The sequence below is a fragment of the Vanessa tameamea genome, chromosome 24 (genome assembly GCF_037043105.1).
Source record: "Vanessa tameamea isolate UH-Manoa-2023 chromosome 24, ilVanTame1 primary haplotype, whole genome shotgun sequence".
Taxonomy (NCBI): domain Eukaryota; kingdom Metazoa; phylum Arthropoda; class Insecta; order Lepidoptera; family Nymphalidae; genus Vanessa; species Vanessa tameamea.
The window spans coordinates 6745435-6878521 of record NC_087332.1 but is presented as its reverse complement, the minus strand read 5'-3'; the positions used below and the strand labels follow the sequence as shown (position 1 = coordinate 6878521).

The window sequence follows — 133087 nt, the reverse complement described above, 5'->3', positions numbered from 1 at the left end:
TCTTCTTCTTTACGTAGTCGCTTTGGATTTGATCTCATATACTAAATTATCTCATATTATTTTAAACTGTCAATTTTTTTTTCAAACGTTCTACGTTGGTTACAAAAGAAAAGTTAGTTATAGATCTTTTAAAGTCAAACTGAATTCGTATGGACAATTTTTAAATTTAGAATGTTTGACAGGTTTAATTATGTTACAGCAACTAGACCGATGAGTTGTTATTTTGATTTAAAATAAATATTATAGAAACGCGTTAATGTGTTGTTACTCTTAAAAGGTAGTATGTAATATTTACGAGTAAGATGACTCCGTCAAATATTGTCTATCTTTTACTTAAGCAATCATTGCAGGAGTTTGAAAGTGACAAATAACTTTTTATTTCAGTATAAAGTAACATTAATGACAATGATATTCATACATGTAATTAAAACGTGTTCCATTATTTTTTTTTATTTTGAATTGTTAAGTCATCATTAGTAATATTATCATTAAAACTTATTCTAAAAAATAATATCTGTATATATGAGTTTTGGAGTCGAAATCGTAAAAAACGGAGACGAATTTATATTTCATTCGTGAAGGAATGTCTTATTGTCTTTCGATATGAATAGAAACATGAATTTGATACGTCAATTTGGTACTGTGTTTTAAATTAATTTGACATCATCGAGGTTACGAATTCTATTCAAAATATTGTTGGATTTTATTCAAAATATGAAAAAAGGTACATATATAGAAATTCTCACTAAGTATACCAGGGTTATGGTTGAAAATTTGATAAGCATAAATATGTATCATATCTTGGGCTGATGCGATCAAAAATGAAATCTGACACTAGTAACCTTTTTAACACCATAGCTATATGAAAGTGAAAGATTATAAATATGTAATATATTTTATTTTAACAATTTAATTTACATTCTGATTATGTAGGAAATTAAAACACTTCTTACACTGACAACGCGCTAAGATGTTGTAAGAAGTCCATAGAGCCCGTAATTACGCTTACCCTTCAAACTAAAACACTGTACAAAGTATTAATGCTTAGCGATCAAATAAATCGTGAGTAAGTGCTGAGTGGATACTCAGACGACAATGCAAATCCCCACCACCTATAGAACCGCAAAACTTAAGTATCAAAGTCAGTCATTTTACAATTGGTCAAATGTTAATTTTAATAATAGACATGATATGTCAGTGTAAGAAGTGTTTTAATTTCCTACAGAATCAGAATGTAAATTACATTGCTAAAATAAAATATATTATATCTTTATAATATTTGACTTTCATATAACTATGGTATTAACAAGGTTACTAGTGTCAGATTTCATTTTTGATCGCGTCAGCCCAAGATATGATACATATTTATGCTTATCAAATTTTCAACCATAACCCTGGTATACTTAGTGAGAATTTCTATATATGTACCTTTTTTAATTTTATTTGTCATATTATAGCCCAAGCGTTATGGTTATAAAAAATTTGTCATTTCTATCAGTTCATAATGCATGTCTAGGTCGCGGATGACGTCACTCCGAATATGCCTTTCTTTTCTGTTATGATATCCGAGTGGACTGATTACCTTATTAACGGAACGCGCTTATTTTACTCTTTAATATGACTACATTATATTTGTAACGTAAAAAAATATGTTTCCGAATTATACAGGTACCGATGACAAAAAAGGAAAGAAAAATAAATATTTGTTGATTTTTATGCAGTCTGTACATTTTGTGTTAACAATGAATTAATTTATTACAAACAGTATTATAAAGTAACTACTGAGTACCTTCGGTTCTTCTCGATTAGCTCAATCTGATGTATGCATTACTTTAAATGAATCTCGTCTAATAAATACTCAACCATGTATGGAATATCCTAGTTTCCTTTAATAGAGTTTATTTAAATTCGACTTTTTCGTATTTATTACAAGACTGTCCAGAAGAGGAATGTAATATTTTCATGGTTCATGTATTTATATATTTCTCTTGGTGCTAGGATTTTGTGCGAAGGTACCACCCACTCATCGTATATTCTACCGCCAAGCGGAAATATATAGTACTGTTGTGTATCGGTTCGAACAGTGAGTGAGCCAGTTGACTACAAGCTCGACATAACGTCTTAGCTCCCATCTTTGGTGGCGCATTCACGATGGTTATATGGTTCGAATTACTTACCTCGGTATACAGATAACCTATAAAAATTATGTAGGTTTTTTATTTAATAGATAGGCCGGCCGGCGAATGAAAAACCTAATGTTAAGTCACTCCCGCCCATAGACATTGGCGCCACCAACCTTGGGAACTAAGATGTTATGTCCCTTGCGCGTTTAGTTACACTCGCTCACTCAACCTTCAAACCGGAACACAACAATACCAAGTATTGCTGCTTGGCGGCAGAATATCTGATGAGTTGGTGGTACTTACCCAGACGGGTTTGCACAAAGCCCTACCACCAAGTAAAATATTACATTATAACATCTAAATGCTTGAATATAATTGGATATCATTGGAATATTTACATCATCCCAAGTGACACCAGCCTTACATTAGTAAATTCATTCACTTAGGGTAACCATGGTTTTTTAATTTTGAAGGTACACATTTGTTTTTTTATTTAATATGATTCTTAATCATAAGCTATTCTGTAGCTGACTTAAATATGGCGGCTATGCGTGATAAATATGTGTGTGTCATTAATGACAAATTCCAATTATATTACAGAACAGTTAGGAAGAGATGGCCCAGTGGTTAGAACGTATGCATCTTAACCGATGATTTCGGGTTCAAACCCAGGCAGGCACCACTGAATTTTCATGTGCTTAATTTGTGTTTATAATTCATCTCTTGCTCGGCGGTGAAGGAAAACATCGTGAGGAAACCTGCATGTGTCTAATTTCAACGAAATTCTGCCATATGTGTATTCCACCAACCCGCATTGGAGCAGCGTGGTGGAATATGCTCCATACCTTCTCCTCAAAGGGAGAGGAGGCCTTAGCCCAGCAGTGGGAAATTTACAGGCTGTTTATGTATGTTATGTAGGAAGAGATAATATATACTATATATTACTTTAAGATTGGAATTGCGATTCAACGAGGAAACGCTGTTAGAATTATTTTCTTGATTGTCAAAATTCATGTATTAAACAGTATCTATTTTTAATCCTTATTCATTTATATTTAAAGCCTTTACGTTAATAATTATTATTTAAATACAATATAAATACATGTACGTTTCGCTACTAACTATTTTATTAGAGAAAATGAACAGTGGATTTTTCACCTTACTTACCTCGCCCGTGTGAATGTACCGAAATGGCCACGCAACCTATTACGACTAATGCGTAAAGTGATGTCTCGTCTTGGCAAAATTGTACATGAAAATGTTGTTGGTGTTATATGTAATATCTGAGGATATCTGTTGATGAATAGTTTGTATTGAATTAATTAATTATTTATTGGATACTAGAGATATCGGTGCATATTGGAACATTTAATTTTAATTCTCTTGCTACTTGTTTTAAATAATTTAAATGCTTTTATGATACTATATATAAAATAATATAAAAAAATAAACATAATCAGCCTGTAAATTTCCCACTGCTGGGCTAAGGCCTCCTCTCCCGTTGAGGAGAAGGTATGGAGCATATTCCACCACGCTGCTCCAATGCGGGTTGGTGGAATACACATGTGGCAGAATTTCGTTGAAATTAGACACATGCAGGTTTCCTCACGATGTTTTCCTTCACCGCCGAGCACGAGATGAATTATAAACAAATTAAGCACATGTAAATTCAGTGGTGCCTGCCTGGGTTTGAACCCGAAATCATCGGTTAAGATGCACGCGTTCTAACCACTGGGCCATCTCGGCTCATATAAAGTAATAATTAACTAAAATTCCTGAGGTTTTAATAAACGTTAATACACGATATATAAAACTATACTATACGATACAAAAATAAAGCAAACTTTTATAAAAATTGTCGGATTTTCACACTTCGACTAGTTCAAGAATAATTCATTGAAATATATCATAGTGCTTAATATATATTAAACTAAGTGTTTTAGAAATCAGTTTTACTTTCATAAATAACAAAAATAAATACTTATAATATGCGCTCATATTGAGCTATTTCAGAGGTTCGATATGCCGGTCTGTCCGCAATGAGGGTATCAATGCACGGTGTATGGTGCATTATAAATAAACAAAATTTTTAACAAAAAAAAACCGACTTCAAATAAAACTCATTTCACAACAAATTAATATGCACTAAAAAGTAAAAAAAAAATATTGCGTATTCTTCTACAACTTGATAATCAAATTACTTTTACTTCTCATAAATATGTTGGTACGATCTATGAGTTTACCACGAGAGAAGATAGATAGGTACCTACCAACTTTAAATCTAACCCAACAAATACCTACGAATAACAAACAATGATCAAAATATTAGAATACCTAAAAGTCGTTTTACGATAAAATATAGTTACATTTATTGTTAGTTTTGGAGTCCTCGTTTTGGACTAGTTTCATTGAACACATAACAATAGAGCAGTGCTTGCCCAGGTTTTAAATTACTATCTTCAATCAAAATTATCGTTTATTTATCTTAAATATAAATAGCTGAGTACTAAACAGCAACTAGAGTGTATGGGTATTACAAATTCAAACACAGACAAAAAAACCGTAAGTCTGGATAAATATTTGTGAGGAGCGGACATTGAACCCGTTACCGTTAACTCGTGATCCACCTACAGTAATATTGTCGGGTCTTACTATTTTAATGTAAAGATTATAATTTTACTAATATTTTCAATGAAAAACTTTGGATGGATGAATGATTGTAAATCGATCACATCAGAACGACTGAACGGATCTGAATGAAATTTAGCATAGACATAGATTATAGTTTGGAATAGCACAAAGGTACATTTCATCTCCCACCCTGCAGTCCCCTTCCCCACTCTAAGACGGGGCACGCGGAAACTAGTTAAAATTAAACGAAAACCACGTGATATTACAGTGTTACAGATAATACAGTAAATTGTAAATAAAAATTAACTAAAAGTTAACTGAAATATTCCAATAGTTAGAACATGTGAATCTTAACCGATGGTTGTGGGTTCAATCACAGATTATCTATTGAATTCTCATGTTATGTTTTTATAATTATATTATTTCTGTGTTCAAAAACGAGCTGTTCGAACTATTTGTAACTTCAGAATTGAAGACAACATTTTTGGTAAAATAATAATACATACATTAGCGTCAAAATATATTTACAACCACATCAAGTATATTATATAACAAAATCTTATAAAAAAGTTTTTATAGAAACTGTGACAAAAATATTAAACACGAAATTTATTGATAAACTTGTACCTACTTCCTTCCTTGTTCTTGTTCTAGCTAGAATAAAATGTTACGCGTTTTTCCCACATGGAGTGGAGGGGGGGGGGGGGTTTCGCTAGTGAGCAGCGCCTAGTGCTCCCTAGTACACCGGAATACCCACTTAAAAAATCAGCGATACCCTCTCCGGCTCTGCGGGGACGTCACGAGGTCGTTTTCGATACTATGACTAATACATACTAACTAGATAAGTTACTAAGTTACTTACCTGTTGAATCTTCTTTCTGAACCGGTAATAGCTGTATATTAAAATTTAACTTCTATAATAACGATTAAGGAGTTCTTATAAGAGATATGAGTAATGTATAATTTAATTTTCATCTCGAGCTTGGCGTCAAATTCGGAGCATCGTGGTGGAAAATGCTCTTAACCCTCTTCTTTAAAGAATAAGAAGCTTTAGCCCACCAGTAAGTTATTCACAGGATGTTACTAAATAATAATATACAGTTTCATTTAAATAAATTCTTATGATTTCCAAGTGACTTATGAATAGATAGGCTTCGTTTATAAAGGTTTACATCTGCAATTTGATGCACAGGCACGGTCTGTTTTATTGTCTGTATAAACTCGTGTAACATAAGCACATAGATAAATATATTGATAATAAATATGATGTGGTTGAACAATCTCTAACTGTGCCGTCATCTTGGTTCCTAAATAATTAATAATATGTATCCGTTTAAGTGTTATTGCCGGTTTCTCTTTAGAATTTACATTCTAAGCTGATCTACATCTTACTTACTTAGGTGGTACTTTACGATTTCTGCCAGTTTATTTTACAATAATACCACGTAAAAGGACTTTTAGGAAAAATCTAAATTGAATGTGAAAATAACTTCCAGTTATAGTAAATTACTGGGTGATTACATTTTATAGATTAGTAAACTGTGCATGAGATTAAGGGCAATGTGCGCAATATCACACACACTATTCTTCCTCATAATTTTATGGCGTTGTAATCCGATATACAGTAGAGTTCAGACGCAGGACCAACGGCTTTAAGTGCTTTACGATGTACGAAAGCGCAACTGAGTGTTTTCCAACAGTTATTTAGAATTTATTGAAAAACCCAATTATTTCTAATTAGCCCACATCCGGGGTCTCGAAGTCCATTTATAATCCAGGCATTGCACAGACGTTTGTTGCTTGCGTACACATTTATACATGGTGCCCAGCGAGGCCAGATTTAGATATTTTCAGGCCCTGGAGCAATGAAGGACTGGTTTTAATTATTTTCCAAAATGTTTGAACGTCTTATTTCAGTCGGATTTTTCAATAATTTGTTCGTAAACAAAAATTAAATCCCGTAATTAATCATAATTATGCAGATATGGTAATACATAAACACTTGTATTTTAATATATAATATGATAAAACATGATATATAACACATGATATAATATATTAAAAATATTTCTTTAATTTAGAAATCTAAATTGTGCTTCCCTCTCGTGGAAGCCCCGGGACCACAGCTCCGGCACAGCATCCGACCTTAGTGTTATGTATATATGTATAACCCGCGCAGATGACAAGTCTAACTTGCGAATAGAAAGCTTTTTAAGACTTCCTTAAGTAAATTAAACTTCAATGACTTATTAATTCCGGTGGAACCAGCGATGTGGATTTAGCTCTAAATCTCCTCCTAATAGAGAAAGGAGGTTTTAGTCCAGCCTTGGCAAATTTGCAGGCTGTTGCTTTACTTCAATACTTTTTCGTGTGTGCATAAGAGAGTTTGGAGGCTTTACTAAGTATGTTTGTACGCACCAAACACCTAATTAGTCGTAGAAGTCTTTAGTTTAGAAACAGTATAAACAAAACCGTAATCTATTGCAGAACATTGTTACAATTGAATTATATTGAAGCTTATTTTTATTCGCATTTAAAAAAGGATGTAAAAATTTTTATAACTTAATTACTTATATCCTTTTGTTTCTGTGTGGCTAATTTATAATTACAATGAATTACTTAAATTGACACTGAGACAACTGTATGATGCACAGGGCTTGCACAAAGCCGTTTGAGTTTTTTTTTTTATGATATCGGTAGGCGGACGAGCATATGGGCCACCTGATGGTAAGTGGGCACCACCGCCCATAGACAATGGCGTTGTAAGAAATATTAACCATTCCTTACATCACCAATGCGCCACCGACCTTGGGAACTAAGATGTTACGTCCATTGTTCCTGTAGTTACACTGGCTCACTCACCCTTCAAACCGGAACACAACAATACTGAGTACTGCTGTTTGCAGGAGAACATCTGATGAGTGGGCGGTACCTACCCAGACCTGCTTGTACAAAGCCCTACCACCAAGTAAGCTATTTAAACACTAAAGGTCTTATGACTAGTTATTTTCAAAACAATAATAACAGGAACCGGTAAGATGTAAACATTATTGAAAGTATTTTATCCTTCAAATAAATGAAAACCATTTAAAGCTTGCTATTTCCTAGATATATAAAATTTTTTTTTTTCATAAAACCTTTTAAGCTTGTTATAATTGTACTCCATTATAATTTTTTTATCTGTAATCTTATAGCGTAAGCTGATTTTTGTCCCAGTAATTATGGACGATTGCTCCACATAAAATATCACTTATGGTCTTATTTTAAAGAGCCTTAGACGTGCAGAAAATTAAAGAGGATTCTTGATTGCAATTAATCTAAATAGTTACGATCTAACAAAGAATTATTTTAGAGAGCGGAAGAAAGTTACTGACCGGCTAGAGAGGGACGCTATGGCTATATGAAAAAAACAACAAATATAAAACGTGCGAACAGACGTCAGTTTACAATTAAATGAAATCAAAACAAAACCTGTCATAGTTTTCGAAATTTGTCATAATCTGTTGAATAAACGCGAAGTTTCGCGTGCGACCCATTCATTATTAAACAACACAAATTTTAGAAACATTTAAGATTAATAGAAATAAATAGGTACGACTAAACAAAGTAAAGCTGATTTTACGTTATTAGGTAACAAATTCGTTAAGTCTAAATGTAATGGAATTTTCTAGACAAGGAATTATCAGTATTCATATTCTTAGTATTCATAAAATCAGTTGCAAGTTTAGCTCAAAACAAGCCTACTCACAGGGGACTAATTCAGTAATTCTACTAATATAATTGAATTAAATGATCGAACTTTGACTTCCTCACAAAAATCATCGACCTCCGTGGTCGAGTAGTGTGTACACCGGTTTTCATGAGTACGCCACTCCGAGGTCCCGGGTTCGATTCTCGGCCGAGTCGATGTAGAAAAATATCATTAGTTTTCTGTGTTGTCTTGGGTATAGGTGTATGTGGTACCGTCGTTACTTCTGATTTTCCATAACACAAGTGCTTTAGCTACTTACATTGGGATCAGAGTAATGTATGTGATGTTGTCCAATATTTATTTATTTAAAATAAACCTCAGCTTGGGGTCAATTCTAATTAATACCGGTTACAATACTTTTCATAAATCGCAGTGTTAGTAGAATACGAAAAGGGTTAAATGGCCACGATGACGTTTGGCGATTGGCGATAAAGTGACAATTTGTTAGCAGAATGGCCCCTGGTAGTGTTAATGCTCAATTTGTCAAAAAATTCTGACATTTAACCATATCTACTGATATTTATTCTTCAGATTAAGTGTTAGTATTTCTTAATAAAGTCATAGATCGTAATGTTATTTAGAAGACACGCATTAATATAGAGGTGGCGTCATTTTGTCACAAAAATAATTATTACAATTATCGCTGTAAAATTGGACATTATCATTCACAGTATTTCTTATACCACTGTTGGATATAGGGCTCTTTCTCTACAAGCAAATTGCCTAGATGCTTTTTTTTTTTTTATCGCCCGAAAGACGCGTTACCCCCTTCCGTCTTTCGGCGGGCGCCACGGGATCTCTTACTCATGCTACCGTGACCCCCTGACGGTCGGTCCGCCTATGCGGGCCTCCAACACCTAGAGGGGGTTCTCGGGGTACTGAGATCCCCCTTAGTCCCTACGATGCCTATTGAGGCGGGGGGAGTGGGTGCCCGTAGTGCTTCTTCCTCCTCCCCGGTCGTCTTCGGCGGAGCGGGTCTGCAGCGGCTCTTCCCGCTCCCGCTCCGCGGCTTCCTTCTGCGACATCACGTTTTCGCAGAAAGAGCGCATCTCCGACCAGCAAGTCTCGCTACCGAGCATTTCGTTGACGAGGCTCGGCAGCGAGAGGTCTCCGCCCATAGTCGCCGTCAGGGTGTGCCTCTGGGGCCTCCACGCGGCACACTCACTCAGGGTGTGGTACGCCGTATCGAATGGCGCACCACACTCGTAGCAGAAGGGTGACACCAGCCAGTCGAAACCGACGTTCCACAGAATTGGGCCGAGAACCGACCCCTGTGGAACGCCGCAGCCTACCCGACGCCGGACCAACCTCCCATCGACCCTCGCCCAGAGGACCTCCCTGTCCTGGAGGTACGCCTCCAGCAGCCTCCTGAGATAGGTCGGCACCCCGTGGTATCGGAGTGCCTCCGGTATCGTGTCGAAAGGGAGAATGTTGAAGGCGTTCGCCACGTCGAGCGACACCGCCAGGACGACTTGCCCTCGGGCCACCGCTTCCGTCGTCCGAGTCTTCAGGGCGTCGAGGACGTCGATCGTCGACCGGCCCGTCCTGAACCCGTACTGAGCCTCTGAGAGACCCGGACCGACCTCCTCGAGGAGCTGAATGAGACCGGCTGCAAGGACCTTCTCGAAGAGTTTGTCCGTCTCATTCAGCAGCACTATTGGCCTGTATGCCGAAGAAGAATCCAACGGCCGACCTTCCTTCGGCAACAGGACCAATTTCCCTTCTTTCTAAGGCTTCGGAAACTGCCCGCTGCACAGACATTCGTCGAACAGCTCCCGAAGCCTTGCACCCAGGAATTCCAGGGCGTCGCACAGAACACGCCTTAGAACCCTGTCCGGACCCGGTGCCGTGTTCTTGGCCCTCAAGCGGCCGAGGGCCATCTCCATCTCCCGCTCCGTGATCAGTGGTAGAGCCACTGCGTCTTCAATCACGGAGCGGAGGGCCATCTGTGGAGGGACACGCTCGCCTGGATGGGAGAAGAGTTCCCCGACCAGGCGTAGGAGGAGATCCAGCGGCAGCGTCTCGGTGACTGGGGCGCCTTGGGTACGGAACTTCCCGCGCACACCGCGGTACGGGGGCCCCCATGGTACTCGATTGAGACCCGCTAGAAGCTCCTCCCTGGCCATCTCCTTGGCCTTGCTTATCGCCAGCTGCAGATCTTTTTTCAGCTGGCGATAAGCGTCCAGCATATGTCCCTCCAGATCCGTGTCGAGACCGTTGTGCCTTTGACAACGGATGTAGACCCTCCGCGCCCGGCAGCACGTCGCCCGAAGGTCGCCTAGAACCAGTATCGGTTTCGGCGACTCTCTGGCCACCGCAGCTCTGACTAAGCCGAGATAGATCTCGATCTCGGCCAGGCTGCGGTTAGGGGAGCATTATGCATAGCGGAGATACCAGATCGCGGATTAAACACGTCACCGTCGTCACTGCAGGTCCAGGGCTCGGCTGTCTGTCTCGACGGCACTTCGGGGACTGGGCCGTTCTGTGCGCCGCTATTTTTTGCTGCAATCGCTCAGATCCGCTTAATTGGGACTCGATGGTGGCTGGCTTACTCAATATTGTTGTGTTCCGGTTTGAAGGGTGAGCCTGTAACTACAGGCACAAGGGACATAACATCTTAGTTCCCAAGTTTGGTGGCGCATAGGCGATATAAGGAATGGTTAATATTTATTACATTACCATGTGTAGTGGTGACCACTTACCATCAGGTGGCCCATTTGTCCGTCTGCCTACCTATATCATAAAAAACCCACGTCTTATATTAGTAGTATGTACGTCAAAATTTCTAGAAAAATCCTTTAACCTCAACACGCCTTGAATGGACAATAAGTCTATACTATTTCTATATATCACCTTGTTCTTAGGTATACTTAGTATTAACATAATGTGTTAAAAGTCAATATTTGTAAAGGTTTTAACGTGTTTCCTCTATACACTCGTAACCGGTGCGTTAACCTTGTGTGGTCAGATAATTTTTAGTACCTACAAATTAAAATTTAAACCATTATCATTTAATAGCCGTATATTTTTTACAATATAGGGAAATACACACTTGTCACGTCATAGTTTAAATAATATATATACTTATATAATATATTAGGTACTAGTTGAACCTGCGGCTTTACCCGCGCGAAATTTATAATTTCTACCTACAGCACACAAATCATCCCCCAATTTTATCCACTCGACTCAAACTATCTCTATACCAAAGTTCATCGAAATCGATTCAGCGTTTTAAGCGTTAAGAGGTAACAGACAATTATTTTCGCATTTATAAAATTTAGTATCGATATATAACAATTGCTCGTTCTGCTTAAAATCAATAATGTACAATTATTGATTATGAAACATGCGGACCTTGGCGAATGTAATATCTAATTATTAAATATTTAAGCTAAGTCTATTCTCACGTAAGACATTCTTTGTCTTTGTGAGAGAAAAAAATGTTTTTGGGCCGTAAACCGTTAAAAATGCTGACCTGACATAAATATACAGGATACTATGTCAAACCTTTTTAGGCCGGCAACGCACCTGCAAACCCCCTGGTGTTGCAGATGTCCTTGGGCGGTGGTAATCACTTCCTATCAGGTGAGCCTCCTGCTCGTTTGCCCCCTATAATATAAAAAAAAACCTACCATTAACCTTTATTAGAACAAGGAATTCATAGTAAATACACAAAAAAGAGGTCCTTCTTATATTGTTAATATGTTTTATTCTCCTTTTAAATGTGAGAGACGTTTTTGGGTTACATATGTAACAATATATACCTAGTGGTACAGTCATCAATTTAATGTCGAAATTTCATTATTGTTATGTACTTAAAATGATTTCATATAATATGGTTTTTTAATATAATTATTTTATTGGTATTTTTTTTATTATGTAACTGTGTGTGTTACTTTTTTAATATGTTCTTTCCTAATACAAAATCCGTTATTATTATTATATGTATGACATGCCTTGCGTATTTATTTTGTCTCAAAGGAGATATAAATCAAAAACTAAATCAATCTAATACTTAAATCGGACGTTACTTCATATATAATAAAGTGTTCTAGTCTGCAATGCAATAAATCAACAATGATTCACAAGTAGGCTCTTACTGACGCATATAATCATTTTACAAATGCTGATTACGTAAATACATATCAGCGGTTCGAAGTGTCTATCTGTATACCAATGATTAATAATGCAAGTTGCAAGTACCAGCAAAACATCACGAACAACAATACTTCGTATTGTGTTCCGGTTTGAATGCTCAGTTCGCCAGCGCAACTACAGTTACAAGAGACAGAACATTTCAGTTCCCAAGGTTAGTTGCACATTGAAGAAATAAGGGATGGTAAATTTTTTACATACATATTATCAATAAAAAAAATTAAATTATTAACTCACTATAACAATAGACATAAATCCGTTTTTCACAGATTTAATATTGTGTATCTAAGATTGATAATTATTATTACAAGTCCTTTTTATTCAATTCAATTCTATTTTCAAAATATTTTAAACCTACAATACGCATCAATAAGATACTCAATATCAACGGACAACATTTCGTGTTATGTAATAATACTTTTCGCAATCAGATACCGGCTGTTGGTTGTTGGCTCAGCGGTAATAAGTGGATCTACTACTTCCGTAGCCAAATTCTTTTTGGTTTGAACACTTGGTTTTAACATATTAATCGATTATATACATTTCACTATTACGTACACATTTTAAATATATGTTTTTATATAGATTTCATTTGTGTATGCTGAGTTCGCGACCTTTAATGTGTCTACGAGGCCGTTCTGTGTTCAAACCCTGAAAAATTGCCAGTAATAGCCTGGTGTTTGAATACTGTCAACATTTAAACCTCCCGTGATTCGGAAAGCACGTAACTCCGTTGATCCAGTACCAACTCTTTCGAGTTGTGTCAGCGATGCGTAATGCGAGGGGGAATAGAATTTGCACCTGTGCTTGGGCACATACTTGTGCAATATAAAATGTCCTGCGGTAACCGAAATAGATCAGGACTACTACTTCGTACCTAATTATAAACATAAAATATATATATTGACTAACTAAAATTTGTATACATGAAAAATATATTACATACATACTTACATTAACAGCCTGTAAATTTCCCACTGCTGGGCCTCCTCTCCGTTTGAGGAGAAGGTTTTTACGACGCTTAGCTAGGTGCCATGAACATAGTAACATCTCGTTTTATTGTCTCCACAGGTGGCTTAACAGGTGATGGCAGGTGAAGAGGGAAATGCTGTTATCATTCTACCCACCCGACTGGAATAGCCGGTCCTTGTATACGTAACTACTTTTTTTTCATACCTGTTATTTAATGTACTTATGTAATTTATATTTTTATGATTATTTATTTATTTATATTTTGAGACACCAACCAAAATAAAAAGTTAGATTTATCGATAATTACAAATGTTACCCAATTTGTATTAAAGTTAATAATTAATCGATTTTACCGAAGTAAATATTAAAACGAATGTGTATATTAGTGCCATCTATTTATTATAATGGAGTTTAGGATGTCGGGATTAATGTAGTTTTCACAGATTCTAATAGATGGCGTTAGTCGGTACAAAATTTGTTCTGCGTAATAAGTGACATTAAGCTTTACAAGTAAACCGCTAGATGGCAGCATATATAAATGTTAGTAAAATTTTTTGGATGATGAATCATATGCTTATTTATATTTCCCTATTACGAGTAGTTAAATAATTATAATGAGTATTAAAATTGTCTATCGAATAATTTAGGGAGCGACACAATGAAAATTACAAATAACTTAACCAAAGGACCGGATTTTAGGGCTTGGTAGCTCTACGACAAAAATGTGGAGGCCCGGAACACATTGAGAATTATGGAAAACAAAATGGTTATCGGAATTTTTAATTATTAGATAAATATAACAAGCAATTGCTTTTTGCTAGTGCTTATCTATAAAAATATTTCATATTTTGAAGGCACCTTTCTCGTTTCCATTGGATTAGAATCCCTGTTACCGTCCACTAAATTCGGCTCTGCCTCATCAAATTATTAGTTACTTACTTATGTATTCCAAGATCTTAAAGAACTTTTAAGTTTAAAGTGTGTATGCATGTTAACAATTACCTCCTAAATGTTTTTAAACAACTTAACGTAGTTTACCGTAGTTTAGTAACAAGGTTATATTGAGATTTGTATGAATACATTTATTTAAGGCGAATATCATTGTCTTCAAAATTATATAATACTATTACATGTATCTTCTTAATATTTAAGATATGATAAGATATATTAAAGAGTACGTAGGTATTCGTAGGTAATATATAATAATATATCCAATCATCTTCGCTTCCGGGGACGTACTCAGAACAGTAGTAAGATGTTTGTCACAACTTTTATCTTCGAACACATAAACAAATTTTCTTTAATCATATCTTCAACAATCTCGCTCAAGACAATTTGAAAACAAAAAAAAGAGAAGTCTCGTGGAACATCTGATTGGAACGAAGTTACATACATAATCAGCCTGTAAATTTCCCACTGCTGGGCTAAGGCCTCCTCTCCCGTTGAGGAGAAGGTATGGAGCATATTCCACCACGCTGCTCCAATGCGGGTTGGTGGAATACACATGTGGCAGAATTTCGTTGAAATTAGACACATGCAGGTTTCCTCACGATGTTTTCCTTCACCGCCGAGCACGAGATGAATTATAAACAAATTAAGCACATGTAAATTCAGTGGTGCCTGCCTGGGTTTGAACCCGAAATCATCGGTTAAGATGCACGCGTTCTAACCACTGGGCCATCTCGGCTAAACGAAGTTGCTATTGCTATATATTATGTATTAAATGACATAATAGAATAAATTAACAACAGTTCAAATTAATAAAAGACAATGACAAAATTATTATTAAAATTCCCGAGTTAGTAAAAAAAATAACAAAAAAAAAAATTAGTTTTAATATCGTTACATAATATAAAACAAAGTCGCTTACCGCTGTCTGTCCCTTTGTATGCTTAGATCTTTAAAATTACACTGCGGATTTTGATGCGGTTGTTTTTAATAGATTGATTGTTTCAAGAAGAAGGTTTATATGTATAATACATGCACAATATACTAGAGAAACGCTCTTAATTTTAGAGTTTTCTGAAGTGATGTCGTAAATAAACACATTTTTTGCGCTTACATTGCCAACTCTGGCTGAACCCTACGTGATAGATCAAAATAATGTACTACAGTATCGTACACCTTAAAAGGATCTTCAAAAAAGTCCTTGATGGTGTATGTCTATCTCTTGTACATGTACTACTTGACCTCAGTTTTAATTGATCGACCCCATAATTCAGTTAACTTTTTAATAGTACTTTCTGCCGAGGTACTGGCCACTTGGAAAACCTCCATCCATTTTGACATGGAATCGATCGCAACTAAATACGTCTTTCCAAAAATTGGCCCCATAAAATCTAAGTGGACTCGAGTCCAGGGTTTCGTAGCATATGGCCACGGCTGAGGAGCCTGCTTTAGAGGAGCATCCGCGTTGGCAGCGCACACCGCACACGCGCGACACACGCGCTCCACCGCCTCCTCCGCCCGGCCACCATACATAGCTTCTAGCGATAGCTTTGGACTTAACGATACCCATGTGAGGTTCATGTATTATATTTAAAACCTTATCCTGACAAGCCGCGGGTATTACAACCCTATGTCCCCACATAATACAACCCATTTTTTCATATAATTCCCCCTTTCTATTAAAATATGGTCTTATTGTACTTACCTCGCAATCACTGGGCCACGAGTCTCGAATATAGCTTAAAATTCTACCTAAAATCGGATCTTTTTTTGTTTCCCGATTTATATCGTGGTAATTAAGCAGTAATGCCTCTTGCGCAATATGAAAAAAAGTTTGTTCTTTTTACCGGCAAACGAGACAACCCATCGGCATTATTTTGGTCGGTTCTTATATTCGATGTTGTAAGTGTAAGCAGATAATATAACCACCCATCCTTGCATACGACTCGCTGCCATGGTAGGTATACCTGCATAAGGCCCGAAGATGGATACGAGGGGCTTGTGATCAGTACGTAACGTAAAATGACGACCATATTAGCATTGATGAATTTTTTTTAAACAAAAAATAATAGCAAGTGCCTCGCGATGTGTTTGCGAATAATTTTTTTTCTGCCTCGTTCAGCGTACGCGAAACATATGCAACCGGCCGCTCGACGGGGGGCCCTGGCTGAGTCAGGACGCCGCCAACGAAGCGCGCGCTCGCGTCGCCACGTGACTATTAATGGCTTGTTAGGATTATAATGACTAAGAACTTCGGTACTGGTCAATAGTTCCTTTACTTTAGTAAAAGTCTTTTCGCATTCCTCAGACCAATTCCATACAAAAAAGGAAAAAAATTTTCACTACCTGCGACGTGACGTACGTATCTCTTATATTTAAATAAACCACGATGAGTGTTAATAACCGTATAAATATTTGAATTGTCGAGAACTATTTGAATATATGCTTGGGAAAGATCTATTTTACTAAAAAAATGTGATCCATTTAGGCCTACGAGTACGTATTCTATTCTAGGTAAAGGATATCGATCGACCAATAAAACGGGGTTCAATGTAGATTTGTAATCAGCACAAATCCTAAGCGAACCATCGGACTTATTAACAGGTACTAACGGCGAGGCCCATTCGGAACAGTCCACCGGCTCGATGACGCCGGCACTGAGCATCGCGTCGAGCTCGGCGTCCACGCGCTCGCGCAGCGCATACGGCAAAGGTCGCGCTCGGTGGAACACGGGCACCGCGCCGTCTCTCACTCGCAATGTCGCCTCGCCGCCGGTGTACGACCCAGCCCGCCACTAAATAGCTCCTTATACCTATCGAGCAAGCTTACAATATTTTGTTCATTTGCAATATTACAATCTGCACGTTTTCTTATATAATTACAAGCGAGTGTCGGTATCCATATTTTTAACTCAGTTAACCATTGTCTACCTAATAATGAAGTAGTTCCTTTTTTAATTATAAATAACTCTGGAAACTTTTCACTGCTTCCATACTGTATTTTTGGTTTAATAAAACCCATAGGCTTAATGACAGTTCCATCATAAAATTTTAAATTCGTGCTACATTTTTCTATAGGTCTATGTGACAGATATTTATCATATGTATTTTTACTAATACACGAAATAGCCGTACCCGTATCTATTTCCATCTTCAAAGTACGGCCGTCAATATTAATCATTAAACTTACAGCCTTATAACTACCCAAGTTTAAATGATGAACGTCTTCCTCGCCCTCGGAATTCTCTGAATTATCACAATTCTCACCGTAGTGAACTTGGGCGTTACGGTGCTCCCGTAGCCGTGCCCCCTTTGACACCTGGCGTACGCATACCCGACGAAGGTGCCCCGTTTGATTACAAGCGCTGCACACAAAGTTCCGATAACGACACTTACTATATTCGTGATTTCGCGCACCACAACCTTTACAGTTCAAATAATTATTAACTTCCCCGGTCGCTATCGCCGAGCTTGCTCCCCCGACTCGGCGTCCGCTCACCCGGCCGCAAGCACCGCTCTAGCCGCCGCTTCTCCGCTCGCTTCTTCCGCCGCACCCGGTTCCACCGCAGCCGCATCTCTCTCCGCCGCCTCTAATGCGATCGCCATCTTCACCGCAGTATGAAATGGGAGATCATCCGCCTCGGCGAATAAACTTTGCTTGATTATATCGCTTTTTAACCCACAAACAAACTGATCCCGCAGGTTATCATTTAGGTTATCTCCAAATTTGCAGTTTCGAGACATTTTTTTTAGTTCTGCCACGTGAATCGCAATGCTTTCCGCCATGTTTTGTCTTCTTTGTCTAAAACGATACCTTTCCGCTAGCACAGAGGGCGCCGGTTGCAAATGTTGACGCATTACTCCACCGCTTCTTTAAAACTTATATCTGCTGGATTTTTCGGACTCGCGAGATTAACTAGCAATTCGTATGCCTGGTCCCCCACAGACGCAATTAATATAGGTAATTTCATTTCGTTATCCATCTTGTTAACCTTGAAGTACATTTCCAGTCTATCTACATACGAAGACCACGCATCGGTATTCATATCGAACTCATTTAATTTTCCGATCGACATTTTATTTTTATTCGGTTTAAACACGCACTTAAATTAAGTTTATCGCTCGTCGCCACTATTGCGTATCGCTAATTTCGAGGTGAAGAGTGAAACACAGCGTCTCGTGAAAACATTTAATCAAAACTCACGGTTCATTGACATCTGTCATAAAATAAACATATCCTACAGAGATGATTGGAAATTATTGTAAAATATATTCGTTGGAGAATTGTTATAAAACGTGATTTTATTTTGTCATCTTAAACTACTGAAATTACATAGGTTTTATGTGAATTATATGAAAAGTATCAATGATTGAAGATGTTGGAATAAATTACGTCGACTTATTTTACTTGCATGCGCCGCGTAAACCAAATGGTATTAATTATATTAGTTACGACACAGTGCGAAGCACGGACGTGTAACTAGTATATATATAAAGATAAATATAAATTCACGAAAAAATGAAATGACATTTATACACGAAAAATGACGCCTACGTATTTTATTTTATAATTCATCATTTCCATTATTTTACGTGACTCTTCAGAAATACGTGATTACCTAGTATGTGTCTACGTATTATACGAGTTGTATTGTCATTGAGATGATCAAGCATATTTAACAATATAATGCAAGAAAATTTAACAATCTCACAACAAACTTTAATTTTAAAGTTAAACTTTATTGTGTGATAAGAGGATAATATCGAAGTCATATTTTAGGGACAGTTTTATATGTGACGTTTTAATACGAAACGTAATCAAAGCAAAGAACTTCTACTTCTGCCACGTAGCTGTCTTGCACCTGTCATCCTTTTTTTAAATCTATATTATATTCCAAGTACCATCCAATATTAAGTTTTACCAATATCGAAGTGGTTAAAAGCATATAATTCATGTAAGGTATGAAAATCTAGCAAGTTACTTTCTGAGGGTTTTCAGATCGCTTAGAAAGTCGAGTATATACGAGTATATGTACTAACATCTGCACACATTCGAAAATTCCCTCATGTTGCTCTATGCATATATGAGTGACCACATAATATGTACCAACGTTTGCTTGATCGGTTTATATTATACTAGCAGTTACCCACCGGTTTCAATGGGCATTAAATAAAAAGGGCAAGGATCCACGGAATTTTAAGGAAAGGCTGTCGCGTTGGTCTAATGGGGACAGATCCCGAGGTTCTGGGTTCAAACAAGCAAGTTATATAACTTACTGGGTTCAGTAATGTGGAGGCGTGTACACTCCCGTGCCTCTGAAAGCAAGTAAAGCTGTTGGTCCAGCGCCTGAACTCCTTCCAGTTGTCTCGGATTTGAAATCCACTTGGATAGAAGAGAGGGAAGGAATAGAGAGTGCACCTGTGTGTTTGCAGTCACGGTTAACGGGTAAAACCTTGCAGAGTTCCTAGTAATACATCAAATGCAATGTTGGTAGTAGGGCTTTGTATATTGGTGACAGGTCTATGTTACTTGGTACTTGTAACGTTTGATTTTATTAAACAAGGAATTTGAACGCGGAATATATATTGATGAACTAAATTGAAATAAAATGAAATTATACTTTATTCAACTAGGTTTCTACGAGCACTTTTTTTGTTTGTGAAACTACCACCGGTTCAGAATAACGTAGATTCTTCCGAGAAGTACTGACAGTAGTTACTCTTTTCCAATATTCGAAATACAAAATTATGTCAATTAAATTTATATAATATATTCTGAAAGTCAACAAGTAGTTCAAAGCTTTTTTATCATATATGTAACCTTATGTTGAATGATAAACCTTATTTATTAAAATTTTTTTAAGCAACGGTATAAATTTATAAATCGGCAAAGTTAAAAATATCTGCGTATCAGTGCTATAAAAAAGATTTTGCCCCAAGAAGGATTTATTGGCATGAAACTTGGCGTTATAAGCTTATACTTTCTTCTATAAATATTATTTTATATAATATTTTGTTTTATGATTTCACAAAAACATATTATAACACATCAAGCTACGAATCAACTTAGTTTCTACATACTTATATATATACAACATAAATGCTTTAAACGTACGTCGACTTTGGCATCCTTCCAATGTTGCATCATTACGTGCAAAATTATAGTTGTCAAGTCTTTTATTTATCAAATAAAAACCCAAGAGCTACAGTAATGAAGACATTCATCCAAGTTTTAAAACTTTAATATTATAATATAACATTGTGATTCAAAAGTGAGTCTTGAAAATAAATATTTCGATTTTGAATATCAATTATAATTAAAAAAAAAAACCAGCATTGTTATTTCGTAGGAACAGACTTTGTATCACTTTTGTGAAATGTTGAGAACAATCGGTGATACGCTAATTAAAATATCGACTGTCGCTTCTCAATACAAACTTGATAAAATTAAACACTTGGGTGGAAATTGTGACTCACACTATTTGTTCTAGGAATAAGCTTAAGCGAGTTACTAATGTTAAGTTACAATACACGGGGTTAACAATTATGTTGGGCAATGTATACGCAATGTATACGCTTTACAATAGGGTTCCAGAAAATGTCGATTTTTTTTATTGTTTATTTAAATAGGTAGGCGGAAATTGACCACCTGGCTCTGACCATTGGGACTGTAGGAAATAATAACCATTCGCTACCAACCTTAGGAGCTAAATGTTATGTCCCTTGTGCCTGTAGTTACACTGGCTCACCCTTCAAACCGGATCACAGCAATACTAAGTATTGTTAATTGGCGGTAGAATATCTGATGAGTGGGTGGTACTTACTCAGACGGGCTTGCGCAAAGCCCTATTCCCAAAATAACTAACTTTGGTGTGTTAAAAATATTATAAAACTAATGAATTGAGCCGAGATGGCCCAGTGGTTAGAACGCGTGCATCTTAACCGATGATTTCGGGTTCAAGCCCAGGCAGACACCACTGAATTTTCATGTGCTCAATTTGTGTTTATAATTCATCTCGTGCTCGGCGGTGAAGGAAAACATCGTGAGGAAACCTGCATGTGTCTAAATTCAACGAAATTCTGCCACATGTGTATTCCGCCAACCCGCATTGCAGCAGCGTGGTGGAATATGCTCCAAACCTTCTCCTCAAAGGGAGAGGAGGCCTTTAGCCCAGCAGTGGGAAATTTATAGGCTGCTAATGCTAAAAAAAAATGAATTCCTATAAGCATTTGAAACGGGATATTTACCATGTTTTTTATTTTTATTTGGTGGAGCTCGATATTTCGACATTATCTATGAATGTCTTGTTCACGAGAATACCGTTTCAAATACTTATAGTATTAAAAATAAACATGTTAATTTAAAATCTTATAACGAATTCCTAGTTGATAACACACCTTGGAAGCGTTTAAAATAGAAATATAACTAATTACATTGTAAATACAATCGGAGAATACAAAAATATTAAAAATAAATTCGGCTGAGTTTCGTGAGATCTTCTCAGATCTGAATTTTTTGGACAATCAATATGTATGTAAGATACAAAAATTCTCAGCATTTTATGGATTCACCGTGCGGCTGTCGGGTCCATCGTGTGGTACAGAGGGAAACTCCGAGCAGTTGCCGAGACTTGGGAACTGTGTGTAGATCTAAGGGGGTTCCTTTCGCAATGCGCATAAACGCTCACCTTCACCGCTCGTTTTGCTCTCCTTGCTTAGCCAAAATTATAATTGTTTTATAGAAACCTGTTACAGCTTAAATATTCATTGAAACCTAAAATTTCTCTAGATAACGACAAGCCAAGGTATTTTAGGAGAGCCAAGGTCTTTTAGAAGGTTATAGATATATACTAATAAACTACATAGGTATAAATTAACCACATACCTATTTTTGGTTAGCTAATTTGATAGTTTATATTAGTAATTCATTTTTATTGTGTCGCCATTCCTTCGTTGTGTTCGTTGCGCTCATGTTCGTTTCCCGCGTTTGTCTAGAGAAATATAAAATGTCCGGTCTGGATGACAAAATCTTCATGCCCTCTGGGATTTGATAGTGCGTTACATATCCGTGGATATGCTAAGCAATGGGTGCTTAGTTTTGTTGTTTTCCGGTTTGAAGGATGTGTAACCCAGTGTACACGACAAGCACAAAAGACATAACATCTTAGATGCCAAGGTTGGCGGCGTATTGGCGATGTAGGGCATAGTTAATCATTCTTACAGAGCTAATGTCTAGGGGTGGTGGTGATCACTTATGTCATGTCCTACATATTTTATATATAAAAAATTAAACGCGTTCCGCAGCTTGAAAACGTAAGTATGTATATATTTTTAATATAATGAAATGTCTTTGTCATAAAATTGGCACGACTTTTTGTGGTTTCGATTGTTATTTTTATTTATTAGAAAGAGTATTTTGGCACAAAGATTTTATTGTCTCATTTACAACTATCTATAGAAATGTTTGAATCGAATGATTAATATGTCATTTAAATACGGCCTTCATGAGCGAGCCTCATGGGTTTTGAAACTTAGAAAGTGATGGTTATTGGAAGAAATTAAAAGTAAAGAAAACCAAGCAATCAAACAACCAAACAACCAACCATGCATATGGTATGAAATAAATAAATCAGAGAGTTTTGTAGGTTAGTCGTTCGCAAAATATACCTAACTACTTTGGTAGTTTTACTATTGATGAACAAGTCACACTAAATTTTATGTTATCAATTTAGTAATTTAACTCCTAAAACCCGGTAGAATTATTTTTTTCAAATGTACCGAACATATTGTAAAAGACCGTCAATTTCGAATTCGACCGAAAAGAATCGGCAAGAAACTCAGTAGTTACTCTTTTTCAACATCTAAAAATACAGTCATGTTAGTTAAATACAATTATGTATATATATCCTTAAGTTAACAAGCATTAACTCCACGCCTTTTTAATCTTTATAATCTTGTATCGAATAATACGCCTTCTTTACCAATGTATTTTTTACTAATGATTTGAATTTACGAAACGGCAGTTAAGCCAGTCAGTCTCAGCCGTATAATATATAAGAATGCTACACAGCAGGAAGAACGAACAGTAAAAGTGTAGCCGTAGTTTGATATATGTATGTATGACATTTAACACAAGCAGTTTTGTCAACGATAATTTGTTTACATTACCGGTCGGAACGACGCATTCTTATCCCTTGGATGATAATGGCTCTTTATATTCCTAAATGATAAAGGAAGCCCTTTTAATTAAAGGACTATTATTATGTATACATCTGTGTATGACAAGCCAATTAATAAACTGACAATCATAATCAACTAAGTCGGAATTGTGTAGGTTTTGAAACAAAAGGTTTTTTTCACGATTGGTTTTGTTATTGGTAAGTACAGGTGTTTCCTTCATAAATAATATTATTGGGATTGTTCGAAGGTTAAGTATAATACAGAGAAACTACTCGTGAAAAATTAACTATAAATATGTATGTAAAGGTTTCATAAAGGCTAGAAGATATGTTGTCCTTCGGACTGGTCTTCCGTGGTGACGTGGATCGATAAGGAAATGATTATTTTTTTATAAGTCGAGAGAAGGCAAATGTACAAAATATTGTTGTTGGCAAAACAGTTATTACGTAAACATAAACATAACATAATCAGCCTGTAAATTTCCCACTGCTGGGCTAAGGCCTCCTCTCTCGTTGAGGAGAAGGTATGGAGCATATTCCACCACGCTGCTCCAATGCGGGTTGGTGGAACAGTTATTGGCACTATGAAATATAAGTTTATTTTTCCTAGAGCAACTATGATCTTATTAGGTATACTGCCAAACAGCATTACTTGAATAGTTGTGTTTCCAAGGTTGATGCGTTGATTATGTGTAGTCTATGGGCAGTGGTGATGACATATTCGTACCATCAGGTGACCTACTAGAATGTCTGTCTAATTCTAATTTAATTTAAAAAGAAAACTTAACACTAAGTAAGTTCAATTTTAATGATTTGTTAACTGAAATTTAATCTTGGAGTTATAATTATATAATAAATCGTTTAATTAAAAAAACTTACCTAAAAATTATTTTATAGAAGTAGTTGTCGCCCGCGGCTTCGTTTGACATTTATAGTTTGGTCGGTAGATGCTAAGTATAAAAAGAGCCGTGAAAGAGTAACAGACAGACATTAACAATCTACTCTTTTTACTGCTTTTTTGAATTTCTGGTAAATCACTCAAAAAAACTTGAAGCGTAGCGATTTAAAAAAAATATGCTCGATGCTCGATTCGATCGTACATAAATATACTTTACATATTACAAAATATAATCGTATTCAGCTCTAAATTTAATTCAACAGTATAACATGACGATTCAAAAGTGCTACTTGAATAAAGAATATATTGATTTTGATCACTTACTGATATTTCATATTAGAGTTATAATTTCGAGTTACGAATTAGTTCCTCCACATCCCTACTTAATCTGGTTTAGCTCGTTTTTTTTTTGTACGCTAAGATAGCTAGCCCATATTGGCGGGGATTCGAATACATTAATTCCTGTTTACGGTGGAACAAGAAGGAGCCCATAGCGCGAGCCATTGGAGGCACTTTTCTCAGGCCCCCGGTCCGTAACCTCCTGCATACATGTAATCTGACACAGGTTATAGGTTTAGTTCTGCCTAGTACAAAATAATTAGTTTAAAGCTTAGATAGGGAAGTAAATAAGGCCGTATGTATAATAACCTTTTTTTGCACGTTTCCGTGCTGTCAAATTAGCATCGAAACAGAACCTTGGATTTAATCTTTGACATACACTGACATTCATTTGAACGTTACAAAAACAAGTTAATTATTAGTAAAGATTTTTGTTGAATATAATAAATATAATGTCATGGGTTTTTCAAAGCATTATACAATTTGATTCATATAAAACAGAGTTTAATTTTGTTAATAACAAATAAGTTTTACAATACAATACAATACAATACAAACACCTTACAATACAAACCTAACACAGAAAATCGACAATTGCAATGTTTACGCTTTATTTCCTTATTTTAAAGATAACTGGAATTGTCCTTTCCACTCTAAATGAACACTAATTAATAAAAAAAATGCGTTTATAACTGAGTCTTAAAAAAATATTTAAATTACAATTTAAACAAAATGACACTTCTTGTGTCATTAAAAAATATGATACGTTTTTTACTGAGACTCAACTCAACTGCCAACACTCGAATGTCAACACAAAGTTTACATATATAATAAGGTTTTATATGTGTCTTAAATACTAACATTTAATAGGCTAGCGTACATTCCACAAATAAAAATATTTTTGGTTAGTTTATATTTCAAACGGACGGAAAAGTCTCATCAAAAGTAGAAAATGTTAAGCTTAACAGTCGAGCCATAATAGTAAAATATAAAGAGTTTGCCTTTAAGACGCTCTTTAGCTTATCCCTCACAAAAAAACAAAAATATTAACAAACAAAATGTAGTTTCAGTTTAAATCTCATACCAGAGAAGACGTAAAAATTAATTGTTTAGTTCGATTCTCTATTTTATGTATTTAATAAGATTTTATCTTTAATTATTTTTGTCTATATAGACTGTCAATGCTGAGAACGCGACAAAAAGTAGTGAGCAACATTTCTCCACTACAACACTAGTAAAACAGTACGATGTTTAGCAAATGTCAAGCACAGCCGTCACGCAAACAAGATAATAAAGCTGTCTCGGTTGTTTAAGTTATTTTAAAGTGCGACAATCTATCTGAATATTATAATCTAAGGTTTTTGTTTCGTTCATATTATTTCAATCTTTACTGATTACTGGTTGTTAGTCTTTTTATGTTAAACAAATATGTGGTTTTTTTATGACTAGTTTCATTTATGTACCTAAAGTTAGTTATAAAGGTTTAATATAATATCGTTTCCCTTGAATACATCCAGACAGAAGAAAGGAATCCAAATTTACATGAACTCTATTCCAATCATAGGAGGAGAAAAGCCAAATAAACAACTCTTGACAGTAAATTGACGTCATATCATTGGTCGAGAGGTTGATTAATCTATGATATTCACTATGGATTGGCGAAAAAATGGCGCTTTGAATGTCGGAGAAACTGTTATCGGAATTTTGAAAGTAAAATTAAAATGGATACAGGTTTTTAAGTGTAATAGTATTGTATTATAAATAAAAATAAATTATTCATAAACTCTTAGCAGTGCACGATATAGGTGAGTTTTAGCAAATCTCATGAAATACGTAATTCTAGGTTTGTTTATCTTTATTCCTACTTCGTTTGGAATAGGCTATAGTGTGTTTTTTAGTCTATATAGCAATATGATCTTGACGAGGTGTCATTGTGTGCGTTGACTTGCCATTAAATGAAAAAAAAAAATACGGGGAAAACAAATTATATTTAATGGACTTACAGATAATGTTTACTAGATGTTGATGTTATGAATGAAATAAAATAAACTCTGCATATTTAAACACTTAATTTAAGATAACTAAATTCAAAATTTTCTTAATTAGTATTTAATTTTAATACTTAGAATCAAATTTATTCTGTGTAATTTTTTAGTAATACTGTGGTTTTGCCTCTGCGGTCCGAATTGTGGATTTTAATTTCAAAATGAGAAATTATCCACAAGTACTTTCCTAATTTTAAGATTGGAATATTGCGATAATAAGCTAAGATGGCCTAGCAGTCAGAACATCTGAATCTTAACTGAAAATTCTGGATTCTAATCAAGGCAAACATCACTGAATTTTTATGAGCTATATCGTGTTTATCATCAATAATTATTTCGGGCTCGGAGGTTGAGCAGCGTGGTAAAATAAGCTCAATACCTTTTCTTGCAAGGAGAGGGAAGCTAAGTCCAGGAGGATTCTTTGGCAGCAGTTTTCAGTCGGAGATATATGCTGAGGTGGGGCAAGATTGACTCTCCTTTTCCAATCAATTGAAACAGTTTTATTAGCTAGACAACAAAATCAATATAAAGTTGGTCGAATCAGTCGTAAATTCGATCGGCACGATCTTAGTATATTGCGGATCTTACCCGAACGCAATATACAGGCCCTAATTAATTTTATTGCCCCCTGGACACCGACCGTGCATGTGTACATTAGACATCTAGTTACGCATGTATCCGAGAGGGTAATATTGTATTCGAAATCTTCCACATTGGTCTTTGGTATATTTTGCGATATTTGCTCGAGTTTGGTTGTTCGAGGTGTCTATGTTATTATGTCCGAGCGGCATCACAATTAAAATTTAAGGATTACAATTTGATTTGTATGATTTTTTATATTTGCCTTCCTTGTTCTTGACACACACATCCACATGGACACAATGAAAACAATAAACCGTAATTTTAGATGACCTGACTGGATGATGTTGAACAGACTATGAGATACTTCATTATGTTAAAATCCATCCGGTCCCAATTATTAAGGCTAGCCAATACCGATTTTGGATTTCTTATGTTTACTTGATTATGAAATAGGTGGCAACGGGCGGGGTTCCTGATAGAAAGGAACTGCCACCGCCCATGGGCATCTACAACACCAGGAAACTTTAGGTGTAGGCTCGTCTTAAAGGTTCACAAGACATAACGGAAAAACAACGGACGAAAGATGGTTCCACTGTGTTCTGCGACGTAGAAAATGTATATAATATATTCGTTATATTACGCATCCTTACATAAATAAACAGATAGAAAAAAAACTTCAAAAGTTCATACGTGTGTGGGTAATTTGTTTTTGCCTGCTAAGGTTATTCTTTGTATTGTAATTAACACGAACATGTAATCAATAGAGATGCATGCTGTTGATAAACTGAGAATTCAATTGTTTATTTAAATGTCGAGTAATAATTTTATATTATTTTTGTACACGTTGTTAACATTTAATATGTTAATAATACATATAATGTCTTTGTTATACCATATATGGTCAAATGGGCCGCTTGATGGTAAGTGGTAACCAACGCTTATAGATATTGACTCTGCAAGACATATTAGAATCTGGCATAGTTTAAAGGTAAACTCTATCGAGTTTCATCTGAATGTTGATATTAGAGCCGAGATGGCCCAGTGGTTAGAACGCGTGCATCTTAACCGATGATTTCGGGTTCAAACCCAGGCAGGCACCACTGATTTTTCATGTGCTTAATTTGGTTTTATAATTCATCTCGTGCTCGGCGGTGAAGGAAAACCATCGTGAGAAAACCTGCATGTGTCTAATTTCAACGAAATTCTGCCACATGTGTATTCCACCAATCCGCATTGGAGCAGCGTGGTGGAATATGCTCCATACCTTCTCCTCAAAAAGGGAGAGGAGGAGTTAGCCCAGCAGTGGAAAATTTACAGGCTGTTTATGTATGTATGTAAAACATATTAACCTTCGTTAGACCAGTGGTGTGATGTAACGAAGGTTAAGGTTATTTCTGACAGCGCTAATGTCATTTAATCAGGCATTTATCATCAGGCGGTCCATTTGCTCGTCCACCCAACTATTATATAAAAAAAAAGCATTGCCAATATACCACCAATTTTGGGAGCCAAAATGATGTGTCTTTTCTTCCTGTAGGTTTACTCACCCATCAAACCGGAACACATTAATACTTAGTTTTGCTGTTCGGCGAAATATCTGGTAACTCTGCTCGTTTTTCTAATCAAATTGATGAAGCCTTGTTAACGCGAGTCTATAAACTGGAAATAGAGTAAGTCTTGTATTTATTGGTATGTGATCTCTTAACAAAAAAAGTAATTTGTGATTGAATCTCGTGAAGAAATGTATATATTTATATACAAAAGCCGCGGCTTCACCCGCTTGGTAATCTATTTGACAAAAATGCTTCAAGAACTTTTTAACAACCCAAATCCTAATATGTATTTGGATTTTTACTCAATAAAACTAAAACTGTGAATGTATATGGAGGCGGGAGCGGAGATACGATATGGCAAAGTAAATATTCACATGGATACATTGAAATCAATAATATCGTCGTTTTTCTAAACGTCCGGAAAATCATGTAAAATTACCCAATAACCGGACAATTAGCCTTTTATTATTTCGTTTACCTGATATCCGTGGGAGGATAGAACAATTCACAGAAATCTTTATTAAATATAGCTAGTTCATATGTTAAATACACCCAACAAAACACTTAGAGGTCAAAAACTACAGACAAACAAATCATGAATGCGACGTTAATTCTGAGTATCTTTACAAAAGTTATCATAAAAAAGATGCATATATTTATTTTAATATATTTTTGTAAGAATTAAAAAGGTTATGAACAATTAATTACTCATTTCAGTCGTAGTTTGAAAGCATTGTGACGACTACCGCATTTATAATCTGTATAATATATCATATACTGAATTATGCTAGCAGCATACAAAAAAAAAATAATAAAAAAACATAAAAATACTTATGTAATAAATTATTACATCACACAATCTCGATATCTGGCAATTCATAACGTTGCGATTTTGAAGCAATTTTTGGCTGAAAATGGTTTTAAAATCCCAATTCTACTTGGTTGTGTGAACCTATTAAAAGAACTGCAACCCTCTATTTTTGCAGATATTCTTGGGCCGTGGTATTCACTTTCCATCAGTAGAGTTTCCTGTCAGTTTGCCAAAATTTCAATATATCTAAACTTTTCATGTGAAGTGAGTACTGAGCATACGAGCAAGCCACTTTGAGCACCAAAGTCATCAAGATCACTGGACCGTACTGACTAGTAACAGTAGCATCGTTAATCGAAAACGTGTTCAAAATAAAATGACTAATGTCATATGTCAACGTAAATTAATTCAAATGGAAAATATTTTATTATCAATCGATATTTTATGAAAATGATGATAAAATTTTTAAAGACAAAGTTTAAACTTTGTTGTACATTACGTTTCGTTTCGTCAAAATGGTCAGAGTCGCCATGCTTATTAATAATTACAGAAATAATACTCTTACTGATTTTTAACACCGCAGATACCGGTGAACCAGAGAACAGGAAAACCAATGGGGACCCGGATTCACGTATCTCTTAAAGATTTCCCTTGCATCAGAATAAGGTTGATAAAGGGCCAATGGTCTTTGATTGACTAACATGGTATTGTTTTATAAAAAAAATAACAACAACAACGGTAGGACTTTGTAAGCCGTCACTGATTACATCCGTTCCTCAGAATGCAGGTAATATCTTTGGGTCCTGCGCTTAATTTCTGTTTCCAGTTAGTTAATCTTGAGCAATCACACAGCCAGATAACCATATTTTGACTATATAATTATCTTTTTCACTACGTAGTGGTAGGGATGTACAACACCGTTGGGTTAGGTACACCCATTAATCACACCCCCTAAAAGTAACACTTATTGATGTGTTCCGGTGTAGAGGATGAGTAATTACATGCACAAATGACATTATATCTTAGGTTCCAAAAAACCGAAAGGTTAAACAGAAACCATAAATAATCTATATCTTAATTGTTGATCTCTCACATTAACATTAAAAGAAATATTTACATCGCTTAATCTTTAAATAGTACCTTAAAAGTGAATTGTGTGTGTGTGGCTTTATCCATGAATTGTTCAATTATCATACCCAACTATGGAATTTCAATGAACTTTAATTTTGGTCATAATTATAAGTAATTTTAATATCATACTTAATTAACAATTTAAAATAATAGATGTAACGCATTCAATGAAAAATAAAAACTAAATTAAATAAAATGATTGAATAGCTTTAGTCTACCACTGATAAAAAAAAAAAGATATAGGTATCTTACGCAACATTATATATTTGGTTAAATACGTTTTTACGTGTGGAATAAACCGTCAACTACTTATGATGAAATTGTGATAGTAAGAATATACATTAGGAATAAGACCTCGAATTGTTGGAAAATCCGTAAAATGAAGCAAATTCAGCGGCTGCTTATTAGTGATTGATCAATTATAAAAATTACAATGTAAAACCACATCTACTGTTATGGTTTCAAGGTTTATTTTGCCGCATAAGGCATGAAGGCAACCATGTTTAACCGCAAGACGCTGCGCAAGCGGCAAGACTCAAGTTCAGTGTTAATCGAACGTGCATCGTGCGCGCGCCAGTCAGCCATTTTTTTAAGAAATTCGCGCGTTTTGTGATTGTGCCATTTTGTTTAATAAAAAATTGTTTATGGAATTCTAGTGGATTGTGTGAAAATAATAAAACGGTAAGATATTTTTTGATTTATTTTCAAAACAGTGTGTGTATTATCTTTGTGGTTTTGGTGTAGTTTTTCAAAGATTTAACTTCTAGAATGTTCAAGGTGATTACCATAACTTTTGAGAAGTGAATTAATATAATTACTTATAAAATTAGCATTGAGAAATGTAACTGTGCTGAGGTCGAATAGACCTTCATCAGTACTCATCACAGTTCCTTGTAAGCAAAGATATAAAAATAAAACAATTGTTAAATATTATTCTAATACAAAATTAACCATTAATTAATGATTGTTTTAAAGATAAAATGAGTTTAAAAACAAAGTCCGATCACTCAGTTATTTCATTTAAATTAATATAATACTTTCTTAAAGTTTAAAAAATTAAATTAAATTCTACGTTAATAATTGGTGATAGACGTGAATATAGTCACAATGCAATATAAATATTTTAAATAATATAATTAAATAAATAAAAACTCATATCCGTGTTAAAAAATATTATAAGATATTTATGAGTTCGTAGATTAGTCAAGTACATAAGGGACTAATAGTATTTTTAATTTACTACAAAGTAATTAAATAATCATTACATTAATGGCCTAATAGCATCATTTGTTTGGATCGAAAATTTGTGCAACGACATGAAAATTTCCTGTCATCGTCGGACGACTCATTGTGTCGAGTACGATATAAACAACAACACTTACTTTTAGTAATTAGGATAAAACTATGAATAGATATTGGTTGTTTCGCATGACATATGCCTTTTTGCGTATTTAATTTTTTTAATAATTTGGCAAAGGACCAAATATCTTCCACCTTTTATTAAAAAAAATATTCTTTGAAACTTTTAGCACGTAAACGGAGAATTATACTATATTGATAAATATAACCTATATCGTAAAGAGAAAGATAAAATTATGAGTTTGGTAGTAATCTTTGAGACGACGTAATCATCCGTTTTCAAAAATGATCTCACTAATATTTGGAATGAAGGTTCAGGGTTGTCATGGCTTATTAATATCCCGTTAAAGTAAAAATGGTTTTCGCGGTGACCAATTCTGCAACAAAACCCGACGAAAAAACGATCGAGCGAATGTGTTCCTTGCGAACGCTGCCTTAACGTTAACACGAGTGCTATCTGTAGAATAAAAAACTTTAAAAGACCCGTATGAAAATCCGCAACGACATTATCTATATGTTACGGTCAATTATTATAAATTTTTGATTATGTATATATGTATGTATGACTTATAATATAAATAATTGTTATAACAATTTACTAACTTGATTTCAATTCACTTGTGTACAATTTATTTAACAATGTTTATGTAAAATCGTTATTGATCACTTTAATTGCTATGTATGTATATATATATATATATATATATTTATTTATTTATTTATGTTACATTTTAAAAAATATGACTTACGAGTTAATAGTATATTTGCAATAAATGTCACACAGGACTATATCAGACGAGGAATTTAATACGTGATATTGGATGTATGCATACATCCAATATCACTATATATTATAGACAGTAAGCCTCGCCGCGTCTGTTTGTCTGTACGCAATAAACTCGAGAACTACTGAGCAAATTTTCAAACATTATTCACGAATGCACGAAGTGATTCACGAGGGGGATTTAGCTGTATTGACATTAGGGTTTTGTGTACTCGTATATGAGGTGTGACGATGATTATTGAAGATGCCGGAAAGTCATTCCGAGTGGGAATTACTGGCGTGCGCATAATACTTTTATTTTGTATTACGATACGATACCCGGGCGAAGCCGGTATATCCGGCCGTTGGTATTTTATCTAGTGCTTTTTTTTTGCTTTAAGAGCTTGATCTTGTATATCATTAAATATAAGATTAATTATAAGAAACTAAATAATTTGCAATTCGTGTTATTTATTTCCTTATATTTAAAAATAAATAATAAAGTTGAATTTTAATAAGTTCGATACCTTAATTTTTTATTTAGAACCGCTTTATTCTCACGAATACATTTTAATTAAACATAACATTTGTAACCATTACAATAACCTTGCAAAAAATGCTTGTAATATAACAAATATACATAAGTAATGGATGTAACTTTTATTATTATTACGTCCATCAAATCAGGCCATAATTACTATAAAAAAATCGTATCTGTTGAACAGTTAAAATGTTTCATTGTAATTTATTACTCAGACTTATCAGATAGTGTTTCTACAGGTACAAGGGACACTAACCTAAGGGAGTAAGTACCCTTGGATAGTGTCAAAACGACAATGTTAGGAATGATTAATGTTTCCTACGGTCCCAATGTCTTAAAGCAGTACTTACCAACAGGTGATTCAATTGTTAGTACGCCAACCAATTACAAATTTAATAGTAAATTAAATGGATTTTATCATTAGAACAGATAGACAAAGTTTGTAACATAGATCTATTCAATGGAATAAAGTGCAAAGTCGAGGGTTGCTAGAAAAATATTTACATAACACTAATGCTTATTTACCTTAGCAAGGTACGGCAGTGCGAAGGCCAAGTTCTCGTAACATGGTCGCACGCATACATATATGTTATAAACTACATAATGGTAACTAATATGAGATGGAAGGTTGTGTCTCGGTGCAACCCATTGGTCCTTGGAAGAAAAATATTTATCGTGTCTACTTTTTACCACGTGGTCCATACAGTTCTATCTTAAAGAAAGGACCAGTTTAGCTTTCACATAGTAGACCTGTCTACGATATGAATTTGAGACGCTACCATTGACTTGCTACTACCGGATCTGTGGTCTACGAATAATGGTTTTTTTATGGTATAGTTTGGCGGACGAGCATATGGGCTCCTAATGGTAAGTGGTCACCACCGCCCATAAACAATGTGCTGTAAGAAATATTTACCATTCCTTATATCTATTATCTCTAGGAACTAAGATGTTGTGTCCCTTGTGCCTGTAGTTACACAGTTCACTCAACCTTCAAATCGGAGCACTGTTGTTTGGCGGTAGAATATCTGATGAGTGGGTGGTACCTACCCAAACGGGCGTGCACAAAGTCCTACCAACAAGTAAAATATAAGATAAACGTATAAATATAATAGATACAAGTTTTACGATAGAAAAAAGTACGCATACATAAGTAAGCGCGTTGAAATATTTTTTTTGTAGTACGAGTTGACTATAATGTACATAACTTACTATCCGTATTATTCAATACATATAATTCTTTGACGAGTGAACTTACGTAACAGTAAATATTAACTTTTCGTTCACAAGTAACTTCAAATTGTAATTTTTTTAAATCAATTTGATTCCACGTTTAAATTGTATTGTCAATGCGCCTTAATAACTTTAAAATTGATGCCCTTAGTGTCTGAAGTTACACTGGTTCACTCACCCATTAAATCGAAACACCATAATATGAGTATTGTTGTTTGGCGGTAGAATATCGAAGGAGTGGGTGGTACTTACCCAGATTGGTTTGTGCAAAACCCTAACAGGTTATTTAAATTTGGTGTACGATTTATTTTTATCAATATCATGAAACATTTTCAAACTAGTCGCTATAAAAAAACTTGTCTCTACAAATCTATCAAATTAACTTAGTACATATTTTTATATATTATAAATTTATCTGAATGCAATCTTAAATTTAAAATAAACACACAATCACACATAGCTTTGAATAATATAACTGTAGTTCTTCGAATAAACGATTTTGATTACGGATTTTAATTGGTGATCTTGGAGTTAAGATCCCCATCTTCTATTCACTGATCCGTCTCGTCATTAACACGATTCTGTATTCACCTTTGTCCGTAGTAATAACATGCAATTGATAATATCATCGAGTGATAAAATTTATACTAACTCGCCATAACTTAGATGACCTTACGATTATTTCCTACTATTCAAAGTTGAATATAAAAATTACTTAGTATTTTTTTAAACGTGTTATGTTTTTGTTTGTTTTCAAACGCTATAAATGAACCAAAGCTTGATTAGTGTTAATATATTCAATGCATAAAATAAATTGAACATTACATTAAAATTGTTTTGATTATGTTATAAATAACGCATAATTTTAAAACAGCGATTGACTTGCCACTGTATTCTAAAGTTATTGTCTGTTCCAACAAGAAGACAGTAGCCAAAAAAACAACATTTGACATCAAATTGACGCAATATCATTGATCGAGAACTTGAATGATCTGTGATATTCATATGCGTTTTGAATTTCGACGAAACTATTATCGTAAATTTGGAAGTAAAATTAAAGTGGATATAAGTACTTAAGTGTTATAGTGTTGTGTTATAAATAATGATACATTAATCAAGATCCTACCTGTACCCATATAGCTGAACTATTAGCAAATCACATGGAATACGTAAAAATAGGTTTGTTTATCTTCATTACTTCTACGATTGGAGTAAATTATACACGCAAACCGAACATTATATTCAATTTAATTTTATTTTGTTATTAAACTCAGCGAGTAATGTAATTTGCGTTATAAATATACTTTTTGATCTGATTCCGTTAAAAACAAACATATGGAACTAAAAAAATCTGTCTTTGCCGTCGCTTGCATTTTATTTCACAATAATAAAAAATGTATGTAAGGCCAGTATACTTACAAAAGTATTTAAACAGTTTCATTTTACCTGCCAATTCAAGGTAAACCAAAAATTCAAACCGGATAAAACCGGTTACAGCAAGAAGTGCGGGATCTGTTATTTAATCCTTAGTCTACCCTCACGAGTGGAATATTTTCTTCGATTTAAAATGTATTTCTACCAAAATTAATAAAGTTATAAAATGTGATTATATCAAAAGGCGATCTGTTTGATATCTTCGCCATGCATATTCAAAACCAAGATAAAATCAAATTAAAGTCTCGATTCGGTAAATATGTACATTAACTTCGTGCATGACATACAAATGTTCTAAATTTAAAACGATTACTTATTTATAATATTTTAATACTAAATCAACTCCGAAACTCGCGGCATTTTCCTATATAAGTTCTATGCATATTGGTTTAGTAGCATTTTCAGTTGGCACTTAAACCAAACGTTTTTTTTTTTTTATATATACATTAATATTTCTTCCCATAATTTATTATTTGAACGTTTTATCAATACTTGTTTGTTACGTTAGCTCTGAGTCAACAACATTTTCGCTCGGTCGGTTCCCTTTTGATTTTTTTTCGAAGCTGAAATCAGAAGGTTGGTAACATTGCAAAACGAACCGGTCTATATATTGTATAACGCACCGTACCGCAAGCGCTCAAACTAAACTTAGTGTTCGTTTAAAAACCATTTTTCTTAATTTTAAAGTTAGATCTACAGAAAAACTAAAATATTTATGAATAGTATAATTATTGAATAAATATTCTTAATTCTTTAAGACTCATAAAAGCACTTTTGTATCGTCAAAAATCAAAATCAAAATTTACTTTATTCAAGTAGGCTTTTACAAGCACTTTTGAATCGTCATTTAACAAACTATTTAAAGTAAAGCTACCACCGGTTCGGAATGTAGATTCTACCAAGATGAACCGGCAAGAAACTCAGTAGTTACTCTTTTTCAACGTCTAAAAATACAGTGATGTTAGCCGAGATGGCCCAGTGGTTAGAACGCGTGCATCTTAACCGATGATTTCGGGTTCAAACCCAGGCAGGCACCACTGAATTTTCATGTGCTTAATTTGTGTTTATAATTCATCTCGTGCTCGGCGGTGAAGGAAAACATCGTGAGGAAACCTGCATGTGTCTAATTTCAACGAAATTCTGCCACATGTGTATTCCACCAACCCGCATTGGAGCAGCGTGGTGGAATATGCTCCATACCTTCTCCTCAACGGGAGAGGAGGCCTTAGCCCAGTGGGAAATTTACAGGCTGATTATTATTATTTATTTAGTTAAATACAACTATATATGTATGTTATGTCTCCTGCCTGGAAGTCAACAAGCATTAAGTCCACGCTTTTTTATCATCAATATAATCTTGTATCGAATAATATTCTCTAATAATATCCTCTTTACCAATGTATTTTTTACAATTGACTTGAATCTATGAGACGTCAAAGTTAAAAATGTCATATTACAGTGTTGAATTAATGTAAATTTGCCACCGTTTCGGAAAGTAGATTCAACCGAGGAGAACCGGCATGAAACTCAATAGTTACTCATTTCCACCAATTTAATTATATAATATGTCAGTAAAGTACAGTTATTATTTTATATATCTTGCCTAGAAATCAACAAATACTAAGCCTGCGTTTATTTTATCTTTAATGTAATGTTGTATTGAGTAATATGCCTTATTTGTTTGATATGAGCTTTAATTTAAAAGGAGAAGGAGAAGTTTCGGCGACCTCCGTGGTCGAGTAGTGTGTACACCGGTTTTCATGGGTACGCCACTCCGAGGTCTCGGGTTCGATTCCCGGCCGAGTCGATGTAGAAAAAGTTCATTAGTTTTCTATGTTGTCTTGGGTCTGGGTGTTTGTGGTACCGTCGTTACTTCTGATTTTCCATAACAAAATTGCTTTAGCTACTTACAGTGGGGTCAGAGTAATGTATGTGATGTTGTCCAATATTTAATATTTGTTTATTATAAGTTAATCTTAACTGTTTCGTCAGAATTTTATTATTGAAATACATACACCGCATACCGAGCCCCAGCAAGGCATGTGTTTACTTTGCAAAATCGGAATCTAATTGTCATTAGTTTAACTTTCCTCTTCGTATTTATATAATTATTTTCACCGTTTCTTTCAAAGAGTAGAGTAACAATGTATAAACAATTTATTAATTTATAAAACTAAACTTATTGATTCCGTGATGTTGCTAATAGATACGATCATTCTCTCTGTCAAAAATCTTTTTAAAAAAATGGCAGCCATTCTATTTATTTATTTCACATGAGGATTTACAGATTGACTTAAACCAATATAACTAATGCAATAGTTTAAGTTAACAAATACAATTCAGAGGACAGATAACGGATAACTCATCGTTTATGACCGTTCATTGCGTTTTGTTTTTAACAATAAACTTACTAAATCAAATTGAAAATAAAAATCAAGATTCAATCGTAATGTCTCAATTCACAAATATGATTATAAAAAGCAAATTGGCAAAAAAAGATTAATTGATCGTAGTCAAGTTAACATCGTTAAACAGGGTAAAAATTAGTAGTACTCATACAACACAGTAGTTCCTGAGATAAGCACCTCCCTACAACCAGAGAGCCTGTCCCTTTATATATAGAATATATAAAACTCATTAACACTGTAGCTTATGTCAGACCTATTTATAAAATGGCTTTATTTTGTTGTCCTTGGAATAGGTTCCTAAAAAGTATTAACAGTGATGACCAGCAAAGTAAGATACTACATTTTTTCTGTTATGTGTTAATTCAAAATTAGTTAAGTGGCTATTTAGATGAGTGATCTATACGTAAGTAGTCTTGTTATTAAAATCCTGCAAAAACACGACTATTTATGACGGCCATAAAATTACCGTCACCGGTCATTATAAAATAGTTCTTAATGTGATTGTAATAAAGTATATTATTAAATAAAAAGCATAATAAAAAGGGGAATTCCATAATAAGGCTTTCGTTGTTTTATTCTGCTACGTCAAATGACGCTGTATTTCAACGTCATTTGTATTTTTTTTTTAATAGATAGTGGAGGCATCGTTTTCGTCCGGAATTATTTATTTTAATTTTCTATATTGATTATTTATGGGCCGTGGTGACCACTTATAGGTGGCCCATTTACCAGTTTGTATACATATATTATTGGAAGGATGATTTTATTTTAATTTGATTCTCACAACAAGGTATTTTATTGGAATTATATTATTTCTTACAATAGTGTTAAAAGAGTTGTCTTTTTAATTTTAATCGCACTCGTAAAAATCCTTTGACGTAAAGATTAGCAATTTAATTTTATTTATATGGCAACAAAAATATTCAAATATAAAAAACAAATCACTGTATGCATTTTATGTCCAATCTGCGATTTATTCAAATGCGAGTTAATTCCTACAGTTATTAAATTGATAGATTTAAATATTATTCAAAACAAGAACAGTAATAAATTTAAAAGTTTTTTTAAAGTTAATTCAAATGAGTTTATATTTTTTTTGTCGAACCTTTAAGAATTCACAATCATAATTGGTAGTAGCTTCACGTAGAACTGTCAAGATCTGTAAAGAAAGTGTTTGGGAAGTGTTTGTAAAAGCCTACGTAAATTACATATTTTATTAATTTAAATATAAATGGGAAACAGGCTCCTTAGTCTGAACCAGAGCCTGCTACGAATAAAATTGGATATAAATCATATAGTACGGGTAGCATTGCATTTCCAATTGTGACAAGCCGCTCATGATATACAAGTAAACCAAAGTATATCAGACTATTAGGTATTTTTTTCGTTAACCTGAAAACATGCTGTTAGGCGTATGATTAGCGACTCCACGTGAAGGGGAGATGTGTGTATGTGGAACTCACCGGTGCTGATTGCACTGGAATACCCACTGTAAAACAAGTATCCACTTCGTCTCTCCAGGGCACATCACAGGATCGCTTCCGCGTGCTACCGTGAGATTATTAAAAAACACCCCAATTACAGCCTTACTTATTAACGTTGTTTAGCGGTGAGTAATAAACATCGATTTATCTCTTTCAGTCATCGATAAATTGACATTCGAAAGAGAAAGACAATGTTTAAATATCACCCCCTAAACAATTGACACAAATATGTTAAAATGCATGTATTCGTATTCACAAAACAATAAATATACGTTACAACAGTATAGATCTATTCGCACACATAATATTTTTTTATCAAAGTGAGCCCCTCCATAATATGTTTTTATGAACGTCCGTAAGTGACGTTCGTGCTTTTTCTGGTAACTCAGAGTGAGTGACAGAGATGACTAATGGATGAATTACATTACATAACATTAACAGCCTGTAAATTTGCCACTGCTGGGCTTAAGGCCTTCTCTCCCTTTGAGAAGAAGGTTTGGAGCATATTCCACCACGCTGTTCCAATGCGGGTTGGTGTATACATGTGACAGAATTTTGTTGAAATTATACACATGCAGGTTTCCTCACGATATTTTCCTTCACCGCCGAGCACGAGATGAATTATAAACACAAATTAAGCACATGAAAATTCAGTGGTGCTTGCCTGGGTTTGAACCCGCAATCATCGGTTAAGATGCACGCGTTCTAACCACTGGCCCATCTCGGCTCTCTAATGGAAGAATAAAGACAGCAAAAAAAATAAACAAATTACATTATATTTGTTCATGCACATGGATAATTTGCCATGGAGGCGAGCGCCTTCGTGAGTAAACAGATCTGTACAATACAATTGAGCGAACTGTGTAAATGGATAATGCAAATTTTTGCCGTATTGGACTCTTAAGTAAATCCACAACAGCGTCATTTTTAAGGCAATTATTGTCTCGCAAGTCGCACAACCACTCCGTGGAATCTGCTTTCGACAGCGGTTTTTCCGAACCAAATTTCTTAAAGGCTCGCGTCGTACCTTCAAGCCCCACGGTGTTGCAGTTAGGCGATGGTAGTCGCTATCTCTCACATGAGGCCCCAGTTCGTTTTTCATTTATAGCATAAAAAAACCTTTATAAACGTATTTCCTATAGGTGTGAATCATAAAAATAAAGCAAAATATATATGTTACTGTACTAGCTGTTGGTCCCGGCTTCGTGCAGGTTTGTCAGGAATTCAGTTACATACACACATAAAGAAGATATTTATATATAAATAATATATAGGCAGTAGTATTTGAACTATTGGCGGAAACACGCGAACATTACTACGCCACGTGCCGCTGTGTTTCTTTATTATTCAAATAACACAAAAGCTACCGTATCAACATACGTACATGTATAATTATATATGTGCACAAAACCGGTTTTGAATTTATTTTCGGTTCGCAAGAATAATGAGATTGTTGTAATGATTATGAATGACTTTGCATTCGTTATGTAATACCGCAAACGTGAATCTCGTTCGTATGATATCTTATATATTTGGCACAAGTATTTGCCTGTGTCTTGGACTATGTTGACTTTCAGTCATGATATATTTTAAATAATTGTATTTAATTGGTATATCTTTGAGTTTTCACGGTTCGAAAAGAGTAACTAATGAGTATTTATTTATTTAAAAGGTACATCAACATCACACATATTCAGCACTTATAAATAACAGATAAAACAAGAGAAAAAAATTAGGACCTGATATGAGTGACAATTACAGATGTACACAACATTCACACAAAGAAAAAAAAAAAAAAAAGAGTATTTAACGCTTGAGCAATAATTATAAATGAAATATGATGTTAATATTTCAAAAGATTGTTTAACATTTTGTCACCGGTTATTGCGAACGTAACCCCAGGAAACACGTCAGATTTTGACTCCAATAGGTTGTAAGCGTTTCGTAATGACCCACTGAGTAGTTGATTTTAAGTACCCGATAAACGAAAAAATATTACAAATTTTCGACGTAAAATTTTATATGTTATTAGTAGGCGGGGGAATAAATGGGTCGCCTGATCGTAAGTAGTCACCACTGCCCATAGAAATTTAAATATATTTCTAACGTAACCAATTTCAACCTTGAGAATACATACGTAGATGTTATATTTTTGCTACTGACTATCTGACCTGGGTTCACCCGCGTTACGTACTCTGCAATGTAGGCCGTAGCATTAAATAGCTTAACCGTTCTGAAATATTGGTCTGGTTTTTTTTTTTAATCCTACGACTAGTTCCAGACGTAAAGTACTGAGCCAAATTTGATGAAATTTGGTACCAAGCAAGCTAAGCCGCGGATGACATATGTATTTATATATTTTTATAGTATTTGTATATATATAGTATTTATATATTTTTTATGTTAGTAAGAGTAAAAATTTTTAATAAAATCATTTATTTCCGTTCTTTCCTACATTTTCTAAGACTGCTTAGTTGAGAAAGCTTTTAGCATTAAGCCTGCCTTTTATACAGAGTTGTACAATTTTGTATTGTGCGATGAATATTAGATAAATAAAATGTTATATAAATTAATGTTAGTTTTTAATATTAATAATGCGGTGAATGCAAATAGCACAGTTTGTTGTAGAATTAACAGCCTGTAAATGTTCCAAATCTGGGCCTCCTCTCCTTATCCAGGAGAAAGGTAGCTTATTTTTTATTACGCTTGTTCCAATGCGTGTTGGTGTCCCGTGGCAGAATTTCATCCGTCACAAGTAGGTTTCCTCAATGTTTTCGCCGAGTACAAAATGAATTATTAATCACAAATTGAGCACATAAAAATTCACTGGTGCTTGTCCGGGTTTGGACTCAGAATAATCGGTTAAGACATCTTCTACCTCGTGAAATCAAGGTTCACAACAATTTGTATGAAAAATTTTAATTCAAAATCAATATTAAAAAAATCCAAACATACTTACGTGACGTTCTTTTTCTTAGTAGCCATTTACTAGGCTGCCAAAAAAGAACGTCATTGACAAACAGGTTTTCTCCTCGTCCGTTACTGATCTGTTTTGCTTAGCATAATTGCATTTTAAATTTCAATATCAATATCTTGAGAAAGTGATTATCAAAATCAACCTTAAACTGTAATAAGTAGAGACGTATCATTTGGAGAACTTCAATTCGTATTGTAGAGACGAACTCTAATATTCACCTAATGCTTAAAAATCTCATCTTTGTATCCATCAAACCGTATTAGAGCACCGGAACAAGCCTCAAACCCCCTCAAGTGGGGGAAAAGGCCTAACATTTGCAGACTTTCCTTATAATTCGTTATAATTCTACGTTTAAATTACTTTAGAGAATCTTATTTAAAATATGTCCCGAAAATATTATTAATTATTTTATAAAGTCTGATGTAAAGGCTAGTTGTGAATGTATACTATAACGACGTGTTAGTTTCTCAACGTTTCTCAACCACACAGGAAAATAAATTGGCACAGTAACGAAATTACAAACATGTAATTCATTACATCATGTAACTACACATTACTAGATCATCGTAAGGTCCGTTTGTTTATAGTTTAGTCAGATAATATCTGTAGTAGATAATATCTGTAAGTATATTATACTAGTTTAGAAAGATTGTAAACTGTCGAACATTGACGTATGACGTATATTGTATTTAATAAAACAATCCTATTTGAAGTAAATTAAAAACATATTTTTTTCTCATATAATCATCAGCCCGGTGAGGCGAAATAGGTTATATTGAACTCCAACAGACTAAAACTCCCAAGTTGTCCCTAAAACCCCCACTTATCCCCCTCGGTGGTATACGGCGCAGCCACAGCCACGAGGACGCTATCACACATCTGCGACTAATTCTAACACTCTATTATGACAAAGTAAGCCTTCTATGGTAGGTACTTCCCTTGCAGTTAGGTAAGGGTGTTATGAAATATTTCCGGAACTTAGTCGTAGTAGGAGCAAACTCGAAACTCACCGTGGAACATGTTCGTGAAATTTATGAAATTGTATGTCATCGTTACAAACGCGTGTCACCTTAAGTTCACAATTCACGAATGAGATTCGAAGTGTTTACAAAATAGAACAACAGCTCTATTAATAAATTTATAAATATGTTATTAAGGTATGTACATTTACGGTCTTTATGTTGACTGTCAGAGAATTTTCTACAGTGTGGTAATAAATTGAACATATAATTCTGTACTTATAACATATTATGTTAATTAGAGGAAAAGAGTAACTGCTGAGTTTCCGACGGTTTATATTTAATGAAATACCTTAACCTGACGATTCAAAAATGTTTTTGTTTGGCCACACGATTAAAGAATACTAGGGGGTCGCCAAACGATTTGCCAAAAGATTTTGTAGGTACAGATTTTGTTTTCATTTAATTGTAAACTGATGAAACCTTTTTTAATAATATATTTAATTTCAAATACATTAGTACCCTGTAACTGGCCAGTAACTTTTCTCCGCACTCTAAATTTTTTTAGTTCAATCGTAACAACTTGTAAAATTGCAATCAAGAATCCTCTTTATTTTTCTGCACATCTAATCTTGGAGCTGGACCTCTTTAAAATGTAGTGCATATATCGTCTCATAATCACTTGGACAAAAATCGCCTTACACTATTCATATTTAAAGAATATTTTGATTTGATTATTGGATTTTAATCAAATAAAATCATAAAATAAAAATAAAAAACGGTGATATAAAAGTTTAAAAAGAACATGCATGTGTGTGTTAGCGTTTCAATTCAAATCATATAATTGTGATCGAAATCGTATGTGCCCGCTATTACGCTATTAATCAGAGTGCAACAGAAATTTATTATATAACGAAATTAAGATGTAAGATAAAATGCGTGCTCTCGAGTAGATATACCATCCATGTACTAATTATAATGTTGTCTATTGTATTCCGAGCCGAGATGGCCCAGTGGTTAGAACGCGTGCATCTTAACCGATGATTTCGGGTTAAAACCCAGGTAGGCACTGAATTTTCATGTGCTTTATTTTTTTGTTTATATTTCATCTCGTGCTCGGCGGTCAAGGAAAACATCGTGAGGAAACCTGCAAGTGTCTAATTTCAACGAAATTCTGCCACATGTGTATTCCACCAACCGGCATTGGAGCAGCGTGGTGAAATATGTTCCAAACCTTCTCTTCAAAAGGAGAGGAGGCCTTAGCCCAGCAGTGGGAAATTTACAGGCTGCTAATGTAATTTAAAATTGTATTCCGGTACGAAGCATGTGTTTATATTAATATCAATAATAATCGTTTTAAGTAATAGTCATTAGATAACTTCCTAACGGTGTTCAAAAATGTAAGAAAATGTTTTTTATGTCAAAGAAGGAGGTTCTCAATTCGGTTGTATTTTCTTAATTTTTGTTAGCTCAGAACTTTTTTTTTCGTTTGTCTGGGCATTAACAGTCAGTACTACTATAATTATACGTCGTAGTAAATTATTTAAACATACCGACGTATCCGTTACGTACAACATTAACTTAAATACAATTAATAATATTTAATCCTCAATTTACTCTCATCCGATGTGTTGTTCCGCGCTGACTTATATTTATTAGTATTGCATTTATCCCTCTTTCCTTATTAGTGTCAACATTACAAGATAATAAAATAAAATAAGTCGTAGTTAATAAATAACATAGTGAGCCTGTGTTATTTATTTCATGACGAAATATAGCAACATAATATTTGGTATGGCTTTGTGCAAGATCGACTAAGTACTACACAATATTTTATACTACCGCAAAAAAGGAATACTTAGTATTATTGTGTTCCGATTTGAAGTGTGAGTGAGCCAGTGTAACTACAAGCTCAACGGACATTAAATCTTAGTTCACAAGGTTGGTGGCGTATTGGTTATATGATGAATGATTGTTATTTCGTACAGTACCAACGTCTATGGGCAGTGGTGATCGCCTACCTTCGGATGGTCCATTTGCCAGTTTTATATTTATTTGCTAATTACGCTTTATTTTTTATTAGTAACATAAATTATCCTTAATATTTAAATAATATATTAGTTTAACATAAACACAGGAAGTTTTCTCTAGAAACTAGATAGCGGATAACTAATGGAAAATTAAAATAACTAAGCAATGTTTCAACTTCCGGCATAACCTTGCGCAAGCCTTGCGCATTCTTAATGTGTGTGTATATATATTAAAACGATAAAGGTTAATATGTTGGTAAGTTGAAAAAAAAAACAAATTAGAGATCGCTTTGTAATTGTTATTTGTAAATAAATAAATATGATGAATTGTTTGAAAAACTATACTAAAGTTGTAGTGATTCTTAAGCCAGAAGTATGCTGTTCGTTGTTTTCGTTTTGCAAGCTCACATAGTAATATTTCATTATTGTAGTAATTTGGAAGAGCTATGTTTTTTTATCATATTGGCTGGCAGACAAATGGTCTGCCTGATGGTAAGTAGCACCGCCCATACAAATTGTTGCCGTTGGAAATATTAACCATACCTTGTACCGCCATTGCGCCACCAACCTTGAGAACTAAGATGTTATGTCCCTTCTGCCTGTAATCTGGCTTATCGGACGCAACAATTATTAAGTATTGCTGTTCTATTTGGTGGTAGAATGTCTATGCAATTCCTACCACCAAGCAAACTGAAGATTAAAGAAAGATTAAGGGTTAGAACTCGGCTAAGTGATACTAAATTTTCAACTGTTCAAATGAAATTGATTTCTGCAATGAAGGAACGTGAGGATATAGCGTGATGGATTTAGCTCCAAACATTATCTTAAAAGACCTTCACCAAGTAAGTTGGACATGTATGGGCTGTTAATGTTATTTTCAAAAACATTAGGTCAGCCATCTTTGTTTCGTGGTATAATGTGATACGCTAACACAGATGTGAAAATGTTTTCTCTTTTATAATATATATTTCTTCGATGAAGTTAGACCATATTGTTTGCCAAGATAAAGATTTGTGAATTGGGCTTTACAAACAAACATAGTATGTGTACAATGCTTAAACGTGTATATAGTAAAAGGGCACATAGCTTCCAAAACATTGTTTATTTATATGGTCGTTGCCTTATCTCATTAACTCATTGTTTTAATTTTTCAATGTCTTTTCTTTGAAATTTTCAAACTCTGATAGTGACTGAATGATTAATTGATATTAATCAAAGAAAAATATTTTCTAAGAAACTGGTAGGTACACACTTCTTGTGATCAAAGAGCTGGCGTAGGTCAAAGACAAAGCCGTTCAGATAGGTCAGCGTTCTGGGTTTAATGCCACAAGAAAATCTTTTAGACGGTGTGTTTTTATAATTTGTATATCACCTCCGTTCAGATTTATTAAAAGCTTTTATTTAACTTGCAATGTATGTATATATGTATGTGCGGGTGGAATCTTGCTATTCAATTTTGAAGCAGATATCTTTAACCGATTTGGCTGAAATTTTGTATACACGTTAAGTTTGGATGACAATACACGATAAGCCGCTTGACGTCATTGTTAGTCCAATATGGTGGAACATTCGAGATGGCAGAATAGTTATTTTTTATACACTTCTACAATATAGGTATCAAATGATAGAGCTTGTTGAGAGTAAATCGAAAAATCGTAAAAACCTCTGTGTACATATAAACAAAATGCAATCTTAGAAGCAACATACCTAAACTTTGAACTCATCAAGGTTAAACGAAGATGTTATTTTAAGGTAAATACGAGGCGTATCTCTCGTATAGGTAAAGTAAAGATTTTTACTCTGACTTTGCTTATGGGGTAGGCCATATAATAGCCAAAGTTAAAGTCAAGATTTTTATATATATTAATATTATAAATGCGAAAGTAACTCTGTCTGATAAGCTAAAAGCGCTGAACTGATTTAGATGAGAACTGGTATGGAGCTAGTATGATTTTCAGAGAAGGACAAAGCAAATAATTCACCCTTTGAGGGTGTCAAACGGGGTGACGGTTTATGTATACATGTAAACTTATTAATGTCGCGCGGGTAAAGCTGCAAGTTCAGCTAATTCTTTCTAGTAACCTACTATATTATACGTAATGGTACAGTTTTGTGCAGCGCGCCTGGGTAGGTACCATTCACTGATCAGATATTCTACCGGCAAAAAGCAGTACTCAGTATTGTTTGTATTGTGAATGAGCCAGTGTGAACTACAGGAAAATTACATCTTAGTTCCCAAGGACAGTGGTGCATTAGCGATCTAAGTAATGGTTGATATTTCTAACATTGCTATTGTCTTTGGGCGGTGGTGACAACATACCATCTGGTGGCCCATTTGTTCGTCATCCTACCTATATAATATAAAAAAGTAACACTATAAATCCCAACGAAACCCAGGACTGGGCAAAGTTGACTCCTCAGAACACCAAAATACTTTTGAGCCCATATTATCGCGCTGTTCGAGGTGTGCTTCTGTTAATGATTTGAGAGCATTCAATCGGCTCGATGGCAAAGATTAGTTTAATAAATTCAAGGTTAATATTAGTTGTGTATTTGTTTCATTGGTATTTTTTTTTTGAAAAACTACTTTGAAAAACACGTTCAAAACCTTTGATCCTTAGCGTCGTCACGATGTTATAATAACATTACGGTTCGATATATTAAATGGTTATTTTCAATATTTCAATTCAAATCCGGGTTCGATGGCCTTGAAGAATTTTGAAGATCAACATTGTTTGCATGTAACTTTATGCTTCGTGATATAATACATCAACAAATATCTAAAGCGGTTGAATTTACAATGGAACTGCGAGTTGCTTGCCGATTCTTCTGGATCAGCAGTGCGATTCTGTAAGAACAGATTGAATTTAGGCACAGGCACTCGACGTTTTCCTTCACCGCTGAGTACGAGATGAATTCATAAATTAAGCACATGATAATTCAGTTGTGCTTGTCTAGGTTTGAAACCAAAACCATACATTTTTGATGCACGTTTTCTAACCACTGGATCATCATCCTATAAGACCAAACTGGATTATTTTTTGTATGAACGAAGATCTTGTCTAGATGTACGTTATTAACAAACTATTTTGGCTTCATTCCAATTTAGTGCTTTCGAGATATGTAATTACGGTCAAGTTTGCGTGAAACAAAAAAGCAGCCACTTTTATTCGCCTCTGTGGTTGACTGGTCACGCCTTACCTTTTCAAATATCGACTTTTGACCGTCATTATTCTATTCACCTTTACTGATTTTGTTGTGTAACGCCAACCTTTTTATATATCAATATCTTAAAAATATATAAGCACCGTGATGGCTTAGTGTTTAGAATGAGTTCATCCTAACCGATGATTGCGGGTTCAAACCCAAGCACACGGTGCATACGCAATAATCACATGTTCTACAAAACAGTTCACTCACACGTTCTACAATACTTAGTATTTTTATGTTCCGTTAAGAAGGGTGAGTGTGACAAGCATAAGGAACATAACACGTTGGTCCCAAGGTTGGTGGCGCATTGGCGATATAAGGAATGGTCAATATTTCAAACGGTGCCACTTTCTGTAGGCCGTGAAGACTTTACCATAATCAGTCCACCTTTAAATATTATAAAAAAGTGCAGAAAAGTACGTTTATACTTATGATAAAATAAAATATAATTTATTTTATTTCAACAGAAAAATAACTTTTACACACATATATATATTCGTTTCTATATATTTATTATTATGTAATGTGAATATATCTAAATACTTGTTTATATATAATTACATTATCAAAACATAATATACGAATTACTTACAAATATGTGCTGTATATAAAATCAACGATCACGTATACGACGCCTTTATCATCTTAATCTTGTTTAGAATAAAATGTCATATTCATAGTTTTTGTCATGCTCTACATACGTATATGAATGAACGCTTACGAAATAAATATTGTAGGGCTTTATGCAATAAAATTGTTATATATATGTGAATAATTATATAGATCTATACATTTATTATATAATAAAATATATTGTTTGCTCTTGCTGTGACCCATGTGATGGCTCAGTGGGTAAAACGCGCTCATGATAGATGATTGCGGTTTCACGCATGCACGACGTGTTCATACATGTGTGTATTTTCAATGAAATTCTGCCTCATGTATATCCAGCCGTCTGCATTGGATGCATCTGGTGAAATTAACTCCAAACCTTATCCTCAAAAGGAGAGGCTTCAGCCAAGCATTGGGATGGTACTTTACACCTCACTCTTATTGAATTTGATGTAATCTATATTCTCTTCTCTCTGGGATAGATTTTTGTACATAGCTTTGCAATTATGTTTTTGTTAAAATGAATTAATTTATGTTATAATGTTTGTTGTTACATTATCAGTAGTAATTTTGAACTTAAATTTTTGCTAATAATTGTCATACTTTTTCGTACTTAGAACAGTTTCGTGTTGGTTCTCACATTACTAACAAAATACTAAAGTAATTATAAACATTATTCCGTTTTTCCGTCTTAGTTATATTCAAACGACATAATGATTAGAGCCGTTGACTCATATCTAGTTTTTGACGGGCCATTAAAATATCAAGTTTTGTAATACAGAAAAGCGCATTGCTTAAAAACTTGGAAATCCCAGTCAATTACTTTAGTTACTTAACACAACCTATTATTTATACATATTTATTTAAATTTTACTTAGTCTTTACTTGAACATTTTTTTAGGTAATTTATTTGGAAACTGGCTGGCAATTGCGCCAATTTCACCATCTCTTATTATACAACTAATATTTGTAATGTTCCTTGTGCCTATAGTAACACTGGTTCGCTTACGTTTCAAACCGGAACACATTTTCGAAATATTTTTAACAACGAAATAAACATATATATATATATTTCATAAATATGAATTACATTTTAAATAGAAACATGGGTCTTAAACTTTTATTCATTACTAGTTGTCGCCCGCGGCTTTGCTCGCGTTTTAGTGGTTGGTTGTCATGTGTAATTAAAAAAAAGTTGCCTATGTCCTTCTTTGGAGTTCAAGTTTGCTTCATACCAAATTTCATCAAATTAGGTTCAGTGGTTTGGCAGTGAAAGAGCGACAGACTGACGGAGTTACATTCATATTTATAATATTAGTATATAATATCTATACTCCATAGATTTATGTTACTAATTAAAAAAACTCATGTTTAAATAACCTTCACAAAATTCGTTACGTAAAAGAATGTTGAAATCTAATCTAAATAAGAATATGTAACAGAAGCACACGATTTGACCTTGAACGGATACAAAAAAGGCTTAAGCACCATTACGACTATATTATATCATAAAAAAAAAATGATAGAAATTAAAATCTCAGTGGTAATCCGTAGTTTGAGACAGCACAAAAACACACTACGTCATCGTGTAAATCTACGAAGTGAATATAAAAAAAAAGAGTCGACGTTGCATCGTGGTACGATTTTATTGATATGGTAAATTTAACAAATTTAATTATTGGTAATGACTGGTTTAACCATTGATAAATTCTAAGTAGCACCCCGATGTTTAGAAGACAGCAGTTACTCCCATTCGAACAAAAAAAATTCGAGCAAAAAAAAAAAGGACTTTTGATCCATTTCTTTGATCCATCGCTGGATCTCTTTCCAGTCCTATCGGATTTTTCGTCCGATTTTATAATGAGAGTGGAAGGAATAGAAATGCATAGTTGTTTTCACGTGAACTTAACGTAACTTAAAAGAAAATGATTAATTATGTCAATGACAATGAACTTTATTGATTTATGACAATGAAGTATAGTAAATAAACAACGTTATAATTATTACATTAATTTTAAGTGAGAAAGTTTAAGGTGAAATTAAAAGGTGTTAATTAAATATATATGTATAGTAGACTGACAATTGTCAGTGAGACAGTGTTATTAAATAAGAGACGAAATATCTTATTTCTCACGGTGCGTGTTTAGTTTAAATTAAAAGAGCAAGGTATTTATTTTTTTATTTGTATAAGAAGGTGTCATTGAGTTAAATTATATTTTAGTTTTAATTTCTTTTTAAATTTTTCTTCTTGTCACATCAAATTTTTTTTGTCGTTTATTACACAATTCTTTCTCACTAAATTAATTCCACTAAACTCTTTAATTCCACCATTCCATCTGCCAGAATATTCGTAAACGGTGCGCGATGCATTATCGATGTCGACAATCGCTATTAATATTATAATTGCGAATGTAACTCTGTTACCTCTTCACGGATAGTTTTATAGTTTTATTGGTGGTAGGGCTTTGTACAAGCCCGTCTGGGTAGGTACCACCTACTCAACATTCTACCGCCAAGCAGTACTCAGTATTGTTGTGTTCCGGTTTGAAGGGTGAGTGAGTTGGTGGCGCATTGGTGATGTAAGGAATGGTTAATATTTCTTAAAGCGCCATTGTCTATGGGCGGTGGTGACCACTTACCATCAGGTGGCTCATTTGCTCGTCTGCTTACCGATATCATAAAAAAAAAGTTTGAGTCCCCTGGAAGGACATAGACGGACATAGAAGGACCTTCATTCAACCTTCGAAGGGGTTAAAATTGGAGGTGAAGTTTTATGTACTTTAAAGTTTTATAAATTTCGCACCACTTACTACTTGCTAATTTGTCCGTCGTGTTAATAATAATAAATCTGTATTCTAAAATTGAACCTGGTAGTGGTTCACATTATGACGTCCATGACAATCAAACTTGCCTTCAACGCTGATGAAGGCTAACTTGATTCCTTTAGCACAAATATTTGTTTTGACTACAGATATTTGGTTCGCCTCGTTAGCCTTCCGTGTTTTCGAGAGCATGGTAAGCTGTCTGTTATTATAACAAACATTTGAATGAATAGTCTATCTATCTATATATCTATCTATGCAAAAATTCCAAAGAGACTGAAAATTTAAACCAACGTTATTGATAAAACATCATAACAAAGCTATGTACAAAAATCGATCTTTCCCAGAGATAAGAAAATATAGATGACATCAAATTAAATAAGAGTGAGGTGTAGAGTAACAGCCTGTAAATATGCCACTGCTGGGCTAAAGTTCTCCCTTTGAGGATAAGGCTTGGAGTTAATTCCACCACGCTAATCCAATGCAGAAAAGTACCCATCGATCCTATGTATGATTGTCATGCAAATATTATTACATTAAAAAATTTGGTATCCAAAAAAGTTGACGGTTGGCAAACTATCATTGAATAAATTTGGAATTGGAAGTCGGTTCCGACAGTTTAATTCTCTTAATGGAATTAGGTAAATAATTAATGATAATTAATTCTTTTCTTAATGTACATAAATAAATACTACTTCTTATTTTAATTTATTTGGTGGCATGTGCATGTCCATCTATGCAAGTACTTCCTACTCATCATATTTTCTTTCGTCAAACATACATGAGTGGAGAGTGAGCCAGCGTACTACAGGCACAACATCTTAGTTCTCATGGATTGTCTATACACGATTTCTCACGTCACCAATGTCTATGGGCGGTGGTACCATCAGGTGGCATACTTAATTTTAGAATTTTAGAAACCACTTCAACTAATTGCGGTATTATTTTGTATAATCCTTTGATTGTCTTTTTAATATAAACTTTAATTTTAAATTTTGTTCGTATTTCGTACAATGATCAGAAATACCTTTAAAAATCCAAAATTTTCATTCTTATTTATTGAGACAAGAGTATTTAAGTGCTTGGATTTAAAGTTGCTGTTAAAAAACCTTAAGTTTTATTTTCTGACTCATCTTCGTAATTAATTAATTTTATGTAATAATTTTAACATTGAACAAATTAATCATCAACTTGCATAACATTTTTTAATTCATTCGAATGATTTATTGGTCATAAAGTCCTACAAAAAGAGAATATGAATTAATGGCCACCTCAATGAACATATCCGGTATTTAATAAACACACGTAATATATTTAAATTCGTTACGATATATGAAATGGTTACGGACGAATAACCTCACTTTTTAATTAATAATTATTTTATTAAAAAATAAACCTTGAAAATATCTCGTTTTTAGGACAGTGGGCCGAACCTGCCGTATTAAGAAACAAGAAAAAAAAACAACCTTTATCTTCTTATAGTTATCGATCAGATCACAATTACGAAACGAAAATTATGTATAATTGTATAACTTGCAGAAATAATTAAAGACCAACTGTTCAAGCATCGTCTAGCTCAGAGGATATTATACAGATTTTGAGTTTTTAGGCAATGCAATACAGGTGCACTCTCTGTTCTGTCAAATTCCTTCGTCTATCTGATACGATTTTAGACAGATCAGGTTCAAAACCTGAGTGTGACCTTCGACTAAGCTTAGTATTTTAAACTTGGAATCTGCAATCGTAAAAGCTAGAAACTAGACCAATAAAGTAAGAGCCTGAAGATATCCCACTGCTGGGATAAAGCCTTTACTTTAAATAGTTTGTTAAATGATTCAAAAGTGCTTGTAAAAGCCTACTTGAATAATATATATTGATTTTTATATATTATATATTTTGATTTTTTTTTCAAGCTTGGGTATGTAGTATGTACCACCCATTCAATAGATTCTACCACCAAACAGCAGTACAAAATATTGTTGTGTTTCGGTTTGAGGGTGAGTGAGCTAGTGTAACTGCAAGCACTAGGCACATAACATCTAAATTCTGAAGGTTGGTGGCGGATTGACGATGTAAGGAATGCTTAATATGTATTACAGCGCTTTTGAATATGAGTGGTGGTGATCGTTTACCATCAGGTAGCCCGTTTGCTCAACCGTCTACATATATCGTAATTTTTTTTTTATAAATATTATATGAGCTTCAAATCAAGACAATTGACATGACTAGACTTTTTCTCATATTATGTCAAGGTAGGTAGTGCGTAATTTATCGTAGAGACGTCATAATGCTAATGACTGTAAATTATTTTGTAACGCTTAACATAAATGACGATAATCCCTGGAAAGATGTCGTATATAAGTTGTTTAGCATTTTGACATCCGTTTCAACGTAATGATTAGTCATTCAGTTCAACTTCATCTATTCGTTATTAGGTAACGTGCTAGTTTTATGTGCAAAAAAATGGCAGATGTTTATGTATATATAAATGTTCTAAATTATTCTTGGTGGTAGGCTTTGTGCAAGCCCTTCGTATCACCCGTCATCAGTGTTGTTATGTTTCAGCTTTAAGGGTGAGTGAGCTAGTGTAATTACAGGCATAAGGGACAAAACGTCTTAGTTCCCATGTTGGCGTATTTGTGTTTTAGGGATGGTTAATATTTCTTACGGCGCCAATGTCATCCATCGCCAGGTCATCAACCTTACACTGACTCACTTAATAATCCGGAACACAACAACACTAAATAGTACTATTTCGCGGTAGGAATAAAACATGCGTGAGATATTTACCTTGACGGGTTTGCACAAACCCTTACTACCCAGTATTAAAGTTTAGATAACATTATGAAACCAGATATACGTACAACAGACGCTGATATTTAAGATAAAAATGATCAAATTGAGTTCACATTGAGGTGGCAACTTTGTATTCTGTCAATTAACGTATTAATTAAAGTCAACACAACGTTACACACGTAAATACGTAACTTATTGACAGTTTACAATATTATAGTTCTAGTAAATCAATTAGCACGATTACCATTAATTTCCTTGTTCTGTAGTCACGTTTATAAAGAATTCTCATTATGACACGCGTTTTTTTTTCTCATTTGTAACATTTGTCACGTATTTAAATTGAATATTTAATTGCAATATTAGATTCACGTGTTTCCGTATGTATATCTTATATTTTCTACGATCTTTGTAGCGAATTAGAATCGGAGTGGAAATTACACGTGAAGCAGATGCGAGATTTTAAATGACAAAAATGTTAACGAAAAAACAGCTCAAATATCTGAATAAATAATTTTACAAGTAAAGTAAAGAAAAAAAATAAATAATGGAATTAAAATAAAAAAAAAAATACGTAGGCGGTCACGGGTACTGCCAACAGAATTTGTGAAATAACTGTTCTTTCAAATTATTTGAAGTATACAAAATTACAATTTTATAGTTTTTAAAAAACAATTATTAATATTTTTACTTTTCACATCTACTGAGATACTTTAAACCTTAGTATGTCGTTGTCGAGACCCATAAGTTTAACATCTACCAAAAATAGTACAAGACGCAAAAGGTAAAAGTAAAAAAAAAAAGTATAGATACGAAGGTATGAATACATGTCTCGTCTTTGGTATAATTCAATCATTGTTTATAAGTAGGTACAGAAAAACTACGGTCTGTAGTCGTAAATAAATCCCAAAAGGTACTATTTAACTTCGAAGTATGAATCAAGGATAAATAAATTAAAACCCCAATACCCCAATTAGCGACAGAACAGAATAATTTTAACTCCAGGTGAACAAAAACCGTAATTACAGAATACTTTCAATATTAAAAGTCATTTCAACGATACCTTTTAGGCAATAATGAAAGATCGATTCGGCAATGAATGTCCGATCAGCAAAAATTTTATACAACCTTGACACGGTTTTGCAACGACGTGTCAAAAGTTTTTAAATGTATGCTAAAGATGCGCTTATACGGCAATCAATTCATCTTGAGACGTTTGGCTGTTCGAAATTCAAACTATCAGAAGAAGGCCATATGATTTTTACAAGAATATGTATTAAAACTATTTTGAAAAAGATATAAAATCGACCTGTTTTTAACGTTATTATATTTACAGTCGTTCGAATTTTAAAAGAACAGTTTATTCTTTATGGAACGAAGTTCACAAATGTTGTACTGTTGACTCTTGGCGAATGAAAGCTAGACTAAATAAGGGTGAGATTGATGATAACGACACTTTTGTGTGTGTGTTTGTGCGAATTTATATGTGTCTTAAATGTTTATTTACAACAAAATATAATTATCTAATTAGATAATTTATAAGATTGAATAGACTGTTTAAATTTATAATTAGTTTAGTCTTCTGAGTTTCTTTCGCCATGTCTTCGCAGGTCTGAGGTGTTTTAATCAAATGTTTATTGTCATAAATTTCAAATATATATACTTACAATTTTAATGCGAAATATACGAAAGTAGCATTGTATGCATGTCTGCCTGCCTGTCTGTTGCTCTTTCACGGGCATGCTTGCACTGAACCGAATTTGATGAATTTTGCTATGAAGCAAGCTTGAACTCCAAGAAAGGACACAGGCTACTTTTTCATGCCCACATGTACCTTTTAATATCTGATGAACGACCCCTAAAACGCGTGCGAAGCGGCAGTCGACAACAAGTCATATAAATCTAATTAATATATATTTTAACGAATATGTAGAAAATATTATTGGCCTTAAAATTTTAATAGTCTGCTCTTAGCCGAAATTGCATTTAAATACCACAGAGTATATTACAACTGGAACATATTAAGTTCAAATTGGAATACCGGTTTAATGAAATGCATAATACTAATTTTAGATTCCAGATAGTATTGATTTCCGTTTGACGTCATAAATTCTACTTAAACTTAATTTGTACTGGAATAAACTTGAGCAAAATCATTATTATTAATGCCTTATGAAACCGAGATGGCCCAGCGGTTAGAACACGAGAATATTAACCGGTGATTGCGGGTACAAGCTTAGGATAGCACCACTAAATTTGTGATTATAATTTAATCTCTTCAGCATTGAATAAGGGAATAAGCCTTTTCCACAAAGGAGAGAAAGCATGGATAAGGTCCAGTAATCGAACTTTTAATGTGTTCATGAATAGTGCAAATGATACAGAAACCGGCCTTTAATGTTTAAAAATAAATCTTTAATGCAAATTATGATATCGATGTTTAAAGAATTTACTATTTGGATTTATAACGAGAAGGTCTTTTTAAGAATTACAACATTATACACTTAAAAATTAAAATACCTTAAATTTACTTAAATTGTTTCAATAATAAACAAAACCGAGATGCTCTTGCTTGCTGACATATACGTATCTAGTGGAATATATTAATAATATTCATTGCGGTTTCACATACGGTTAATGTCATACAATAATTGAAGTTCCCGTCGTGATATAACCTACGTCATGGAGCAATGCGTCGCAACTGACGTCACGGAATGATTATTTCTCGACGGCTTAGTAGTTTAATGGCTGCCTATGGGCCCGAGTTCGGACCAATAAAGTTGTAAAATTGTTCTTTGTAGCAGCTCCAAGGTATCTTGCCTCTGGCAGCACGTCAATACTATGTCTAATCCCTTCCATCATTTTAGAGCACTATAGTTTATAGTCATACACAGATTGCTAGGCGAATACACCGTAGTCTTAGTATTTTTCGGTTCCGTACCCAAGGGTAAAAACGTGACTTTATTACTAAGACTTCGCTGTCTGTCAGTCCGTTTGTCTGTCTGTCCCCAGGCTGTATCTCAATAACCGCGGTAGCTAGACAATTGAAATTTTCGAAAATTATGTATTTCTTATGAGATTACAATGTTAAGTTCCTTGTAATGATTTTGTGTATCAAATGTAACCGATTACTACAATGACCTTGAACCAAAGATAATCTTTATTATTGAATTTATTCATTATTAAAATGTTTTATATTAATTTATTCATCGTTAAAATATTCGCATAAAAACCTATAATTTTTTTTTGTTGTCAAACCTCTTTTTTATCAAAATAATGATTTGATTTTATCCCGATAAAAAACATGTATTTTTGAAATGTTCTCTTGTTTAATATACATATAGTTATTCTAGTATTTATAATATAGCCTATTTATAATATAGGAATTATTTTTTAACATATATAATAAGAAAAACTTTACCATTAAATATTTATTACATAATGTTTATTATATATAATAATATGTAATGGAAATGTTTTTATATATATTTACGTTACAACAGAACTTGAACCCGCACCTCTTATACCTCGTCCAAGGTTCTAAGCCAATTAATATTAACATCTAGTTTATAATCTTACAATGATTTCTTATTGGACTTTAATAACTGACCAATTTATTATTATACGGCTTAATTAAATATTTAAATTAAATTAAAAAAAAAAAATTAACGGCTTATATTGAATTGGAAATATATATATATGGAAAAAAATATATATATGTACCATCTATCACGGGACGCCTGGCAAATCCAATATAACGAATATAAATAGATATACAATGTATATATTTTTCTTATTTTTAATTATATAAGTGTAGTATACGCGTCACGCACTCACAAGTGATAAGAGAGCTTCGGCGCACACTTAAAGGAACTACTTAATTACATTGGACATTAATTAATTACTTGAAACACAATGGAATAAAGTTTATATCATTAAAATATAACCAACACGCAAACAGGCAGCTTGGTGGAATAACTTAACCTTCCCAAACGGAGAAGAGACTTTAGCCCAATCATGGGACATTTATGAGTTATTACTTACTTTACATTCAAATAGATTTGCGTTATTATAATTTTTAACGTTAACACTGAACTTCGTTAATACTTGCTAACGTCTGACTTTTTTCTCCGAAAATCCGATACTTTTTTCTATACGTACGATCTGCGGATGGAACTGACCTCGAAAACTTTAGATTTGTAAGCTAACCATTATAACGTGCCTATGACAATCATTACAATATAGTTAGCTCGCCATCTTGACACAAAGATTTCGTAAAAAATGCATTTAGCAATGCACACTGTCCTCAGAATAATAGCTTACTTTATTACCGTCGACGGAATACATAAGAAACATTTTATAGCTGAAAATCATAATGACAATGGTATGGAAAATTTATTATTTTAGTTTACCCGCTATGTATTCTGAACCTGACATTCGACCTCATTTATGTCGTGTTTACTTCGTCTATTCAAAACCTTGTCATGTTGTAAACTTTGCAAGAATAATGTATTGTAATTTTGTTAAATAATGTCGTAATAACAATATTCTTAAGGTTTTTAAATTTAGAAGTTATATCATTTATTTTTACGTATGTGCAATTAATTACTTTTATTTAGTGGTAGAGCTTTGTGCAAGTCCGTCTGTCATAACTCATCTCGTCATATTTCACTTATTTATTCTAACACCAAGCAACGATGCTTTCGTATTGTTGTATTATATACTGTTTAAAGGGTGAATGAGCCAGTGCACATGGGACATACCGACAGACCTACATGCACAAGGGGCAAAACATCTAAGTTCCCAAGGTCTAAGCGCCAATTACTATTGGCCGTGGTGGTCACTTATCATAAACCGGCCCATTTGCTCGTCCGCCTACCACTTTACACAATATAAAAAAAATCTGTTTGGACGTCAGAAAAATTGTCATATCAGAATATGCTGAGGATGATTTTCTTCTGACTATTTTTGGCCCGTGCAATTTTTGTTCCCTCACTAATATTAACTTTAATCTGACGGCAAATCCGAAACAATTGAAAAATCTTTTTCTCTTTTTCAGAAAAAATGGCGTATGACAACCAAGGCGCCACGATATCCATGGAGGATGTCCGTGACCCAGACATTACCGTCAGTACAATACAAGAAGAAATTGCTGCTAGAAGAAATCGAATGCTTAAGCCACAGAAATCCACAGTAGCTTCTAGAAGACAGCAAGCAGTGTGTGTTAGACGCGCACACAAAAAATATGGACCGACCAAGAATCCTAACGTCATTCTTGATGGCTTGAACATGACCGTGCCTAAAGGCGCCATGTAAGTATTATATACAAGCATAAATCCCTACTGCCCCTGCGCAAACTAAAATAAAATAATATGTATTTATATGTTTATGCGCGTATCTCAAAAACCCTTAAGATATTATCTTATAAAGAGCTTCTAAATAATTTTCACTTTATTAACTATTTTTTTCTAGCTACGGTCTTCTCGGGGCATCGGGATGCGGAAAGACTACACTGTTATCCTGCATTGTGGGAAGACGTCGTCTGAACTCTGGTGAAATTTGGGTGCTAGGTGGGCGACCTGGCGGACCTGGAAGCGGTGTTCCTGGACCTAGAATTGGATATATGCCTCAGGTAAATTATCTTCCTATTTGTCAGGATATACAAACATTCAACACATTAATATATAATTATATTATATACTACACATACTAAGGCAACGGCAGTCCTATTCTGTAAGAACTCACTTGGTCGTGAATTATTGAATACTGTCTTATGTGATGTGTGTTATGAAATTTTGATGCGTTTATCCTTTTAGTTTTATAATTGCTACAGGCATTGTTGCATATTACATTCTGTCGTCTGACTGTCTGACGCTTTCAGAATAGCTTCGCCGATCTATCATATCATACCAGAAACGTCTATGACGTCTTTATAAAAGTGTTTCGTAGGTTTAGTTATCTTAGCAGTGGGTAGATGAAAACATCTTGAACACTAAGCTAAGTTAAGGCTCTTTCTAAGGTTATGGTAAAACTAAGTTCTAAAGTTAAGGAAATAAATATTTGGTGGAGCTCGATATTTCGACATTATCTGTTCACGAGTTCAGTCTCGTAAATATCCCGTTTTAAATACTGTTAGTAATACAAATAACCATGTTAATTTAAAATCTTATATATATATATATATATATTTTTTTTTATTGTATATATTAAATTCTGTTAATTTATAACACTGTAACAGTAAGGAACGTCCTTAAACAATTCTCTGATATCCTAAACTTAGATTATAAGTGCTTAATTAATTTTTGCTTTTTTTTGGCACGACGAAAGTAAAAGACCACAAAAAATAGTTATACTTTGTAAATATTATATATAAGAAACAAGTTTTTAATACAAACAAAATAATAATAAACAACGTTTACTCGTTCAATTTCGTTAAAAAAAAAACCTTAATAATTTTCCTAGTAATCTTCGAAAGAAATCTCTCCAAATCCCTCTAAATCCTACGGAAATGTATTTTCCGGATATCCGCTTATTGGAATATCTTATCGTGTAACAAAGGCAAGTATAATTATATTGGACGAGCATAAAAACATTTAATTGATCTTAATCTCTTAAGGGTTTGTTTTCCTGTATAATTAATTTCATATCTGTCAGACGTTTGACAATATTTATAGATATCGTAAAATGATGATAGGAAGAAAAACACGGTATAACTTAATGGCCTTTCAACACTGTCAGCAATGCCCTTGAATACTTATTCAAAATTTCAAACAGTTGAAAAATTGTCTTATAATCACTATAAGGTATTCAAAACGGCCTGCATCGGTCAATGACCTTTAACCAAAGCTGTCTGTAGACATGGTTCTGATGAAGATAAACCTATCTTTTGTATATATTTTTTTATTATGACTAGCGTTTTTGTTTCGTCCTCTTATAACAAATAATTATACTTCCTATTTCACTGCAAGGATTCTATTTAATATTTTATTGTGCAACAAAAATATATATGTAACATTTTATTTTACAAAAAGTAACCATAATACAATATTTCATTCATATCATTTACCAGCTATCCTTACAAGAGCAATGCACAACAGCAAAAACGTGCGGAAAAAAGTTTTACTTAAATAATAGACATAAATGAAATTATGTTAATTAATTCAATATTATTTTTTTGTTTAACAGTTATTATTATAGTATTAACAGTCGCAATAATAATATGAAATTTTAACAAAAAAAAATCTACATGAAATTATACTCTGAGAAAATAGAGTTTAAATAAATTTCGAGCACGTAAATAAAAATATTATTACTCGTATTTTTTCACCTATAGGGGTTTCAATATTAATGTACCCTCCCAAACAAAAAAAATAAAATATCTCAATTAGATTTATAAGCTACTCAGAGGTAACGAACATAAAAAAACAAAAGCAAATCGAGGATCATCTTTTTTTATTAAGTTGATTAAAAATTATGTAGTATTTATGTCTTGAAATAAACAAAAATTTAATTTCAAAATGTATCGTCTGTTTTTAAATCTACATCTTCTTATGAATTGAAATCAGTTAAAAATTTTCCACAGTGTATATATTAATTATATAACGTCTTTTTTCTTATGTTAGATGAGGTCATTGCTAATTTTCAATGGGTTCTAAATCTCAATCTCAACGATGGACAAAAACAATCAAAAGATGATTCATTATGGAACATTGAATCTATTTCCGCGATAATAATTAATTCGTTCCGTAATTACTTAAGAAAAAAACCATAATTGTATGTCGGCAATAATATATTTATATAGACAGTGGAATAAAACCAGAACCGGTAGAACTCTTTTGTAAATACATACTATGTTATTTAAAAATAATTAAATATGCAATTAATTATTTTTAAATTGAATTTTTAATAAATTCATAAATTCATGAGACATATTATTGTTGACAGTGACTTTAAAATAACTACAAAAGAGTAACTACTGAGTTTCTTACGGGTTTATCTCGGTTACATTTAAAATACTTAATCCTTTATAATAACGATCCAAAAGTGTTTGGAACCGATGACTAATCTTCATTACAAATAATTGAGCAGTCGCTTTATTTGTAATGCTTTACTGGAAATTATACGAAACTGAAATACATAAAACATACCTGAAGATGCATCACGTCGAGAAGATTTAAATATAATATTATTATACTAGGAGGTGCGTGCTTTCGTGTGTGTCAGATCTATTCCTACGTGTCATCATAAATGAGATTTCAATGTTACACGAATGTAATACGAAGTGAGATTTTTAAACAGCACTGCTATCTGTTTGTTTCAATTAATTTCCGAAACGATTGAATCTATTTTGACTCTCACTGATAAATAGCTAATATTTTTAGGATACAGTCGGTTTCTGTCGTTTTTCAAAAATAGAATTAGCCTTTCACTGATACAAATAAAACCAAAAAAAAACTGTTCGGACAGGACAAAGTCTGCCGAGCACCAATGGAATTGTATATATTATTAATCCGTATTGCTGTATTTCAATTTAACCAGGGCCACAAAAATTTACCGGAAACTGTTGATGAGTTCACTTAAAGATGAACATTATAAAAAATATTAATTTCGTAACGCATATTTCAGCATTATTATACTTCTTTAGGAATCATTTTTAATATAGGTATATATCCCGATGTTTTGACTCACTAAATGCACCGGTCATCTTGGTCAATGACCTGCATGAGTTAGTCGTTAAAAGTTTTTTATTGACGTCTTCCCATTCGGTTTTGTCTTAAAGAACCGGAATCAGATGGCAGTGTAAGATATCTGGATATTAATTAATCTGGATAACCTCTGGTTTGCTTGGCTCATCATTCGTTACCAGTGGACAAAAAATTAATACAATTTTATTGTTCATATCAAATTGCTTATGCCAATGGCCTTCAAATATTTTTTTTTATAGAATTTAGAAATTAATTTTAACATTAATATATGGAGTAGTAACTACAAGTATATGGAACAATATCTTAGTTCTTAAAATTGGTGGCGCGTTGGGGATCAAAGGAATGGTTAAAATTACATACGGTGCCACTATATATGAACAGTGACCATCAGTTGCTCCCTTTGCCCCTCTGCCTTCCTATATTAAACTATATAAGATTTTTTTTTGTCATGAAGGGAAAATACCCACGAATTATGTAATTGTTATTATTTCGTCGCAATGAATTTTAAGGAAAATAATTAAATTTAATCTCATTCTCGATTGTAAAGAAAAAATATTTTATTATTTATTTTGGAGAAACCTAAATGTATTACATGAAAATATTGTGGTGTAATAAGCTTTGAACTTTCATATAAATATATATTTTACGATGTCTTTCTTTACCTTCAACGAGACAAATTACAAACACAAATTAAATACATGAAAATTCGGTGGTGCTTTCCTGGGTTCTAAACCGCGATCGTCGCTTAAGATGCGATGCGAGCGTTTTAAACCACTGATTCATATCGACTCGGACGGTTTCGGGCATACTAGGTGAAAAAGTTCAATGGCCTTGAACTGTAAGCTAAAAACTGATCTATGAAATTATCTGTCTATCATTGAAAAGCCTATCTGTTTCTACCTTTATATGAGGAATTATTACTAAATAAACTTATTATTGTTAAAATATTTTACTCTAAAGATATCACGTAATAGCGTTACATAAACGTATCAATGTATATATGTCAATGTCATTCTCGCAATACAACACCAAGAACCGATGCGCGCTGAAGCGAGTGCGTAACGGAACGTAATTGAATACAGAATACATATACGGAACGAAGGTACTTAATATATTTAAAAAAAAACTTATCATGTAATTAAATAAGTATTTATAGGATTTTGATTTTTATTAGGACATTCAGTAGTTAATATTTTTCACCGATTTAATAATACGGATATTTATTTATTTATTTTCGGAAAACATACAGCATAGTATAATACACAAAATAAAACATTTGATACCAAAATAAGTCTTACATGAGCCAACAGAAGATGCACGCGTTCTAACCACTGGGCCATCTCGGCTCAAATGTTTGTTACATACAATTAAATTATTACGATTAATACGAGAAGAAAATCATCACACATAAGTCATAATAAGACATAATAAAGATTATGCACAGTACAATTGTAGCCCTGGCACCTTACCTTTCCTTAAATTACTGAAACATATTTTTGCAAATAATACTATTAAATACATGCGTGCACAACAGCTGGCGTTAATCTAGACTTAACATTAAATCTAGCTATTTAGTCAATATTACACTATTTACAACAATAGATACTATTTGTTTTTATAGAACATTTAATTATGATAGCCAGGATTTTTGACTGAGCCTTTGCATTTGCATGAAATGAGTTTTAAAAGTTCTGGTGGAGCGGGTTCGACTTTAGTGCAAATTGGTTCAAGTCCGTAATTAGGCTGTCGCCAGTCCCATTCCTGAGGGTCTTTGAAAAATCCGATCAAGTACCTGTATATATGTCCCGAAATATCACGCCCCAAATTTTTGGATTTTCCTTCAATAACTTAATAGCGGTGAACGATACGTGGAAAATGCAAAGGACCATAATTGTAGATCGTAAAAAAAAAACAAAAAAAGTATTCTACAAAAATTTACGTATCTCAACGGTTTGAACCAATTTATTTTGAAATATGGAAATTTAACCATTTTTTCAAATTGGCGGAAATTGCCCAAGGCTCTTTATTTAGGTCGACAATTTAAAGTTAAGCTATTCTAGGCCCCCTCAACATAATATCCAAAACTTCTCAGTACATTTGCATTTTCAAATGTAGGTATATAATGACTGGACTACACCTATGTCATAAAAACGATGAAATCTTATAGAAAAAATCCGTAGGATGATCTCTAAATATTTTCCAGTGTAATGCCACCCAAATAAATGTTAATACACATAACGAATAAATAAAAGTCAACACTTCGATCTGTTAGATAGAAAAAAACAGTAAAACCGTATTTTATTTTATTAACTTTTTTTGAGATGACAATAGTTGTATAAATTATTTTGGTTTAAATTTTAAACACGCAGTTTTACATATAATATATATATATATCCCGAGCGCAGCTTTATTAAACGTATTGTTATTTAAAAATCTGTCTCGATGTAGGATAGTTTAAAGGCTGCAGTTCCCAAGCTCGGGCCTAGGTAAGTAAGTTTTTCTGCCAAAAAAATCTCAGTAGTAACCTTGAGCAAGACTTGGCAGGGTTGAGATCCAAGATTATGAAAACGAAGGAAAAGATGTGTCAGGTACACTGTTAGCGCATGCCCTTGCCCAATAATACTGTTCCGGATGATGTTAGCCAAGTTAACTAAAGCTCTGTTAAATGACAGCCATTGATGGAATCGATCTGGAGGTCTGTTGGAGCACCAAGTTAAGAAAAGTCTGACGTAAAATAAAGCCTAACAAAGGATCTTGCGATATTTTTCGTAAAACAAATTTCACTTTGTTAATTTGGTCAGTGAATTTTAAATAAATGAATTAATTGATCGTATGTAAATCCAACAGTTGACATGTTTTTTTTGTTACCAAGCTTTAAATCACATATTTTGTTTTTTTTTCTGATTGCTTGATTTGATCTGATTTTTTATGAATAACACGATCTTGTAAATACAATATTTATTACAATAAAATGACTGTTGAACTTTATAATAAAAAACATTGATTAATGCGACGTATTACTTGATATAGGTAGATGATATGAGATGATAAAAAGTGTGGAATTAGTAACTCTTTGATTTCCTTGCAGAATAATTAATTATTTAATTTTAATTAATTAAAAATAATAACTTATGCGACTGATTCTCAGAAATGAGTAACTACTTAGTTTGTTACCTGTTCTTCTCGGTATCTACATTCCGGTATATAATAATAATATATATATATATTATTAGAATTATATTTAATAAAGTTACCGTTTCGGAATGTAGATACCGAGAAGAACGGGTAACAAACTAAGTAAGTAAAGTATATATAATGTATTCTATATTAAATGTTAACAAGTAGCACATAGGCGCCCAGCTATTGTGGCATATAATAACTATTCTCAATTATATTTTAGTGATTTATTTACCAATACCTTATTTCTATAACTCATTAATATTAATCATTTCGTTACGCTGTGAACAATAATTAAACCTTACTAGTTCGTAAACTGACTTCCGATTATTTGATATAAAAAGGGTAGTACGCGCCAAAGGAATATATTCGGTTGTTTTAATAAGTCCTGGCACAACGTTACGCTGTCCGAGTATTATAAATTGAAGTGTACCAATTATTGGACTGTGTTTTATTTTCATAAAAACCCAGAAAACCCACAAGTGTTAACATAAATCATGTAAAATGATTCAAAAGTGCTCGCACGAACCTACATGAATAGAAATATAAAGATTTCCACAAACATAAATATACGTAATAACGAAGATGACTATTCCATAATTGTATAAACACAATAAGTAAAGATAAACTTATAACACCAAGTTTCCAACAACGTGAAGTCAATAAATCCTTCCTGCGGCAAGACATTCGTTACAACAGTAAAATTCCGCAGACATTTTTAACTTTACCAATTAATATATTTTAATCTTATCTTAAAAATAATTATAAAGTATATTATTAAATTAAATCAAATAGAATACATTTTCAGGCAGGATTTAATAACATTTAATTAACATATATTATTTAATTACTAGAAAAGAGTAACTTTTGAGTATCTAGTCGGTTCTTCTCGGTATAATGTACATTTCGAATTGGTAAAGGACTTCGTATTTGTAATATAATCTGTGAAATGACAACTCCAAATTGCTTATAACTATTTGTATCGAGTTCATTATTTTTATAAATATCGCTCATTATATATTGCTGTTTGACGATACAATATACGATGAGTGGGTGGTATCTACAAAGATATCTTCAAAGATTTGCACAAACCCTACCACCAAACAAGGTACCATATTTTTAGTTGATTTGCTGTAATAACCGGTTTAAACGTAGTGACGCAAACACAAATCATATAAGTGAATTAATCTCCCAAGATAATTTTCCACAATTCTCTGAACTCATATTTCAAGATCGAATGAACCTAATTGACGTCAACGCTTAAAAACATTTTGAGCGAACGCACAAAAAACTGCAAGATTATAAATCTATTAAATAATTTACGAATACCGAACGTTGTTATGACGTTAATATTTTTTACAGTAACGATTTTAAATGCGTATTGATTTTTTTTAAAGGATATGTTTTTATTTATTTAATTTGTTTTTGTATATTATGTATACAAGTATTTGTAGCAAAATTAGCGGAAAGGAATACCATTCCACAGTGCTTTCACGGTGAAGATGATTCGTACAACAGATCGACATTCGGAATCTTTTTCATTCAATTATTATGAAACTAGTTTCGATCGTGGCTTCATTCGCTTCTGTGTTAGGTACTATATTGTCTGTACATATAGTTGAGGAAAACATTTTGACCAATTTTACATGTATCCGTTGAAATTCTACCAATTGTATCAAACTACCTTTAACGGCGTGGTGAAATAGGATAAACTCAAGAGATATGGGCAGTATAAAAAGGAAATAATTGAAAGGCTGTTTATTGCAATTAGAATAGGCATAATAACTTGATAATTTATTTGGTGATAGGGCTTTGGGTAAGGGTCTGTGTAAGATCCAGCTACTCATCAGATATTCTACCGGCAAACAGCAATACTTACGAGTAATGTTATTGTTTTTCGGTATGAAAAGCGAGGGGGCCAGTGTAGCTACAAAGTCAAAGTCAAAGTCAAAGTCAAAAATCTTTATTCAATAAAGAAGTGTTTACACTTGCTTATTGATAGTCAAAAATCTACCACCGGTTCGGAATTTAACACCTCGGACCTGAGAAGAACCGGCGAAAGAAACTCAGCGTGATATTTTTTTTTTTTTTCATTTTGCATGTACAATAATAATTATATTTTTGTTATTTGAAACAGTCATGAGGCGATCATTTCATTCGCAAGGTGTGCAGTCAACTAAAAAGTCATTAGTGTTCTAATATCCTTTAGCAGATCCTTTACAGGTACAGACACAAGGGTACCAACATCTTAGTGCCCAGGGTTGGTGCATTGGCGATATAAGAAATGGTTAATATTTCTCACAGTGCCTCTTTATGACTACAACCAGTTGCTCGTCCACTTACCTATGTACGTCATAAAAAAAATGCGATTAGAACTCGCGTACGATGGATTCCGTACTATTATCTATAAATAAAAAAAACATATTATTTTTTAGTATTTACTGATATAGCGTCAACGTTAATACATTATCTGTGAAAATTTCAAATGTCTAACTATCACGATTCATGAGATAAAGCCTGATGTACCCTTTGAGTAGGAACTCTAAAAATTCTTAGTGATACTATTACTTAGTATTATTTTTTTCTGGTTTGAAAGGCGAGTGAGCAAATGTAAATAACTAAATAGGCAAAATGGAGATAACGTTTCAGTTCCCAAGATTGATGCCGCATTGGTCATACTAGGAATTATGAATATATACCACATTAGCGATGTCTATGTATGGTTGTAGTGGGAACATACCATCAAGTGATCTATTTGCCGTCTACAAATATATAAGACATACAAAAGTATTTAAATACAATTTTTTTTCAGTTCGTTTTTTTGTAATTTTGATTCTTAGTTACTTTACGCTGGACGTCACTCAATTTACTGGATATTTTAAACTTATTCTTAGCGATTCTTTGTAGTTATTTATAGAACAAGTCAGATATCAAAGAGATTGAAAATATTAAAACACAAAGTTTTTAAATGTATTTGATGTTATTAATTTAAAATAATATAATAATAGATGAGGACTTTTTTTTTAAATAACTATGGGTAGACTGCTGAACTTATATACCTGAAGATTCAGCGTGTTGCGAAGTAGTATAATGATATTATTTATGTAACTATTGTATGTTCTACGTGACGTTATAAGAGTCGATTTCATGTTTTTGCTATGATTTATAATGAGTAGAATCTAACTGTAAGAGCCGATATGGCCCAGTGGTTATTATGCGTATATCTTAACCGATGATTGTGGGGTTCAAACCCAGGCAAGTACAACTGAACTCGGCGGTCATACCAGCATGTATCTAATTTCAACGAAATTCTGCCACATGTGAATCCACCAACCCGCATTGGAGCAGCGTGGTGGAATATGTTTCTAACTTTCTCCTTAAAGGGAGAGAATGCGTTAGAACAATAGTAGGAAATTCGCAGGCTGTTACTATATAGCTGTACAGTTTTCAAAACTGTGTTGGAAATTTAATAATATGAATAATTTCCTTAATTCAAACGATTTTACTTAAAGATAAACAAAAGATAATTTAAAATATGAAACCTAGTATTCACTGTAGCAGAGAAACATACTTTAATTGGACTAATTATGATATGTACCTCTTTGGTATGGCAATTAAAAACAAAATTGGATTAGTTTAATTTGCGAAGTTATACAATAATAATTTTTTTATGTCTTAAATTTACTTAGATCCAAAAAAAAAGTTGATTATGATGCTATATGAAAATAAAAACATGCGGATTAAACTACCTAACCCCACCAAATAATTGGAAGATACATCAAAGACACGAAGACTACGAGCCTGGAGAATTATATAGCTATAAGCAAACGGGTAAATGGACCACTTGAGGGTCAGTGTTCACCATCGCCCATACATTGACACTGTCAGAAATATTAATCATTCCTCGTATCGCCAACTCCACCCTGTTCCTCTAGTTACACTGGCTCAAACTAGAACACAACAATAGAAACTATTGCTGTTTGACAGTAGAATATATACTAGGGTGTCATCACACAAAATCTTACTACTGAGTAATAAATATAACAAAGGTAACATGTCATAGGCGAATTGCTAAATATAAAGCATTGGCCGCAACTGAATGCTCGGTAGATGAGAACGAAATACCTTTTTTAAAATTGTAAATATTTTTTGAGTAAAATAAATAAAAATATAGAGTTTTGGTAATTAAATAGATACATTTATTTACATATATATACGAAGTAAATACGTCACACTGTAAGTCACACAAATACGTCACACATACTCAGAGGGTGTAGAGAGCGATAACTGCACGACAAGGGAGTAAAGTGGAGGTGGCGTGATGGTATTAATGAGCGTCATGGCGTCGGTGGTCACGGCATACGAGACTATCTTACCCATGGCGTACTTAATGGAGGATGCTACAAAATTGCTCGATCATCGCATTTATAATTAAACTATCATTTGAACATTAAAATCGATTTTGGACGTTTTAACACTAACGGGATCATATATACGGGATATCAACTGTGCAAATTATAATCAATATCTTAACTTGAAATAGTTCCCCACGAACATCAAACCGCAAACGTCGTAAGCGACATCATTATATTTAAATATAGCTCATCATTTTCAAAGAACTTCAGTTTTTGAGAGCACCAACAGCAATCTGAAGGCCGTGGTTCATGTCCCATATATTATTTAGTATAAAACTATCTGTAATCATAAAATACAGTTTATGTTTATTAAGCATTTTTTTTTAAATTTTCAACTAGATTTTCAAGTATAGAAACAAAGAAAATGCTAAGGATGATTCATGTTATTATGAAACCGATCCACTAGTTGCGGAAAGTGGATAAAGCGTCTCGTAATGTTTTTTATATTAGCGTTATTATTCCAATAGCCTTGTTTTATATTGTGGTTGACTGAGACAACGCAATAGTTAATCTACGAATCGCTCTTTTGTATAATAGTGACCGACGTTGTGAGATTTACTTGATAAACAATGCTTAGGTTTGTTCTGACTTTCATGGGTATTTTATTCGTTTTAATAATATAATCTGTATTAGCATGTAATAACTTAAAGCATGAACTTTTCATTTCCAGGAACACTTTAATTTGGGAGGATAATAATTAGAAATCCATCCATGCGTCCGGTTTTATGCTCCAAGCAAAACTAGCTTTTTTTTGTATTTATAACAGAACAGGTTACTGATGCATTGTTACGCAGAATCTTGTAAATCTATTCTCATATTTGTGAGATCGAAACCGATTTCGCAATTCCTAAGTCCCACAATTGTGTCCGTAGCCTTACAGATAATTTTCGTTGGATAGAGCCCATTTGTTGAGAAAAGTTACTTTAAAGAGGGTATAATCACGGAGATCAGTTAATTTAGGATGAGTTTCGAAAATGAAATTATGGCGTAATCCAAAATTATAAAAGCCAAAATTGCGGATTTCATGAACTAGCTGTCACTCCGTACCATAATCATATCAAGTTATCCCTCCCATTTTTCCACGGCCTTAAAGTTTAAATTTCCAAAAATCCTTACTTAACTGATGCTTACGTTGTCAAAATTAAACTATGTTCTAGAACAGCTTTATAGGCTCAGTAGCTTTGGCTGTGCGTTGACAGTCAGTTTGGACAAACGATTATGTGTCTAATGTCTTTATAAGTTATGCCAATGATAATTGGAATATGTATGAAACACTTTTAAAAAGTGTATTTTTTTCTTTTGCAGGAAGTTGCACTTTTCGGCGAGTTTTCAATACGAGAAACGATGATATATTTCGGCTGGATCGCTGGCATGACAACGAAGGAGGTTGACGAAAAAGTCGACTTCCTTGTTTCACTATTGCAACTGCCAAATCCAACGAGGTTAGTAATTTTATATGCTTTTTATTGCGCTTATTTGAGCAAACACTTTTGCTTAAACACGCTACTGATCTGAACAATCGCATCTGACGAGGTTAATAAAATGACTAATAACATTTGAATCATTTTGAATTAATATTGCTCAGACGTTTGTACAAAGTTTTTTTACGATCAACATAAATATACCTGAATTTGCAAATCAAATAATTTGATTTATTATATGATATAAAATGACCCATTTTTTATGCAACAAGAGTGAGCACATATGCTATAAAACAAAATGTACCATAAAACATAAAACATAAAACTCATAAAAGATACATAACAATAAAAATAGATTGACGTTTCAATATATAATTGGCATAATAAACCGTCGTAACCCATCTTCAAGTTGTGTGAACTTTAAGGGACACAACAACTTAGTTTCCAAGGTTGGTGGCGTATTAGTGATGTTTGGAATGGGTAATATTACTTATTGGTCATCTGCCCACCCGCCTGCACATATAAAAAAATATAGTTGCTAGCTTATAAGGAGAACCAATAAAAATAGTTTTTTAAGTAACTAACTAGCAGCTTGGAGGTTAGAATTTGACAGTACTACAATTTTGTACTTCGAAAACTTCCATACTTTTTACAACTTACACTTTGCAATATAATGTATCTTGTAAATGTTGCTAGTATTTAAGATTGGCACTTGACCAAATTTATAATTCCAAAAAAATATTCAGTCTGTGCCACATTCTTTAATTAAATTAAGTAATATTAAAACAGCGCATTTCGAACATTATTGAAATATGCGCAGAACCGAAATGTAACAATTAATTAAAGAGAGCATACCAATTAATAATTCGATTAATTTAAGCTGATAGTCGAATTAGTTCTTATTATCATCGGACTAGTGATATTGTATTAACTATTCGATTAACTTTGCTATTAATAAAACATGAGAATTATTTGTTTTAATGCCTCGTAACTGTTAAATTATTTATTACTACAAGTATTTAATACGGGATTTACCATGTTTTTTATTTTTATTTGGTGGAGCTCGATATTTCGACATTATCTACGAATGTCTTGTTCACGAGAATGAAGTTTGCGGGTAGATGTTGACGGCATTAGAAATATACATTGATCATCTAAAAGATAGATATCATATAGACTTTATTCAAGAAAGCTCATAAAAGCACTTTAGAATCGTTATGTTAAAGGGTTGATTTTTTTTTTATGTTAGAGGTGGCAAACGAGCAGGAGGCTCATCTGATGGAAAGTGACTACCACCGCCCATTGACATCTGCAACACCGGGGGGCTTGCAGGTGCGTTGCCGGCCTTTCAGGAATAAGTACGCTCTTTTCTTGAAGGTTCCCAAGTCGTATCGGTTCGGAAAAACCTCCGGCGAAAGCTGGTTCCACAGAGTGGTTGTGCGAGGCAAAAAATGTCTTAAAAATCGCGCTGTTGTGGATTTTCGGACATCTACGTTGGATACGATCAAATGGAAGGAGCTGGTACTGGGGAGCACCCGCCCAGAGGTGAGAGCAGTACTCCATGTGTGGCCGAATTTGCGCCTTGTAGAGTCTTAGACGATGGGCCGACGTGAAATACTGTCTTGCCTTGCTGAGCACACCGAGCTTTTTCGATGCCAATTTGGCTTTGCCTTCCAATTGACCGCGGAACTGAACGAGATTTGAAATATCGACGCCAAGTATTCCGATAGTAGCTGTGGCGGATAACAGAATGTTCTCAAATCGTGGAGATACGACAAATGGTGTTTTTTTAGCAGTTAACGCGCAAACTTGCGTCTTTTTGGGGTTGCAATGGACTAGGTTTAGCCGGCCCCAGTTCGAGACTTTGTTTAACGAAGACTCGATTTCAGACACAAGTTTGTTCCGGTTTTCTTCGACGTTTTCCCGAGAAATATGAGCACGGCCGGTGTATGAGGTGTCTACGGTTCTATCGTCTGCATAGCAGTGAATGTTACTGATTTGCAACTAGTCATTGATATGCAGAAGAAACAGAGTGGGTGATAGAACGCAGCCTTGTGGAACACCAGCATTGACGAATTTTAAGTCGGAGCATGCACCGTCGACCACGACTTTGATGCTCCGATCTGCCAAAAAACTGGTAATCCAATTGCATAATTTCCCGGGAAGTCCATAGGAAGGAAGCTTCGAAAGAAGCGCTTTGTGCCACACGCGATCGAAAAACAAAATAAAATAAATATTTTAATTAATTTTGATTTGAATAATTCTTTTTTCAAATTTTATTTATGTATTTATTTAAAAAAACGCAATGCAATATACAATATAATAAAAAATGCAAATGCAACGCAACGCAACAAATTTTTGCCTTATAAGAACTAATACTATGCCCCCGGAAGTATATTACATATATGACCATAACTATATTACATATATGTGTAACTCATATGTAATATAGTTATGGTCAGATGATCGCTGTGGTCAGTAACCAAATTTTGAAAACCTTTTGTAGTTGTTTTTCGAACTTATATTAAAAAAAAAAACGTTAAATATTCATTGATATGTATAAATGTTGATCATTAAGAAAAAAATGTTAATAATTTTCTTTTACATTTCAGACAAGTAAAAAATTTGTCAGGAGGTCAACAGCGTCGAGTTTCTCTCTCAGCGGCGCTACTTCACGATCCTGAACTCTTAATCCTGGATGAGCCAACAGTCGGAGTTGACCCAGTTTTGAGACAGAGGTAAAAGATTCTATGTTAAAATATACACGGCAATAATCTAAATATTAAGCGTGTGAAACTGGTAACCGCATCTACTGCTATAATAATATTATAAATACATTATAACATTACTTGGTGGTACGGCTTTGTGCAAGCGCTGGGTAACGTGGCCAAGATTGGTGGCGCATTGGCGATGTTAAGATTGGTTCCAATTTTTACAGCGCTAATGACTATGGGCAGTGGTGATCTTACCATCAGCTGACCCATTGACGCATTCGCTTACGTCTATACTATTTATACAAATATTATAAATGCGAAAGTAACTCTATCTGTCTGTCTGTTGCTCGTCCACGGCTTAACCACTGAGACAAATTTGATGAAACTTGGCTCAATGGTTATGAAGCAGTTTTGAATCCGTAGGAAGGACGTCTTTTATGCCTAACAACCCCTTAAACGTGAACGAAGACGGGTCCGACAGCTAGTATGCTATAAAAAATTAAACATGTTCCGAAAACCACTGCATCTTCGGCTATAAGTTTTAATAATAATTTACAAATATGAATTATGTACGGATGAAGTTTACGAAATCAAAATCTAAATGAAATTGAATAAATAGGTATATACTTCAAGTATATGAACCGTCATTTTACAAGACGTTAAACTTTTTTTATTTATATTTATTTATTTATATTTTATCAAGTAACATAAAGACTCATTTTGTTAGTAACAATAAAAACTTATTTCCTTGGTTAGTGTTTTAATTATTTTACTATGCCACTTGAAATGGCACAGCAATGGTTGACATATGCACAAATCCAGTCTATTAGAGATCATACCTAAGATGCTGTTGGTGCTACCCCGTAGTCTTTGTACTACCTTATAGTTACCAAGAGTTGGGAATGACGAATTTCCGACTGATAAATTTACATAATTTATGTGTCCGATTATTTAAATACATATAGATTATTATTTATCCTGCGTGAAAATAAACGAATGATTTTTTTTTAGTATGCAATTTAATTTATTAATGTTCAAAGCTTTTAGTATTTGTATTTTTCTAAGCTCAAGAATTTCCAGTCTGATTTGAAATAATATTTACTCTATATCTTAAGACATTTATTCAGAAAGGTTATAGAATATGACATAAAATCACGCTACATCCCACGGATCAGTAACGTTTAAGCGCGACGCAGGTGTTATATAATATTATACGGTCTTGTATATTTCCGTTAACATTCAATGTATGTAATCCTTCCGGTTTAACGAACATTTCTTAACTAGCTAACGCTTCGCTCGACACTCCTCTTTTAATCTTAAACATACATAGCAACGTACTTATGTAAAAAAAATAAAAATATCTTGTATATAAGATTTGGAGATTATTCCACCGCGTTGCTTAAATTCGTGTTGACGTGTGACGGAATCATTATTGAAATTAGACACACGATGTTTCTCTTCAATGCCACGCACGATACGAATTATAAAATAAAATTTAGTTCATGAAGTGGTTCTTGCCCGGGTTCTAACTCAGAATCAACGGTTAAGATGCGCGTGTTCTTTAGTTTAGTTTAGTGTTTACCACTGGGCCGTCTCGGTTAACGGTTGTGTATATTATGTATTATGTAGATATGTTGTGCAAATACATTATAGATGCGAAGACCTTGTCCTCTTGTATATTTTACATTACGCATATTATCTTAAACCGAATGTCTGTATTTTCACAAATAAGGTATTTTTAAAAACCTTGACCTCAGTCTGTCAAAGTCCATGACATCAGCAAACGCAGATTGACGTAATTATCATTGTTCCTTGATATCTATTATGGTGTTTGTTTTAAAGCATCTACGGAATTTATTGCGTACATTTTCGTTTTCTTTTAATTTAAATTTCGAATTATATATAAGTTCTATAGTAAAAGTTATATTATATTATATTTTTATAAGAAGAAATACGTCATATATTAATTGCTTTTTATTTCATGACAACGCGCCATTAAAATGAAACTATTCTTCTTTACAATGTTAGTAAAGCAATTATTTAAAAAAATAGTAAATGTTTCACCATACAACCTATAAATACGTTAAAACTTCCAGTCTTATTTAAAATTAAATATTAAATTAAATTAATTTATATCAAATTAATTGGGATAAGGGCAGGAGGATGATGATGTTAAGCGTATGATAACTTAAACTCTGATACCTCTTTCGTTCATGATTGATTTAAAATTTAAGAGAACAAGACACAGCATTGCAGTTAATGTAATTACCTTTTTAACAGTATTTATAGGTATAGACTCAGATTAGCTCAGACTGGACTAGGCTAGACTCAAATATTCTCATCACGGGTGAATTAAAACAATATAGCGTATGTCCTTCCTCGGGACACAAAAAAAACTTACTTTCGCATTTAAAATACTAGTATAGATTAATTAATAAGTTGTTAATTACTACACACCGTAAAGGGAATTTTCGCTTTTGTTGCTCTACTATAATGTTGCGCGCGCTCCAGCTAGCTTTTGTTTTATAATCTGTTGGAAAAGACAGAACTGTTTTTATAAAATTATTACATTGGAAATAATAATTAATGTTACAACAGTGTTTCACCCGTTAAAAACATTGTAGGAGAAGCCGTAAAGTTTCCATGAAAACCGTAAATTTGAAACAAAGTATTTAAGACGAAAATAGTGTATCTGATGAAATTCCACTGAATACCCTTAAGCCGAGGAATCAGATCGCAGCTGGGCTTATTCGGAAAGATAAAATGATTATGTAATTGGATTTTTATAAACGAGAAATTTCACTTGAAGCGTAAAATAATCGGCGAAGCTCATAATTGAATAGTTTACGTTCGAATATTTTACGGTACAGCGGTTAGCACCTGTGGGACTTTAATAAAAATTGTGAAGTTTGAAGGGTGAGTGAGCCAGTGTAACAACAGGCACAAGTCAAATTAAATCAAATCAAAATATACATTATTCAAGTAGGCTTTTACAAGCACTTTTGAATCGTCATTTAACAAACTATTTTAAGTAAAGCTACCACCGGTTCGGAATGTAGATTCTACCGAGAAGAACCGGCAAGAGACGCAGTAGTTACTCTTTATCATCAAGAATGTCACTGAAATTCTGCCACGTGTGGTACAACTCGTATTAGAGCAGCGTAATGGAATAGCTCCAAATCTCCTCAAGAGGAGCGAGTCTATGCCCTTAAGTAGGACTATTTCATGACTATTTATTAATGAATACATTTTGAGATATATTAAAATAAGCTTCTATTATGGAAGAATCACCAGTACGGAGGGTACTGGTCTAGATTGTATGTTGCGAAGCTGGTCCTATCAATACGCATATTGTAATTGGAACTAGATTACGTGTTCGTCTTAAAATTGAATACGAAGGTTCAACACGGTTCCGCGACTTTTCAATATTCGCGCGCAGTTGTCACCCCGTTATTAAATAAAGTTCGACTACTTAAAATGCGTAAATTTTTTCGTAATTTTAAAAAACAGAATTTTACTACAAGAGCGAAATTATACAAGAAAATTTGGCAGTGCTGTTAAATATAAATTAGTCATTGACAAAAAAAAAAATCAAGATATACTTTATACAAGGAGAATCTTACACGCACTTGAATTGAATTGTCGTTTAACAAGATTTATTTTAAAGTAAATCTACCACGCGAACTACCGGTTAGCTAATTTTTCTAATTCGTTTTTATTTATATGGGGGATAAAAATAAATTCCATTCCACGAGTCGAACTCCTAGGAAACAAAATACTCGCATCTTATTGGTCGAAACGCGCGTCTAGATAGAGATAAACCAGACGAATCCAGCATTTAAAACGAGACTAAGTAGTGTTTTGGCCAATGAAGGTCACGCGTGGCAACGAATGAGCGCAAAAGGGCAATTTCTTTTAGGAGCTTGTTTTCGAGGAATGGACTATCGATAAAATATGTTAATTACTGAAATTTTACATTCGTTTGTATATATGTATTGTGTTTATCAGTAGTTTGTTGCACTAGATTAAAATAAGAAATTAAGACCTATCAATTGCCAACGAACTTAGCCATTATCTGCCCGTTCTTCTCAGTTCTTCGAAAGCCATCCGATTGTTGGTTATTTGACTTTTCCTGAAAGTTGAACTCATGTCAGAAAATGCGACGATTTAATACAGTATTTTTGATTATTTACATATTATGTTTTCTTTTTTAATATTGCATCGTTAACGAACATCAATTATAAATAGATAGGCAAAATCGGTCTACATTTAAAAAAAAAGTAACTATAATATAATAGGAACAAATCTACATCATAAGTTGAAACTTTGTTTTCCTTTACATCATTACCACCACCCTTTACCGCCCTATTTCATCAAATAATTGTAATTAACGAATAATATTACAGTTATTTACGACAATATATAATTACAAACACAAACTTCGCACTTGAAAGGCGAGAGATGATTGGTCGGATCGGCACAAATGACCTGATCATATACACGTGTTATATTCGCAACGCCATCTTGGATTTTGTCAGCTGTAGTTTTATTAAATTTTTTTACAATGTTAAAATATAATTTAAAAATAAATAATAATGTATGACGTATTCCCGTGTAGCATATTGTTATTAAAAATAATGACGTCAGCATTGCTGACGTCATGCTCTTCATTATTATCGTAACTTTCCATAATAAAAGTAAGTAAAACCAAATACTTCAAATTAATCGCTTTATTTAGATAAAACTGACAATAGAGAGCTCTATTCTGTTCGCCTACACGTCACAGAAAAACTCCTTTGTGGCAACAACCACTCATATTTATGACTAAAAGAGAGTGGGGGCAATCTTACGATTTTTCACAATTACCCTACTGTTTACATGCACCGTACTTATTCATAATAATTATTATTTAACGTAATTAATTTTAACAATAAAAGAATAATTTGACAAATAACAATAAACATAGCAATCAGTTTATGATTTTAAAACATAATTGAAATTATTTATAACACATAAACATAAATAAATAATGGTGTTGCGCCGATATGTATATATGTTACTATAAAAGCTCGAACTAAGGTAAATCTTAAGATTTTCCAGTAAAACCTAAGATTTACCGACATGAGTTGGTAAATGTAAGTATTTATTATAAAAGGACGACTTTTTCGGACTTTTACCAATCCAACCTAACCTAAAATGTAAATCCTAAGATTTACCAAGTGAATGATGGTAAAAGTTCGAATCCCAAAGTTTTATGGACATATACCATTCATAATCGGTAAATCTAAGGTTTTACTGGAAAATCTTAAGATTTACCGTAGTTCGAGCTTTTATAGTAACATATATAATGATACTTACGTATTAACGCCACCGCAGCAAAAAATATCTACGAATGCAACAACATCGGTTAGGCTAGGTACCTATATTGGCACATTCGCAGAAATTTTGTTTGTTGCGGTGGCGTTAATACGTAAGTACCGAAATAATTACCGTCTAAAGTCTGTTGACTTCAAATTTTCATCTACCCACGTAAGTATCATAGTAATATACGTAATATTAATTTAATTTCAGCATTTGGGATCATTTGGTGGAAATAACTAAAGGCGGGAGAACAACGGTTATAATCACCACACATTACATCGATGAAACAAAACAAGCTAACATTGTAAGTATGTTCAAATGGGCTATTTAAATGTATCTACGTTCGTTGACCTTATTTATGTATTTTCATAGTATGATATAAATAAAGAGATATAATATTCGACAATTTCGAAGCGATTTCGAACGTTCAAATCACTAAATATAAAACTAAGTCGATTCCCGCTGACTGTCTGTCCCTATGTATGCTTATATCTTTAAAACTACGCAATGGATTTTGATACGTTTTTTTTAATAGATAGAGTGATTCAAGAGTTTAGTATGTTTAATACATGCATAATATAGTAAAGAAATATAATAGTTTTAGAGGTGTCTAATATGATGTCCTAAATAAGCACTTATATTGCAAACAATGGCTGAACCCTACGAGATAGATCAAAATAATTTACTACAGTATTGTACAACTCAAAAAGGTCTACAAAAATGTCCATGATGGTATATATCTATCTCTTAGGGATAACCCACAGTAACAACATTTTATCCTTTACTTTTTACGAGAGATAATGTCTTTACGAGGCGATTTTAAGCAGTAGAACGTTACTCCTTAGGCAATTAAGTACTTTAAGTACATTGTTCATTTATTATAGATCAATATTTGACGACCTCCGTGGTCGAGTAGTGTGTACACCGGTTTTCATGGGTACGCCACTCCGAGGTCCCAGGTTCGATTCCCGGCCGAGTCGATGTAGAAAAAGTTCATTAGTTTTCTATGTTGACTTGGGTCTGGGTGCTTGTGGTACCGTCGTTACTTCTGATTTTCATAACACAAGTGCTTTAGCTACTTACATTGGGATCAGAGTAATGTATGTGATGTTGTCCAATATTTATTTATTTATTTATATTTATTTAATATGGACCTGAACTGACTCAAAAAGCTGTGACGTTGTATATAAAAACATTCTGTAGTATATTTAGTATCAGCATTGCACCCGTGCGAATCCGGGGCGGGTCGCTAGATATTTGTAAGATTACGTCATTTGTTGAAGCTCTTTTTTGCCACATCGCGTTGTGGTCGAATGGCCTGATATTCACGATACTAATATCGCTATGTGGTCTTTCTGTGTCTGCCACAGCGTGTCATGGGCGTCTTTATAAGAGCTATATTATGAATTTTGCGGTAGAAAAATGTTACAGTGACTTGTTTTTCCGGTCAGCGTTTTTAATCTTTTGGCCCAAGATTAGAATTGAAAATACCTACTATACAAATCATACAAAATATAATAGCAATGATGCTAGAAGCGATTCTTCCGTTGAAACGTAATTCCAATTCTTTGGACAGTAATCAACTGGCTCTCTAGTGTCACAGGGTAAAATTTGTTTTAAAAAGAAATCAATAATACTGTGGTTCTAAGTTTCACTTTGCTTCTATAGATCGGCCTTATGCGTGGAGGCAGGTTCTTAGCCGAAGAGTCCCCAAGTGAGCTGATGTCAAGATACCAAGCGGAGAGCCTCGAAGACGTGTTCCTAAAATTATCCGTACTTCAGAACATGGGCAAGAGAAGACGATCCAGTATATTAGCTGATGTTGTAGAAAAAGTCGAAATACCATCAATACCCGTGAGTTTTATTTTGTTTTTTATTATACCTATAATTATGAGAAAATATTTAATTGAAATTACAAATAACAATCAACAGGGGAGGCAGTAAAACAAAACGATGCATTGTTTTTATCAATATAATTGTCTTACGATAGTTCCAAGGTTCAAATGTTTTGTTTGCCATCCGCACAAAGACATCATTAGGGTTTACGAGATAAACATTTGCGTCGTTAGCTCGCTTGAACATTGTCCTCTGCTGTTTAACGCCGTTTCTCTGACACTTGGTAAATTTGTCAAAGCGTTTTGCGTTCCACAAAAGGTACTAAAGTGCTAGTCCATCGGGTCATTTAGTATTATCACGGTTAAATCCAGAGGGATTCATTAATGCGAAAATGTCGTTGATGGCAAACAACGTATTCGTTGCATTGTCACGAGAAACTTGGCAAGCTTAACTCTTACCAAGTTCTTTGTCTTGGACAGTAAAGATTAAGAAATTGTAAAAAAATTAAGAAATCTGATTTTATAACGTTTATTATGTCCATTCTCAATTCGGACATTAAAATAATGACTGTCAAACTGACATAAAAGTTTTTCTTGTGACGTTCATAGCGGCACAAGTTTGAAACTACTTTTACCCGATTACACAGGGTTAATAACTGTTGTTGGACAATGTATACGGATTTATAACAAGATCCCAGAAAACGATCAAAAATATTCAATTGTAAGATTTTAAAGAATCGTTAAGGGACTTTTTGAGAATGAAACGATTGTCATTAGGCTATTTCAAATAAAAAGTAAAGTAATGAAATCCATAATTGTTAAATATGATAATAATAAAAAAACCCACGGAGTTTCTTATATCAATTCTCAGGTCCAAGGTGCTTATTTCCGAATTTGTGGTAGATTTTTGACGATCGATGGGCAAGTGTAACGCTTACCAACGGTTTTGACTTTGCTTTGATCAAGGCCGAACGACCAGTCGGAGGAGCACCGAACGATAACTTCTTATTAAAACTTATTTTATAATGAATTATTTTACAAATAAATATATTAATTCGGTGAATGTTTATATAGAAAAAATCGATCATCAAATATCCATAATAGAAATGTAAAATGTTATTCGGGCATATTCAAAACAATTTCTAATTGATACAAAATTATTAGCATATTTCTGAAATAATGCTCTTTAAATTTGAATAATACTCTTAAAGCGTACTTTAATATTGTAAATCTTTTCAAACACATGAATTTTGATCCTAAATTTAAATATTTATTGGATGACTTATTTAAAAAAAAAACTAATTTAATTTTTATCTTCTAAAATAAAACATATTAGGTATCATTTTTAAGAATAATAACTTAGCTTCTAAACTTTTCAAAAGCTCAGAACGAATTTATATCCAAGGTGGCTTTTATTAAATTTATTACTTAAAATAAAACAAAACAGATGGCTTAGGCAGCGCGTGTTGTACTCGACTTCTGGGCTACTTGATGGATTCTGACATGGCTGCCACGATAATTCGTAATTTATGTTCTAAGATTTCGTTATTTCGTTTAGCTTTTCTTAATATTAATAAATTTCGTTGCGCTCGGATAAAGCCGTGGATAAATCGAATGTGAAAACCGACGATTCAAAACATTTTGATTCAATCAAGTTGATGCTCGGTCATATTTTAAATCTTCAAAACTTCTGGGAATTTGACGTGAAAATTTGATTCAAAAGTGTTAAAAATGATAAAGAGTACTCCGTTAATAAGAATAAATCATATACAGGACCCAACAGCTATTGACATTGAAGATTCAGAAATTGGTGAAATTTCTGGAGAGTTTGGTGATAATGTATCGATGAGCAGCAAGGGTCGAGGGATCGTTACTGAAAAGGTTACGGCGGTAGAAGCTTTACCGCCAGAAGAGAAGCCGACGAGTAGATATTTGGAAAGGATAAAACCTATGAAGATGCATCACATGGAAGCTTTGATTTGGAAGAATTTCTGGAGTCTGTTCCGAAATTACGGGTAATCATTTATTAATTTCTATTGTGGATTTTTCACGTTAGAAAGATATCGGCACTTCTGAATGTCTTATTCTTTGTTATATTTTAGTATACCGTATGTTTTCTATTTTTTTTTGTGGTCATGATGGAATTATTAGTGTAAATGTAATGTAAATCATCTTCTAAAGTGAAATCAGATTTGTTGTTGATTTTTTTCGAATGTCCAATATTATTTTCTGGCGTTTCACGTTACTTTATCAAAACTTAATCAAATATAGGCCATTACTTATAACTTACCAGAATATATTGTAAGCAATAACAAACAACCCCTTCTCTATAGAATAGTATTCATCTTAACACAGAAACTGGTGTCATTTTGACGATATTAATGCAAACAATTGAACAATTACAGGTTACTCACCTTCATCATTGGTCTACCGTTATCCCAAATGATTCTGTTCTGCCTCGCCATTGGTCACTATCCTGTCGGACTTCCCATCGGTATTGTCAACAATGAAGTATCTCCTAACGACACTGATGTTCTCTGTGACTACAGCAAGTCCTGCCCGCAAGATCCTGATACTTGGGAATGGAACTTGACGAGGTTCAGCTGTCGATATCTGAACTTCTTGTCTCAGAGACAAAATAATCTGGTGAGTGGATGTTTTCTTTTACTCCAGTATTAATTTTTTTTTATTGTCATTTGAAATATCGTAACTTTTAATATGTTTAAAATCATTATGTGAGCGCATATATTGTTTTTTATATGACAATCTTTTTAATATTTTTTAGAAATTAAATTATTTATGTCAAAATGTTCAATATTTGTCGTGTATCAAAAATCGTATCAACTGAATTAACGTCATAGATAACACAGATTAAATATGAGAACTCTAATTCCACTGAACACCATTAACATTAACCACACACGGGAGTTACTTAAAAATGGCTTCAACAGAAAAATAACAGATACAAAATCCTAATCATTTTAATAGATTGCAAAAGTTTATATGTCTTAAATAAACAAAAGATAAACAATCTATCTTTTATTAGAAAGCGCTGCACACGGACACATCGTGGAATACAAAGCTCATTAACAATTCATAGAGATGCGGAGGAAACTGTAAACTAATTGTTAAATAACGCGATCCCCGGAGACTCGCTGAATGTAAGCGAGATGCCACGGAATTAAATTAACTATTCTTTATTAGTACAACATCCGACTCGTGAATTCACCCTCGTGGCTATAATTGCTTTGTGATTTAATATTATATTCGGAAATTATCCGTGAAATTGCTCCACTGATTAATTTAACAAGTTTTTATTCAACTATTATAATATTCCATATATTTTGTAAAGATATTTTAATTTCCTATTTTGTATACTGTGGGAGAATTTTCACTATGAGAGCCGAAATGACGCAGTGGTTAGAACGCGTGAATCTTAACTGATGATTAATGATGATGATTCAAACCTAGGCAAGCACTAAAATTCATGTGGTTAATTTTTTTTTATAATTCGGCATTCGTTATGAGGAAACCTGCACGTGTCTAATCATTCACCGACACGCGTTGTAGCAGCGTGGTCCTCAAAAGCTAGAGGAGGTCTTAGCCCAGCAGTGGGAAAATTACAGGCTGCTACTGTATTTTCAGTAGTCATAAAATTTTCAAACACGTCCCTATCGCAGCGAAATTACAACTCGCTATTAATTTCCTTCGACTTGTTCAGTCACTAATTCGCATTTAAAAAGTCTTTGTGAAGATTCATCAATGAATTAACAATTCGCTTCAACATAATTCGCTCTCGAAGTTTCTGTAACTTTATTCAACAAATCGATTTACTTATTCACGAAGCAGCAGAATAACTAATTTATACTAACTGCAGATCCCTGTTTCCCAATTGCTTTTGATATATAAACGAACGGTACGTTAACGATTGTATTTAAACATTGATTTACTGTACGCTTACATATTGTTATTTTAATCGTATAAGAATTTAAATATTGACCCTCGATACTATGTGCTTTGTACAGTCATGTCGTTAAGTGTAAGGTTTTGAATGCTTAAGAATAAACCAGATAACTCAGTAGTTACTGTTTCTCACTAATTTGTATAGTCATTCTTAATCCGCGTATCATCGATATAGTATTACATCCGGGGAAAATAAATTATAGATTTATTGAAAAATTAATTAAAGAAATTTTTTTTTAAATTAAAATATTTTATAATTTACTTAGCATAGTCCACAATTATCGCCCCATTTTACCCTTTCTAGGGGTGAATTAAAAAAAATGTAGCCTATTACCGTCCCTGGGACTCAAACTATCTGCATACCAAATTTCATCTAAATCGGTTCAGCGGTGAAGAGGTAACAGACAGACTTACATTTGGATTTATAATATTAGTATAGATTTTAACAATGTGCCTTTACAGGTACTCTTCCCAACGAAAGAAATAGCAATGACTGAATCAGCTAAGGGAAAGGCCCGAGCAGTTCTCGTGTTCCCGTCAAACTTCTCCGCAAGTTTACAGGAACGTATGAGGGATCCAAGGCACGCTGATCCTTCTACCATCGCCAAATCCGAAATCGAAGTCCACATGGATGACACCGGTAAGTTCTTACTTACTTTTAGATAAACTAATCCAGAAAAAAATAAAAAAGTATCTTTTAAATAAAATTGAGGCGTCAATATTGTTTGTTCTCAAAAATAATAAAAAATGTAAAGTTTTTGATAAACTCTATTTTAATAATAGGTTTGCCAAATGGATAACGAAAGACAGCTCGAGAAAAATTCTCTCTACGATTTCATCCATGACAGTTGAACTAACTCGAAACTTACACGACAAAATAACGGCACTAAGTCAGGTTTCCAATATTGCGATTCTTTATAAATTCCCTTCGTATTTAACTCGTGAAATGTTAACAACTAAACTCACGTCGATACGCCATTTTTGTACGTGTATCTGATAAATTTTATAATTATTAAAGTCGATGTCGTGTAAAACATTCTAACTTTTAAAGTTCGCCTTCGGCAGTAAGTTTCGAGTTCCTTACTACAGAATTTTTATCTTACAGAATAACTCTACTGATTATAATAGTGAAATACGAAGTGAGTTCCTATTAAATAGCATGACTGATATGTGTATGTGGCTGTTTATCTTGATATATCGAGCTGTATATTAATTATGGCGAAAACAGCGAACCCTATTCTTAGCGAATACGTTCAAATTATAATTAACATTGCTTGTTACTCGCTTAACATATATTTTGATAAGCGATTTGTATATATACTATAAAACAAACTCGCTTCCCGTCTCTACGCTGAGATATTTTACTATGCAATGGTTTTTAATGCGATTCTCATCAATAATCAGAGTGATTCAAAAGGTATACGCTCATAGTAGGGAAAAGTCGAAAATTTCAACTTTGAAGTCTGAACAAACAAGAGTTTTTCAATTATTTTTTGTTTTACAATCGAAAAGTTGTATACGCCCTTATCGTACCGGTGTGAAGCCGGGAGCTAAGTACGAAAGGGGGGGGGGTCTATAGCTATTTTGTATTGTTATAACGATAATGAAGTTACAATTGCTCTACATTACCATACTGATAACAAGTAACGAGGTTAAAATACCGGAGTAATTACCAATCGAAAAAACCTCTCTCCGTCTTCGTATTAAAAAATTACTTACTTAAACTTTCCTTTACAAGAGATAGCCGTCTTTGGACGTCCAAAAAGAATTTAATCAAAAACTATCCTACAAACAATTTCATTACTAAAGCATTGAAGGCTCTATGAACTTTATATAGCACGTACAAAGGACTACTTATTAAATAAATAAAAACAGATTTGCTTTTACGCGGAAGTTACCGAAAAAGTACTAGTTAATTTACATACAAATTGCATTTTGTTGAAAATTTCGCTGAAAATTAATTGGACGTTTACATGGGTATTTTTTTTTAATTCACACGAATAATTTGAATTTGATGCTTGAATTAAATATATATATGTGTTATAAATAAAATAAAAGATAATCCTTCTGTACTTAATTTTTTGTCATCTTATAAAATGAACTTTACAAGACCATACAATATGAGGCCTTAAATGTTATGGACATATTAAGAACCACAGAGGCTTAAGCTTTTAACAAAGACCAGTACCTGAGTAGTCTGACTAAATCATCTTACGATTTGAATATGTAAATATTATACTTTAAGGAATCAGAAGCGGTTTTACTTAAAAAAAAAAATATATTTCACAACAAATAAAAAAACAAAAGATAGAAATCAAATTCACATTTCAAATAATAAACCCAACCAGCACTAAATATTACAAGATTTCAAAACAAACAATAAGCAAATCGTAATAAATGACAAAAAAATAACAAATCGGAATTTCAAAGCTATAACACGTTCGTTCAGCACAACGACCCAAAACAAAAGTGAACCTGAGTAGACCACGCTGCCTGTTTTTATAGGGTATCGGCAGTTTTTTTTTTTTTTTTTGTAAATTAAAGCAGTTGTCATCTAATACGGCCTCTCCTGACATCCTGACGTCCCCGTCAGGCTCCCTATCCTCTGAAGGTGTGGGAACCAATCTCGGCGGAGATCTCGTTTGTTCAGTGTGGGAAGAGGATTGTCCAGACTCATCCAATTGTCGATTTGTATCTAAACTGTCGTCTTCGGTTGAGTCTGAAACACACAACTTTCTAATTTTACAAACACAGAAAACATAAGATAGTCTGTAATTAAAGAACATTTCGGCTTATGGACAATGCACTGTTCATAAGTCAAAAGTTCAACCCCAACAAGTAAGAAAACAGTAAAGCTAAGAATTGAAATATGCACTGAGCACTTACAAGGCAACGGCACAGTTTAAACTACCCAAGCCTCTCAGTGACTCTTCGGTATGGATCCCTACCGAAAAGCTTTCACATTGGGGGAAAAAGAGGTTGTACTCCCCCAATGACTCTCCGTGTAACGGAAAGATTTCACACCAGGGGAAAAGAGTATAAGATACTCCCCTGATGACTTTTCGCGAAAAGCTTTCACAAGGTACCTCTAAGGTACATAAGACAAGGTATCTCAAAAAAAAAAAACAGATACATAAAAGTAAGTGCACACATTCAAAAAAAATGCAGCGCATGTCTCAGGGGTCCATTCGCCCCTCCAAGGGACCATACATTGCGCCGCCGCAAATGTCGCTCCCCCACACGATCCAGCAAGCAATTCAAGTTCATATCGGTCACCACACAACACGTCGACAACCTTATAAGGACCCCGCATACCAGGGTCCAACTTGCCCTGGGACCGAGCACATTCAATGACGAAAACGAGATCCTCCTTCCGAAACACACGCGGAGGCCCCCGATCCTCACCAATGACAGCATCCCGCTGTGACCGACCCCTCTGCAGCCGTTCGGCCGTCCTCTGCCCAAGCACCTCCCGCCCCGACTCCCGGCTAGAGGATTCCGGATTCATAGCGATCCCTCGCACCAGTGTCCAAATTGCAGGAGTCGCACTTCCATGGCCAATCAGGAGAGAAAGAGCAGACGTCCGGGCAGTCCTCCGCCTTGTCAAATTCAAAATAAGCTGCAACTGCCACAGTTCTTCGGCCCACTCAGCCCCCCCGCAATCGGCTGCAATACGGAGCATGTCAAGAACGGCACGAATGCAACGCTCCACCTGCCCGTCAGCGCGGTGCACCCCCGGAGCCACACGATGAAGTCCCACACCCAGAAGCCGCATCCAAGACCTGAAATTCGCGGACTCGAACACACGTCCCCTGTCAGATACCACCAAGCTCGGTGCACCAAACAAAGACATGACACTTCCGAACACACGCCTCAACCCATCCACATCCCGCCGCACAATAGGTGTCAACAGACAACACCTAGTAAATGCATCGACATCGCGAATGTCTGGGTCGAAATTGGAAACATAGTAATTGTGGGTACTTACGGATTTAAGAGACTGGATAGCGTCCACTATTTGTTCAGTCCCATTTCCGAAACACGGCGTCATCGAAGTTGGCTGATTAGGCACAGGTGGGTCACATGCACGTGATTCCAGAGCGTCAAGGCGGGACATAATAGTATGCCAGGTTCCTTTACTACTGTACTCACGGTTTCGGCGACGTTCATAATTGTAGCTACGATCACGATAATCACGACGATCATAAGCGTAGTTGCGGCTGTGATCGCGGGTATGACTACGCTTACGACTACGACTACGACTACGACTACGATACCGTCTCTCAGTTCGGGGTGGTGTATATCCACGTGATGAACTACGTGAACTCCTTCTGGTCGACCTCCTGCGGTGTGAACGCTGAGCACTGGGACTATGATAGCGTCGTTCAAGGGATGGGGTTCGCAACGATCGACCCATATTTAAATTTTATCGAAACTATTTACATGTACGACACTAACACAGTTCCAGACGAATAAGAGGGTACTTTGCCTTTAGTTTTTGTGCTTCACGAACGTATAAAAATAACAATTTTCAGTATAGGAAAGTAATTTGAAAAATAACAAGTATGGGCGCAGCATCAAATCCCACTTCTGATTTAAGGAATCAGAAGCGGTTTTACTTAAAAAAAAAAATATATTTCACAACAAATAAAAAAACAAAAGATAGAAATCAAAATCACATTTCAAATAATAAACCCAACCAGCACTAAATATTACAAGATTTCAAAACAAACAATAAGCAAATCGTAATAAATGACAAAAAAATAACAAATCGGAATTTCAAAGCTATAACACGTTCGTTCAGCACAACGACCCAAAACAAAAGTGAACCTGAGTAGATCACGCTGCCTGTTTTTATAGGGTATCGGCAGTTTTTTTTTTTTTTTTTGTAAATTAAAGCAGTTGTCATCTAATAATACAATTAAATTATCTTTATTAATGAATCATTGATTATCTTTTTCTATTAAAATGCCTGTTCCGAAACAATAGCTAAAATTTGCAAAAATCGATTTGCAATTATAAAATTAATAAAAAAAAGTATAACAAATTCCTGTATCCCACTGACCGATACGACTGTTGAACATCATCAGATATTTTATGCCTTAAAAACAAACTTTAATTTATTTAATAATAATTTAACTGATAATGTTGCTAGCGCAAAAAAAAACAAAATTTATTCTTTATGTATAGATTATGCTACCCGTACAGTGACAGTAGCTAGTTATTATTACCTTCAACATATCAATGCAAACCAAACCACTAACGTGAGGCTATTCGGCTGCCTGATATATGGCCACAGATCCTGAGGTTCTGGATTCAAACGCCGGGTCAGGTCGATAAAAAGTTATTGGGTTTTTCTGTCAAAAAAAAGTTGTAAGTGTGTTCCGGTTATGACGGACTGCTCCGAAGGATTATGAAAGTGATGGAATTAAGAGGGCACCTGTGTTTGCACACACACTTAAACATATATCCTTCGTAGTTGGATTGTCTCCCATGAGTTTAACCTCCGTGACCGAAATCGCCCAGTCGAGATGGCCCAGTGGTTAGAACGCGTGCATCTTAACCGATGATTTCGGGTTCAAACCCAGGCAGGCACCACTGAATTTTCATGTGCTTAATTTGTGTTTATAATTCATCTCGTGCTCGGCGGTGAAGGAAAACATCGTGAGGAAACCTGCATGTGTGTAATTTCAACGAAATTCTGCCACATGTGTATTCCACCAACCCGCATTGAAGCAGCGTGGTGGAATATGCTCCATACCTTCTCCTCAACAGGAGAGGAGGCCTTAGCCCAGCAGTGGGAAATTTACAGGCTGATTATGTTTATGTTATGACCGAAATCGGCCTCACACCATCATCATAATCCAAAGGTATAATAATATTTAATGATACCCTCCTCCTGAATATATAAAAGTAACACCAGCCCAACACTTATTACGGTACACCTCAAGGTGTCTCATAAAAGGCTCAGTCAAATCCTTAATGCCATGAAATTGCCTTCCAGTAATCTCGTTTAAATCTCCCTTTGAGGCTTTTTCAACGAATTTTATATTGTCACTTCCGTTTAGGAAAAGCGGGATATCTTATTACGCCAGTATTTTATAATTTTATAACGTTATAAACTTAATACAACCAATTATATTGTAAAAAAAATCTAGATAGATTAACTGATGGTTAGCGGTACGATTACTGATGAGTGGGTAAGGATATGCCAATGACAAAATCTTTAATCGACAAGAAAAAGTTTCTTAAAATCTTCGCACACACCTGCACACATTTCAAAAATTAGCCTTCACCGGCACCTGTGAAACTGAATTGATGATTAACATAACATAAACATAATCAGCCTGTAAATTTCCCACTGCTGGGCTAAGGCCTCCTCTCCCGTTGAGAAGAAGGTATGGAGCATATTCCACCACGCTGCTCCAATGCGGGTTGGTGGAATACACATGTGGCAGAATTTCGTTGAAATTACACACATGCAGGTTTCCTCACGATGTTTTCCTTCACCGCCGAGCACGAGATGAATTATAAACACAAATTAAGCACATGAAAACTCAGTGGTGCCTGCCTGGGTTTGAACCCGAAATCATCGGTTAAGATGCACGCGTTCTAACCACTGGGCCATCTCGGCGCCATTAAATTGATGATTATTGAAACAATTTAAAATCATTCGTTAACGTAAAATAGTATAAAATATAACAGTAGAGAGTGATGGCGTCATGCCGTTCACCGTCACACCATGCGAGTCTCAGTCCGAAGGCGCGCCGGTATGTGATTCTCATTATTAAAGTATAATGAAATCCAACAGACAAACAAGTGGAGTGGATGTTGAACCGCGACATCCAGCTGGCGTTTATGGAGACCGCTGAGGATCTGACAACAAGTTGTGGTCTACCGAAGAGGATGATGTCCATACCTGTTCGTGTAAGTATGAACCGAATTCTCTAATGTTTTATGAACGAATATAAAGCGAACTCGGTAATCTTGTCTTAAAAAGTGATAAAATTTGAAGTCGTATTTATTTATGTTCCACGGTATTGAGAGTAATACTGATTAATTTGTTATATTTATACAGTCTAGAGGTAATATTAGTTATTTTTAGCTAAACCCTCTCTGTTTATATTTATTACGATAAGCTTCTGGCGCTCACTTCATTTTCTTATCGAGAAAGACCACTTCTGTCAGGTCTCGCGGGTTTTTCTATTTATTCTAGACTATAATCTATCTCTTAGATAAATTTCGTTTAGATTGGTTCAGCCAGTCTGGCGTGATTGACTAACAAACGTACATTCATTTGCGTTTCAGTGTAAAATAAGTAAGACAAATACTATTGTTGATTTTTTTTTACTCAGTCAAGAAAGTGTCTGAGCATATTATTTGAATTTTAATAGAAGACACATCCATTATATTTATGGTGATAACTTTTATGAACCCGACTTGAGACTTGAACCTAGGACCCTATTAACAACTGCTATATCGACAAAGCCATAGAACAAAGACCGTTGGATTACAAACAATCAATTGTATTATGACGTCATCACATTAGTCAGTCAGTAGATATGACCAGATACCCAAATTTTAAAGACGCTCTACTCTCATTGTATATAATAAAATTGGGGTGTCTGTTTGTAATATTAAAATAACCGCTCTTTACTAAATGCATATGTATAAACGGTACATATACCAAAATAACATTTTTTACAATTGTTGTCTGATGTTTGTTTGTTCCGGCTGATCTCTGGAACGGCTGCACCGATTATGACAAGACTTTCACTGGCAGAAAGCTGATGTAATAAGTAGTAACAATAACTTTATTGTTAAATTCAGACGTGCACGGAGTCGCGGGCACAGCTAGTTATATCAATTTAAATAATATTTCGAAATAAAATTTTTACGTAATCTTTTTTTTGTTACAGTTCCACAAACCAATTTTCGGCCTCGAGATCCCTAATTTTACAGACTTCGCTGGTCCCGGCGTTATCCTAACGTAAGTCAATATTAATTTTCAATTTATTTTTAATTAATTTTCTGCTCTGTAAGGGGATATGTATCAAGGTTTATTTCAAATAGCTTCAACAGATGGGCGATTCTATTAATTTATAACGGTTAGAATACATTCCCAAATATATTCCGATTCAACTTCGATTGCTCACAAAAATAAACCTCATCTTCGTAACTAACGGTCACTACACGATCCCGATTGTATTTCGATTCAACTTCGACCGAACCGCAACTGCATTGTTGTGTTAGTATAAAAGGACAAGACTATGCTACAAGGATTACGTTTCGCTTCGATTTCGAAAGGCTACGTTTTGTTAGTAGAATTAGCGCAATGTTTAACGGACGGTTCAGCGGTGCAACTCGTGGGTTTAATGTTGTTTATCGTTTGAATTTTAATATGATCAGACAACGTTGCACATCAAATGGACCGCCTTCGGAGAATAAATGCTGAATATCTGCGTGATAGATATTTTTTTAAATTACGAAATCATTTGAATACATTATTTTTTTAATCATTTTTCATGCATTGTCTTTTGAAAACGAAAGCGGCACAAGTTGTGGGAAAACTTTCCGTGGTATTTCTGCCACGTGTAACTCTCAGAAAGTACCCTAACATTGTACTAACTTCATTTCTGTATATAATGCATGAGAAGTTTCATATTACAAAAGAATTTTAGATTTTAATGCAGATCATATAATACAAGGCAACGGGAAAATTGAGAAGATGACTGATTATTTTTCATTATTACTTAACCAGTTTAGGCTATCTGATGGTAACCATCGCCTGTAGACGTTAGCATCTTAAGAAATATTATCTGACTTTCACGTTGACAATGCACCACTAACTTTGGGAACTAGTACAGTACTAAACTATCTTACTCATCCTTCAAACCGGAACACAACATACTAAATATTACAGTTTGGCGGCACCACATACCGTAAGCAGATGGGCTTGCTAAAAGACATATCTCCAAGTATGAATGCTGTTATAAAAAAGACCAACCGACAATGAACTATGGTTACATATAAAGATTAACAGAATAATAAAGCAATTTGAACAAACAAACACAATATATAATTATATATGTTGTGTTTTTTATGATATACTTTAAAATATCTTCGTATCTTTTTCACTAATGAAAAATCTATAGACTTATTGTAGTTGTATAAATTATATTATTCAACTGAAAACTTTGAACTGAATATTTACGAAACTATTGCTCCGATAAATTCGAAATTACAATTTCTATGAATATTTATCGAAAGTTTGTCGAATAAAGTTCTCATCAGATAAATAAAATAATGTTCATCGATGCTTCTAGAATGTTATCGGGTTCTAGAGAAATTTGTTTGAAACTGATACCTTGATTTAAAGTAGAATTTATAATTTATTCAAAATTGTTATATATTATAAAATAAAGTCCTCGCGTCTCTGTACGCGGTATTAACTTAAAAATACCGAATGATTTTTTTATACGGTTTTTACCAAAGGACGTAATGATTCATGAGAAAGGTTGTGGTGTAAAATTCATTAATATTTTGTGTAAACAGGCTGAAATATGATAACGATTGTGGAAAATGTCGGAAAAACGTTGCCGAATGGAGTTATGTATTATTGAACTTTTTATGTATCACCTATTCTAATGGAAGTAGGAAAAAATTTAAACAAATCTTAGATATGTGTTTATCATGTGATTCTTATACTATTGTATTGTCAGCTGTATTGTGCACTACTAAGAGTTTATGATCAATATATCTTTATTTATAATACAAAACTACACTTAACTACTTATTTCCACTTTAATTGTTCTTCTGATAACAGTTTCGTCGACGTTCAAAACGCCATTTTTTCGCAAATCCATAGTGAATATCATGGATTAATCAACCTCTCATCCATCGCGTCGAATATTGTTCATTTGTATTTTTTTCCTGTTATGGTTGGAATAAAGTATAGAACCTTATTCTATTCGAGCGAAACCGGATTACTAGTAGCGTAGAGAGAACCCGTGTTTGCATATACTTTTTTCATGATACTTTAATATCTCTTGATTGTCCTTCTCTCCGGTTTTGCAGAGATTTGAGCTTATTTCACTACGCTAAAGCCAAGATGGCCCAGTGGTTAGAACGCGTGCATCTTAACCGATGATTTCGGGTTCAAACCCAGGCAGGCACCACTGAATTTACATGTGCTTAATTTGTTTATAATTCATCTCGTGCTCGGCGGTGAAGGAAAACATCGTGAGGAAACCTGCATGTGTCTAATTTCAACGAAATTCTGCCACATGTGTATTCCACCAACCCGCATTGGAGCAGCGTGGTGGAATATGCTCCATACCTTCTCCTCAACGGGAGAGGAGGCCTTAGCCCAGCAGTGGGAAATTTACAGGCTGATTATGTTATGTTATGTTATGTTTATGTAAACCAATACGGGTTTTGTAATCACACGTATGAAAGATTCTCAACCGAGGTGCATTCGTTACGCCGTTTTCCTTTGCCGAGCGCGATTAATTATAAAAACAAATTAATCTGGCGTAACTAGTAGATTATATATGATTAAATTCATTTATATTTTTTCTATTTGGTGGTAGACCTTTATGCTAACACGTCTGGGTACCACGAACTCATCACATTTTGTGCACCGAACACCAATATTAAGTATAGTTGTGTTCCGGTCTGATATAAAATATTAATACCAAAGGTTTGTGGAGCATTGGTGTTGTAAGGAGTGGTTGATATTTCTTAAGGTGCCAATGACTATAGGCAGTCATCACCACTTATAGTCCAGCCATTACATATATATAGAAATGCAAATGAGCGGCTAAATCTGTCACGAGATTTATTCCCCAAATTATTACGTGTATACACGTGGAAAATGCAAAGGACCGTAATTGTAGATCGTAAAAAAAAGCTAAATAAAAAGTATTCTACAAAAATTTACGCATCTCAACGGAGAACCGACTATTTTTCGATTCTATTTTTTCTATTTTTCCGATTTTTATGAAAAATCGGAATTTAACTCTTTTTCGAGATTTTTTGATCGACAAATTAATGTTAAGCTTTTCTAGCCCACGCCCACAAGAGATCTAAAATTGGACTTTCTCGGTTCATTTGCATTTCTCACTCGTTTTTCACGCCGTAAGGACTGGACTAGTACCAAAGGTGGCCCAGTTGCATCGGGTATTAATATAATAAAAATATATATAATTGTACAATTAATAAATCTAATTAGGTTAAGCATATAATATGAAAACAGTTCTCTTGTCTAATAAAGGATTCCTACATTGTAATTTATTATCTAAACAGTCTTCTAATCTCATGTGATGACGACCTCCGTGGTCGAGTACTGTGTACACCGGTTTTTATGGGTACGCCACTCCGAGGTCCCGGGTTCGATTCCCGGCCGCGTCGATGTAGAAAAAGTTCATTAGTTTTCTATGTTGTCTTGGGTCTGGGTGTATGTGGTACCGTGTTTACTTCAGATTTCCCATAACACAAGTGCTTTAGCTACTTTTATTGGGATCAGAGTAATGTATGTGATGTTGTCCAATATTTATATTTATTTATTTATTTAAAAATAAAAATGGATGTTGATAAATCCTATTTCAATCGAAGAAGAAGGAAATAAGTCTTAAATATAGTCTTACATATACATACATATTCCAATGCGATTTGCTAATAACTCAGCTATATTTTGCACTATATATAGTTAATTTTTAATACATATTTATAAATATTATAATAATTTTCCATTGGACTACCTATATCCGTTTTAATTTTACTTCTAAAGTTCCAGCATCAAATTAAACGTCATTCAAAACGCCACGTTTTAAAAAATCCATAATGGGCTATCATAGATTAATCAAGAACTCCAAGACCAATGGTGTCGCGTCAAATCGATTTCAAAGTTATTTGCCCTTAGATTAGCCCTTAATAGAAGTTAACCTCTATATTTTTCTTTAATTATATTTTACTTTTAATTGACTCAAATTTAGTTACTACAGACACATTTTAATACGAAATAATTTTTATTTGTCTTTGCATTTAGTTCTAAACAACTTGTCAGTATACGATTTGCCTTGGGACACCCAGGGGAAAGTCGGCTTCGATCCTAATTTATTTAAGGCCATTGACATTTATCATATACACTCTTAGAATAACTTTAGTTTACATAAGGGAAAACTTGGACTCTATCAATCATTTTAATTAGTTTAGTTAATTGGATATATATATAATTTATTCCGTCCATAAATTTACATAAAATACTTTTAAGGTTGAGACTACTCTTTTAAGTGTGAAAACCCTGAAGGATTCGCTTCTTCATATCGAAACAATATAAAAATACGGTACCAATACTTTAAAACTGTAAGTGTTAGTTATTAATTATAATCATGGTATATGACTTAAAAATTATAAAAATAACTAACTATATCAATTAACCTCCAACTGCTTCTCCCGCACACATATAATTATCTTTAAATAATATCTTTCTGGATTTAAATACATACCCAGTATCGAAGATCTTGCCCGTGCGATTTAGAAAGACATTTTTTTTTAATTAGCGCCATCTAGTGGTACCAGGCTGTACCAAAAATTTACTTCATATTTATCATATAAAATGATTGGTATACAGAAAATCTATTTTTACAGTCATAATGTTTACTCTCATAAACTGTTTTTTACATTTGAGATTTAGTATTGAATCGATAGATTAATAAATGTTTTTTTTATTATTTCAGAATCATCTTTTTCTTGGCCGTCGCCCTGACTTCGGGTGCTATGTTAGCGGAACGTAACGAAGGCATTCTAGAACGTTCTCTTGTTTCTGGAATTACAGGTTAAAAAATAACTCACTAATAAACCCAAGTCGCTGACGTTTGGACGCGTGATTTATAACGATTTCAATACCGATAATTAATCGAGTTTAAGATAAAATGTAAAAACAACATTTGGGCTTTATTGTGCCCGTGAGCGACCTAATTTTATTAAATGTGACTTCTGTGATGGAGTTTTGCTTGACCATTCCAATTCACAATGACACGTGTATCGAAACTTTCTTCACGAGGTGCTCTCGCTGCAGAATACAAAGTGAATTGTTAACTACACAAATTGGCACTCTTACAGGTGATCGAATTTCGACATCCAGTCCACGTGTTTGTACCAAAATATATTTATTTATTCTAACAGTTTTTGGTAATAAAATATACATTGGAATTGTAATAAATATTAACCTTAATTATCTCATATCATCAATGAACTGCCAACCATGGGATCTTAGGGATTATATCCGTTTTACTATTATTATTTTTACACTGGCTCACTCATCACACAAAACGGCATTACGAAGTATATATCTACCCAGAACGTTCCACACACCCCTACCAACATTGCAGACCAAGATTAATATAGTTACAAAAATTAAATCAGAAAAAAAGGTGAATTTACGACTGTCCTGAACTAAAATAAACTTCATAGCATATATTATACAGATTGTCGGCCGCGGCTTAGCTCGCGTTTGCGGAGTTGGTAGTCAGGTGTTAGGCAGACTAACCGATGTGGAGCTTGAGTAACCTCTTGCTTCATACTAAATTTCATCAAATTCGGTTCTACAGTGTAACCATGAAAGAGCAATAGACAGATCGACAGACGGACAGATAGAGCTACTTTCGCATTTATAATATTAGTAAAGATCATTAAAAATGAAACAGATGACATGACATTCGACGTCTGCAACAATATCATTAATATTAATCATTTCACCAGGTACAGAGATCCTGTTCTCCCATGTGCTGGTACAGATGCTGGTGATGGTGGTGCAGACCATCACCGTCCTTCTCATCGGTTTCCTGGTATTCAATTTGACGATCACTGGACCTGTTCTCTGGGTTGTGGTGCTGACACTCATCAACGGCTTGTGTGGCATGACTTTCGGTAAGCTTAATTAATTTTAATTTAGTCGTAAGACTAATTGCTAATCAAATAGTTTGTTATTGACAATGATAAAAATCTATAATTATTGTTCATGGAAATACTTAAAAAAATGTTCTGTCTTGTTCTTTCCAATGTCAAATCTACAATGAACGAAAGAGAGCAATCATTGCTTTCTTTTTTCGACGACCTCCGTGGTCGAGTAGTGTGTACACCGGTTTTCATGGGTACACCACTCCGAGGTCCCGGGTTCGATCCCCGGCCGAGTCGATGTAGAAAAAGTCCATTAGTTTTCTATGTTGTCTTGGGTCTGGGTGTTTGTGGTACCGTCGTTACTTCTGATTTCCATAACACAAGTGCTTTAGCTACTTACATTGGGATCAGAGTAATGTATGTGATGTTGTCCAATATTTATTTATTTATTTATTGCTTTCTCTCGCTAAACAATGTTTTTAAGTTAGGTTCCTATAGTCTTATTTATTACATGTATATGTTATAGTATTATTATGTTATATGTGTATGTCAATGTTCATAAATTCTTGTTAAAGTAAGTAAAGTAACAACTCTTCATTAGAGTAAAGAATTGGAGCTTCTTCTACCCCGCTACTCCAAAACGTGATGAAGAATGTGACAGAATTTAATTGTACGACGTTTTTCTTAACTTTCGAGCACGATTGTAAAAATCAAAACAAGAAAAAACATAACAAATTGTAAATGTCCCATTTCTGAGCTAAGGGCCTTTGAGAAGGTTTGGTAAATTCAACTACATTGCTCCAATGCGAGTTGGATATACTTGTGGAACAATTTCGATGAATTTTGATCACGAGATGAATTATAAACACAAATTAAACACATGTCAATTCAGTGGTGTTTTCGGAGAATGTGTGTGTGAATGAGGCTGTGGAACTTCAGTTAAGATTAATATGGTCTAACCACTGGGCCAACGCGGCTCTCCCTCAGAGCATAGCGCGTAGAAGATCCATTTGTGCTCGTCATCAAATATTTGAGTTTTTTAATAAAAGCTTGATTGACTACTTTCTTGTTTTAAAAAATGCTACTTCATTATTCAAGCTATTTTATATGCTGCTTCAACCTATTCCATACGTACCAGCATTTTTGATTTTATAGAATCGAAGCATTGTACGATCGCATCAGTCAAGTATATTTGGCAATAATAAAACCTCTAGTATGACTAGCCGTGCTACTTGAGGCGTACCAGATATTTTTACGATAAAATTAATGACTGTAATTAGAAATTACATTTTAAAAATTGAAATTGCTATTATTTTGAAATTAGCAATGCTCCATTTTAAGGAATTATATATATTAATAAACCTACCCTATTTACCCGTCCAATTAAGCTTAAAGCTTGAGCTAAGATTGAATACGACAATAGCCAAAGGTATCAGGATCGAATCTACAACTATTTACATCATCGCTATTGACGTATAAATATAATATGTGTGTATTTACACACACAAATAATTAGTGTGTTCATCATGACTGTGTGCAATGGTATGAATGTACTAACATTTTCCACTGGAATTGCAATTCCGATTGGCTGGATGATAAATGATCCAGCTCCTGTAACTAGTGAAAACAATGATACAGAGAATTGCTTTAAGAATACGCCCTTAGGGGATAGGGCTCTGTGAAATCGAATCTATGTACTCATATTCTACCAGTATTGTTGTGTTCTGGTTTGAATGGTGGTATACATATGTACAGGCACAGGCAATCTCCAAGTATGTACAGTAAGTATGTACATTGGGGCTATGAGGAATGATGATAATATTTCTTATAGTACCAACTGTCAGTCCGCCTACGTATATGACTTAGTGTCATCTTAATTCCACTTTACTATAACTACATAACGCGATAAAAACATAAATAAATAATAAGTAGGGTGGACACGACCTCATTGGCCGATAAGGTTTAATGTAGGTTTATTGATATGAAAGTTAACAAATTGAGCATAATATGATCCTCATTATACTTGACTACAAACTGACAATAAACTGTAAAAAGTGTTAAATCAACTTTTGTCAATCTTTTCCCCTCAATATTGCAACTACAAAATCAATAATGCCTTTGCAATAGCGAGCTTTCAATATTCATGTATCACAACAGCTGGCAAACGGCTCTATTTGGGCAGCCAAGACACACAACGAGGATTAAACTTCACAAACTTGTTACAATAGCCGATCTGGTTTAACTGTGATTTTAATCCTGCTCCGTTATCTAAAAATTGTATAAATCTCCTTTATAGATCACCAATATGGATTTTTAAATTTTATGATAAATGTGACGAATTTTTCGTTCAACATTTTATTGAACAATTGCTATTTTTTTTTATTTTTTGAAATAACTCCGACAAAATTACCGAAATTAGGCATGGATAGTATTTTATGCTTTACTACATTTAAAAATTCCGGCTCGAAGGACCAGTACACTTAAAGTCACTTCAATTTTAGTTTAACCAAAATAAAAAACATGTTTGTTTTTAAATCATACTCAATTTTCGAGTAATCTCCAAATTGTATATATGAACACAATTTGATTATAAAAATAATGTTTTGCAAATAATTTACAAAGACTCGAAATAATTAGGATTAAGAGTTTTTACATAAGTACCTCATTACTTCTGATATTTTGTTCGAATTTGTTAACAATTGTTATATTTGTGAAGTAGCCATGTGGAACAAACACGCTTAGGGTTCAATCAGAACCGTTCCGTTAAGGACGTGATTATTTATGACATTTTGTGTTTTTAAAAACAAATTTACTCCCGATTAGGTACGAGTATTTTCAAAGAAAGAACAATCATATTTATGGACTTTCCATGATGACCCATTTAACATAAATTATCCTTAACTTATATAAGAAATCTTAATATACCTACAAAAGAAAAATTACTTACAAAATACTTGATTCGTTATCTACAAATAAGTTGCAGCCGGACTTATTATAAGCATCCCAAAATGGCCCAAAATGTCTACACCTTCCTTAGGTTGATCCACGTATTCAGGGTTGTTACCCAAACAACGAGATAATAACCGAAAATAAAACAACGGGAACCTACAAAGTATTCTCTTATTAAGATTTTAAATTAACATGGTTATTTTTATTACTAACAGTATTTAAAACGGGATATTTACCTCATCATACGTTCACGAGACTGAACAAGACATTCGTAGATAATGTCGAAATATCGAGCTCCACCAAATAAAAATAAAAAACATGGTAAATATCCCGTTTTAAATACTATTCTATTATTTTCACATAATTTCCACTAGCTTAATTAATTAAAATTTATTCAAGTCGCTCCTTTTTGAACATTCAAGTTTATCGTTCCATAATTTAAGCTCCCCCGGCGTTGGAGCTCTAATCGGTAAAACTGATAACTCGTAAATATAATAATGTTGCTTTTAAGATTTCTCTATTATTAATCCGCATATTACGATCTTTATAAGATTTAATATGTTAAGATTACAATGTACGGTTATAAATAGGTTCTAGTATATATGAATCTTCAATATATCTTCTAAAAATCACAAATGACGAACTTATCTACAAACTTTCATCCAAAAACAAGATTTTCAAAAATCCGAAATGTGCTCTCACCTATGTTCTATAAGGAGTTGCAAAATTTCATACCTTTAGATCCACTGATTTAGGCTGTATGTCACGTGGTATGTCAGTGTGTCATTTTAAAAAAGAATCCAAATAGATATATACACAATATTCAGCAATAATCATATACATAAATTTAAAAGAAAACGACTAACAGAGATATGCATGTCTACTGTTGTCAAAAAGGGGATTTCTTATATTGTAACGTCTAAATTCGTTGAAATAATAAGTCTGTGATTACTAATTAAACGGAAAACTGTGAGGAAATACTCGGAACTAGTAAAAACAAAGCCGTTATTTTATTAGTCAAAGGGAATGAATAACCAGTACAAGTTAATATTGAATAGTAAATTTATTTGATATTCAATAGCAAATAAGAAAAAACTGACTTTGATTTTCAAAATAAAGTAAAACACACAGATTAGCTAATAACGATAACTTTAACAATTCGATAAATATCAAAAATCACCTTCAAAATTGAATCTAATTAATTGAAATTGAAATCTTATTAAAACTAGCTGAACCTGCGGCTTTACCGACATAAAATTTATAAAACTTTGCCAATAGCATACGAACTGTTACGCCCCATTTTACTCCCTCGAATTAAAATACCAAATTTCACCGTTATCAATTCAGCGGTTTAAGCGCGAGGAACAGACAGACATACTTTCACATTTGTAATATAAGTATCGATTACAATGAACTGACTGGAGCTAATAGAAACATGAATAATAAAAAAAAAGTTGAGAGGTGACAAGGGCCACCCGGATGGAACGAAGTTCCTTTCGTTTAATTAGTGAAGGAATTGTAATAAAATTTTATTTAATACGATTATTATTTATTATGTACAATAAACCTGTGTACACTCAACAAAAATAATCGTCGCGACACCACACTGTTCAATGCGAAATAGAAATGACAATATCTGGCTCGCTTTCTATAAGAGAGAGAGAGACAGACAGAGAGAGAGAGAGAGACAGAGAAACATGCGCACGCCGCACAGCTTACAATTGCAAAGTGTCTTTACAAGTTTTCGTGAGTTTTTTTTTCGTCTAGCCCCCTTTCACAACGCGCGATAAGGAACTTCGTTCCAATAATAATATAGTATGCTTCATAAAATAAAGCAATTTGTGCTATGCGAATCACGTTACGCTAACGAACCGAATATTTATTGAACATCTTAGATTTAGTACTGAAGTCCCTAATTAATCCGTCTAGTCTGATCTTAGATCGAAAATGAACGTATTTCTGTGTAACTTCAAATGAATTATTTATATCAATAATAATTAATGAGAGATTATGTCCGATGCGTTTTGGAGAAGATTTTAGTATTGTGTATTATTTATTTAAGTGAATGTGTTTCGAAATAAATAAAATAAAATTGCCTTTATTTCGAATCCCAATTTGCAATTTACATATTGTATTCCTTTCTTCGTCGAATTATATAATACTAATAAAATAAAATTAAATAGATTAGTCAAGAGTCAATACAATGTTTTTTATTATTGTTATTATGAAAAAAATCAGGTTAGTTTAGACGCCCAATGCTGGGCAAAGGCCTCCTCCATGTCTTTCCATTTTTGTCTGTCGCTCGCTCTCCGCTGCCATGTTATCCTTGCATATTTTGATGATATCATCCTCCCAACGTGTTATCTGTCTTCCGCGTGTTCGTTTTCTATCCCTAGGGTACCAGTTCATGATCCTTTTGCTTCATCTTTTGTCAGTGGTTCTAGCGATGTGTCCTGCCCATCATATTTAAAGTATGTTATTAGCAGGGGGGGGGGGGAATGGACTAACTGGATTACAATGCTTACTTGGTGTTTATAATTTATTTCATATCTTTAAAGGAAAATGTATTGGGACACCTTCAAATATTTGATGAGATTGTGCTATTGACGGATTCACCAACTAATTTTATCAACGTCGTGGAGTACCTCGTACCTCCAAAACTTCAAGAGAACCTTTAATGGCTTTATGACCGCGCACCATTACAGAAATGAAACAGCCATTAGCCTGAATGTTAAACTGATTGAGTTTCTTTTCCAGGGTTCGTAGTGTCATGTATATGTGATACGGAAAGAACAGCTACGTACTTAGCACTCGGATCCTTCCTGCCCATGATGTTGCTGTGTGGAATTATCTGGCCCGTTGAAGGTATGCACAATAAGTTTTTAATTTAATTTAGATAGGCAGACATATCTACAGACATTGGTAATATAAGAAATAGTACTGTATAAGATGAGTTCGAAGAAAACTCGATGCATGTAAAATTAACAGCTTATTGGACGTTCGTATATGTAGGGAATTTAAAAGCGTCTGTACAATGACATGGCGAAAAAAGTGACCTTTTAGTAACGATCAGATATGCATAGCTTGATTATTGTGCGTGTACCGTCTAGAACGGTAACATGTGGTCGCATGCGTATAAAATAAGTGGTAGGTGAGTAGGTTGCTATGCCTTTTATGGCAGGCAACAGTAATACGCTACCAACCTTACTAAGATGTTATCTCTTGAGCCCTTAATTACATTGGATCATCCTTCAGGCCTGTTTGATAGAATATGTGATTATTGGGATTAACCTACCCAGTCGGTCTTACACAAAGTACTCACACCGTGTCAATTATCTTAACTTACATAATGATAAAGATCACGTGACAACTGCTAGGAGGTGAGGTCAACTACTGTGTGCCTTGCTGATTCTTTTAGTGGAATAAATAATTATTTATTTTTAAATTGCAGATTTATAAAATCTGAACTATGATTGTCAGAGGCTACTCGAATAAAGAATATTTCTATTATATCGTGGCCTAGCTAGAAGGAAATAATTGAGATGAAACAGCATTTTTACTTTACTTTAATTTCGACTCTAGCAGTTCATAACCAAGGCTTCATCCGCGTCGATGTTTGATTGTCACCAAAAAGTGTTGCTGTGATTTTATTAGGCAGACAAATAGTTCATAGTACAGGGTGTATTACTCTGACCATTTAATATTTTTTCTTTAGTGAAACTGTTCCTGTTCAGGTCACATAACTTAAGTATACTAATATATACTTTACAAATATTGTAGATAACTTTATTTGCCATTATCGTCATAAAATATTGTTATAATTGATTTTAATTTTACTTAGTTATGGATTTAAATTATTAGTTAATTAATTATTAGTTAATTGTTCCGTTAAATGCAGTGTTCGTGAAATTCGACTCTGTTATTATTTAACAGTTAGTAGTTGTGTGCTAAATGTCATAAGTAAATAATTATCAGTGTTGGTCGAAATAAATGCTCATTATTATTCATATTGACTACATTTGGTCACTTTTTAATTTAAAGTGTAAAATAGTTTGTAATCGATTTATTTTGTTTATTTCTAGGTATGCACATGATACTTCAGTGGATAAGTTTCGTTCTTCCACTCACAAAGTCCACTGAATCGCTCCGGTCCATGCTCCAAAGGGGTTGGTCCATCACTGTACCGACGGTGTATTCCGGATTTATTTCCACAACCGTCTGGATTATCGTATACCTCAGCGTCAGTATTCTCCTCATCAAGTTTAAGAAAGGCTGATTTTTTTTATATAATATTGGACTATTTTAACTATTACATATTTTTGTTTTAAATGTACAAATATCTTTAATGCAAGACCTTAACTTATCATAAATCACGAATATATTATAAAGACGTATCCATATAATATGTTTCTTAAGTATTATAATATACTAAGAAATATTTGTAACAATAGCGACAAGTCCTTCAAGAATTATTTATATAGTATAATTACTTTAAAAATATCTTGATTGCTTCAATGAAACTTAATCAAATAAGTCTGAATCTGATTGGTCGAGCGACCGTAACGCCATCTACATAGAACTTTAACGTCCCTATAAAATATGTATTAAAACTTAAATATTTAATAGCAGTAATAAAGTTCACATTTAGCATAATAAAATAATATATATTATATTTAATAATTATATAAGAATTTAAAATGTCATAATATCATGTCATGACATTTTATAATAATATTTGACATGAAAATTGAATTGTAGTTAATTATAACTTGCTACATATCAAAGTCTAGGCACTATTATTATAAATATTAATTGCTGGGTAAGGTACATAAATGTGATAGGTATTAGTCATAGTAGGTATGTTTTGGGGTTAAATAATTGTGATTTACATATGACATGACATTGTGATGTAATAATAAGGAAATATCTAATAAACGTGACATTATTTAATTGAATTCACTTCTCCCACCTTCATTCTTGCTTCTTAACGAACTGTTCTTAACTTAATTAGTGAAAATGTATTTGTATTCAGTTTTAAAAAATCTTTAATGAATCGAAGAGTTGATTAATCAAAAGAGTCTCTTAAGCATTAAACTGATTTTATTATTTGGTTCAGTAGTTTTGCTTTTATATATTCGCTAGTGTGGTCGTAGCATTATTTCTACATTGTCTAACTTATCATTGACTTTAACTCAAAAAGCATTTCTTTCGAATTATATTATGTTTACTTTAACATATAAATTAGATTTTTGTGTGTGTTTTATTGTAATTAATGGATTTTTGTGTTGATTTAATAATGCTTGTGTAAATATGCTTTAGTTTTTATGAATTGGGAAGTAATTTTAGTGATTAGACAGTGGTATTGCTCAAGCGTAGACGCGTGGTAATCACGTGTTAATGTATAATGTATTTCTTAAGGACGAATAAATAACTTTCAATGAAGTCGTGGTTGTTTTTATTAACGATTTCAGTAATAAATTGAAAATAATATTTATACTAGTCATCACTAGAGATAGAAATCCTGTCTTTTCTTGGAGTTTAAGCTTCGTTCATAACAAATTTCATCAAATTCGGTTCATTGGTTTGCCGAGCAACAGACAGACAGAGTTACTTTCTCATTTATAATATTAGTATACATACAAACGAGTCTCATCTTCTTAGACTGTTAGCTTAATGACTGAATATTATTTATTATAATTTTAGCAAACAGCTTAAAATGTAGGTAGTAATGTTAAAGTGTGGGTAGTATTCGTTTACTTTCATACAAGACATTTAATTAAGTTGTATAGAGTTGAATAGATATTTTATTTGAGAACTACGTGATGGTAACGTCACTTACCACTCATTGCAGACACCGCTTACCATAGAACCATTTTACTATATGGATGTAATAATTATAAAATTTATTTTATAAATTTGATTGCCTCGTAGGTCTAGTGGAGCCGAGGTCCTAGGTCGGGCCGATAAAAAGTTATGTGGTTTTTCCATCGAAATTCTTAGTAACAGCCCGGAGTCTGGATGTTTGAATTGATCCTTCCTGCGCCTGGACTCCTTCCGGTCGCGCTGTCCCATCGGATTATGATGCACTAATATGTCTTGCGTAGTTGGCTGGTCTAACGCCTTGACCGAAATCGGTCAGGACGACATCATCAATAATAAAAAAAGTTTTCAGAAGATATTTCGAGTCACATAATAAAGTTCTAAACGTAATTTAATGTACTCGAATAAAAGCAAAGATATAATGAAATGTTATTATTATGTAACATAATAAATATTTTAACGATACAGTCAAGGTGAAAAGTTAATTTACATGTTTAATAATACTAGTGGTCGCCCATTGGTCGAAATTCAACCGCAATACATCGCTAATAAAATATTAGACACGTTGTTTCGAACGATACAAAAGAAAAATGAGGCTCAACTGAACGATAGATTGTCACTACTAAAAAAATTCAAATATCACAAAAAATAACATAGATTTTCATCTTTGACATGACATGTTGTCATTGGCAGTATAAAGGTAAATATGAAAGTTTTGTATTAAATGTCATTTAGATAAACGTGTATGTATTAAACGTATCGTAATGTGTGGAATGTTTTTTTTTTATTATTATTTTAATGTATTTCTAATGCTTATTTTATAAAAATACTAGCTTTCTCTACTCCTTTTCCACATAAACTTTCATACACCCCCTGGTAAATCTCATACACCTCCGCGTCTTTGATAAAGAAGGGTATTTATATACATAAACATAATACATAATCAGCCTGTAAATTTCCCACTGCTGGGCTAAGGCCTCCTCTCCCGTTTGAGGAGAAGGTATGGAGCATATTCCACCACGCTGCTCCAATGCGGGTTGGTGGAATACACATGTGGCAGAATTTCGTTGAAATTAGACACATACAGGTTTCCTCACGATGTTTTCCTTCACCGCCGAGCACGAGATGAATTATAAACACAAATTAAGCACATGAAAACTCAGTGGTGCCTGCCTGGGTTTGAACCCGAAATCATCGGTTAAGATGCACGCGTTCTAACCACTGGGCCATCTCGGCTTTATATACAGGGTATTTATATACAGGTGTCCCACAAATCAACGTCAAGCCGGTAATGGGCGATAGGCCAATTGATGAGGGTTATCAGAAAAAAAAAAATTATAAATAAATTAAAACAAATTGTCTTTTTTAAAAAAATCGAGAAATTGACATCCTGCGACAGTCATTCAAGCTTTGTGACCACGAATCTTGACCATGTTTTGATTTTTTTTGTGTAACTGGTTCCTGAATAACCGTTGTATAAATTGTAATCTAAAATCAATACAAAAATGGCTCAGTTTTAGAAAAACATAATTTTTTGCGCAACCATTACAATTAAAAAGCTTTGGATGTGGACCACCGAACCTGAGCAGAGCACAGAAGAACTATATTGGAACGATCCAGGAACATTTCTGATGCGTGCCGAAGGCGGCCTTCGCTGTGCTTCTAGTAGGTATCTCAGTAACCTGTTCCTCCTTAGAGGCGGAAGTTCGTTCAGAAGGGGGAAGCCTGTTTAGTTTAGTAAAATGCGTTATTTGGTAATAAATAACTCTAAATTATTAATCATTTAATAAGGTTTATTACAAAACTGAAACTCTTTAAAATCTAACAATTTTTAAACTCACTAACATTATAAACGCTAGTTTGCAAGGATGTTTGTAAGGATGTTTGTAACTCAATCACGACAGAACGGCTGAACGGATCTGAATGAAATTCAGCACAGGTAGATTATATTATGGAAAAACGCATAGATACTTCGCCAATGTCCACCCCTCTTATGTGAAGACACTAGTAGTATATATAACTACTTATATTAAATAATTTTAACTAAGGCCGCTGCATTGTACATCCGTGCACGTAAGCGTAAGAATTTGTTAGGCGTAGTACACACAGAGCTGCGTTGTTGTGAAAACTCTGTTCTGCAACTCGTGCGTGAGGATTAATCGCTACCTGTAAAAAATAACAACAATAATAATCCCGTAAAGTAATCTTGGAAAATGATGATTCAAAAGTTGTGTATATCGGAAAATCTAACCTTAATATAATAACATTGCAACTACGAATTTGGTTCAAATAGCGAAAAACTTTTTTTTGCAAATCATTTCGATATGGATTCAAATGAGTTTTGTGAAAAAAACTAATTAGATACGCAATACACGACACGCCTATAACTTCTTGATATTACACGATCGAATTCTACGTCAAACATTGAGTTAATCACGGAACAGATACAATATATTTTTCGTTCTTATTTCAAATACGTCGAACGTTCCATCAGGAAAATAAACAAAACTTGCTAAAAAGTCAATGAAAATAGGTTTTACTTTGAAAGTATAATCTCCAGGCTCCACGTCAGTTACATCCACCCACTGGCAGTCAATGTTGTATTGATACACATCCGAACAGTTTACGGAGACCCCTGAAAATGGAATAGATGTATACGTAAATGTTTTTATTAGTAGACATTTGCAATGTAGGTATTTTACGCTAGGGAATAAGAAATTGATCAATATAATGTAATACGTGATGATGGTCATAATAATGGTCAAGCACCACTGAATTTATGTGCTATGTCGTATTTATAGCTCGGTGGTGAAGGAAAACATTGTGAACCAGCAAGTGGTGGATTAGAATCTGCCCTGTGTATCCACTAAACCGCATTGGAGTAGTGTGGTGGTATAAGTAAGCTGTTTCTTTGCCCAATAGTGGAACTTAATTAGGCTATTACTACATAAGCATATAATACAAATATATATTACACTAGCTGTGCCCGCGACTTCGTGCGCGTTGTTTGAATTTAAGTTATTTGGATATTGTAGCGTGATTTTATTTTTATTCTATATATAATTCTAAAATAAAAGTAAGCCTAAGTTACTCCTTATTACATCCGCTATCTGCCAGTGAAAGTCCCGTCTAAATCCGCTCAGCCGTTCCAGAGATTAGCCGGAACAAACAGACAGACAGACAGACAAAAATTGTAAAAAATGTTATTTTGGTATACATATGCATTTAGTAAAAATTGGTTATTTTAATATTGCAAACAGTTTTATTTCCAATTTTTCTCCAATTTCCAGTTTTTTTCTCCAATTTTATTTTATGTATAGATATGGATTATTGAAATATCACTTGATTAAATTTTCAAGTAGATTTTGATGCTGTCTGGAAATAAAAACGCGCGAGCTCATAAAAAAACGTAAATACATACACACCGAAGTCATACTGTGGTGATTATGTTATTACAAAAAAAAAATTATGTACATTCTGAAGGAATAAAAACAGCGTTGTATCTTGATAAAGTTTTCACATTTGGTAGAACACATAAATCTTATGTGAACATCGAGAACTCAAACCACGTCATAATTTTATATTTTTATGTGTTATAATTTAGTTCATATGTAAATCGTATGGTGTCATGAATAAAAAACACTTGGTTGTAGGGCTTTGTGCAAGCCCATTCGAATAGTTACCATCTGCTCGTCATATGCTCTAATGCCAAACAGCAATACTTAATATTTTTGTATTCCGGCTTAAAGAATGAGTGAGCCAGTGTAACAATAGGCACAAGAATAAGAAGAAGAATTTCATTCTACATTTGATACATATTCAGCAAAAAAAAAAATAGCTTCGAACCATCTCATCAAGAGGGGAGAAGACCATTCGTGGAACTTAATTCTGGGCTCTGACTGTTATACTTAGGTGAAAATAATTTCCAAGATTTTTCCAAGTCCAATATAAAATTTTAACATAAGTACCTTGATCGCCATAATTTTTGCACGAGTATTTACGCTCGACACCAGGGAGACAAGTGTTGTCTTCTAAGCAAAATGATGCTTTGTGGCCCTCAGCAACTCGTTTTCCATTTACATCTAGAATATCGAATGTTGCAAAAACTTCCATGCTGTGATAGTGCCTGAAATCGTTATTTTGGTGAGCTGCTACTGTATGTCATTAATCTTCTTACCTTCGAAAAACCTAAGTAATGTAAATTGGTGATCTATTGACTTGTTTTGAATTTGTTTTTTGAGGTTCAGATGTAGATAGATTGTGGCTTAAATTTCCTTGGATCTCTTGTTGCTCCTTATTTATCATTCGTAATATCCAAGATGTTTTGACAAAATGTCTTTATTTATTAACATAAATAAGTACCTTAATTATTCTTTAAATAAACAAATATATAAATAGCATTTATTTTACAGTATTAAGTTCTCAGAATTTCAGATGGACTTCTTACTGAATTACATGGACATGTGTTTTAGTATTAGTGACCTAATTAGCTTACATGTGACAAAGGTGCCATTGCCAAAGGTGTTTAGGTAAATACGGCCTGAATTCCGCATTGCCAATGTTCAGAGAGGAGGCTGTAAAGCGAAGCAGTCGTCGCGTTTCAAACTGCCAGTTGGGATTTGTTTTCTGAATCTGTATAAAAAAAGAAGCGAATGATTTTCCAATTTATATTCAGTGCGAGCAAGAGAGTTCGATTACAATCGTTGGATGAAAAATAGCAAAATTATTTGTTGAAAAAAAAAATACGTATCTACTATTTGACTTTCAAATATTACTCATTTGATTATTCTACTTAAAGCGTTTTCTGTCCATTAATCTTTGCCTATCATTGCGAGATAATTTAAAAAAATAATTACATGATTTTTAAAACGATCTGATTCCCCAAAAGCTGTATCACCATCGAATTAAATAATCTGATAACAATGGTGACAAAAAAGAAAAACCCGTTGAATATGACAGACGACCATCCGAAGCTCTTGTTTAATAAAAGGGGATCCATTTTAATCCGACATTCGGTGATATTTTATTACAATTTTGCTATATTTTTCAATTTGGAAAATAAGTTATATTCTCTTAAATATATTGAAATTTGAAACCAAAATGACTTAACTTCATTATACACTAATGAAGTTAAGTCATTTCACTTTGCAATGCATTTACTTTGCACGATTAATTTCAAGTTTTTGGTATAAAATATATACATATATAATTTTATTGTATTCATTACATTAAGAACACTGATTAAATAGATTTGTAATGGTTTGTAGGACTAATAACTAATCGTCAAGGCAAGATACCTTAGCTAGAGATGAATGACCTTAATATTTGAAGAATATTTTTTCATTCTACTAACTATAATATTTTTCTGTAGCTTCAATTTCACATTTCACTATCAGATCTTATTCTAACTAGTACATTAATGAACCAAAACATTTGAAAATATTATGATAATGACTATTTATAAAAAAATAATAATCTCTAAAACTTGCAACAAAAAATACCTGGGAAAATACCATTACTTTATACGCATCTGATCAGAAAAAGGTATCAAAATCAAAATATACTTTATTAAAGCACTTTCGAATCGTCATTTTACAGAACTACTAAAAGTAAAGCTACCACCGGTTTGGAATTTTGATTCTACTGAGAAGTACCTCAGTAGTACCTTTTCCAAAATTTCAAATACAAAATTATGTCAGTTAAATATGATATAATCTATCTTGCCAAAAAGTCAACAAGAATTTACGTTTTTAAATAATGTTTTGATGAACTTTATATATAATGTATTAAACATTAACAAATAATTAACACACTGATACTCATGCTTAAAGCTAAGCTTAAACAAAATTGTGAAATAATTTCTTATTTGGTTCTTCGAGAAAAAAACAGTTGGAAGTTACCAATAAATAAAAAAAAATTACATGTCAGAAAACAATTGTGTCAATTTTTGTCTTCATGTATCATATTTATGTTGGATTACACAAAACCTTACCTAAATTATAATATTAATATAAGCTTATCAATAAAGCTACAAATTTTAGGCCTGATATTCCAAGCGTTATTTGTGGTCCACGTTTAAGTTAGTTAGGTTCGGGTAAGTCTTGTTTTGTATCCGAACAGGCCTTACGCTTTATCCAAATTCTGTTCATACGATATATCTTTGTGTTATGAGTAATTATTAGGTCTATGTTTATACGTGAACCTCTAGAACTCACCATGAAAACTTACGTCGTATGTAATTCCATAGAAAGTGCACAAAAAATCGATTTTGTCCGCATAACTTGTATATTTTGAGGATATGTTAAAATAAACTGTGATGAAATATGACTATGTCCTGCTACGAGAAACTTGACACATGCACAGGACACAGGTATTATAGTGCACAAGTCTATGCACAAATTTGTGTGTAATATGTGATCTTGTAAATAAAACACCTAATTTGTTTTGAAAAAAATATAGACCCACATATCGTTAACAGGTCGTAAAAGACAGCTCGATGGAAATATACTGAATATATTCTTTAAAATATGTTTCATATCCAGACGTGAGTTCTTAGAATTTATTAAATATCCTCAAGCCTGTACAATTATCATCCTTAACTATCACATGATAAAGTTTATTTTCGCTTGTTTCATATTTTTCGAGTAAATAGACAATATCAGTATGTAAGCATGTGATTGATTAGTTATTCGTAAACCCTTGCCTTGGTTCATCTTACATCCTGTATATTTGAGGTTACACTGAGAATATAAATTATGTTATTTTACGCTTGAATAAATATAGCATTATTATATTTTTTTTTGCTCAAATAATGAAATCATCTTCATAGGTTAATGCACATATTTTCTTGGATCCGTTCAATTAAGAATCTATATTATTTTATTTTTTTCTGTAACTAGTGAGTGTTTTTTGATGGTTCTTTTAGCTTGCTTCTAGGTAGATTTACGTTTAACACAGATCTCTAAAATGACGATCCAAAAGTGCTTGTAGAATAAAGATATTTTGATTTTAGTTCTTTGATTGTAATGCCTAACTGAAAAAAAACTACTAAGCCAAATACTGATAACCATCTATATCAGAAAATAACGCGCGTTACGAAGAAGGATTTAGTGAATAATAAAATATAGAACTTTGCCCCACCTGAGCAGTCAAGAAGCAGAAAGAAAAGTATACCAAACATAGCATTAGCCTTATTAATGATAAATTTAAAAAAAAACTCTTATCGCCCTGAGATATGATATGATTTTAATTATTTGATATTTAATCTTAAATCAATAATAATATTTGGACGACGTTATGTTTTAAATAACAATGGGATAAATATATTAAATTCATTATTGTTTTCAATGTTGCCCAACTCAGCACTTAACTGTTGCATAAATTTGCGTTGTGAATAGTTAGAAGACACAATATGTCTTAGAATCCTGGTCCCAGTCTTAGCAGAGGCGACCATTTATCAACGTCAACATCATAAAATAAATCGCAAACAATAATCAGAATGTTTCGAAAATAATAAAGAATCAGCGAATAGACGAGGTTGTATCCGTAACAACAAAAATAATTAGGAAATTGAAATATTAATAATAACAGTAAAAATCATACGTTAAAAGTAAACACGGGCTGATAGATAAATATATCCTGAACATTAAATTTACGATTTACGAAAGCGCGCCCTTCCCGGTAAATTATCGTATTGCATTAGTGTGAGTGAGACTCGTTACAAAATATCTTAGTGTGTATGAGATGACTAATGTAATAAAAACAGAAAAAAACGTTGAAATTTAATTGTTCAACACTTTGATACTTACTACAGATATTTTAAAAACGTCAGTTTTTCGTCCAAATTTCAAAAAGGTCAAATCTTTTTGGTCACAGTTATTTCTGAAAACTTGCCAATAAATGATCGCTGTTTAATGTGACTTTTATCACAATTTAATAAAACAAATATTTCAAAGCGTTCCTGGAATAAGCTAAATGTAAATGTAATGTCATCAATACAAAACGTTTTTGATTCATTAATGCTTAAACAAATATTTCCATATTTACTGAAAATTACGGTTTAATCCTGTTCGCTTTACCTCGGTTAATATATTTTAAATATCCGTTTTTGTTACGAATGGATGAGTCTGATTAACTTGTATATTTTTTACTGTAACATTGTTATCTTCATACAATATATCTGATCCATACAGCCTACGCCTCGTAGATAATTCTACTATTCAATAAAATGCAAACGAATCGATTCTTGAATATTAATAACTAAACCCTTATTTAAGGTATCATAGCATATTCGTTCGTATTTAATCTACAATCCTTTTTAATGGGTTAGTAAGACAATAAATCGTGAGGAAACCTGCATGTGTCTAATTTCAACTAAATTCTGCCACTTGTGTATCCTGTAAATACTAACCCGCTTTGGAGCTGCGTGGTGGAATATGCTCCAAACCTTCTACTCAAAGAGAGAGGATGCCTTAGCCCAGCAGTCGGAAATTTACAGGCTGTTAATGTAAACAATAAATAAAAATGAAAATCGTAACCAATATTAATTACGTTTATTTATTTATATTCTTGTTTGTGACGCTTTCGTCTCTTAATTACTCAACAGATGTTTATGCAAATTATTAGTGGTACACATATGGGCATAGAGTAGTTCACACGCCCCACCCCTATAAAACTAGTAATAAATAAAGTCATAACTTCAAAATGTTTATACAATTTGAAGGAACATAGGGAACGTGATTAAAACGTCTGTAAAGAGAAAGTTATTATATATTTTAAACTAATTATAAAATTTACTTATCTATACTAATATTATAAAAGCGAAAGTAACTTTGGTCTGTTAACTCTTCAAGCTTAAACCGCTGAACCGATTTAGATGAAATTTGGTTTGGAGATAGTTTGAGTTCCGAGGAAGGACATTGTCTATGTTTTTTTATTCACCTCACGAGTGTTTAAAATTGGAGGGGGAATTTCTAGAGGTTAATGTTTTATAAATTCACGCGAGTAAAGCAGGTTCTCAGTACCCCGGGAATCCCCCCTAGGAATTCGAGGCCCGCATAGAAGGGCCGATCGTCATGTGGTTACGGTAGCATGCGAAAGCGATCCCAGAAGCGCACGCCGAAGAGACGGAGAGGGTACCGATGGTTTTTTAGTGGGTATTCTGGTGTACTGGGCTGCACTCGGCTTCCTGGGCACTGGGCACATACCCCTTCACTTCCACGTGGGGAAAACGAGAATGCGTTTTTCCAGCGAAATCAAAAAAAAAAAAGGTTCCGCTAGTCTAGGTGATATATTAATCGTACCTCGTATGCGGATTTGCTTAGGCAGTTCTCTTCCATCGCGCACTGGAGTTGAAACATCGGTACATCTTGAAGGTGGGATGTTCGTTCTATAGTTGACGCATCCAGATATAGATCAGCTAAATAACGAGTACAAACTACAGCTGCTACGTGACCTGTTTAAAAATATGAATATTAAATGTCTTGCTTTAATAAAAACTTAAACAATATTTATATTAATAATGTGATATTGCTTAAATAATTTTTGGAGTCCTTCTTTCACGTCTATTTTAATATTATAGCCTGTCTTTCTGTCTGTTTGTTTGTATGTTGTTCTTTCACGGCCTAACCACTGAATTGAATTTGATGAAATTGGGTATGAAGCAAGTTTGAACTCTGAGGATACAGGATATTTTATGCCCAACACCTGACAACCATACCCTAAGACAGGACGGAACGTTTTCCGGCCTGTCTTAGGGTATGGGCGTCAAGTAGTACTTCATAACTTGATTTATGAATTATTAAAGTATTGAATAAATACATTAAATGATGTGTAATAAAATATTTGGTTCAGTGTAAATAACAATGTTTATTTGAATCATTATTTTTGGGCGTAATATATCATATCATGAAAATTCGATGATAGAGAATACCAGATATTTACTTAGTAGTAGTTGCAAGCCCGTCTAGGTTGGTACCACCCGCTCATCAGATATTTTACCGCAAACTAAACAGTAATATTCTACTCAGTATGTTTGTTTTCCGGTTTGAAGGGTGAGTGAGCCAACGTAACTACAGTTACAGTTTATTATTTCTTAAGGCGCTACTGTCTATGAGCAGACCACTTACCATCAAGTGGCCCATTCGCTCGTCCGCTTACAATATCATTAAAAAAAAAGTAAAATCATAAAATCACATTACGATACAAAAAAAAACATATTTGATAATCCTGGTTAATTCTCCAAACGTCCAAAGTTTTACAAGCGATCTACGTGTTAACGAAAACCATATCGGATTCCAGACGACGGAAATATAATATATGCGTACGATATGAAACGGTTCATGTTTAACAACGGCGATTTAATTTGCATCTTGATTAAGCTATTGATTTATCTAAATTGCCTCAGAGATCACCGGTCGGTTCATTGGATACCGCATGTATTAGTCAAAATTATGGCGTTTTGTGTCACAACAAAACTGGTACTATATTTTTATGCAAGACAATCGGAACATATGCTAAGGAACTTAAATTAATGGGACTGAAATAAAGTGTTGCTTCCTTATAGGTAACATTTGCAATATTTACCTCGTGGTCGAGCTTTGTACAAGCCCGTCTGGGTAGGTAAGGTTAGGTTATTTTGTAGACTTTACAGGGCATTAGTTAGAGCACAGAATGTGTTTGTTGTTTACTAAACATTACATTAACAGCCTGTAAATTTCCCACTGCTGGGCTAAAGCCTCCTCTCCCTTTGAGGAGAAGGTTTTTGTAGTATATTCCACCACGCTGCTCCAATGCGGGTTGGTGGAATACACACGTGGCAGAATTTAGTTGAAATTAGACATATTTAGATGAGCACGAGATGAATTATAAACACAAATTAAGTACATGAAAATTCAGTGGTGCCTGCCTGGGTTTGAACACGAAATCATCGTTTAAGATGCACGCGCTCTAACCACTAGGCCATCTTTCATTATACTAAACATGTTCATCAATTTTTATTTGTATATGTTATAAAATAAATATATAATTATTTTTTGTGTTAATATATAATAGTTAAAATGTAACTATTCTGCGTTTTCGACTTTATCCAGCCATGTTTGGTGTTATTTTAATAGACTTATATGAGCAAAAAAAGATTTAAGCCAAATATTTATAGAAATATAAAAATATACAGCCATTCCTACTTTTGTCATGGGTATGTAAGTTCCTTTGTTCCCTAATAACTTTTAAACTTCTGAACATAATTTGCCAAATGAGCTATGTAGGAAGCGTCTTGATCACTGGTTGTGGGATATGTGACGTTACATTAAATTACAACCTGTAGAGTACGTAAAGACAGGAACTTCATTTTTTTTTATGATTACGAGTTTGGTGTCAAATTAAACAGTTTAATTACCACATTTCTAATATGTATTAGCTATCCGCCCCATACTTGGAAAGAATTTCAAGCCGAAATATGAGCTAAACATATTTTCCCTTTTAAAGCCTACCCAAATAAAAAGTGAGCTCAAAAAATAAACCCAAATATTGAAAAATCACGGTCCAAAAATATATGAAACAATAAAATATTCTCATCTAATATTATACAAACGGTACAATATTTATTGTTAAATAAACAATATTATAGGTAATATATTTTAGTCTATTTCATATTTATTCATAGTGATGATTAGAAGCTAGTCATACCTTATTCCGCTTTGCCCTAAAGCTTAGTTTTTATTATTACTGTTAAAATGTATTGCTTAAATTCGCCTTTGAAATATTACCGACTCCAAATAATTTGTCACCGTAGGCTATAGCCCAGCTCCGTAGCTTGTCTATGAATTCAGAGATGCACCTCTGAATCCGAAACTATAAATACCGACTTACCTGATTCACCAGGACAAACGACATCGCCGAAATCTTTATGTTTGCACATGAAGAGGTTCGTTTCATTTCCTTCACATTGGACACCGCTTAAGATAATCTTAGAGCTGCCGAAGTAATTTGTTTGCAATGCCTGTTCAGCGAAACCAAGAGCCAAATGGTGGCAGATTGCAGATGCCTCATAGAGAGTCCAGCCATCTGGACAAATGCTACCCCATATTCCATTATGATAGATCTAAAACAATTACGTCGTGATCATTAATTAGTCATATTTTTCTTCTTCGATTTCTTTGTGGTGTTTATGCAATATATCCATCACAATTGAAGGAAGAGCTTTATGGTATACGAGAAATTATTAATGAATAATATATAAGGCTTAACTATCGTGCCTTCAAATTCAAATGATCAATAAATAGCGTGTGGCAAAAAGATGAAGTAGCCTTCGCGATATATTATGTATTAAATAATAAACAGGCCCGATAACAAAAAAAATCAACAATGTTTGAGAGAAAAGGAAAATTTAAAAAAAGGAATGATGATATTATTCCAGCAGTACTTAATTATTCCAATATAAGTAACACAGGACCACAACTATAACGGAGTCGTGACAGTCGGTGCCACGTTTAATTCGGCATTGTGTTGCTCACTGTGTCTTCATTTCGTTTCAACTATAAAAAAATCCTACCTCAATTCTACCTTCGTTTGGGCTTCGACCTCCAACGAGCCTTAAGCTGAAACTTCTAACATTAACAGCTTCATGTATGAGTTTATTCGGTTTTCTCTTAATATTACTTGGGATGCTATTTTCAAGATTGTCTTTGCAAACGACACCAGCCGCTTCACTCGGTTCACAGTCTGATGTTCCCCATCCAGAAAATATGCACTGTGATAAAGATTTTTCATTTCCTTCGCATACAACATCGTCCATCCAATATTTTTCTGCAACGAAAGTTTTAATGCAGTCAAGACTGAAGACTATTTATCTGCATACTTTGAAAAGTCAATAGTGGTTTAAGGGCCGCCTACCGGTATAAAACGTCACCGGATTGATAACACCTCTCCTAACACAAGCTTTAAGCTTAATTGGAGGGGTAAATAGGACTGTTAGTAATTCTTTATAAAGCAGGCTTTTTTTTAGCCCACTGCTGGGCTAAGGCCTCCTCTACCTTTGAGGAGAAGGTTATATTCTACCACCAATAAGCAATACTATCGTTCAATTCATTCCTTTCCACTCATCATCATTAATGATACCAAGAGTTGTTATCTCACCATTAGCTTCTCCAAATTGACTTCCATGTGTAGCGACACCAGTTTTGTTAAAGGCTCTACATACCACGTGAGCAGCTGCATCATCCCAAGAGTCGTCACAGACTGCCCCCCATCGGCCAGCATGATAAATGTAAACATTACCTGAAATACCGTTTACATTTTGATTTTTGACTATTAATTTGGGGTAGGGTTACTTTTAATTGGTAGTAGGGCTATGTGCAAGCCTATAAGTGCCAATGCAACATGAATAGTTAGTGTTGTTGCGTAAGTTGGGGTGAGTGAGCCAGTGCATCCACAGACACTAGTCGATAGTGCACTGGCTATGTAGGGGATGATTAATAAGTGTCAATGTCTAACCTTCTCCTCAAAGGGAGAGGAGGCCATAGCCCAGCAGTGGAAAATTTACAGGCTGCTAATGTAATGTAATGTCTATGAGCGGTGGTGCTCACTTACAAACGATTGACTCATACGCTAGGCTGCCTACCCATTTGAAATAAGAAAATTCGTGACGTGACGTGACTTAAGATAAGATCAGAACGTTTGAATAGTCAATTTAGGTGGATTTCAAATGTATGACATTGATTGAACACAATTTCCGTTTATATACGAGTATTTTAGGGTTAGGTATTACGTATAATCATTCAAATTCAAAATATTATCTGTTCAAGTAGTCTCAAAAAAGCACTCTAGAATCTTGATGTTAATGTTGAATTAAATGAAAACTACCACCGGTTGGGAAAGTAGATTCTACCACGAAGAACCGGCAAGAAAATCAGTAGTTACTCTTTTCCACCATTGTGTTTATTAATCATGTTATTTAATTGAATCTCGATTAGAAATTGTCTTGTATTTCCATTTAATGTTTTCACTCAGAGAATAAGGGACTTGCCAAGTCATTCGATTAAATTAATAACTTCTAAAACTGCTATAACAGTAATGCTCTTTTTTGTTATAATGAGCAACCAGCTCTTTTTGCAACAGTACTTCTCATTTTTATCGCTAAAATTGGAATTATAATTTAAAATAAATGTTTTTTTTAGCCTGTTAAACAACAACACTATTATGTTCACCTTGTACATTACAATATGGAAAATTTTAACCGACATCAAAACTAACAGATAATAAGAAGAACAGACATTAAGAAGAAACAATTTTTCTCACCTTCGAATATATTCGAACCTCCAAGGAGCTTAAATCTACCTTCTAAAATTTTCTGTTTATTCAAGAGTCTCTGTATAAACGCCGCTCGGGTACCCCGCTCGCTCTCGCTTACATCCCTTGACAATATTACCACGAACTGTATAAACATAATAATGACTCTTCCATACATGCTATCTTTCACCATTTTCAGTATTTGAAGATAAAAAACCTGTGTAAAGTAAAATCTATAGTGAGTAAAAAGTCTGTTCCACTGGCTTGGAGATTATTCCACCACGTCGATTCCATGCAAGTGTATCACAATTACACGACACATGCAGGTTATCTCACGATAGTTCACCAGGCACGAGATGAATTAAAAACACAAATTAAATGCGTTATAATTCACTGTTTATACTTAATGTTAATTATTTGTAAATTAATCATATGCGGCTTAGCATATAAATTTTAAGAGAGTGATTAGTTAAAGAATGCCGTCTCCCTCTATCTCGTGTAAAATCAATGATGACGGAAAGAGAGCATTCAATTCACACCCGCCAATCAACGTTTGTAAGCACCGACAATTGCCTTAATAACTTTGAAGTACAACAAACACTTTAAAACATCGTCTAAAAAATTCCATAGACCAATATCATTGAACCACTTCTTTAATAATCACGATTTAGCGTATCACGAATATATTGTATAGACCAAGAGTATTACAAATGGTTATTCTAACACGGTATCACCACGTCAACTGAATTTCATGAGATATTTTTATTAAACTGCAAATTTGTAGTTCAATGTCAATGTGTTTCTGTGATTATGATTTGTGAACAGTTTTAAGGCGAAGATGAGGGGTCTTTTTTATGTAATGTAATATCTTCACAGACGTGTTGTCCGTACCGTTATATTTTTTTCATTTCATTAGCAGCCACTACCAGTGCTGGGCTAAGGCCTCCTCTCCCTTTGAGGAGTAGGTTTGGTTAGAACGCGTGCATCTTAACCGATGATTTCGGATTCAAACCCAAGCAAGTACCACTGAATGTTCGTGTGCTTAATTTGTATTTATAATTCATCTCGTGCTCGGAGGTGAAGGAAAACATCGTGAGGAAACCTGCATGTCTAATTTCAACGAAATTCTGCCACATGTGTATTCCTCCAACCCGCATTGGAGCAGCGTTGTGGAATATGCTCCAATACCGTTATATAACAGTATTTATATAAAATTATGTTATTTTAATGTGCATTTTATTGCCAGATTGTATCACCATCTGAATTTTCGAATTGCAAATCGATGTCGAAATGTTTGCCTTGAAGTCTGCGACGTCGATTTCTTTATTGAGTCTAAGTTTGCCTTTGTTGAATAGCGTTCCTTGGTTTTATTAGTCTTCGTGGGATTCTGGATTTTTCACCTGGTCTAGAAGATGAACAGAAGAGCACTTTTAACTACTGAAAGGTGACATAAAAAAATAAAAAAATTGTAAACGACACAGGATTCGAACCCTGGATCCTTGGATATAAATCGCTCATAAAGCAGTTCATACGGGCAATCGCTTAACCTTAATTTAATGTGTGAATTATTTAATTATTTCCTTAAAGTGACAGGTAACCTTTAAATGTCACGCATGGATTTAGGTTCTCTTAAGGAGAAGGCTTGGAGCATTTACCACTACGATGCTCTGAAGCGCAATGATGCATACACATCTGGCATAAAAATTTATGTTAATTCGGCACATTGTTGTTTCTTCCCGATATTCCTTCACCGGCCTGAACGAAATGATTTATGAACTCACATTAAGGACTTGAGACCTCAGGCATTGCTCATCCTGAACTCACAAACATAGATAAAGTTTATGTGTCAAAAGTACTTCATTTAATTGTCCTTTTATTTAATATGTTCTATGAAGTTTTCGCTTTCGCGAGAACTTGTCTTGGAATCCAAGCTCCGAATAACTGCATATGTGCTATATATAATACAATATGGAAATCAATATCCAGGCATGTCAATATCGATGACAGTATTATGTTTAAAGATTCACGTTGTACTTTTCGAAAAAAATTACCAATCACTTATCGGAATAAATTAAAAATATATATATATATATATATAACGTACTTAAACCAGCTTTGAACAAACTTTATTAAAATGATTAATTTCTTTCTTTATATTATATATGAAATATTTTAAAATTAGTTTACGTTGCGTCCATCTTTAATCGATATCAGTAAATGTTACGAAGCCTATGTTTGTCTTATTAAGTGTATAAATATGTTGTTAAATAAATAAGTTTTTTAAGAATACTGTTTTATCATTATTTAGTCATATCATTATAAATAAAAAATTACTCCGTAGATTTTGCCTCGCACAACTACTCTGTGGAACCAACTTTCGCCGGCGGTTTTTCCGAACCGATACGACTTGGGAACCTTCAAGAAAAGAGCGTACTCTTTGTGGCAGATGTCCATGGGCGGTGGTAGTCACTTTCCATCAGGTGAGCCTCTTGCTCGTTTGCTACCTCTAATATAAAAAAAAAATGTGTTAATGTATTGTTTTCAAACCTTTGTATACAATCAAAATTTTAAATATTCTTTTAAATCGTCATGGTACAGTGTTGAATTAAATGTAAAACTACTACCGGTTCGGAGAAGATTCTACCGAGAAGAACCGGCAAGAAACTCAGTAGTTAATCTTTTCGGACATTTTATTAATACAGTCTGTCAGTGAAGTACAATTAAACTTTTATATAACCTGACTAGAAATAGAAACATATTAAAGGTTAAAATCAGAAGGTTGAAAAGAACTTCGCTTTAATAAATGTGCGCACTGTAGAAACATTTGACCTAAATACATTCAACAATAGACGCCTTAATTGTAATGCGCGTCGCCATAATATAGAGGAACGCATTTTGTCCGAGCAATTAATGTACATGAAATAAATGACTAAATTACTACAAGTATTTAAAACGGGATATTTACCATGTTTTTTTTTATTTTTATTTGGTAGAGCTCGATATTTCGACATTATCTACGAATGTCTTGTTCACGATAACATGACTGGACTGTTCTCGTGAACAACACATTCGTAGATAATGTCGAAATATCGAGCTTCACCAAATAAAAATAACCATGTTAATTTAAATGAAATTTTTAAATGATTAAATTTTCTGTAATTATATGGCTCATACCAAATGACCAATGAAATAGTAACGAATGTTCGAGAAGTTCTTTAATGTTACTTAGTCTAACGTTCCAACTATTAAACTATATAGTCACGTATGTTCTAGAAGTTCTTAAGTGTTCTTCAAGAAATCGAATAAAAATATTTACTGTTTTTGTAATCGTAAGCTGTAATGGTCCACTTGTTATAATACTTGGATGACAATCAAATGGAAAAGTTTCTACTGATGATGATGTAGGCACTTCATTTGGGGTAAAAGATAATCTCTGATTATTTGGCAGCAGGGCTCTGTGCAAGCTCGGCTAGGTCAGTACCACCCACTCGTCATATATTCTACCGCCCGAGTAGAAGCGGGGGTGTATATGGGACTCGTCAATGCCCAGGCCGCCGAGTGCGCCCCGGTACACCGGAATATCCACTAAAAACCAGCAGTACCCTCTCCATCTCTTTGGCGGGTGCCACGGGATCGCTGTCGTATGCTGAGTGAGCCAGCCTACTATCGGCACAAGGAACATAACATCTCAGTTCCCAAGATTGGTGGTGCTTTAGCGATGTAAAGAATGGTTATTTTTTAAGGCAGTAATGTCTATGTGTAGTGGTAACCACTTACTATCAGGTGGCACCAGGCCCAATTGACCAATCACCTACCTATGCCATAAAATTGAGTGCTGGATGACAAAATAAAAGATTCATAAGCACCGACCAATATTTAAGCGGCATTTTAATAATTATTATGTTCATTATTAGTATATATTAAATACATGTAATTTTAATATGTAAGTTAATTGAATTCACATCACACATTTTAAAATCTGGTACAAAGTATCGATTTTTTACCAGAATTTATGTGTATATTTGTATATTTTGTCACAATTCGTTCAGCCGTTTAATGTGCACACAAAAATACATTTTATCTTTTCCAGGGCGACACTTTTTTTTATGTTAGAGGTGGCAACCAAACAGGAGGCTCACCGGATGGAAAGTGACTACCACCGCACATTTGTGTTTTTAAAACCATTAAACAAATTTACAACTTCAAATACGGTTTTTGGTAAAATATTTTTTACTTAAATCTCTTAGTATCAAAGACAAGGGGAATAAACGACGAAAAATACTCCAAGTAATGCGGAAGTCAAAGGAAATAGGGAGAGAATTCTTTAAGCGATATTTTTATATAAAAAAATATCATTTAAAGAATTCTGGAGTATTTTAAAGTCGTCTTTTATTTAAATATAACATTGAAGATAAAATGCAGTTTCTTCAAACTATTTTCTTTGATGAAACAGTTTTTTATTTTATTCAAAGCTTTAACTATAAGCTCTGTCTTCTCTTTTAAGCTCTGTTGAGACTTTTTTAACAATATTTTATTTAACTTGACCAGTTCCAATGCGTGGGTTAAAATTTAAAATATTTTTTTTAAATCCAGTACACTTCTGATAAGGCGTGTCTATTCTGAGTCTTCAAATGAAAGTAAAGCTAATCTATAAAAAAATGTGTCATGTATGTACAAGTACATATATTATAAATTTCAAAGTAACTCTGTCTGTCTGTGTGTTGCCTTTTCACTGCCAAACCGCTGAACCGAATCAAATGTAATTTGGTATGAAGGAAGCTTGAACTCCAAGGAAGGACATAGGCTACTTTTTTGCCTAATACATAATACCCAAACCCTAAAACGCGAGTGAACCAGCAAGCAACGAATATTATTAAATATTCTGTCTTGTCTTCTTACGATAAAAAGGTAAATTATATATATTTTTTTCCATCCAAACCAGAGTCGATGTCCGGAAATTCACAACAGCGAAATTTTCAAGGCACACTCAGCCTTTCACAACCACTCTGTGTTCAAAGCCGATAACATAGACAAGATAAATAATATTTTAAATTCAGAATAATAAAGAACATTAGAACAAAGAAAACATTAAAATTTGTAAACCTATTATACTTATAAGCAACGTAACGGATACGTTAAATGACGAAAGTTGACACTAATAGTCGAAACGAAAATACATTTTTTTACAAATAAAATTATTCCAACAATTCAGCTGAGAATACAAAAAATTATTTTGTACGATATGACATATTCGAAATAATATTAACGCGTTTAAAGACGACGCCGACGTATCAAAATATCAACATACGTCTGACTGTCTCTCCATCTAAGTTATCGCTCTCATTTTCGTAATACGTGCCGTCGTTCGGTCAATAGTCTTACTATTATTCCGTCCAATATGAATACTTGAACGAATCAAATGCAAATATTTATATTGTTATAATATGTATACTAAAAAAACATGAGGATTCGTTCGACAATGACAAAAAACTACTAAACGAATATATTTAATAATAATACTTGTATCAGAAATTGCAGTGGGTTTCAACGAGGGTTTAATATATAATATTTAGATATAGTAACTGCGTTTCGTAGTAATACTCGCTTTAAATTTGGCAACACTGGATTTCGTTTTTTAACTCAGAATATTGGCTGATAATGTAGTTCCTATTTTTTTAAATCTTCTTTCTGTTCATTTCTATGTCGGATTAAATTAAAAAAAAAAGTTGTTATGAAAATGACGAAAATTTCGACGCTCGAGTATACTCGATGTGTCACATGTCACGACACAACTAACAAGCTGACTGAGAGAGATAATGTATACACATAACATGTATTAATCATGTAACTTTCTATCGTAGATATGTTGACAAAAGTAATACCACATATTTGTTCTAATATAACAGCCCATATGAGTCACACGGCACTTTTTCTTTAGTTTAATCAAGCATGCTACTACAGTGCTAGTAGGTATCACGCTTTATAAAAGTTTCTCTAATGTTGATGATGCTTGCCAAGATTAGAATCCACTAATTTTTGATCGACTGATTTCTCTTTTATTTTGTAGTAAAGATGAAAATTAATTTTTTGTTTGAACGCGCTAATCTCTTAGTGAACTTTATTTGAAAAAACCTTAATAATACTTTTAACGTCTCGTTAAAGCTCACGGTGGCGAGCAAAGTGGTTAACGCGAATGTCACTGTGTGGGCATACCATTAGATTCCTGATAGGTATATATTGCTTTTAGATAATTTAATAAAACGTAACACGTTTTTAGAAGACGCGTTTTTATTAAATTGAATATATTATATTATAATGGTAAATGATAATATCTGACTCAGAAGAAAACCCAGACAGATATTATTAGATAGTGATGTAGTAGGTACATTGTTGCATATTACTTTTAGGTATATTTCTCGACAATGTACATCTGAATTAAAACGATTTTTTTTCTAAGAATTAATAGTCTAAGAATTTTACAAAATATGCAATAAAAACACGCTTTTTCAGTGTATATGAAGCTCGTTAACACAGATCGAATGAGCCTAACGTTGAAAGATTAATTATCTAATGACTACTAAAGAGTTTCACTACCTCATTACTTGTTCTATGATCAGTTCAATTCGGAACAAATTATTATATTGTTGCCTGTATAATATGAGGAAAGATAGGAATATTTTTTATTAACATTTATGATACAGTAGACTAGGACATTACACTTTTTTTAAAGTAACTGAATAATCATGATCATGTGTATGAACATTTTTGCGCATTTCTAACAAGCTAAGATTTTCTTGTTTATCTTTTAGTAAGACAGACGACCAAAGGATAAATAATCATCTATAGACACTGTCACTGTAAGAAGTATAAACTACTCATTGCAACAACAATCTTCCAGACAGTCCATGGTATAAGATGTCATGTCCCTTGTGCATGAGTGCTACATTGGTTCATTCCCAAATCGGACCACAGCAGTATTTACAGAAGCACTATCACCGTAAGCGGATACAACTGAGTCTTCCATTACTAATATTTCGCCAAACGTAAATCTAGAAACAAACTACGAATAAGCATATGGCCATACTTGTGAGATTGAGTGATTCCCATTTTTATTGCTTTGTCACGCAGGTGTGTTCGATCTTTAATATTGGAAAAGGGTTTAATGTTCGTAATAGATGTTACTGACTTTGTTTTCTTCAAATATTTTGTAATCTTATCTTTTAAAGTGAATAGAATTATTTCTTAAATGCATGTTACAGATGATTGCAACTTCAAACCGAGTTAAGCCCCACTCAAAGCAATTTACATGTGATTAATTTGTGTTCACAGCTCATCTTATCCTGGGCAGTGAAAAAAACATGGTGAGTTTTCCGCATGTACCTAATTTCAATAACATCTACATCAACAATCAACCTCTTGTAGCAGCGTGGGGAATGAGCTTCAAACCATCTCCTCAAAGGAAGAGGAGACCGTTGTCCAGAGGTGGGACATTTACAGGCTTACTTTTTACTTTACTCGCAGTGAACTACTCAGGTTGTGCTCAGTCTTCGTGATAGAATCTATATGCTGCAGCCGTGGTATATATAATTTGTATTTAGTATATAATATAATTAATTATAGTCAAAAGTCTATGTATTTCCTATAAAATGATACTTGATATTGTACCTACACCATAATTATAATTTACAAATAATCTCCAACAGAATCAGGGTTTCTGGAAGAGATCTCTTGTTAGAGATAAGTTATCCTTTGTACACGTCTTTTGTCTATGTAATTGTCTATATATTTGTTGGTACATAAATAAATAAATAAATAAACTATATTCAATGTAATCTTATAACATGAATATTCAAAATTGCTTTTAAACACTTCTATAATATTGAATTAATTGTCACTATTATTCTTCCGCATTAAATAAAATTTAATGTTTCAGTTATTTGGGTACTCCTCCCTAGGGTATATAACATATAGTCTTCCTCAATAATCGAACTACCTAACAAAATAACTAATAGTTCCTGGATTATTACTTTCAAGAATATTAAGAACAATAATTGTGGATACTAACCGCATTGGTTTGTTATAAAAGAGGCGTTTTTGTCAACTGGAAACAGGTTTTCCAAAACGTTCGGAGAATGAAAAAATTGACGATTCAAAAATGCTTAATTGTAAAGCTTACTTGATCAAATACATTGGATTTGGATGTGTAGCTTCTATATTTCAATATACACTTTCTGGGATATTAGACGAAGTTCAGAATGAAACGTACCTTAAAACGGGGGAATAGGTAGGTGAGGTAAAAGAATAAAAATTCACTTTTACAAAGTAGTAACAAATTACAAAGTAAAATCGATTAATTCGATTAAATGGAGGGAACGCGAAGATTTACGATCGGTTCAAGGTTTTCGGTTTTAATAGCTTTTGTGGTTTGAAATGTATTCTTAAAAGTAAATTGCATGAATTTATGATATAATTCTGAATGATCAGTATTTCTTTTAATTCAAAAAGATGACTAATGTATTACTAAATGCTATTGGAAATGTTGTTCTTTATATCTCATAAAGAATTATAAAAAAAAACGTTTAATTAAACTTGACAATTTCTAGTACAAGTAAAGAATACAATCATTTTAATATAAATCCAATCCAAGCCCAAAAATCCAATAAAACAAAAACAAAGAATAATATATTACTATAGAATACAGTCATTTCAATATAAATGTCCAAAAATCCAACAGCGCGATTTATAAGGTATTTTCTGTCTCGCACAATAACTTTGTGGAACTTTCGCCGGCGGT

The 133087-nt window shown here is 33.7% G+C and overlaps 3 protein-coding genes across 3 annotated transcripts; 1 reads left to right on the top strand and 2 right to left on the bottom strand.

The window, feature by feature from the left end:
- Positions 1 to 9309: 9309 nt before the first annotated feature.
- On the bottom strand, positions 9310 to 13187 carry LOC135194104 (uncharacterized). Its single transcript, XM_064218732.1, has 4 exons — positions 13099 to 13187; positions 10249 to 10863; positions 9671 to 10167; positions 9310 to 9362 (listed from the first exon to the last, which is right to left on the bottom strand). The coding sequence occupies exons 1-4, from the start codon at positions 13185 to 13187 to the stop codon at positions 9310 to 9312; spliced, it is 1254 nt and encodes a 417-aa protein (XP_064074802.1).
- Positions 13188 to 31660: 18473 nt separating this feature from the next.
- Osy (oskyddad) lies at positions 31661 to 109629 on the top strand. Its single transcript, XM_064218767.1, has 16 exons — positions 31661 to 31801; positions 60805 to 61057; positions 61218 to 61377; positions 73348 to 73484; positions 76076 to 76201; positions 81749 to 81842; positions 83207 to 83392; positions 85147 to 85388; positions 85779 to 86019; positions 87799 to 87976; positions 94148 to 94263; positions 95256 to 95326; positions 100077 to 100174; positions 101101 to 101268; positions 106945 to 107052; positions 108270 to 109629. The coding sequence occupies exons 2-16, from the start codon at positions 60810 to 60812 to the stop codon at positions 108461 to 108463; spliced, it is 2367 nt and encodes a 788-aa protein (XP_064074837.1). The 5' UTR covers positions 31661 to 31801; positions 60805 to 60809; the 3' UTR covers positions 108464 to 109629.
- Positions 109630 to 111946: 2317 nt separating this feature from the next.
- Positions 111947 to 124565, bottom strand: LOC113402683 (lysyl oxidase homolog 2). Its single transcript, XM_026642989.2, has 9 exons — positions 124303 to 124565; positions 123142 to 123282; positions 122558 to 122811; positions 121876 to 122107; positions 119310 to 119461; positions 114503 to 114639; positions 113976 to 114133; positions 112548 to 112642; positions 111947 to 112173 (listed from the first exon to the last, which is right to left on the bottom strand). Exons 1-9 carry the CDS (start codon positions 124484 to 124486, stop codon positions 112051 to 112053), a joined length of 1476 nt encoding a protein of 491 aa, XP_026498774.2. The 5' UTR covers positions 124487 to 124565; the 3' UTR covers positions 111947 to 112050.
- Positions 124566 to 133087: the final 8522 nt, after the last annotated feature.

Bases quoted from the DNA above. Each gene is read 5' to 3' on its own strand.
- LOC113402683 (XM_026642989.2), bottom strand. From the start codon at position 124,486: ATGGTGAAAGATAGCATGTATGGAAGAGTCATTATTATGTTTATACAG. The intron at 123,283-124,302 runs GTGAGAAAAATT...ACGGTATTTCAG, and splicing joins AGGTTCGAATATATTCGAAG to GTAATGTTTACATTTATCAT. The intron at 112,174-112,547 runs GTAAAACCTATT...TATTTTTTACAG, and splicing joins CTGGAGATTATACTTTCAAA to GTAGCGATTAATCCTCACGC.
- LOC135194104 (XM_064218732.1), bottom strand. From the start codon at position 13,187: ATGTTAAAACCAAGTGTTCAAACCAAAAAGAATTTGGCTACGGAAGTA. The intron at 10,168-10,248 runs GTTTCCGAAGCC...TTCGGCATACAG, and splicing joins GAATGTCTGTGCAGCGGGCA to GCCAATAGTGCTGCTGAATG. The intron at 9,363-9,670 runs GTGAGTGTGCCG...AACCCCCTCTAG, and splicing joins TACGGCGTACCACACCCTGA to GTGTTGGAGGCCCGCATAGG.
- Osy (XM_064218767.1), top strand. From the start codon at position 60,810: ATGGCGTATGACAACCAAGGCGCCACGATATCCATGGAGGATGTCCGT. The intron at 61,378-73,347 runs GTAAATTATCTT...TTTCTTTTGCAG, and splicing joins GAATTGGATATATGCCTCAG to GAAGTTGCACTTTTCGGCGA. The intron at 87,977-94,147 runs GTAAGTTCTTAC...GAAATCCAACAG, and splicing joins AGTCCACATGGATGACACCG to ACAAACAAGTGGAGTGGATG.